Here is a 117,186-nt window from a genome sequence, read left to right on the forward strand (position 1 = left end):
ACAGAGTGAGTCCCAGGACAGCCAGGACTACACAGAGAAACCCTGTCTCGAAAAATCAAAGATAAAGGTAAGTCACTCAAAAGTAGGTAAGCATAAAATCACTGGTGATTTTTAGTAAATCACATGTAGTCAGTCAGTCACATAAGTAAATATGACCAATAATAATTGAGAAAAAAATCTCAGCTAATGAGAGCTCTGGTTTGAATGCTTACGTCCAGATGTAACAGGATTAGCAGGTGGGGCCAAATGAGGTGATTAGATCTTATGGGTAGAGCGACTGGATGAATGCCATTATGAAGAAGAGTTCCTTCTACAGGAGCAAGTTCAGTTCCCCACTCCCTCCCTCTTGTTCTTGAGACTTCCTTATTCTATTAGGAGATTTCACAGCAAGAGTGTCCTTACTAGATCTCAGCCCCCTCCATCTTGGACCATTTGTTATAGCAATATAAAACAGGACAGTCTCAGAAGTTAAGACTAGCCTAGACTATATAGCAAGACCCTGTTGATGGGGGAGGGGGATAATGCAGAGTTTTATTACTAAAGGAGATGTCTAGAATATTCCCTATTTTATAGAAACAAAATAATACATCTATTTTGAGTAAAACAGTCATATATCTTGAAACATGAGGTCAGTGTGTGCAGCTCAGAAGTAAAACATTGCTTGCTTAGCCTGTGCAAGCCCCAGGTTGGATCCTCAGTTCTGCAAAAAAAGCCAAGCAAATAAAAAATATCTGATAGTCAGGGATAGCAATGCATGAGTTATTCTCTCTACCTGAGAGATAGCAACAGGAGAGCCAGGAGTTGAGGGTCATCCTTAGCTGCAAAGGTCAATGAAGGTCATCGTGGGCAACCTGAGACTATGAAGTGTAGGGTGTGTGTGTGTGACAAGTAACATTTAGAACCTACTCCCACAGGTTTTCCTCTGATCTCCATGTATACACACATGTATGTACACATACACACATATATCATAGATAATTAGTAGCTATTTTTATAGTAAAAAGTAAAGGTTGTTAAAACAGTTCTGTGCCAAGTATAAAGTTCAAATTATAAGCTGTTCCCTCTGAAATATGTAAAGAGAGTATCCCTTTATTTTATAGATGTAATTCCTTTACTTGGGTGGGGTTTCACTTTGGATAAGGAATACGTTTATTATGTATTTATTTATACACACTGTAGGACCAGATCAATAGGGTCACATGGCCTTCCAGTCTCTTGGTGCTCTGTGTCCCAAGCACTGGCCATCAGCCAGGCCCACATCTCCCTGGAGACAGGATGCATAGCAAACAGGGGACTAGATCCTAGTTTCAACTCCAAGCGTGAGAAGTTCAAAACACCCTATTTTATTTCAGTGGCTGTGTGTGTCACTGGATGTAGGTCAGCATTTTAGCTTTCCTGAGTGACCTGGATGGTTTCTGATAAGCGAGTCAGGAGATACTCTGACGTCTTCTGTTACTTCAAGAAACAACAGATTACTCACTGCTAATTTAAGAGGACTGATTTAGAAATCTACGTCAGAGGCCAAAGTGATAATCAGTTTTATGAGTTAAATGAAATTTACATGACCCATAACTCTGATGTTATGTCTCTCTGTGTTCTTTGGAAGTTAGGAAACCCTTGGAAAACTAATTTCATTTGCACTCTGCTGCCAGGCATTGTCTGATGGCAGTATACTGTTTGTTGGGTAGGACAATACATAGTCAGAAAGGTTTATAGCTCTTATCTCAAAGCAGTTGCCTGGGGTAGCCTAACATTTGTGGTGGGGCTTAGAAAATAGGAGCTCTGAAATCAACTTCTCTGCTTGAATTGTGGTTTGCTCTGTATGCTTTAATAAGTAGTATAGCTTCGTGAGCTAATTCTGCTGCCAGAAATGATTGTTAATAATGGTATCAAGGCCAGTGGCTGAGCTGGTAAGGCATCTGCTCTCAAGACTGAGAATCTGTGTTCAATCTCAGGGATTCACATGGTAAGAAAGAATCAACTCCCCCCAGTCGTCCTCTGAGAGTCATACACAAGCAAAACAAAATAAACAATACCCCCCAAACCCTCAGGTGTACCTCAGTTGGTAAAACGTTTACCTAGGATACTGGTGGCCCTGGATTTGTTCACAACAACAAAAGAGGAAAATGGGGATGAGGAGAAAAGGGAATGAATGGAAGAAAGAGGTTAAAGTGATTCTAAGCTTTTTGGTTAAGATCAAGTAAAGAAAGAGAGGGCTGGAGAGGTGTCTTGGAGGTTAAAAAGCACTTGCTGGTCTTCCAGAGGACCTGGGTTTGATTCTTCAACAACACCTGCACAGCAGCCCATAATGTGTAATTGCAGTTTCAAGGAATCCAGTTCCTCCTCCTGGCCTCCATGGGCACCAGACACGTACAGTGTACACATACACACATGCAGGCAAGACACTTACACACTGAAAATATTTGTTTTAGAGAAAAAGAAACTGGTACTAGGAATAATAGCCAAGCGGGGACGTAGACCTTTAATCCCAGCACTTTGGAGGCAATGGCAGACAGATCTTCTAATTTGAGCCTGGTGTAAAGAGCAAGTTCCAGGACAGCTGGGGCTACAAAGAGAAACCTTGTCTCAAACAGCAGCAGCAGCAGCAGCAGCAGCAGCAGCAGCAGCAACAGCAGCAACAGCAGCAACAACAACAACAACAAAGGCAATGGAAAAGGGAAATGAAAAATGTAATTAGATACAATTTCACAGCCTGCACTCTTTTACTTGAGACTGAGTTGAAGATTGGGAGTTGGAGGCCAGTCTAGGCAGAGACACAAGAGATCTACAACTAAAGTGTGTGTGGGTGCATGTATGTGTCTTATGGTTCTCTAGAGTCACAGAACTTATGGAATGTCCCTATAGTTTAAGGGAATTTATTGTGATGACTTAGAGTCTGCAGTCCAACTAACCCAACAATGGACAGCTGTGGATGGGAAGTCCAAGAATCTAGTAGTTGCTCAGTTCCATGAGGCTAGTTGTTTCAGCTAGTCTTCTGTAGAAGTAGGTTCCAACAGATGGGCTGGCAAGTAACTGCAAGTAGGCGAAGGAGAAAAAAAAAATCTTCCTTCTTCCATGTCTTTATGTAGGCCTCCAGCAGAAGTTGTGACCCAGATTAAAATTGTGTGCCACCATACCTGGATTGGGGCTTGCTTTGTCCCAGGCTGACCTTGAACTCAGAGATCTGTTTGCCTCAGTCTCCTGGAATTAAAGGCATGTACTACCTTGCCTGGACCTAAGATTTTCATGGCCTCAAGATCTCCATGTCAAGATCCAGGTCAGAAACCTGTCTTCTAGCCTCAAGATTTGGAACACAGGTGTGCCCTCCATTTCTGGTTCATTCCAGATATAATCAAGTTGACAACCAGGAATAGCCATCACTGTTTGTGTGTGTGTGTGTGTGTGTGTGTGTGTGTGTGTGTGTGTGTTAAAGGCTTATCTGAGGTTGTGGTGGTTTGAATAGGAATGGCCCCCCATAGACTCATGTGTTGAAATGACTGGCCATATAGAGTAATACTATTGGGAGCTATGGCCTTGTTGGTGTAGGTGTAGCCTTGTTGGAGAAAGTGTGTCACTGTGGAGGCTGGCTTTGAAGTCCTACATACTCAAGCTATGCCTAGCATGTGGCACAGTCTGCTGCTGCCGCCTGTGTATCAAGATGTAGAACCCTCAGCTCCTCCAGCACCATGCCTGCCCGCATGCTGCCATGCCGCCCACCCGCCATGATGATAATGGACTCAACCTCTAAATCTGTAAGCCAGGCCCAATGAAATGTTTTCCTTTATAAGACTCTCCTTGATCATGATGTCTTCACAGCAGTGAAACCCTAACTAGAACAGAGGTGTTACACATGTTAAAGTATGTTATTAATTTTACAGTCAGCTTGTTGCATATCCCATCAAAGGTAAAAACTTATTTCACATAAGAGAAAACAGAAGTATGAGGTTGTCCCACTTGCCTTGCCTCCTCTAGACCTCCTGGTTGAACAGAGAGGGGACTGATATCCTGAGGTCTCACTGGAGAATGCAAACCAGCCTTCCCTTCCAAAGCTTCATGCAATGAGTTCTCAGGCAACTCCATGCAGGGACTCACCTGCCACACACTGGTCTCCGTGATTCTCTGAGACCATGGAGGAAGCTCCTACAACCCTTTGACTTGTGTATTCTTCAGGACACATGGACAACATTATCAGTTTCAGCTGCCAACTTGGGCTCGATGTGTAGCCCTTATAAAATGGCATTTGCTGAAGTTTGGTGTTTCTTTGTAGGAGCAGACAGTTGCTTAGGTCTTTCCTCAAGTTGGCAGCCTAGCCAGGAATAGTCTTGCCTTGAGTACAGCCTTCCTTCCCTTCATTCCAGTGGTCATGATCCCTTTAGCAAACCTCTGTTTTCAAAAATATTCACATTGTGATTTATAACAGTAGCAAAACTACAGTTAGGAAGTAGCAACAAAAATGATTTTATGGTCGAGGGTCACGACAGCATGAACTGTGTTAGAAGGTCCAGGAAGGTTGAGAGCTGCGCTTTATTTCACTACGGAGCTGGTCTATCTCTCTCAGCATAAGCCTTAGCTGCAACATTACATTTCCTCCTTTTTTTTTTTTTCTCTTCAAACTGTACAGTTTGTGTTCCTTTCTGGCCCACTTCTCTTTTCCGTTGTAGACCTGCATAGGAGTGCTTACTATAACAGCAGAGCAGAGTCAAAATTAGACTGTCTTCTGCCACCGGGAGGTGGTGGCGCACGCCTTTAGTCCCAGCACTCGGGAGGCAGAGGCAGGCAGATTTCTAAGTTTGAGGCCAACCTGGTCTACAAAGTGAGTGCCAGGACAGTCAGGGCTACACAGAGAAACCCTGTCTGGAAAAAACCAAAAAATCAAAACCAAACAAAAAAACGAAATGTCTTCTGCCAAAGAAATTAATCCATTACTTTGTAGTCTAGCCTCAGGCAAGCCCCGAGGACACAGGCAGAAAGCAGCCGCATTCTTTGCTAAGATGGCACAAGACAGGTCTCTAACTGTGTTTCCTGATAGATATTCTTTCCCTTTGAAACCTCCTGAGTGGGGCCTCAACAGTTTGCATTGCTCCAAGCTCTATTGTCTTCCATGTCCCTACCAGGATGAAGCATTAAGTTCTGCTTACAGTGTCCAACCACTTTTCCAGTCCAAAGTTCCAAAGCCTTCCATATTCCAAACAAAACAAATAAAAAGGAAGAAAAGGAAACGAAAGAAAGAGAGAGAGAGAGAGAGAGAGAGAGAGAGAGAGAGAGAGAGAGGGAGGGAAGGAGGGAGAGAGAGAGAGAGAGAAGAAAAGACACATGGTCAGGTTCTTTACAGCAACAGTAACCCATCCCTGCTCAGTGTCTGCTTCTTTTCTATTGCTGTGATGAACACCATGACAAGGCAATGCATAGAAAGCTTTTATTCGGGGCTTACTGTTTCAGAGAGATAAAGTGTCACCATCACATCACATCACATCACATCACATCACAGGAAACTGTGGCGGCAAGCTCCAGGCATGGCAGCAGGACCAGCTGAGAGCTCACATCTCAAACTGCAAATAGAGAGAATTAACTGGAAACAACCAGTCTTTAAGTTCTCAAAGCCTGCCCTCAGTGACATTTCTTCTAGCAAGGCCATACCTCCTAAGCCTCCCCAAACAGCCAGCAACTGGGGACCAAGTATACAAATGTCCAGAATGTGGGGGGACAGCTCAGTCAAACCATCACAGAGAGGGACCTTGCTTCAAAAATAAGGTATAGAGAACCCACTTCCAAAAGGTGTCCTCTCACTTTCACACATAAGCCATGGCACAAGTACCCCACATGTGTACACACACTATTGCGACTACTAATAATAAAAATAAGGGGCTGGAGAGATGGCTCAGCGGTTAAGAGCACCGACTGCTCTTCCGAAGGTCCTAAGTTCAATTCCCAGCAACCACATGGTGGCTCACAACCATCCGTAACGAGATCTGACTTCCTCTTCTGGAGTGTCTGAAGACAGCTACAGTGTACTTACATAGAATAAACAAACAAGTAAGTAAATAAGTAAATAAATCTAAAATAATAATAACAACAACATTTGGTATAAGTTGAGAAGAATGAATAGTTTGGTTTTTTTTTAAATTAAATTTTAGTCATACAGTGGGAAGACACTTCTCAAAGTTTCGGAGTTGTATGGCTGGGAGCATAGCTTGAAAGTTGAGGGTCATGCTTTACACCAGCAGGGCTTGGATTCACTCTCCAGCAGCCCTCCTCCCCACCCCTGCCCAACACAGAAAAAAAATCAAAATAGTGGGGTGTTTATTTTTGTCCCTAATTACTAAGTGTGTTTGCTATTCAGAGAAAGTAAATGAATTGAAAATGAAGGACATTCTAATAGTATGAAATCTAGAGTGCTTAAGAAAAGAAAAAGGAGCCTGGGTCATTGTTCTTTGTACACAGAACAATGGGCCTTAACAGTAAATTGAATCCTAAATCAAATTTCCAGCTGCCAGTGGCCACTCTGAGTAGGAGCTGCTTTAATGCAGGAGGGTCTGTGTTGTACTCCTCTAATTCCCAGACACTGTAAACCTCTGATAGAAAGGTTATCAGGAGGAGTGTCACAGGACCATTGAGCACGGGCATCTAAAACATGGTTGGTATAAGCACTGTAAAATACTGAGCTAAATTGCTAAAGCACCATGGTCAAAAATCAAATTCAATATTCTTCCAAATACAAGGGACTGGCATTGCTCAGGGCTGCCTTCCGGTAGCTTGGCCCAGTCCTCTGGCTGCTTAGATCTCAGGGAGCTGGTTAGATAGGGCAAGATGATCTGATAGCTGCAGTTAACTAGATTTCAGGGACATGGTCTACACTGATGGCTTTCTCAGAGGGAGAGAAGCGGTTGTTCTAGAAAAGCCTATGGCCTCTCCCGGGTAGTGATAGTGCATCACTTTACTCCCAGTACTCAGCAGGCAGACCTCTGTGAGTTCGAGGCCAGCCTGGGCTACAAAGCAAGATTCAGGACAGCAAGGCTACGCCCTGACTTAAAAAACAAAAAGAAAAAAAAGAAAGCCTGTATCTTGCTCTGACATGGTTGACCCCCAGCAAACCACAAAGCTTGCCTGATGGAAATTCTTTCATTCTGTTTATGCTAAGCATGCAGAACGCAAGGGGGGAAAAAAAAACAACAAAACCCCCCAAAACTAGAATTTGGGTGAAACCCACAAATTTAGTAAAATCAGCAGTTAAAATGCAAATGTGGTAGATGGGTGAGGGAAGTAGAGAAATGGCTTAGAGGATCTGAGTTCAGCTCCTATGACCTGTGGCTCACACTGCCGATGAGTTCAGCTCTGAGAGTACCTGATACCTCTGGTCTCAGTGGCTCAGTGGACACCTGCTCTCATAAGAGCACACCCACACAGACAGGCACCAAGATATGCAATTAAAAATAAATCCTAGGGCTGAAGAGATGGCTCAGCCATTAAGAACACTGACTGCTCTTCTGAAGGTCCTGAGTTCAAAACTCAGCAACCACATGGTGGCTCACAACTATCATAATGAGATCTGACGCCCTTTTTCTGGAGTGTCTGAAGACCGCCACAGTGTACTTAGATATAATAAATAAATACATCTTAAAAATAAATAAAAATAAAAATAAAACCTAAAAACAATACAAGCTGGGCTGGAGAGATGGCTCAGTAGGTAACAGGACTTGCATGAGTATGAAGAACTAATACGGAATCTTCACCATCTACTTAAATAGCCAGAGAAGCCAGGCATGGTGGCAGACACTTTAATCTTAGCAGCTGAGGAGCAGAGGCAGAAATCTACAAAGCAAGTCCCAGGCCAGCCAGGGCTGCACAGTGAGACCTGGTATTGGAAAAACAAACAAGAGAGGGAGAAAGAAAAGCAGTAGCAGCTAGGCTTGATTGTGCAAGTGTCTGTAATTCAGGTGCTTATGCTGAGTGGGTCAGAGGCAGGAGGGAGGGTGGGGCTTGTGGACCACAGTCTATCCAGAGGACTAAAGCAGACAGTGACAGAGCACAGTACCAGATCTGGTCTCTGCAATGTATCCATGAGCATACCCACCCACCCACATAAAAATACACATTCATGTGCATAACACACACACACACACACACACACACACACACACCACCATAATTCCAAAATTTGGGAGTTGTCAACAGGAGAGTCACAGAATGCCTAACTCAGTTGTCTATAAGTGTGTGTGTGTGTGTGTGTGTGTGTGTGTGTGTGTGTGTGTGTGAGAGAGAGAGAGAGAGAGAGAGAGAGAGAGAGATGACTACTAATGTAGGTGTTAGTTATTGTGTTATAGTTAGTTACTGTTTTACTTAAGTTTTTTTTCTTTTCTTTTTTTTTTTTTTACTTAAGTTTTAATTAAGGTTTTACTGCTGTGAACAGACACCATGACCAAAGCAACTCTTTTTTTTTTTTTTTAAGATTTATTTATTTGTTATTTATATGAGTACAGTGCAACTGTCTTCAGGCACACACTAGAAGAATGCATCAGAGTATCAGATCCCATTACAGATAGTTGTGAGTCACCATGTGGTTGCTGGGAATTGAACTCAGGATGTTTGGAAGAGCAGTCACTGCTCTTAACCACTGAGTCATCTCTCCAGGCCAGGGCAACTCTCATAAGAACATTTAATTGGGGCTGGCTTACAGGTTCAGAGGTTCAGTCCATTATTATCAAGGTGGGCAGCATGGCAGCATCCAGGCAGGCAGACATGGTGCTGGAGGAACTGAGAGTTCTACATCTTCATGGAAGTCTGCTAGGAGAAGACTGGCTTCCAGGCCGTTAGGATGAGGGTTTTAAAGCCCACAGACATAGTGACACAGTTTCTCCATCAAGGCCACACCTCCAAACAGTGCCATTCCCCGGACCAAGCATGTACAAACCATCACAGTGGCCAAAGCTTTTTAAATGGTCCCAAGCGAGTGTCCCTTTTGCTGTTCACACTCCTGTCTGATCCTTTTTCTTCTTTGCTCTGCTTTAGGGTAGTGTCTGACGGTGTCCCTTTAGCAGGAACGACAAGGGACATCTTGCAGGAGTCAGTTCTCTCCTTCTACTGTCTCACACTTATCTTCCTTAAATGCTATTTTCAGGGGCTGGAAAGATGGTTCAGCACTTCAAAGCACAGACTGCTCTTCCAGAGGACCAGGGTTTAATTCCCAGCACCCAGGTGGCAGCAGATCCAGTTCCAGAGGATCTGACACACATGCAGGCAGGAGGTCTGTTTCCATGGTGCTCAACTTGACACCACAGGTCCTTAAGGTCCGGGATTCCCTGCAGCCCCCATGAAGCCACCTTCTCTCTTCACTGATGACAGCATTCGGTGCTTCTGCACGCTCCTTTCTCACATCTTTCTTCTGTGCCTGCTGGAACAGGAATTCAAGGTGAGGAAACTGTCCCACCCTGATCCCTGTCCCGCGCTCCTCATTTTAACCGAAAGCTGGCTGCTTCCCTTGCTGCCGTCTTGAAGGAAACCAGGGAAAAGGAATCGCTTCAGTGTTTCCCCTGTGCTTTGGAAATGGGAGTCGGGGGTGGCCTTGTCCAGGCTCCATCATAAACGGTTAAGCCAACGGCCAGGCCTGTTCAGCTTTCCACCCCAATCTGTCCATGCCTGATCAGCTGGTGTCTTACTATCAAGAGTATAAGAGAGAGGGCAGCGCACACGGTTAATATTAAATCTCTTCTTCAGAGTTAGTCTCTAAGTTACAGCTAAACACCAGCAATCTTTTGTATCTGTTATCCTTAAAAGGCACGTCACTGAAGTCCTCAGTAATTCTGTCCCTCACCATTCCAGGCAGGACCACCATATGCAGGTCAATGTGTGTTCTTCCTCTTGGACTTTGTTTTGTTTTGATTTTTGAGACAGGGTTTCTCTGTGTATCCTTGGCTGTCCTGGAACTCACTCTGTACACCAGACTGGCCTTGAACTCAGAGATCCTCCTGCCTCTGCGTCCTGAGTGCTGGGATTAAAGGCGTGCGCCACCATGCCTGGATATGAATTCTTCCCATCAGTGTCCCTGTGGATTCCTTTGGGGCACTCACCATCTTCATACCTTACATTGGGGCTCCAGCTACCCTAAGCTCTTCTGTACTAAGTAAGGGTTAGAACTCAACGCTGCTCCCCCTGCCTGCAGCCTCCCCCAAAATCACGGTTGTTCGGTTTGTTTGGCAGAATGTACTAAAATCCATACAAAATCTCAAGAGACCTAGAACAGCCAAAGCAACCTTGGTTAAGAACAAAAATGGAAGCTGTGGTATGGTGGTGCATGCCTGTAATCCCCCATGAGGTGTAAGGAGTTCAAGTCTCTCTCTCTGTGTATGTGTATGTGTGTGTGTGTGTATGTGTGTGTGTGTGTGTGTGTGTGTGTATGTGTGTGTGTGTGTGTGTGTGTGTGTGTGTGTGTGTATGTGTGTGTCCCTGTCTTAAGAGCAAAACTTCAGGGACTGGGGAGATGGTTCAGTGGTTAAATGTAGAGGAAATCTTTTGTGCAATGTGTAGAAGCTTTACTTGTCAATAAAAGGCTGTTGGCCTATGAGTTTAGGCAAGAAATAAGAAGGTAGAAGTTCTGGTAAGGAGGATTTCTGGGATAGAGTCAGATACACAGGAGAATTGCCCCAGAACTCTAGTGGAGACAATCACATGAAACTGAAGGACAGGTAACTAGCTGTATGGCTTGGCTTAGGCTAGTTCACACAGGACAATTGAGTTATGAGCTAGCAGAAATGTGCCAAAGCTATTGGCCTAAGCATTTATTCATAATAATCCAGTCTCAGAGTGGTTATTTCGGGGAACAAAGAAGCCAGGTAGTATATATCTGGTTACAGTTATGGGCACTGGCTGATCTTCTAGACAATCCAGGCTCATCTCCAAGCACCCACATAGCAGCTCATACCTGTCTGTAACTCCAGTTTCAGGGCTTCTGACACCCTCACACAGACATACATTCAGGCAAAACACCAATGGATATAAAATAAAAATGATAAATTATAAAAAGAGACTAACCTGGTCTACAAACAACAAAGCAAAACAAAATACAAAACCCTGGAGAGCTTATGCTTGACTTTGTAGCTTGTGCTGGCCTCAAACTGATTTTTTTTTTTTTTTTTTTTTTTGAGATAGGGTTTCTCTGTGTAGCCCTGGTTGTCCTGGAACTCACTTTGTAGACCAGGCTGGCCTCGAACTCAGAAATCCACCTGCTTCTGCCTCCGGAGTGCTGGGATTAAAGGCGTGCGCCACCACGCCCGGCTGGTTTTTACTTTTAAATGTAAAGTTGGAGTTTATTTTGTTCTGCTTGTTTCCTTATTGACCTGGAACTCAATGTTAGGTTAAACTGGCTGCAAATCTGCCTAGCCCTAGATAGCAACCTGTCTCTACCTCCCTTACACTGGAATTCTAGGTTTGGATTGCCATGCCTGGATTTTTAAAAATTTATTTTAATTATGCATAGGAGTATGTGTACCTGAGTACAGATATCTGGAGAAGCCAGCACAGGGTGTTTCTAGAGCTGGATTTACAGCTGTGAGCTGCCTGCCGTGGGTCCTGGACGTGCAGCAAGTGCTCCTAGCCACGGAGCCATCTCTCTTGCCCACAACCTGGATGATCGATCTGTCTGTCCGTCTATCTATCTATCTATCTATCTATCTATCTATCTATCTATCTATCTATCTATCTATCTTTCTTTCTATCTATCTATCTATCTATCTATCTATCTATCTATCTATCTATCTATCTATCTATCTATCTATCTAACACGGGTTCATGGATAGAATTCAGCCTTTCATGTTCGCATGGCAACAACTGCATTATCTCCCCAGCCCCAAAGTTGGAGTCTAGCAATACAAAGTTTTACTATGCTAGCCTAGCTAACCCCGCCCCACCCCGAGATTAGTGCTAAGGTATGACCTCAGCCTCCGGAGCACAGCTTGACTAAGGTCTATTCTCCTCCTTCCTCCTACAAGAAGCTCTCTCAAGGCCTGGCCAGAGGTGGGGGAAGATGGGGTCTTTACAGCCTCCCAGGGCTACCCTGCTCTATTCCTGCAGAGCACTGATGAGTCATGGCTCCTCCCATCTGCCGCTGTCACCAGACCACAAGCTTCTTTCTCAACTCTGACAGAGAAGAGAATATTATGCAAACTAAGAGCCGGAGAACACCACCCCCTCCTTCCCATCAAGAAGCACAGTAGGGGCTCTTTACATAACTCAGAGATTAACAACAGGGGGTACCTGTGGGGAAAGAGTCCCAGGAGAAGCCAGGTGGGGAGCTGGTTTGCTGCTGAGGGGGCCCCCCACCCCCCCCACCCCCAGTTTGCATGTTCAGTAAGGAGGGAGGGTATGAGGCTTGGAAGAGATGTCCTTAATTAAGCAACATTACTATAGCAACCATAGATAATCCACTGATAGATAATGCTAATAGGAACACTTGACCTGTCTGCTGTCATGTGGTGTCAAATCCTATATATGCACCGTATGTAAGCCATTACCAGCTTACTGCGCACAACTCAAATGCTCAGCCAACTATAGCGATCGTAGTGGTGTTATCTTATGTTTCTTTCTTTTAGCTGTTTCTTTGTTCATTCATTCATTCATTCATTCATTCAGTCAGTCAGTTTTAATACAGAGTCTCGTTATTTAGACTGGTCTTGAGCTTCCATCCTTTTGCCTGGGCCTTCCTAAGTGCTGACGTTATAGCGAAGTGACAACTTTGGTTTTGGTTACTATCCTTACCCCCAGGCCTCTGCTGTGCTTTGATTCCCTTACCTTCTCCTCCCCTTCCTGCCCCTGCCCTGCCCTCCCTCCCTGTCTCTTACTTCCTCTTTCCTTTCCACTCCTTATCTCCCCTTCCTCTCCCCTCCTCCATTCCTCTCCATCTCTCCTTTTCCTTCCCTCCCCTCTCTTCATTTATTTATTTACTTTTCTTCCTGACAGGATCTCACATAGCCCAGGCTGCCCTAAAATTTGCTATGTAGCCAACGCTGGTCTTGAACTCCTGATTCTTCTGCCTCAATCTCTCAAGTGGCAGGATTACAGGTGTGTGGCTCCACACCAAGTATAAGCCTTTGCCTGTAGTATTTCCTTCAAAAAACACCTATTGAGGGACTGGAGAATGCTTCAGCTGTTAAGAGCACTGGCTGCTCTCTAGAGGCCCTGGATTTAGTTCCCAACACCCACATGTTGCCTCATAACTGCCTATAATGCCAGTTCCAGGAATCCAACACCCCCCCACCCAAAAGCACCAGACATGCATGTGGAATACTTATATACACACAGGCAAAACATTCATGTTCATAAAATAAAAATGTTTTTAAGTGAAAGCACAACTTGTATTTTTGGCACACCTAGGCCTCTGGGACACATAGAACAGAAGTGTGCTTTTTTACATATATGTTTTCTAATCTAGTTTAACTACTGTCTTGCTGAATGATGTTTTCTGAGCCTAGTTATTTAACTATTCAATGAACTACTCAACAGTAATGGGTATACTATAGAATTGCCAGCAGGACTAGAAATACATGCTATAGATCCAGCTCATGGTTCACACAAGGAACACTCAATTCCGGTATCTCTTAAAAGGGACTTAGTACATATAGCTGTTGAAAAGGATCCTGATACAGAGGAAGAATCTCTTTCTGAGGTCACGAAGAGATCAGCACACCTGGAGTTCAGGCCTGGCTTACCCTCAGGGATTACCAAACCAGACTGTTACACTGGCCAAAGTGATGGAACTTTTGAAGCCAGGTCTGCTCTAAAAATTCGAGTATGGATGCTCCCTATCTTGGACAGATGAGGGACTTCTCTGCCAAGAAAGATTTTAAAACCTTGAGGACTCAAACTCAAGGATAAACTCAGACCTCTTAAATACTCATCATAACAGGACAAAAAGCACAATGTCTTCCTTCTTGGTTCCATGGTGCTTCAAATGAAAGAGGAAGAAACACGAAGCCAGGGGGCCTCTTGTCTCAAAACCCTCCCCAAAGGATGTGTATCGCTGTCGATTACAATCTAGAGGTAACATGTGCTGGAAATTTTGAACCATCCATTTGTGAGGCTAAGCCTTTATTCTTCCTCCCTGCCTGAATTCTCTGTATCTTGTACAGAGCTTGTTAAACTTGGTGCATAATTTGATTTTTGGTCTTAGTGAAGAAACTAAAAGCAGAGTGGAGAGGAAATGGTAACTTTCTGACCTCCTGTATTCACTCGAGTGTGCGTGCCTGTTTTCTTAGTGTCTCTTGGTTATGTTTCTCGTTTTGATTTCATAAGTAAAATGTTCCATCTGTGTATTTGTTTTCCAGACCGAGTCCCTAGAATTTTAAGTAAAAGTGTCTCCCAAGTTTTGTTTTGTTTTACTTTAACACACACACACACACACACACATACACACACACACACACACACACACACTCTAGACTCAATAGTAAAAGGAAAGAAGCTACTCCCAAAAGTTGTCCTCTGATCTAGAGCATGTGTACACATATGTGCATGCATGCACATACATGTACACATGTAGTAGTAGTAATGAATAACAAATAAAAATTTTAAATTGGTATCTTTTGCAGGGCATAATAGCATATGCCTATAATTACAGCACTCATAAGGCTGAAAAGAAGGCAGATTGCCGTATGTTCAAGGTCTGACTGGGCTACATGTGAATTTTAGATCAGTAGGGTTACATAGCAAGACCCTGTCTCAAAACAAAAATCAAAACAAAACAAAACAAAACAAAATAATTTTTTTGTCTATACATAGGAATTGTGGTTCTTTGTGTTTCTTGACTAAACAGTCACGTGATTTTACATTCTGAGCCTACTTTCCTATGCTTGGGGGAGGATTACTGCTTAATTCGGAGTGTGGACCTTGGAGTTTGTGGCTCTAGCATCAATCTGGGAAATCTCTTTGCAAACCAGGATGATTGCACCAAACAGTGGGGCAGGAGCAAGCCTCACTGGTGACTGGAATCCAGCAATCTCACTGAGTGGATGGAGGTGGTAAGCCAAACCCAAGTCATGCCTTGCTGATACAAGGCTGGGCTGAAGAAAGGGCTCATTGACTTGTTTAAGGAAAAGAGCGGTGCCCAAAAGGCCAGGCTGAGAGAGAGGCTGCCTCCAGCACACCCTGGCAGGACTCCAGGTCCGAGAGCTCCATCAAAGCCTCTCAGAACGGCCTCTCAGAGCAGTGTTTTGTGTTACAAAACCTGGGCATCCGTAGAGACATGACAGTTTGGGACCTACAGTTTGTATCTGTCCATTTGTTCTTCATGACTCACAGATGTATCAGAGGGTGTGTGAGCTACAGCCCACTCTGCATGTGAGAGAAACCCCAGACCGGTGTGAGCAGCGGGGTAGATATTCACATCACCCTGGGCTTCCTAGAATCTTACTTCCGACACATCCAGGGAGGAGCCAGAGACATTAGTAGCTAGGACTGTAGTCTAACCCTGAATCAGCTGAGCGAATGAGATCATAGGATGAAATTGATGATGTACCTGAAATTCTCCTCAGCACTTTGAGTCTCATCATAGTCTTCACATAAACTCTAGGTCCTAATGCCACCTCTAATGTGTAAAGAGGGAAACTGAGTCACTGGATCTCTAGCCTGCTCAGTGTCTAGTACTGGTAGGATTAGCGTTTGACCTGGCTGTACAACTCTAGAATGTCAATACTGGGGCTGGGGAAGTAGGTGCAGGGGAATCAAAAACTAAGGATCGTCAGTGGCTATAATGAGCTCTAGGCCAGCCTAGAATACATAAGACCTTATTTGAAAAAAAACAAAACAAAAAACAAACAACAACAACAACAACAAAAGGCAAAGGAAATGTCAGCCCTGGGCAGCTGTCTTACGGCATGTCCTGCTTGGGCTGACATTCTGTGCCATGGCTTATAAAATGGGGATGTGTGCAGCACCTCCTCCGTGGGGTGCTGTGATATTCCAGGCATAGTCCGTCTATAGTGAGAGCACACTGCCTGCATACTAAACACTGTTAGCAGTTAGTACACCGGAGGAATCAGTCAAGACTTCTCTGCAGCCTGGATGCTCTCTCTTGCTCCCCTTTTCTGATTGAACCCCAAAGGCCTTCTTGGTGTGTGTGCAGGACGATGAAAGAGAAGACCGACTGGAATGTCTTGAGTGGAGAGGGCAAGCAGGACATAAGTGGGAATTTTCTCCTCAGCAAACCAGCAGTCCAGGAATCTTTCAAGGACTGGCATTTTAAGACTGATCTCTTGAAAGGAGTTTATTGAGAGAAGTCTCTCCATGCAATATCAGCTGAGGGAACTCTCCTTTCTCTTGTGGCTGGTACTCACAGTCAGGAAAACAACAGACACACAAACAAAAGATGAAGTCAAGCCATTTTATGGTCGGGAAAAAACATCTAGAAGGAAAGGAAAGGTTTTCCTTTGTTTGTTTATTTGTTTATTTTATTTATTTCTTTTTGAGACAGGGTCTGTGTAGCCCTGGCTGTCCTAGAACTCACTATGTAGACCAGGCTGTCCTGGAATTCACTGAGCTTCTCCTGTCTCTGCCTTTCCATTGCTGAGATCAATTCCTTCCTTCCTTCCTCCCTCCCTCTCTTCCTTCCTTCCTTCCTTCCTTCCTTCCTTCCTTCCTTCCTTCCTTCCTTCCTCCCTCCCTCCCTCCCTCCCTCCCTCCCTCCCTCCCTCCCTCCCTTCCTTCCTTCCTTCCTTCCTTCCTTCCTTCCTTCCTTCCTTCCTTTCTCCCTTTCTTCCTTTCTTTCTTTCTTTCTTGACGGGGTTTAACTATGCTGGCCAGGTTGGCTTCAAACTCCCTACCCCCTTCTGGGGAATTACAGATATGAGCACCATTTCTGGCAAAAATTTCTTTTCCTAAGCAGCATTAGATGTGTGTGTGTGTGTGTGTGTGTGTGTGTGTGTGTGTGTGTAAATGTGTGTGTATGTCTGGGGAGGAGGGCTGTCCCACTTTTTTCTTCCAAAGCTCCAGTGCTTTCACAAGTTCAAAGCTAAGATAAGAGCAGGTAACCCCAGCAGGGAACCCCATCTCCTAATGCTGATACTTCCAGGGCGAAGTTCCTACTCATAAGGAAGGTGGTGCATGGTTGATTTGCAGTCTGGGATTTGTGGACAAAGTGTCCCCATGGCTCCTTTAGATTCTCTTCCTAGTCTTGCTAGTCTGGCATGCAATGTTCTATGGTCACTGGGAGCCATAGGCTCAAAGGGACCTGGACTCTCTACCTTGTTTTAATTCGTCCAGTCTTGATTCCAGCACTCTGGACTACTGAAGTCACTGCATGGGTCACTCAGAGAGGACTGGATCGAGTATCTGCCTCCCTGAATGCCATCATGCCCTGCAGAGAGCTGGTAGTCTATGTCACCCACCCATAGCAGCCCTTCTGACCTGCTGCCCTGTTCCTCCCTTGGTACCAGCTCTGCAGGTTTGGGAGTTAACCGCAAGAAAACAGTTCACCAGCCAGTGAATGGCTCCAATGTCTCTCGTCTTTCCGTATTCTCATACAACCGTGTTCAGAGGCTTTGGCTGCTGGAGGAAGTATTCTGCAGGACTGAAGCTGTGGTGCCGTGAACTCTCCTGATTCCTTTCCTGGAGCCCTACAATTGTGATGGAGCTTATTTGCCCTCTAAAACTTTCCAAGGAGCTGGGGATTAGAGGGGATAGAAAGAAGGAGCCTGGGCGGATCCCCAGTATCCCTGTGAAACCTCATGTGCACCCATAACCCTAGCAGTGGGGTGCACAGAGACAGAAGGATCCCTGAGGGTCAGTGGACCTACCCAAACTGGCAAGCTCCAGATTCAGTGAAAGACCCTGTCTCAGAAATAAGGTGTTGTGTAATGGAAGAAAACACCCAACAGTCAACCTCTGATCTTACATGAACACACACACACACACACACACACACACACACACACACACAAACACACACACACACACACACACACACACACACACACACAAACACACACACACACACACACACACACAAACACACACACACACACACACACACACAAACACACACACACACACACACACACACACAAACACACACACACACACACACACACACACAAACACACACACACACACACAAACACACACACACACACACACAAACACACACACACACACACACACACAAACACACACACACACACACCACACACACACACACACACACAAACACACACACACACACACAAACACACACACACACACAAACACACACACACACACACACACACACACATTAAAAAGGGGGGGGGACCAACTCTAAAGAAACTAATGTGATTTCTCACAGGAAAGTTGATCAGGACAGATTTATATCCCCAAGCTTGTTTAGAGAGCAGGTTAAGCCAAATTCACAAGCTAGAGGGTAGGGTCTGGGGGCAAAGCTCAATGTTGGTGTCAGGAGTGAACACAGGCCCTGAGTTCAGTCCCTGGTACCAAAACAAAAATATGCCAAAGAGATTTCTGTTGTTTTCCCCTTTCCCTCTGTACCCCTACCCTCATTCAACAGAACGCTCTAGAATGGGTTAGACTGCTGTAGCTCAGGATTTAGCCACATGACACTGGTTTTTATGGAACTTTAGGGGATTCCTGGCCAACTACCCCAGGGAACTCCAGGGAGGAAAATCTGTTTCATTGGCAGAGAGTAGCCTGGACTAAACACTTACTTGCAGGCAGGGAAGGCTGGACTTGCATTCTGAGATAAGCAGGAGCCCTGTTGATCATTTTTTGGCCTCCATTTGATATTAAGTCAGCTAGACAAGAAGGAGGGGGGCTAACCTCAGAGAGATAAGGACTATTTTCCTTTGAGTTTCTCTTTGTTTTGTTTCTTCTGGGGAGCTGGGTAGAGCCCAGTCCAGCACTGGAAAAGATCAGCAAATGCTCTAGGTCTTGTTGTAATAACAGGGTAGGAGGCCGGGGGGGGGGGGGGGCACTGCTGATGGGTTTTGTTTTGTTTTGCAAACATGGAGTAGTGAAGAGTTTAGAGTTCTGTTTCCCTGGAGTCCAAAACAAATACTAGTACCATCCCTTCTGATCCTGGTCATCCTGGCCACCTACATCATAGAACACAAGGACCTGGCCTGTTTCCTTTCCCTTAGAGTTCTTGCCTCAGATGAAGCCTCTGGGATTCTGCTATGGTATTCTCCATTTATACCACAGGATGCTTCCCACCCTCACCCTCATCCCCGAGCTCAAATTACTTCACACACACACACACACACACACAAGCAAAATAATAGTTTCTCTGGCTACAGGGTCCCTTACAACCAGAACAGCTGAAGTAGTTTGTTGCAGTTGGCTTGTAATTTTAGATCTACCTAAGCTCCACTCTGATTTCAGCCCGTTGGTAATTATCCCACTCAAACCTGGTGAGTGGAAGCAGGGGGCATGGGAAGGGGGTGTAAGAGAGCAGCTGCAAGGCCTGGGCCTGCTCTTCCCTGCCTGCTAATAATAGCTCAGGCTGAGCTAGCACAGCCCTGCCAGGTCTATGCTAAGCCCTTCTTTATCGCCTGCCTCCTCTTAACAAGGACTGCAAATGCCCGAAATTCTCGTTTTGATGAAGAGGAGAGCAGGCTCTGGGAGATGGAAGAATTTGCCTTAATTCAGAGCCAGTGAGGGCTGAGAACAGGTTGACCTCAGGCAGATTCTCCAACCCTGTCCTTTTATTCACCGGTATACTTACCACTGCAAGCCCATGAGTTTAATCATAGTGGGGCCAGGAAATGCCAGCGAGACAGGATGGAAGTCCCTGCCAAGATGCCAAACCACTGCCACGAAACTAAAGAGCATGGTAGGGCTACTCTGAGGGGGGTCACAAACTGTGAACTCCACATGCCTGGCTAGAATCATAAAAGACCTGAGACTGACAGTAACTCAGTCTGGAAATCCCAGTGGTGTGTCGGACCGTGGATGATGGATTTGAGAATTTATTTTAATGTAATCTCTAAGCCAAAGGCTGCTAGGCAAAGATAATGGCTCTGAAGGTCCTTAAGTCATACGCAAGTATAACCTGGCTTTCTTCGGAAATGTTTTGAATGGAATGGGTGTCCTTTCCACCCATAGCTCAGGCTTCCTTGCTCATCACTTCAGCTTCTGGTGCTGTGGGCTGCAGGTGGCTCAGTGTGATAGGAGGCCGTCCTTCCAGTCAAGCACCGCAGTGACACACAGCACCAAGCTATCTTCTTCTCCTTCACCACATAGCCAGACAAGCTGGGCTCCGTAGATCTGGGGTCACCGTAGACATCTGTCTCTCTTTGATAGGCAGGCACCTGTCTCACTGAGCTACCAGCCTGTCATACATGCTGTGAAGTACTCCCTGGAGGCCAGGCACTGCTCCAGGCTCGAACGTGTGTTAACTTTTTATCCCTGTGAAGCAGCACTTAGTAGTGGGTAATAATGCCGTCTCCTTTTGATAGATGATTAAAAATTGGGGTCAGACGCTTAGTGATGATCTAGGGTGTGTGATTCCAAGTCCCATGTTCTCAGCTGCTGTGCCAAGGTGTTCAGGCCCAAGTGAGCTGTTCACCATTACAGCTCTCCCTGCATGTGTAAGCCTTGTCCATGGCTGGCTCCTGCTGCTATTCCTGGCTTTTGGCTGCAACCTCTAAATTATACCAAGTTCCCGGGAAAGTGGGATGCTATTTTAGGTGGTAAGGGAGACTCTCACAGAGTGCTGCTGAGGTTCTCTGCAGGGCAGTTCCAGTGACTCACCTTCCTCTGGGGGACTCAGTTTTCCTGTGCATCTGGGCACCGTGACTTTCTAACGTTATCAAATGTGAGTGTTGACTGCTTTTGGCTGCATCAGCGCCTATTTGTAGAACATGTAGTCAGCTAGCTGGGAAAGACAGAGTAGAAAGCTATAGAGGGACAGGCAGCATCAGGGTCACTCATAGGACAGTGCCAATTCCAGGGCTTAAGAAGAGCATTCAGCCAAAGAGGTGTAATAATAGGAGGGTAATGATAGCTAGAGCTTATGAAGCCCTCCCATGCACCATTCCCAGAGCCATCTCATTCGATCTCGGCTCAACCCCGGATGAAGGGAGGTGTCCCCTTCCCTTGGGTTCTGCTTGAGAGCATGTGTGGCTTCTTCCCCATCTTGTCACCGTCTCTGTTTTCAGCCCCACAGGAAGGAGGCCCCAGAAACAAAGTGAACAGAAAACCTGGTCTGAAACACTTTTGCATGAATCTGAAATTAGAAACAAGGTCAGGTGTGTGTGTGTGTGTGTGTGTGTGTGTGTGTGTGTGTGTAAATGAGGGGTGGGGGCGGGGCATGGAGCACTCACAAGACTATACATTCAGAGGCATGTCTCTAACTGATCCCTGGAAGGAAAACCAAAATAGGCTTTGTCAGTTAATATCCTTGGTACAGGCAGGGTGGGAGGAGCAACTTAGGGTCTCTTCCTCCAGCTCTCCAGTTCTTCACAGCAGAGCTCTGTCCAGCCTCTCTGCCCATACCGGCCCATGCTGAGTGTCCACTCCTCCCACACCGGCCCATGCTGAGTGTCCACTCTTGCACCTGTGGTGATTGCTTGTGGGCAGTTTGATGGTGCTGATAGGAAGTAAAGTTATCTCCAAGTTGGCAACGATGGTGTCATTTGAAATTTCCAGGGCTAGGCATCACTCTGATAGCTTAAAAAATATATAGATATAATTTTCAAAGGTTTATTTTATCTTCATGTATATGTGTAAATGTATCCCATGTGTGTATGGGTGTCCTTCTGACCATCAGACTTACTGGCAGTTGTGAGCTGCCCAATGTGACTGCTGAGAACTGAACTCAGGTCCACTAGAAAAAGAGCAAGCATCGTACCTGTTGAACCATGTCTCCAGACCCCTTTTAAATTATACTTTTGCTATGTGCTCCATGTTGGACCTTGCTAGGTAGCCCAGCTGGCCTCAAATTCCCAGTCCTCCTACTTCAACCTCCCTAGGGGTATGATTACAAGCTTGCTCATCAATGTCTGGCTCTGGTGGTTAGTAGTTATTACTCTTTGGGCATATTTTCTTTTTGCTTAGAAATGTATGCAAAATGCTTACAAACCATATATAGTAACAGGAGTATATGGGCAGGTGAGATGTCTCACTCAGTAAAGACACTTGTCACCAAGTGTAGGGCTTCAGAATCCACATGACAAAAGGGAAAACTGTCCCCTGAGAGCTGCCCTCTGATCTCCAGTATGTGCGTGCCTACATATGTACACATGCCTGCATATGCACACATGCCTGCATATGTGCACATACCTGCCTGCATATGTGCACATGCCTGCGTATGTGCACATGCCTGCCTGCAGATGTACACAGTTTTAATTTTTAAAAAAGTATCTGTAGGGGAAAGATGGCTCAGCTGTGAACTGTGCTCTGATCCCCAGCACCCACATAAATGTTAGGTGCAGTGACACACATCTGTAACACCAGTGCTGAGGGTTGAGGGTAGGGTAAGATAGGCAAACCCTCCTAACCCCCACCCCCAATCAATAAGATGCTGTTTAATGAAAGATCCCTATCTCAAAAAGTAGGAGGGAGAGTGATCAAGGAAGGCATTCAATATCTATTCCTCGCCTCTCCTAAGTTTGTGGCTGGCTTGTCTAACATGCACAAGGCACTGAGTTTGATTCCTGACACAGGATAAGGCTGGGTGCAGTGGTGCATGCCTTTAATTCCAGCACTCAGGAGGTAGAGAAGCAGGAGGATCAGAAGGTCATTTTTCCTTAGCTGCATAGAGAGTTTGAAGTCAGCCTGGGCTGCACAAGACCATATTGTAAGTAAGAATGTTCAATGAATTTGAATAGCCACTTCTCTGATATATGCCAATATGCACATATTTTTAAATTAAAAATTTTCCATTCATTTATTTCTCTTGTGTGTATGCATGTATATGTGTTTGTGTGTGTATGAGTACATATGTGTCTATATGTGCATTCATATGTGTGTGTGAATGTATACATGTGTGTATTTGTGTGTATATGTGCATGTGCTTGAGTGTGTGTGTGTATGTGTGAGTTGTAGGATTGTCTGCTTCTACCGTGTTGGTTCCTGGGAATCTGCCAAGTCCTGCCATGCATAAGGGTTGGAGTAACACAGTTCCCAGCCTTGGAGCAGAGCTAGCAGGGTGTGGGCCTCCATGAGCGTGGACTTTGCTGTGGGTATGGGGCTTGTTTGTACAATAATGTACATATTTTCATGTTCCTCCTTTGGGGAATGCTCTCCCTGTTAAAGTTAATGGCTCCATGATAATTAGAAACAGCATGAGTCTGGGAGATGAGAATGTGTTCTTCAGCAAGGTGGTGAATGCTGTGACCTTCAGGACAGCCCTTAAGGCTGTGGGAAAGAGCTCTGAAAACATGAATTCAAGAACGTATGCAACTATGCAAAATATATGGGTGCAATATGAATTGTATGAGGGGTTTCACAGGCCTCAAAGAACAGAAACAGCTGCACTAATGAGCCAGCTTATCAGAAAGATATTAAGGAAAGAGATAAAGAGATTTGGGGAATGGTGGTCTCAGAGCTAGATCTCAACCACCTACTTTATTGTAAGTTGGTGCAGGCAGAGTCTTGAATTCAAGGTCAGCCTGGGACAGATTAAGTTTAGGTTCAGGCACAATGGAAATGGTAATTTCAGGACTGGTTACCACCCAGCCAAATTTATTGTTTGTGTTTACAAAGGCAGGCAGGCTGGGCAGTGGTGGCACACACCTTTAATCCCAGTACTCGGGAGGCAGAGGCAGGCGGATTTATGAGTTCGAGGCCAGCCTGGTCTACAGAATGAGTTCCAGGATAGCCAGGGCTACACAGAGAAACCCTGTCTTGAAAAACAAAACAAAACAAAACAAACAAACAAACAAACAAACAAACAAAAAACCCAAAAACCAAAGGCAGGCAGATCTCTGAGTTCATTTGCTATGTTAAATATATACTTGTTTGTTTTCTTTTTCTAAGAATCAAGGGGCTAAGGTCATAACATGCTGGTTTGTGGGATAATAAAAAAGAGAGAGAGAGAGAACCTAGGATAATGATTGAATTGACATGTAAATAAAAGACTAGGCTTTGGTTTGCAAGAGCTGAACTATCTACACAGCTGTCTGGAGAGCCAGCTCCAGGAGATCACAGAGCTGTCAGCTTGTACCCATGACTGACTGAGTCATTCTTTCACTGTTCCCAAACACCCCTTCCTTAGGAACCCTCACCAAGCCAAGAGTGGTCCTTGGCAGGGATCAGGTTGTCAGTGAGCACCTCTAACTGCTGAGCCATCGTTCTTTCTTGACAGCCTGTAAGTACGCATATTGAAATATAGTCAAGCCAGGCAGTAGTGGCACACGCCTTTAATCCCAGCACTGGGGAGGCAGAGGCAGGCAGATTTCTGAGTTCAAGGCCAGCCTGGTCTACAGAGTGAGTTCCAGGACAACCAGGGCTACAAAGAGAAACCCTGTCTTGAAAAACGAAACAAACAAAAAACAAAAAACAAAAGAAACAAAAAACAAAAAAACCCAACCCCCTCAAAGAAAAAAAGGAAAAAAAATTCAATACCAGTAGTCATTATTGAAAAAAACTCCAAACCATAAAACAAATTAGTATTATTAACATACATACATTACAAACACACACATATAGAAAAGTTTTAATGTTGACAAGAATGTGGAGAAATTGGAACCCTTGAATGTTGCTGTGGGGATGCAAACTGATGGAGCCACTGTGGGGGTCTCTAGCTGTCCCTTGGAAGTTAAACTGAATTGTCATATGATTCCAAATATGTCTACAAGTCCAATTGTAGGTTTATATCCAATGGCATTAACATAATGGATTTAGAACCCCTCACAACAGCCAGAAGGTTGGAACCACCCAAATTCTCCAATAGGAGACAGGATTAGTGAGACATGGCACACACACATGGGATAGTATTGACTGTAAGAAAGCATGACATACTGATATTTGCTACAAAAGGACAAATATTGAGAACATTATGGAAAGTGAAATAACATAGTCACAAAGGGACAAACATTGTATGAATCACCTATGTCAATTCAGAGACCAAAGAGAAGTTACCAGGGATTGGAGGAATGAAAAGGTAAAGTTTAATGGGTATCGGCAACAGATGTGGCCTGAAGTGGACGGTGTTGGAGGATATTAGGAGTCTACTCAGTGCCTCTAACTTTAGTGTGTGTGTTTGTTTATGAGCAACCAAAGCATCTGTGTCTGATGACAGGAAGCTTGGTCTGTTTGTGCACATGTAGGAGCAGGGACAGTAAGGCAGTCTTCCTCAATCACTGGCCACCTAATTTTTTGAGATATAGTGTCTCCCTCTGTCTGGAACTCACTGTTTCACAGGCAGGTTGGCCAGGAGCCCCCAAGGCCTGCCCGTGTCCTCTTCTGTTCACCCGAGTTACAGTGTGCATTTTTGCACATGCTTTCCAGTTATTTACCTTGCCTTATCCATTGAGCCATCCCTCACTCCAATGCCACTGCAATTGTAATGATATTTAAAAAAAAAAATGGGGGTCCACAGTAACCCAGTGTGGACAGATTCATTTAGGGAAAATTCCAAGGAGGAGAGGAATGGTGGTTTTAGTTCCAGCTGGGAAGCAAGTGTGGTTTTCCCATGGTATGCCTCTCCAGGGGGCAGTGAGCTGAATGCTAATGGGTTTATAAACTGCTGCAAGATTAAAGCCCATAGAAACTTTTTGTAGGTTGCCACTGTCTCTGTGCTCTGTTACTAATGAAGGCTGCATGCCCTGACTTTCAATGCATTCACACCAGACCTTCCTTGAGCTTTCAGTATAAGGTTTCATCTCCTTTAAGTATTTACGCGTTACACAACAACAACAACAACAACAAGAACAAGGTACTCTAAGGATTTATCTGGCTAGATGGAAAGGCAATCTTTATTTAGTCAGGAAGAGAGCCAAGGGTTCAAATGACATGGCTATTTAGACAGGGACAGAGACAAGGTAACAGAGTTCTAGAAGGCAACCTTCGCTCTGGGTTCTCCAGCGATCATTCCACGTGGCTGGTCTTGAGGATCCAATTCAGGGAAAACTGTTCATCCACTTAGAACTCAGGTTCCCTTGTTTGCTGGAAATATAATATATAAATATAACATGCATGGGGCTGCTCCTGCCCATTGGAAGCTAGAAAAATCATACATATGGCAGGCGTGGTAGCATATGCCTATGCTCCAGCACTCTGGAGGCTGAGACAGGATGACTGCTATGTATGAATTCAAGTCCAGACCAGCTACATAAGACCTGCCCAAAACAAATGTAAAATAATGCTAACAGAGTAATATAAATGTTCATTGGTTCATTTCTGAAGGATCATAGTGTCACTGGTATCAGGATTGGGTAGCAAGAAGAGAGGTCATTCTGAGTCATAGAGGTGAGATGGCACCTGTACTGGCTAGTTTTGTGTCAACTTGACACAGCTGGAGTTATCACAGAGAAAGGGGCTTCAGTTGGGGAAATGCCTCCATGAGATCCAGCTGTAAGGCATTTTCTCAATTAGTGATCAAGAAGGGGAGGTCCCCTGTGGGTGGTGCCATCTCTGGGCTGGTAGTCTCAGGTTCTATAAGAGAGCAGGCTGAGCAAGCCAGGGGAGCAAGCCAGTAAGGAACATCCCTCCATGGCCTCTGCATCAGCTCCTGCTTCCTGCCCTGCTTGAGGTCCAGTCCTGACTTCCTTTGGTGATGAACAGCAGTATGGAAGTGTAAGCCGAATAAACCCTTTCCTCCCCAACTTGCTTCTTGGTCATGATGTTTGTGCAGGAATAGAAACCCTGACTAAGACAGCACCTGAGCCAACTCCTGAAAGAAAATGGAATTTTCAGAGTGAGCAAACACATAAAGACATTTCCTGTATCAAGGATGGCATAGGGAAAGCTACAGTGTAAGGCAGGAAGCCACATCTGAAAAACCACAAAGAGGGATGGGGGTGGGGGGCAGGGGGGACAAGATCCTGGAGAAGGAATCCTTTTACTTCTTGAGACAGGGTCTTGTATAGAGCCCAGGCTGGCTTTGATCTCACAGTTGATTTTTCTGCCTCAGGCTCTAGAATTCTGGGATTATACGCAGGACACTGCCACATCTAGTTGGACTATCTAGGTTCTATATTGCCTTTTCTTTAACCTCTTCTTATGTGTTTATTTAGGTTGTGTATGTATGAGTACCCAAATCACATGTGTGGAAGTCAAAGGTTCTTTTCTTCTATCTCCTATGTGGATTCTGGGAATCAGAGCCAGGTTATCAAGCTTGATAGCAGACACTTTTAACCTACTGAGCCATCTTGCTTGATCTCCTGCTGGTCTTTTGTGTATACAGGCATGCTCATGCAAACATATTTGTATGTGTGCACACATGTGTAAGCATGCATGTGGAGGTCAGATGTCAATGTTGAGTGTCTTCCTCAATTAGTCATCAGTTTACTTTTTGAATCTGGAGTTTGGTTGTTTGAATTGGTTAGACTGGCAGGCCAGTGAGCCACGGGGAAACTCTTGTCTTCTCTGACCTTTCTGTGAGTACTAAGAATCTGGCTAAGGTTTTTACGCTTGTGCGACAAGTATTGTTTAAGCCATCTCTCTAACCTCTTGTTAATTTTTCTTTTTTGAGGGTGTCAGATTCCCCTGGAACTGAAGTCATGGACAGTTGTGAGGGGAAATGTAGGTGCTGGAAATTGAACCTGGGTCCTTTGGAAAAGCAGCCAGTGCTCTTAGCTACTGAGCCGGCTCTCCAGAGCATTCCTTTTTGAAACTTTTTAAAGACAAAGCCTCCTGTGGCACAGGCTACTCATGTTAATGAGAGCAGCCCCAAGGCTACTGTTCCATGCCAAGGGGGCCATACCCCTAATGTTTTCCATGACATTTAGCTGTTTTCCCTGGATCCACCCAGGGACAGGTAGTTGGACTACAGGAAACTAGCTAACCACACATTGTTCTCAGAACTCTCTAGAAAGGAGCCCCACTTTACCCTTGAGACTCTCCATAGACACCTGTGTTCTTTTCTGCCATCCTATCTCCCACCGAGCCTGCCTCTTTTGTCTGTATGCTCCTGGGACAGCAGAGGCATCACTTAGATTTTGGTCTCATTGCAGCTGTGCAGAGAGTTCTTTGAAAGTTGGTATCTATGAAAAGAGTACCAACTCAGTTCCCATGCCAAGAGCAGCTCAGTCTTGAGACACAGGTAAACCTTTAAATTTCATCTGATTCAGGTTGTGTTCTTTTTTTTTTTTTTAAAGATTTATTATCTTACTTCATGTTACATGTGTATGCCCGAGTACATATATGACACTGTGTGTATGCAGGAGTCTACAGAGGTTAGAAGAGGATGTCCCATCCTAGATGTCTGGAGTTAGTGTAGGTGGTTGTAGGCCACCATACATATGGGTGCTGGAACAGAACCTTGGTCTTCTGCAGGACAGTAAGCACTGTTTAGTGACATCTCTGGCCTGGGGCCATCTTCTTAGTGGGTAATATGCATAGATAGTAAGGTGAAGGAGGAAATTCCTGGAGGGCTGAGGAGGTAAATTCAGCTCTGGGCATTTTGAGACCTCTGTATGACCCTTTGATTTCCTGTCATAAATCACAAGTGTTAGGGAGTGGGGGGACAGGATCTCACTGAAGCCCAGGCTGACCTAAAATGTCAGGCGGTCCTCTTGTCTCAGGCTCCCAGGCATAAGCGTTTGAGCTACCACAGTATGCTAAGTAGCAAGAATTTTGTTTTCCTTTAAGACAGGATCTTTCCTGTCTTAAAAGCCTCTAGCTCACCTTGAGCCTGAGAGTGGCCTTGGGTTTCTGATCCTTCTGCTTCCAACTCCCTAGGGCTGGGATTAAGGTCACGCAGTTCTCTGCTTGGCTTTACATGGTTGGTACTGAAGATTGGCCGCAGGGCTTCATGCTAACCAGGGAGCACTTCACCAATTGAGTTATAGCTCCAGTCCCCTTGCCTGGATTTTTTTTTAAACTAAGGGAAGTCACAAAATTCCATAAATTAAGATAGCTGCTTTGAGAGATGGCACTATGCTAACAGTGGTTGAGCATGCCTGTAATTCCAGCATTTGGGAGATAGAAGTGGGTGGGGCAAGAGTTCAGGGACAGTCTACTAGTGAATTTGAAGGCAGCCTGAGCTACAAGAAACCCTGTCTTAAAACAAACAGATAGGCAAAATATACCCCTTGAGTTAGGTGACTCACTCCTATAATCCCAGTCCTCTGGAGGCTGAGGCCTAGACTATATAATAAGTTTCAGACCAACTAGGTGCCTACATATCAAGACCAGGGCAGGAGGGGAGGCTTGGGAGGAGAGATTATAGGCACTTAGGAGGCAGAAGGATTGTCACAAGTTCAAAGGCAGCCTGGTCTTGGTAACAAGTTTCAGGCCAGTTCGAATAGGTGTGGCTCCTAGGGAGTGGTAGTGTTAGGAGGCGTGGCCTTGCTGGAGATAGTGTGTCACTGTGGGGGTGGGCTTGGGAGGTTTCCTCCTATGCTAAGGCTCTACCCATCGCAGAAGAGAGCTTTCTCCTAGCTGCCTGAGGAAACCAGTCTTTTTTGTTTGTTTGTTTTTGTTTGTTTTGTTTTGTTTTGGTTTTGGTTTTGGTTTTTTCGAGACAGGGTTTCTCTGTAATGCCCTGGCTGTCCTGGAACTCACTTTGTAGACCAGGCTGGCCTCGAACTCAGAAATCCGCCTGCCTCTGCCTCCCGAGTGCTGGGATTAAAGGCATGCGCCACCAGAGTTGCCTAGTACCCATCAGAAGCCAGGAGAGGGTATGTGATCCTTCAGAGCCGGAGTCACAGATGCTTGTGAGATATCATGTGGGTGCTAGGAATCAAAGCAGGCACATGAGGCAAGTGCTGTAGCCATAACCCTCGTGTGTGCATTGGAGCACAAGACACACAGACGTGATTTAGTTTGTGACTCTCCCAGGAAAGGATTGCTATTGTCGTTTTTGTTGCTGTGTTTTCTTGTTATTGTAAACTTGCTATATAGCCCATATTGGTCTCAAACTTGTGATCTTTCCGCTTTCATCCTCCAAGCAAAGGAAGAGATTGTAACCGTGTACAACTATTTGCAACCCAGCAAAAGGATTGTGTTATTGTTTATCAGTGGGAATCAGGTGACGTGACGTTTAGAAAAAGTATTATGCATATTTGGCGGTTTGAATATGCCTGACCCATGGGAAGTGGCACTATTAGGAGGTGTGGCCTTGTTGGAGGAAGTGAGTCTCTGTGAGCTTGGGCTTTGAGGTCCTATGCTCAAGCTCTGCCCATGGTGGGAGAGAGACCTACCTCCTGGCTGACCAAAGAAGACAATCTCCTTAGGGCTGACATCTAATCAAGATGTAGAACTCTTGGCTCCTCCAGCACCAAGTCTGTCTGCATGCTGCCATGCTTCATACCATGATGATAATGGACTGTGCCTCTGAATCTGTAAGCCAGCTGCAATACTTTTCTAAGAATTGCCTTGGTCATGGTGTCTCTTCACAGCAATGGAAACCCTAACTAAGATAGTATATATGCCACACTTTGTTGTTTTAAGATTTATTGTATTTTTAATCGTGTGTGTGTGTGTGTGTGTGTGTGTGTGTGTGTGTGCATGTGTGTGTGTGTGTGGTGCATGAATGTCTGAGGGGGCCAGAGGCTGGATCCCCAGTTGTAAGTCAACTGATATACATGTTGGGAAGCCAACCCAGGTCTTTCCCAAGAACAAATGCTCTTAACTGCTGAACAATCTTTCCAGTCACACATTTTCTTTTTAATGTTTTTAACTCTTATTTTATGTGTATGAATGTTTGCCTGGATATATGACTGTATATCATATGAATGACTGGTGCCCATGGAAGCCAGAAGACATCAGATCCCTAGGACTGAAGTTTACATACTTACGAGCGTCCCATGTGGGCACTGAGAATCCAGCAGGCAGTGCTCTTAACCAATGGGCTATCTCTCCAGCCCCTATCTCTTTTCTTTTTGTGAACTGTCAAAATCCTCACACTTCATGATTCTTAATATATATGATGCAATCATTAGTTTAATAATTTTCTCTGGCACCAGAGAATATTATAAGGTTAGACCTGTGTTAACCCCTTGCGTATGAGAACCCAGTCTTTGATCTGAAAGTGAGGAAGCTAGGATAACCTTTGAGAATGCACAGAAAGATCCAGGCATGGTGATGCACACTTGTGGTCGCAGAACTTGAGAGGTAGAGGCAGAAGAATTAGGAATTCAAAGTCATTTTCAGCTAAATAGTAAATTTGAAGCTAGCCTGAACTACATGAAACCCGGTCTCAAGAAATTCAGGATTAGCGAGATAGAGATAGGTCAGTGCAGTGGATAAAATCACTGCCAAGTATGCCTAGCTACCTGAGGTCAGGCCCAGAGCCCATGATGGAAGAAGAGAATCCATTCTAAATGTTGTCTTCTGACCTCCATATTCGAGCCAAGACATATCCGCACGCGCGCGCACACACACACACACACACACACACACACACACACACATCCTTAAAACAACAAAAAAATGCAAAACCCAGGAATATGTAGAACCAAGAATGATGGTGCCTGTAGCCCCAGTAATCAGGAGACAGATCAGGAAGGATCAAGGCTAACACAGTCGATAGATTAAATCAAAGCCAGCTATGGTTGTGTAGTGAGACCTTGCCTCATCCCTAACCCATCCCAAAATAGAATATCTAGAAGGTATGAGAACACTTAAGCTTTGTATACATCAAACATCACGGCGACTGGAGAGATGGCTCAGCAGTTAAGAGCAGTTAAGAGTTAGTTCTTGGAGAGACCCTGAGTTAGAACCCTAGCACTCGGCTGGCAGCTCAAAACCACCTTTAACTCTAGTTCCAGGGGATCCAGTGTTCTCTTCTGACCTTCAAGGGCATGCCTGTGGTACATACCCATACCTGCAGGCAAAACCATACCTGCAGGCAAAACACACATAAAATAAAATAAATCTAAAATTTTCAGAGTTATGGAACTGTCACCATTTGATAGTTTCCATCAAAAGACAACTTTGATTTCACTGGTTCCCAAGTGCCCTGTTCGAAGGTTGGCCTGTCAGGGGAGCATGAGAATTGAGGTGTTTCTAACTGTTTGCATGAGCATACACAATGCCTTCCCTCCCTCTCACCCTTTGTCGAAGCACTAGAGACATTTCATCAAACTAATTTTATATCATAGCCGTTCAGTGGCGCCTTCCTGGTGTGGCACGCTCAGCTGTGCAGCATACCGCAGCAATGAGGAAAGTGTGTGTGTCAGAGGGGGAGGGCTGCCAGTGCAGTGGCCAGCTATTGGAAGACATGTGTCTGAGGGCTGTTAAGTCTGCATTTTTTGACATGGATGGCCAGTAAGCCAGTGGATGTGAGAAGAGACTACTTAATAAGGCAGTCTTCGTTCTCACCATGTGTTCAACAAATGCTGAATGCTTTTAAGTAACTATTTCAACGAATCCTAACAATAACCCTATCAGAGCAGTAGGGATATCCTGGCAGCATAACATCCTACACGTCATTCTCATGAGACAAAGGCCTGCTCCCCCAAGATAGAACCTGGGTCCTCCCTCGTAAGTACAAAGCACAGCTAGATTACATTGTTTTCCAACAAGCCCTTTATGGGCCATTGGGTCACTCAAGATGTTGCAGGGCTGTTTCTCCCAAGGGAAGGCAGGACTCTACTGTCTATCATCAGTGCCCCTTGTGTCATGGCCAATGTCCTCCAGAGAGGTAGGGAAGGAGGGACATTATGTTAGAGAGTTGGTCTTGCAGTGTAAGTGGGATGCTGAGAATAGCAAAGCAATGATCTAGGTAGAGGGCATGATAGCTATGAGGACCAGCATGGAGTTGATTTCATGATTTCTCCAGAGAAAGACTGGGCAGTAAGCAAGTACTGGGCTAGGTGGTGAGGCAGATGGTGGAGGCTTTGCCTTGCTATGTCAGGAATTCTGATTATACCTGTAACCCAGGAAACTGGAAGAGGAGATCTAATTGGGTGTGAAGCCAGGCACAAAAGACTTGCTGATTTGGGGCAGTTATTAATAATCATCTATAAGATAGTGCAATACTCATCCTTTAGAGAGAGTTTTGAATAGTAGTGGACTAATGTATACAGAGGACTTTGCATAGTGCTCGGAATACAGTCAGTGTTGAATAGTGAGTATTTTATGTATTATCATATATACATATGTATGTAGATAGATGGATGGATGGGTAGACAGACAGACAGACAGACAGATAGATAATTGGTTCTCATACTGAATGTAATCCAGGCTGGTCTCTAACTCAAGTAATCTACCTCTTTCCACCTCCTGAATGCTGGGATTAGAATTATAGGCACTAGCCACCACAGCAGCCTCTTAAAAATCTTTTTGATTCAGGTTCTTATGAGAATAGATAAATGTGATTTTTTTTTTCTCTCCAGTGACTGTCTAAGGCAGGACCAGCCAGGAGCACACAGGCTGCAGAAGTGGCAGAGCAGCTGGGACAGGGTCCTTCCTGCCTCCATCTGCACCCAGGAGGTCTACCAGGAGTGCTGACACAGGCTTACAGACTCACAAGAGGAACAAGCTCCAGCCAGAGACAGCAAGAACATCTAATACCAGAGATTGCCAAATGGCGAAAGGCAAATGTAAGAATCTTACCAACAGAAACCAAGACTACTTGGTATCATCAGAACCTAGTACTCCCACCACAGCAAGTCCTGGATACCCCAACACACCGGAAAATCAAGATTCAGATTTAATATAATATCTCATGATGCTGATAGAGGATTTTAAGAAGGACATAAATAACTCCCTTAAAGAAATACAGGAGAACACAGGTAAACAGGTAGATGTCCTTAAAGAAGAATAAAAAAAAAAAATCCCTTAAAGAATCACAGGAAAACACAACCAAACAGGTGAAGGAATTGAACAAGACCATCCAGGGTCTAAAAATGGAAGTAGAAACAATAGAGAAATCAAAAAGGGAGACAACTCTGGAGATAGAAACCCTAGGAAAGAAATCAGGAACCATAGATGCAAGCATCAGCAACAGAATACAAGAGATAGAACAGAGAATCTCAAGTGCAGAAGATACCACAAAAAAAAAAAAAAAAAAAAAAACCATTGACACAACAATCAAAGAGAATAGATAAATGTGCCCTCTATGCAGACTCTTTTGTGATTTGACTATTCCCTAGAACTGGATTTCAAGTTAAGAATCTTGTTGTAGGGGCTGGAGAAAGAACTCAGCAGTTAAGAGCACTAGCTGCTCTTCTAGAGGATCCAGGTTCAATTCCCAGCACCCATATGGCAGCTCACAGCTATCTATAACTCCAGGATCCAACACCCTCACACAGACATACATGCAGGCAAAACACCAATGCACATTTCATACATACATACATATATACATACACATATACAAAAATATATATTTTTAAAATCTCATGTTTTTTTGGTAAGAGGGCGGCTTATCTTTGGACAGTAGTTGTTTATTTGTTTTTGAGGCAGGGTCTTAGGTAGCCCAGACTAGCCTTGAACTTGCTGTGATGCAAGGTTAGCTTCCAGCTGACTGTTCTGCCTTCAGCTCTCAAGTGTACATCATCATGATTAGCCCTGAATCCTGTTTTTTAAAAATATAATTTTTTAGGACAAGTCTTGGTTGTTGTTGGTTTTCTGCTTTATTTGTATGTGTCTGTGAGGATGTCTACTACGTGTGTGAATGTATGTGATGTATCTGTGTCTGTATGAATGAATACCACATATGTGTGCTTATGTGCACAGCCATGGAAGCAGGCAGAGGAGCTGCATCTTGTGGAGTTAGTTGCAGGCAGTGGTGAGCCGCCCAGCATGGGTGCTGGGACTCGAACTCAGGTTCTCTAGAAGAGCAGCAAGTGCTTTTAACCGCTGAACCATCTCTCCAGCCTTTCGATTTTAGGCAATATTAAGAGAGACCCAGTGATGTTCTCTAACCCTCTCGCTTCACACATGTACGTATATTGTTGCCTTTGTCAGCATGTGTCAGTCATTACCCAAGGGGTGTGTGGTATAATTAATGAACCTACTTTGACACGTCATAATCACGGGAAGCCTGCAGCTTACATTAAAGCTTACTGTTGGTATTGCGTATTTTGTGGGTTTCCACATCTGTGTAGTGGTGTGCATCAGCTATTATGTTATCCCATAGAGCAGTGGCCCCGCAAAGCCTGTGTTCTTATCTGAAGTCTGGGTAGGTTTGTTTGTTTCTTTTGTTTTTATTTTTAAGAGATTTGTTTACTTTTATTTTAGGTGTATGGGTATTTTTGTACATGTATGTCAGTGCACGCTCACTGCATGCCTGGTACCTTCAAAGGCCACGAGAAGTCATGAGACCCCAGGACTGTAGTTACTGTTGGTTGTGATCCATCCCCACTCAAACCCAGGTCCTCTGAGAGAGCAGCCAGTCCAGCTGAGCCTCCTCTCCAGCTCCTGCTTGGTTGTTGTTGTTCTGTTTCTGATCAGGGTCTCACAATGCAATCCTGAAGCCTAGGCCACTCTGGGGCTCACAGCAATCTTCTCCACCCCACCCCCACCCCGTCTCACTCTTCATGTGGGGCTTGCAAGTGTGACACACCATGCCTAGTGGTATCTGAAGACTTTTCCTTCCCTTTTCTTTTTCGTGTGTGTGTGTGTGTGTGTGTGTGTGTGTGTGTGTGTGTGTGTGGTGTTGTTATTGGTGGTGATGGTTTGACACAAAGCCTTTCTCTATAGCCTAGGATGTGCCACCGTTTGGGGAGATTTAGAGACACCAATGCCCATCCCCCCTCAGACATTCTGATTTAATTGATGTGAGTGGAGTGGGCATAAAGGTCTTTTTTTTTTTTTAAGATTTATTTATTTTATTTATATGTGTACACTGTAGTTGTATTCAAATACACCAGAAGAGGGTATCAGATCTCATTACATGTGGTTGCTGGGAATTAAACTCAGGACCTCTGGAAGAGCAGTCAGTGTTCTTAACCACTGAGCCATCTCTCCAGCCCATAAAGGTTTTTAAAAAACATTTTAATTTACTGGTATTGTTTATCATCATCGTGTGTTTGTGTGTGTCTGTGTATCTGTGTGTGTCTGTGTATCTGTCTCTGTGTGTCTGTGTAGATGGGTAAGTTTGTGGAGGTTAATTTGTGCCTTTTACAGTGGGTTCTGGGGACTGAACTCAGGTTGTCAGGCTTGTACGATAAACACTTTAACCCACTTTGCCATCTCACCAGATCAGGCATCAGGATTTTAAAACTCTTTAAAATAGATCCAGGTGTGATGTTGCCCACCATTAGCCACACCCTGGAAGGCAGGGCAGGGCGATCCCTCTGAGTTAGGGGCCAGCATGATCTACATAGTGAGTGTGTCAGCACATCAATATAGAGAGATCCTGTCTCTAATAATCCTGTGCTGAGTATACAGCCCCATGGTATATACAAGTTCAGGTATACACGTAGTATACACAAGGTCCTGAACTTGAGCCCCAGCAAGCATGCACATGTGCGCACGCGACACACAGACACACTCACAGTTAACCAAGTGACTTCTGTGGGAGGCTACTTTTGAGGACCTCTGGGTTAGATTACTGTTGGCTGTAGAGATGATTATAACAGAATAGGAATAGAAAAGCAGACTCTCTAGGGACTAATTATAAGTTGTAGTTAACTGTGGAAGGGTATGATTGACCACCCAGGAGAGATCAAAGAGGATATAGCCATCAAATCCAAAGCCATAGACCCCAGAAGCTGAGGGAGAAACAGAATGTTCAGGAGGAGTGGTGGCCGTCATAGGAAATGGTAGCAGGCAGCCTGAGGTAGGGAGCAGGGAGCAGGGAGCAGGGAGCAGGGAGCAGGGAGCAGGGAGCAGGGAGCAGGGAGCAGGGAGCAGGGAGCAGGGAGCAGGGAGCAGGGAGCAGGGAGCAGGGAGCAGGGAGCAGGGAGCAGGCCCAGGTTTGATCATTGTGGATGACAAGGAGGCTGTCTGGCTTTGGAGATAGAACCCAGGTTCCAGAGGAGCTCCCTGGAGAAGAAAGCGAGGAAGCCAGAGCAGCCTAGAAGGAAGCTTGAGGTAAAAGCAAAGAATGCAGGACCTGAGGGGAGGAAGGGTGGAGGACGGAGGCTTGTTTTAGGCTGGAGTGGCATTATTGTAGTCTGAAGGGAAGGAAGGAGCCAGGCCAGAGGAAACCATCAAAAACACAGTGGAGGGAGGAGACCTTTGGCGGAGGGAGCCGGAGCTCTGGGACTGCCTGGCTGGGGCTTGCGAATCCTGGGTAAAAAAAACCTCTTCTGGATAGGATTAGGTATTCATTGCTTCCTTCTGTGAAGCAAGAACGAATGATACTCGTTTTCTGCCTGAGAAGGCACTCTGGGGTCATTGCTGAGATTGCACGGCAGCTTCCTGGAACTTTGCCTGCTTCTTTCCAAGTGAGACCATGTTGCCTTTCTGAGGCTCAGACAGGCGAGAAGCAGAGAGATGATGTATCTAAGGGCACCCTAATCCCACTCCCAGCCCAACTGTCACGAGAGAAAAACCTGGAATCTTGCTCTACCAGTCGGTGGCTGAGCACAATTTAAGAGTCTAGCTGCAGTTATAAACCCTATGGCTTCTTGTAAAGCGCCCCAGTCAGTTATTTATTTATTTTACATTTTTTCCTTTTAGACATGGTCTCATTTTGTAGTCCTGGCTGGCCTGGAGCTCACTATGTAGAGCATGCTGGTTTTGAGTTCACGGCCATCCACCTGAGTCTGCTTTCTGAGTACTGGGATTAGAGGGATGTGCTACCCCACCCATTATCGGTTTTCAATTTTAAGACCTGTTCTCCTGTAGCCGAGGCTGGTCTTGAACTCCTGCTAGAGTCCTATGTGCTTGCCTCCACCCAGAATCCCACCTGTCACTCTGCCCAGGGCTTTCTGTTTGTTTGTTTAATTTATTACATATATTAATAATATATAGCAGTGGGTTTCCTTATGACATTTTCATACATGTATATTATGTATTTTGCTTATGTTCACCACCACTACCCTCTCTTGTTCCACTCCAACTTCCACTGACTCCAGATCTACTTCCTCCTTCCAACAGGTCATCCTTCTACTTTCGTATGTCTGTGTATGTGTGTGTGTGTGTGTGTGTGTACACCTGCGTGAGAGAGAGAGTGTGTGTGTGTATTTGAGTATGTGTGCATGTGAGTATGTGTCTGAGTGTGTGTGTAAAAGTAGGCGTGTGTCTAAGAGTAGTTGTGTATGTGAGTGTGTGTATGAGTGTGAGTGTATAAAAGAGTGTGCCTACCAAGGTTATTTATAGAATATAGATGAAGGGCTATTTACAGAAGTGTGGGCAACTTACCCATAGCTATACCATGGAAGAAAAATCCTTTCTCCAAACAAATACCTATACTATCTACCTATAAATTCTCAGAGAAGGACTTCATCTCTGGTCCTTCTGAAAGAGTAGGACCCAAGCGCTCTCCCTTCCTCCCTCTCCCTTCCCCTTCCTGCCCTGCTTAGACAGAGTCTCACTATGTAGCTCTGGCTGTCCAGAAACTCATTCTGTAGATCAAGCTGATTTCGAACTCACAGAGTTCCACCTGTCTCTGGGTCCTGGGATTGAATGTGTGTGCCACCCACCTGGCCCTTCCTCTGCTCTTTCATTTGTTTTAATCCCCCTTCTCTAGGTTGTCCCTGAGCCTTGAAAGGAGAATATGGATGTCCCAGTTAGAGCTGAGAGACAGGATGTTTGTATGTGGCCCAGGCTTGCTTGAAATGGGGAGTCACTGCCTCGGCCTCCCACGTCCTGGGATTCTAACGGTGTGCTATTACACCTGGTTTTGTCTCCACAATGAAGTCTCCCGGTTCTGACCTCTGACCAACACCAGAGCTCTGCAGTAAGACTGGTAGTTGGTGGCATCTGGATATCTTGCTAGGTACTCAAAGTTTTGTCTGAATAAAATTTGCCAATCTGGGGTTGGAAAATTAACACCCTGGAATGGGTCTCCAGAAGATTCTGAGCCTGCACTAAAGTTGGATCAGCATTGTTCTGATCCAGGTCAGCATGGTCTCTGCAAGCCGCTACAACAACCCCCAGCTGCTCCCCTTATTCATTCTCTCACCACACTGTCATCTGTTCTCTCCTAGTAGCTAGAGTTATCCAGAGAGCTGGGGATATAGTTCAGTTGGTAGAACACTTGCTTGAGGTCCTGTATTCAATCCTTAGCTATCCACAAACCTTGCAACATAGTGAATTCCAGACCAGCCTGGGCTGCTGATGTGAGGGTGGTCCCCATCTCAAAATGCAAAAAGCAAACAAAGCCAAAGTTATTTTTCACCATCCAAGTTGGCAAAGACTGACAGCCGCTGCTATTGTTGGTACACACAGGAATGCTGGTGGGAGGGAAAGCATGTTGGCAGCAAAGTCGCAACGGAGCATACGGCTAGCTCAGCCAGGTTCTCTAGGAAATTGTGTTACACTGGACCTGGGGCATATGAGGAACGGTATCTGTGCTGCACTAGGAGACAGCTTAAAAGACCCAGAGCCTGACCTGGTTAAATAGGTTCATGGCTAGCAGACCCACAGGGTGAAAGCATTTGTTAATGATTTAGGACTCTTCCCTTCCAGGTTCCTAGGAGAAAAGGGGAGCTACAGGGCTGTCAGAACAGGACAGAACTGGCCAAGAGAACGGAGAAAGGCTTCTCTGTACTTAGATTTGTTTCCTGTGTTTTCAGCAATTTTTAATTATGTGCTTTGGGAACTTTTTTTTTTTTTTTTTTAAGAACATGCACACTCGTGTGTGTGTGTGTGTGTGTGTGTGTGTGTGTGTGTGTGTGTCTACCGGCTGAATCCGAGACATTGACCCCAGGATAAGTGCTAAGCATCATTCTGCTAAGTCATCTCACAAGCCCCTCCCCCACTGCTCTTTTAGACACCTCCCTCCCTCGCACTGTCCTTTAAAATGGTGACCTTAAACTCTGCTGCAAAAATTATCTTGAACTCTCAACCTTCCCATCCTCACCTCTCAAGTGCTGGGATTGCATGAATGCTTTACTGGATTGGGCTTCATATTCTCTCTCTCTCTCTCTCTCTCTCTCTCTCTCTCTCTCTCTCTGTGTATGTGTGTGTCCATGTTCACATGTGACTATGTATGTGCCTGTGGGTGGAAAGAGGTTAATATAGGGTGTTGATTCCCAGGAGCTAGCTGTATGTTTTCTGAGATAGGGTCTCTCACTGAGACCTATGGTTCAGACATTCACTTGGGCTGGCTGACTAGAGAGCCCCAGGGATACTCTTGTCTTTATCTCTCTGGGGCTGGGATTATAAACAAGAACAACCACACTGGCTTTTAACTTGTGTGGTGGTTTGAATGAGAATGCCACCCCCCTCCACCCTCCCACCCCATCCCACTCCCGGACTGGAGAGATGGCTCAGCAGTTAAAAGCACTGACTGTTCTTCCAGAGGTTCTGAGTTCAATTCCCAGCAAGCACATGGTGGCTTACACCATCTGTGATGGGATCTGATGCTCTCTTCTGGTGTATCTAAAGACTGCTACAGTGTATTCACATAAAATAAATAAACAAATCTAAGAAGAAGAAGAAGAAGAAGAAGAAGAAGAAGAGGAAGAGGAAGAGGAAGAGGAAGAGGAAGAGGAAGAGGAAGAGGAAGAGGAAGAAGAAGAAGAAGAAGAAGAAGAAGAAGAAGAAGAAGAAGAAGAAGAGAATGCACCCCTCCCCATTGGCTCATATGTTTGAGTACTTGGTCCCCAGTTGGTGGAACTGTTTGGGAAGGATTAGGGGGTGTGGCTTTATTGGAGGAAGAGGTCAATGGGCATGGGCTTTGAAGTTGAAAAGACTCCTGCCATTTCCAATGTAATTCTTTCTGTCCCCTTCCCTTTCCAACCATGTGAGCACTCAGCTGCCTTTGCACTGCCATCATAGACTCTAACCCTCTGGTGCTGTAAGCCCAATTAAATGTCTTCTGCTGCAAGAAGTCATTCTTTGGTCCTGGTGTCACATCACTGCCTTGAAAGAAAGAGACAGACATGGGTGCTGAAGTTTGAACTCAGGCTCTCACATTTATCCAGCAAGCACACTACCAACTGAGTCACCTTCACAGCACTTCCTATTATTTTCTTTTTGGGAGCGGTTCAAGACAGAGTTTCTCTGAGTATCCCTGGCTGTCCTAGAACCAATGGCCGTAGACCAAGCTGGCCTTGAATTCACAGAGATCCTCCTTTCCTCCACCTCACCCCCAAACCCTTCCTTCCTTCCTTCCTTCCTTCCTTCCTTCCTTCCTTCCTTTCTTTCTTTCTTTCTTTCTTTCTTTCTTTCTTTCTTTCTTTCTTCCTTTCTTTCTTTCACCCAGTAAGTCCAATCTTGTTTTACCTATACATACATAGGCGTGGAGCCATTTCCTGAAGAACGGGCAACTTACCAGTGGATACAGCCTCCCCACTCCCTCCCACCACACACACAAGACTTATGCTCTCCTTCCTCTTTCCTCCATCAGCTATTAACCACCTCAACTAGAGGTAGGATCTCCCTGTCCCTTTTGGAATGTTTACCAGCCTGTTCTTGTTGCAGGTAACCACAGCTGCTTGTAAATTTGAGAGTGCCATGACCATGCCATATCCAGAAGGCAGAAATTCCCAGCATGCCTCATTCCCGGCTCGTACATCCTTCCTCCTCCTCTTCTGCGATGCTCCTAAGCCTGGGGTCATCTGCGAAGGCTGCTACTTAGGGATGAGCAACACTGTCACTTCTCAGCATGTTGACTGCTTGAGTCTCTGCATTAACTGCTGCCCATTGCAAAAGGAAACTTCTCTGACTGCAGCTTAAAGAAGCACAAACCTATGGGTTTAACTATAAATAGTTAGGAGGCAATTTAACAACATAACCATAGCAAAACGATAATAGTAGGTTCCTCAAGAGCCTTTGACCTCCCCAGCCATGGGCTTCGACCAGGGTTACAGTACCAAGAATGTGGTAAGAGGTATAGTGGAAGTCTGTTTTCAAACCTGCACTTACGTATTTGTGCAGATTTGCATGTGTGCACACACACACACAGACTAAGAGCATAGACTTCCGTGGCATTACTCAGGCACCATTCACTTTATTTCTTGAGAAAAAGTCTCACACTTTTACCTGAGCTTCAGCTGATTGGCCAGGCTTGCTGGCCAATAAATTCAGTGCAGGAGTTGCGAGTGGGCACCACTACACCAGCTTTGCTAGGGGCTCTGAGGGACCAACTCGGATCCTCAGGCTTATTAGGTGAGCGGAGCTCTTTCCCCAGCATTTTCTGGTTTGCGTTTTCTTTCCATTTCTTCTGCATCTGACATAGCTACCCTGTGAGCAAACCTCAGCAAAACTTTGAGAAAAGTGAATCTGGCCTTTCTACACACACTGCCTTTTAGCCCCTCTCTAATGTGTGTGTGTGTGTGTGTGTGTGTGTGTGTGTGTGTGTTGCGGGGGTTGGGGCTGCATGGATGCATGCATCAGTGCATTGCTTTCTGCCTTATTGTCTCTCACTAGTTGGAACTTTGAGAGCTTGTGATTTCTGCTAGTCTGGCTACCAGTGAATTCCCAGGATCTACCTGACTTTATGCCCCATGCATGTGCTCACAGCTCTGCCTGGCTTTACATGGGTGCTGGGGATTCAAACTCACGTTCTCCTGTTTTCACCAACAGTGTTCTTACCCACTAAGCTGCCGCCTCAGCCCCTTCTCTCTGATCTGAGTTTCTGTGTGTGACAACCACCCCACAACTCCTGCCAGACCCTGATAATCTCTCCCAGCTATTGTCCAAAGCATTGTCCAACCATATCACGACTGTTTTCCTTTTTCTAACACACACACACACACACGCACACACACACATGTGCACACATACACACACACACACACAGGCACAGAATTCTTGTTTGTTTGTTTGTTTGAAACAGTGTCTCACTATAACATGGCTGACCTGTTAGTCATTATGTGGCATTTAGGTTGGCTGTAGAGTGCTGGAAATTATAGTCTGCCACCATGCTTGGTTTCTTCTGATTTATTTCTAACCCTCTGGCTCCCTGGAAGTCATCTCTGGCTTGCATCTTCCTAGCTAAGACTCAGGGAATATGAGTGAATATTGACTTCATAAACTGGTTATTTAGAGTCATTAAACACAATGTTTGGAAATATGAATCTGGCACTGATTTAAGAGTTAGAAACTCAAGGAGGAAGAAGAGATCCTCACCATAAAGGTCTCTTAGTCATTTCACATAGAGAGGATTATAGAACCAGGACCACATGGTAGTCCATGTGACCCCAGCCTCTGGGAATGCTCAAGTAGGAGGGTCACAAGTTTGAAGCCAACCTGGGAAACTTAGAGACTATTCCAAAATAAAATAAAATGTCAAAGTCATGGAGATTGATCGATATTAGGGCACTTGTCTAACATGCACGACGCCCTAGGTTTTGTCCACACACACACACACACACACACACACACACACACACTATAGGATGATGTGGGACATTTCATAGAACCAAGAAGAGACGAGTCAACTAGTTTCTGAAAGAAAAAGGTGTTAGGAAGGGTTCCTAAGAGGCGCCTCACAGGATGAGGCAATATAAACAAGGCTTAGCCTTCTATGGTGACGAGAACAGCAGTGTCTGCAAGACCAAAGGCTTGATGGGAAGAAAAAGCCCCCACTCCTGTGCCCCACTCCTGTGTTCACTCGTGTCTGGGTGCGAATGTTCCTACCTGTGTAAGCATGTGAGCACCTGTGTGTGATCCTGAGCCTTGACTGGTGCCAGGTGTGCTCAGCAGCGAGTGGCAATCGAGGGAGAGGAGCCTCCGGGAAGGGGAAGTCAGCGTCCTAGAATATCAAGTGCTGCACCTGGGCAGAGACCCAGGGCTGAACACACCCACTCACCACTCACATGGCAGCTTCTTGAAAGCCGTTGGGCCTGAGCCAGGCTCCGCGGTGCCCAGGGAGGAGAAGGAGGTGAGAGGGTGAGTTAACATTTATTGTCCACACTTCAGGACAAGGGTCTCTGCTATTGCAGTTTACTCTCAAGGCCACTGAAGACATAACCCCAGCTTCCGACCGCAGATAAGAAAACAGGCACAGAAAAGTCAGAGTCATTTCACACAGACCCAGTAGAACCAGAAACAAGTTCCTCAAATTCAAACCACTGAGCACTAAGGAGATGAGATTTCAGAAATGTGACCTTTGCTGGAGAGTGACAGGAAGTCCCTGGAGATTAGGGCACATTTATAGGCAGAGAGAAAGTCACCTGGAGACACGGAGCAATGATTAGCAGAGCAAGGTTCAGGAAGATAAAGCCAGGCCCTTTGGCAATCAGACCTCTGAGGCCGTGCTTACAGCGGAACCCAGAGAGAGAAACCAGGTGAAGTGGCCTTTGTAAAGAGGGGCCACCATTATGGCAGATTGGTGGCCATGGCTGTCGGCAGAGACAACAGAAAACAGATGTATCGTCAGGACTCTCTAGAGAAATGGAGCCAAGATCGGGAAGAGGGCATGTTGAACCCAGGAGAGGAAAGGGTTCAAGTCCGAATGGAGGCATAGGGAAGAACTACTGGTTCACTTTAAGTCCAAAGGCAAGGAGAAACCTGAAAGCTGACCAAGCAGGAGCAGCTTCAACGGATTCAGTGAGGCCCACACAGGTTAGATCGTTCCAGTAGTTCACTGTTTACCGTGTCTGCATTCAAATATTATCTTGTCAGGATGTCCCCAGTCACACCAGCGTAATGCTTTACCGAAAGTCTGCTCATTGCTGGCACAGTCTACACACTCAACAAACCATGGCGAGAGAGCGTGCGCGCACACACGAAAGAGAGAGAGGGGGGAAGAGAGGAGAGAGAGAGAGAGAGAAAGAGAGAGTGCTTGGAGGGGCAAGAGGGCTCTGGCAATGGTCCTGACAAGCGACAGGGCCTTAGACCAACTTCAGCCGATCGATCATCCAAGAGCAGGCAGGCCTGCTCCAACATCACATCCCTTCCAAGAGTAGGTTCCAAGCTCCAGTTGGTAAATTATTTACAATTTTTATTATTAGCCAGAAAAGGTGCCTGTTTTCTGGCTGACATTTAATGACTCTGAGTCTTGCCAACCTTAACTCTCACCTTCTGTCAGGTACAGGATACACGTGGCCAGCCCTGCTGAGTGCCTGACCCCTGGACCTTCCCACACACACTGCACCAATGTGGTGGCTGAGTGGCTCTGGGACCTGGCTCGTCACTGTCTCTCAGAGAGTCAGAGCCAGAATTTATTCGTTTGTTTGTTTATAGACAGGGTCTCGTTATGTAGCACTGATTAATTTGGAGTCTTTACGTAGACCAGGCTGGACTTGAACTTGTCGACAAACTGTCTTTGCCTGCTGATGTTGGAATTGCAATTGTGCACCACCACGCCCAGCTGAAGACAGAGTTAAGTCCACCATCGATTAGAGCCTGAGACCCACAGCTTACCCTCGATACGCTCACAAGAAGCCAACCCTTAAATTACATTTCTTCTTAGAGGGGCAGGGACCAGGGGCATGGTTCTGTGGACGGAGGCCCTTGCTATACCGTCGGAACACTGTTCAAGCACAGCGTCATGAGTGAGGAATTCTGAGTGCTTGTGAGAAGACTCATCTCAGTGTCTTCAAAACATAGAACTGTTCTTGGAATGTGTTTCTGTGCGCCCCTCCCCCCAGGCATAGCAGACAGGAATGAGTTTACTTCAGCTGTTGCTATTCATGTGCCTCTGTGGGAAAACATGCTTCAGTCACACGTGGCTTGTCCTGGTGATCACACACCTTATCACGATAATCTTCTGAACCTTAAGACTGTAAAGTGCCTGGTGCTCTGAGTAGTGTTAGCTGTTGCATAAGTCTTTAGTCCACCTCATTTTTAGGCTCCACTCTCCTAGACTTACACCACCAACTAGAGAGGTAAACTTCGTACAATCATGGAGACCTGAGTCCCATCCTTGGAAGCCACATGGTGGAAGTAGAGATCTAAGAACGGATCCCACGGGCTGTCTGCTGGCATCACTGTCGCATGCACCTCACATGTTACCTATAAAACAAATAAAGTTTTAAAATAAAAATAACAAGTAGGATTTCAACACAATCTGGGTGTGGTGGCACATGCCAACACTTGGGAGGTGAAAGCCAGAGGATCAGGGGTCCAAAGTCATCTTTGGCTACACAGAGAGTTCAAGGTTAACGTGACATACACAAGAAGATGTCTCCCAGCAAAATAAAATAAAATAAAGAAACAAACAGAAAACCGAAGGCTGGGGATGTAGCTCGGGAGAAGGACACTTGTGTAGCACATGTTGATCCCTAGGTTTAATCCTTTGTACTGCAAACATCGAGCAACTATTAAAACAGAGCCCATGTTCCCAGCCTGGAGATAGCTCCACGGTTAAGAACACCTTGCAGAGGACCAAGTTCAGCTCCCAACACCATGTCTGGTGATTCAGAGCCATGAGTAACCCCAGCTCAAGGAAACTGGCCTCCATGGGTACTTATGCTCACATGAACATACCCTTCCCACACACAACTAAGCAAATGCATTTCTAACAACCTAGATAAATAAATACATAAATATTATCTATAGACATATATAATTTCAACACCATTTTGATGGGCACCTTGATAATGTGGTAGAGTTACTGCGTTACAATGTTCTTAGGAAAATAAACGATCAGTCTGTCACTTTATTGTTATTGAATCTCACTGTAGCCCAGGCTGGCCTCAAAACTCTCAATAATCATCCTGTCTTCATGTTGGGAGAGCTGGGATTACAGGCATGAGCCACCGCACCCAGCAACTACCAGGAAGAAGTCTGTTCATGGGGCTTTGGAACTGTGATAGGATTGACGTAAGTGTTCCGTCTAGAGTACAGGCGGGTACAGAACGAGCTTTCAGAAGTCAGAGCGGCTAAGCTGGATCCTGCCCCACCTTTATTAGCTGTGTGCCTCTGAGCAAGTTCCGCATCCTCTCTGTGGCTGTTCCTTGAACTAAATGGAGAGGGATAATAATAAATGGCTGATAGAAAACAGTGCACTTCTTGGTACTATTGTGTGTGTGTGTGTGTGTGTGTGTGTGTGTATGTGTCCCCAGTTCACAAATAGGTACTCTGAAAACACAAAGCTGTTGAGTCCTTAGTAAAAGAAAATGTAAGGTGAGTTTGATTCAGCTGAGACATAACAGCTTGAGAACCCCAAGCTGGGCTAATTCTGGAGACGGAAGCCCCAGGTCTGGATTTTTGAGTTGTAAGCTTGGCACACTTAGGAACTGCGGCTCTGGAACATTGGACACAGTAGGCTGGGAGTTGGATGGAGGAAGAGATTAAATAGAGCCAGAATAGTGAGTCTGACCTCACTTACTCTGACAGTGACCCTTTGTATGGACACAGTTGGGTGACGTACAAAGCTGGGGCGTTGTCAGCAGAGAGCCGGTTCAGATGAGGAGAGAAGGAAAAGGTAAGGCAAACGTGGTGGAGCCTGTTCAGCGCCTGCGCAGTCTTGGTCTCCCTCTCTGAGCCATGTGACCCTTGGGCTAGGTACAGCTGCAGCAGCAGCAGCAGCAGCAGCAGCAGCAGCCTCAGCAGCAGACAGCTAGCAAATAAACCCTCGAGCAATGGGTGCAGGATGGGGATGATGGCTCAGTGGGTTAAAGTGCTTGTTTCATAAGTGTGAGGACTTCAGATGCCCCGAACTCAAGGGCAGCTGGATTCGTGGCAGTCTGTAACCTCAGTGCCCCCGTGATGAGATAGGAAACAGAGACAGGAGAAATCTCAGAGGCTCTCGGGGCAGCTTCCCTGGCATGCACATCACTGAACAGTAAAAGATACCGACTCACACACAGACACAGACACAGACACACAGACACACAGACACAGACACAGACACAGACACAGACACACACACACACACACACACACTCTCTCTCTCTCTCTCTCTCTTTAAACAAATGAATGAAAAAGGAAGCTTTCAGTGTAAACAAAGTCTCAGAGGAAAGGCTGAAGAGCCAACTCAGCGGGGAGCTGTTCACACTTAACCTGAAGTGAGGAACTTGGAAACACCTTGGGAAGAACATGGAAGTGTCTTCCAGGCTAAGAGAACAACCATTGGGACCAAAAATGAGCATGTTTGTCCAAAGCTGGTAAAAATATCAAAGGATGGGAACATGAGCACACAAGAGTGACCCAGGATGTCCTCAAAAGTTAGATGGGAGTAAGGGGTAGGGGGATGAGGTGGCTCAGTGTATAAAGGTGCTTGCCACCAAGACTCATGTCATGTCCTGGTATGAACTCCCACAAGTTGTCCTCTGAGCTCTACAATTGACCAACTCTGTGTGTGTGTGCATGTGTGTGTACATGCACATGTGCGTTCGATGCTTCTGGAGTCTAGAAGAGCTTGATGAATCCCCTGGAGTTGGAGTTACAGTGGTTGTAAGCCACCTGACATGGGTGCTAGAAATGAAGTTCCAGTCCTCTGCAAGAACAGGGTACTCTCAGCCTCTGAACCATCTCTCCAGCTCCTGTCAAAGCCTTTCTTACTGGGATCAAGCTTATGGTAGGCCAGATTCCAGTTCTCATGGTGAGAACCAAAGCTTAGAAGGGAAGAGATTCGTGGCAGTGTGCAGCTGTAAACCCTGCACTTAGGAACTAGAGACCAGAAGGGGCCAACCTTGGCTACATACAGAGTGCAATCCTAGCCTGGGCTATCTGAGACTGTCTCAAATAACCAAAAACACCAGCAAAAACCAAGAAAGGAGCCAAGTGGTAGTGGCACACACCTTTAATCCCAGCACCTGGAAGGCAGAGGTAGGTGAGTCTGGTCTACAGAGTGAGCTCAGGACAGCCAAAGCTACACTGAGAAACTCTGCCTTGAAATGCCAAAAAAGAAAACAAAGAAAAAGAAAGAAGGAAAGAAGGAAGGAAGGAAAGAAAGAAAGAAAGACAGACAGACAGACAGACCAAGAAGGAAAGAAAAGGAAAAATCACCTTTTCCTCCCCCATGGCACTCAGAGCAACAGTCAGGTGCTCTGTCTTACCTGGAACTCTGAATCATGAGGGTGTACCTTAGAGAGGCAGCATCATTTAAAAGTGATTAGGATAACTGTTGTAGAGTCTGGAGTGCAAAGAGATGAGTGTTCACAAGCAGCAGAGTCCACATACAATGACCAACATCTGGATGGTGAAAGGGTGGGTCCCTTAGCAAGCCATTTTGGAGTTTGCTGCTGACGCCATCCTGAGCTTCCTTCCTAGCCTTCCTTCTTGTTCTCTGAGTTCCTGAGTCACCTATTAAGTAAATTCTTCTTCCATTGAAAAGTTTGCCACTGTTGTTTTCTGTGGTTTGAAAACAGCATCTTGACTAATACAGCAGGAACATGAGTCACAGTTTCAAAAGATACGTCTGTTAAGATAGGAGTGCTGGCCCGCAGGCTGAGCCATCTGAGGGCAGAGACTGGCTGAGCATCTGAGGCCAGCCTGGGCTAAATAGTGAAAGGGACCCTATCCGCCCATTGACATGTCTCTGTGTGCTGCCACAGGGATCCCCCAGTGACCACACTGGGTGGGGGCTCAGATCAGTGCCTCTTCAGGGCTCATCAGAGAAACTTTCTCTTACAGTGCTTAACACTGAGACCTACCATGTGCAGAGAGTGAGAGACTCTGGACCACCCAGTCCTCAGTGGGGCATTGTTATCAACCCCCACTTCTACCCCCTCCCCCCCAAGGCTCAGGGATCTATGTGGAAGAGGAGGCAGAAAGATTGTTGGAGCCAGAGGTGATGGAGGACCCCAAGGAAGCAGTGTCATTGGCACACAGCAGGGCTGATGCATATGTGCACTGACAGAGACTATGGTGGCATGCACAGGACCTGCACAGGTTCAAGCCTGACTGAGAGGAAGAGGTAGACATGAGCTCCCACCCCTAATTAAGAAGCTACTTACACTAGCTACTTGCTATCAAAGAAAAAGTAGTTTTCTCCGACGGAGTCTAACTGGATATACTAAGCATACTGCAGAGCAGGCCCCATGCCCAGGAGTAGCTGGCCAACACCAAAGTCTAGGATATTTTTGTTGTTGTTGTTTTTGCCTCTCTTTGGTTTATTTTTTGAAATTTTTTTGTCTTGTTCGTCTATTAATTGTTTATTTTCCATTTTGTGAGAATTTTAATATGTGGTTTCTGGGTTTTCTGTTTGTTTATGAGAAAGGGGGGAGAGAGAAATTGGGTGGGTAAGGAGGTAGAGAGGAGGAGAGGATCAGGGAGGAATTGGAAGAGGAGAAAATAGGATTGAAAGATACCGTATGAAAAAAATTTCAGTACAAGAAATGTTTAAAAGTCAAACCAAACCAAACAGAGCAAAGACATTACTGCTCTATAGAAACTAGAAGGCTAAGCGTGACATCTTCTCTAAAGGGAGAAGGGGGCTACATATCAGCCAAGAGCCAGCCAGAAGCAAAACATTATTGAGTATGCCAAAATAGAGTGACCTTAGGATAAAGAGTGGGCAGTCAGCAAACATCCCTGGCCTCAGGATGGCGAAGGAACTCTTCAGAACCCCAATCTGGAGCCTGGATAAGTTCCTAGAGCATCACCTCCTTCCGGACACCACATTTCTTCCTGAGGTCAGAGCAGACGTGGAGTTCATATGTGCTTTCCTGATGGAGAGATGCTTCCAAGGTGCTGCCCACCCTGTGAGGATCTCCGGGGTCGTGTAGGGTGGCTCCTAGGATGAACACACCATGCTCAAGGGTAAGTCAGATGTGCGGCAGTGGGCGCCGGGGCGGGGGGGGGGGGGGGGAGTGAGAGAAAACCCGTGTCCTGCCAGAGTTCCGGTGCCCTGGGTGGGCAGATGCGGGAGGACTGCTGCAGCTTTCCACGCGGCCCCAGGTGGGTGTGTGGCTATGTGAAGCCACTGACCCCATTCGGCAGGTGGTGGACAAGGGGCAGCTCTAGTTACCAGGTTCCCAGCCTCCAGCGTTCCACACTGGACACCACGGAGGAGCTGAGAACAGAATGCCCCCCCCCCCGGGGGCGGCTCATCAGCCCTGGGGGCTGAGGGGAGGGGAGGGCAGGAGAAGAGGGCGCTTGACGTTCCCACACAGGCGAGAGTGCTCCCACTCAGGCAAGAGTGCTCAGTCCAGTCTGTGGCTGGAGCACAGGAAGACCTTCCGGCAGGTGGTTAAATGCAGCTTGTTAGAGGAAAGCCTATCCTGTCATTCAAGCACAGCCGGCCATGATGAGCAATGACTTTTTGCTATTTTCTGCAAAAAGCTGTGCAATGCTTGTGTCAAACACTAGGCAGTCACTATTCATAATGGCTGTTGCAATTCCCTCATGAATAGATAGAGGAGTTGCTTCCCAAGTCTATGGTTTTAGAGCATTATTGTAGAAAGGCAGAGAGAAAGAGAGAAGATAGAAAGAGGGAGACCACTGGCCATGGCCATGTGGAGAGAGGGGGAAGGGAGAGAGAGAAGGAGGGCTAGAGATGAGAGTAAGACAGGTGAGAGCTTAAAGAGAGCAAGGAGGGGCCAAGCAGCCCCTCTTATAGTGGGCTATCAGGAGCATACCTGGCTATAGTCAGGTAACTGTGGGGGTGGAGTCTAACCAGAATGCCAGGAGCTTTGGACATTGTCTGTGTGACTGATAGTTACAGAATGGAGTTGGGGGCTCTGTGCTGTCAGCCACCTGTCTCTGGGAACGTGGCTCGCTTTTCTGTCCTTTGTAGAGTTTGCTTTCTTCCTTCCTTCCTTCCTTTCTTTCTTTCTCTCTGTCTTTCTTTCTTTCTTTCTTTCTTTCTTCAGAAAAGAAAGTCAAATTTATTTAATGAAAAACTAGAATAAAAATTAGCAAATACACACACATCAAAAAACAAAAATCAAACAAACAAAACAAAACTATAGCAGCACTATGTGTTGACTCACAAGGGGAAAACAGTGGTCTATGACCACGCAGATGGCTTGTCAGTTAAAGGGAAACCAACCACACACGTGCACGCATGAGTGCACAGACACACACCCCTGAAAAATTGTCAACAATACAATCAATCTACAGCAAACGCAAAGTTCAGAAATATTTTACAATGTTTCCTTTCTTAATACAAAAGATGCCTATTTTGGGTATATATATATTTTTTCAGTGGTTTACTGTTGAATTATTTTTAAATATATTAGTGTTATTACATGCAACTGTTTCCTGAATTAACAGCTTTTCTTTTTATTTACCTTCATGTCTAGCTTCTACCTACCAGGAAATTTTTAGGTTGGCAAGAAGATGGGTGCCTTATTCTTTGTGAAGTCAAATGCAAATTTTAAACACTGGCCAGAAATATTTGATTGCCATTTCAACACATGGAAATAGTTACATTGATGCCTAAATTGCCATTTTCTGCAAAAAGCTGTGCAATGCTGGTGTCAAACACTAGGCAGTCACTCTTCATAATGGCCGTTGCATTCCCCTCATGAATAGATCGAGGAGTTGCTTCCCAAGTCAATTGCTGCCCATGGCCATTTAGCTCAAGTCGATATGCAAAATTTTCAGCTTGCTTGCGTGTTCCTATCAGTTGTACAATTGCAAAGAACTGCTGATGACCATCATATTTTTCTTGTTTCTCCAAGACTAAAATAAAATGAAAGCCAAAACAAGACTGCATCATCACCCAGTCAACAGCACCAGGAAGGTTAATGTCTGTAGCAAGGAAAACTATGTCTTCTCCTTGCAGGGTGGTAATGGACTTGTGCTGATGCATCAGGTGGGGCATGACAGCATGGAAGGAGCCTTGCCACTTACAGGAAGCACCAGGGCAGGGGCAGGAGTAGGCCTGAACTCACAGAGCTCCTCGGGCTCTGCCTTTTCGGTGTGTGGGAGAGTTATTTCCCATCCAGAAGAGGCATATTTACAAGGGAAGAGTACTGAGTTGGCCACTTTCTCCATAGCCAAGAAGCGAGTGGATCCCAATGGCCCCTGGCAAGTGGGACAACATGTAAGTTTGGGGCGACAGTTGCTACAAACAAGATGGCCACTCTGACACTGAAGAATAGGTGGCAACACATAGTCAAAGCAGACAGGACACTCAAAAAGACTCGCCAAGTAATTGTTGGATGCAGTTGTGCCGGTCAAGGCAGGTACCCTCTGGGATGGTGGACACTTTGAGGTGCCAGTGGGTAATGCCGTAGCAGTCTGACAGCTCATCTCCGTGGGCAGAGAGCGCACCGCGGACCCCAGCCCCATCTAAGGAGCCCGGTCGCCACCTGCTGCACTTCTACCTCTCCCGGCGACTAGACAGATAGGACACCCTGGGCCACCGCCCTCGAGAGTGCACCCGCCAAGAAACCCCCTTGTAGAGTTTTCTACTGGGTCGCTGGAGCAAGTCTCATTCAACCAAAATAGGCTGCCTTTCATGGCCCCACAGTCAGAGGCCAACCTAGTGGTGTTCTTTAACCATCTCACTAGCTTTAAGGATCAGTTAAAGCGGCAGGGAGAGTTCATTGAGGAAACTCGGAAACTTCTGTGCCAGTTGCAGCAAGAGAAACCATTTCAACTGAAGTTTGAGGTCCAGAGCTCAGAGCAGCCCATCTCCAGGTCTCTGAGCTTCAAGTTGAGCTCCCAGAAGCTCCAGCAGGAGATGGAATCTGATGTGCAGCCAGCCTGTGATGTCCTGTATGAAGTGAGAAACTACACGCACTTTGACTCCAGTTAACGACAACAAAATCTACGCCCAACTCATCCGTGAGTGCACCACACTGAAGAAGGTTCTTCATCTGCTTCACAGACCTCCAGCAAAACTCCCTGAGGTACGGTGCACCCAGGCTGTGGATTCTCCTCTTTCTGGTCAAGCACTGGTATCAACTGTGTAAGGAGAAGCTGAGGGAGCCACTGCCTCCACAGCCTGAGTTAGGGCCCTGGAGTTGCTCATAGTCTACGCCTGGGAATGCGGGCCCCAAGACAGCTCTTGGACTACATACAGCCCAGTGCTTCTGAACTCTCTTAGAACTGATCACTGAGTATCTACGTCTTCATATCTACTGGACATGGTGTTAAGACTTTAAACACGAGATCTCTGACTACCTGTGCAGACAGATCCAAAAAGACATGCCTCTGATCCTGGATCCAGCAGACCTAACAAGGAACATGGCTGGTTCAAACTTACAGGCCTGGGATCTGCTGGCAAGAGAGGCTCTGGTCTGGATGCATTTGACTTTCTTTATGAACTGTGATGTGTCCCTTGTGAATGGCTGGGAAGTGCCACCAGAGAGACAAGAATGCGTCTTCCAGTGAGCACCACAGCACTTGCCCAAGAGGCTCTAGAGTCAGGGGCATGCACTCCTCTGCTGCAAGACCTTGACCTAGAGAGGACAGGAAGGTGCTCAGGGCTCCAGTGAGGGCCATCCAGCCTGTGATCAGACTCCAGGCTTCTGATCCCTGCCTGCCTATGGACACACAGCCCGCTTCGTCTACCGTAGCCTCCAACAGTGTTCTCTGGGAGTCAGACTCTGAAGGAAAGAGCACTCAGGTTTGAGTTCCATCTGTCCACCTGTTGAGAGGCTCTGATCATCAACAACAAACCACAGCAAGCCATGAGGGGGGGGTGTACACTCCAGGGATGAGTCCTCATACCACATAGAAACTCTTCCACAGCTGCACGAGGCCCTAGAGCCCTGGGAATCTGGCCAGTGTTCATCAAGGTGCACTGTTTCTTCAACATGCAGGCTGGGGTTATGGTGGTGCAGGAAAATAAAATTGCATGCACTTTAAAATTTATGACTTTAAAACTTAGGTGTATGTGTGTGTGGATGAGATTTGAAGTACTGAATTAAAGCAAAATGCATTGAATTTAAAAAAAAGAAGAAGAATAAAGAGTGGACCTCAAGGATGTTGTGTTAGAAGGCAGGCTGAGCAATAGGAGGAAGAGTTAACAGCTTTTGCCTCCTACGCAGGGCCAGGAGGTGTTACTGGGACCCGAGGACTTCCTGAGATGGGGCTCGGCTTTCTGAGGGAAGCTCCGTCCAGCTCAGACCTCTGAGGAAGGATTTCAAAAGGAGAGGTGCAGGTGCTCAGAGCTCCCGGGGTATGGCTCAGCCAGTGACAGCATGAGAGGGTTTCTGCCAGCCCCTGGGGATCTGGTATGGAGATAGAGCTGATCCGGGAATGCTCAGGGAAGCCAAAGCCAGCACTTGTAGATGCTACTTCTTGTCTTAGCCCAGGCTCAACTTGGTTGCAGCTCTCTCTCCACTACTGTTTGCTGAGCGATAATCTCAGCAATGGCATCTAGGATTGGAGGCTCTGCTGCTAATAAGATCACAGTGAGCACGGAGCCTCCAGGATGAATTAGGGCCCATATATGCTTTCAGGCTTCTTCCCTCCAGCCATGGAGGACACATCAAGAAAGTGCTATCAGGGCCTGGGCATGTAGCTCAGTGATAGAATGTTTGCCAACCAGTTATGAGCCTGGGTATCCAGTGTGCGTGTGTAAGCACACATGCACAAACACACACAGAATTTGTGACTGGTATATGTCAGTAGTCCTAGCACATTTATGACAGTAGTCCTAGTCCTAGAACTGTTGATCACCCCACTCCAAGGCAGAGGGATCAACAAGGCTAGCCTCAGCTACATGAGGCCCAGACTAATAAGCAATAAATGAAAGAAAAAGTCCCCATCTGGAAAACAGAAAAGAGGTCTAAGCAGACATTTAATATACAGGCAATGGGATCTTGGTCACCTCGACTCTGGACTATTCAGAAGTTTATTGTCTTAGACTGGAAAAAAAAATGGCTCAGCAGTTAAAAGCATTGCTGTTCTTCCAGAGGACTCTAATTTAGTTCCTTGAACCCACATTTGGCTGCTCAAAACTGCCTATAACTTTAGCTCTAGGGTATTTGACACCTCTGGCCTCCACGGGTGCCTGTTGTGATATGCACATGCATAGACAAGTTCATAGGCACACATATACATGATTTAAAAATAAAGTTAAAATAAAAGTTCTATTTAGAAAAATGATAGGAAGGAAGGAAGGAAGGAAGGAAGGAAGGAAGGAAGGAAGGGATGTCTTGAACTAAGGAGGGGGTTGTCCTGTGTGTGCTTAGCAGGTATAAGGCCATGAATTTGATCCACATTGTGCCAGGAGAGATGGAGGAGGAGGGGAGGAAGGAGAAGAAAGGAGAGGGACCTCTGCTAACAGCAATCTGAACAAACCAAGCTAAGGCACCACGTGAGTCAGAGACACCAGTGTGCTTGGCAGAGCTCCTGAACCAGCACACCCACTCAATTACTGGCTCACAGGTGGGTAAATTCGTGCCCACCCTGAGAGTGATTGCAAGCCCATGGCTATGCACGGCATCATTACAGGTTGTATTTATTCGGAACTTTAAATGTGCCAAGTGTTCTGCTGCAATGCATTATGGATGTGTGCTGATTGTAATTTTTTTCTTGTCTAATCTTTGGCTTTTTGAGACATCATCTCCTGTAGCCCAGGCTGGACTTGAACTTGTAGTTAAGGATGGCCTTGAACTCCTTCCTGATTCTCCTGCCTATATCTCCCAGGTGCTCCACCATGCCTAGCTGATAATTTCTATATTCTGGAGATAGGTCTCACTGTAGCTCAAGTTGGCTACCAACTCATGACTTTCCTCTTTGGCAATTGAATTTCTGTGATTATGGGCAATTGTTTCTGTCGTCAAAATGATTTACAATTTCATGGAAAGTGTCATAAAATTTTGAATGAAGAGTGATTTAGTTAAAAGGATTTTTAGCAGTGCTGTTTACTGTTTTTGTTTGGTTTATTTTTGCTTTGAGATAGGCCTCCAACTCTCTGTGTAGCAAAGGTATGCTGTACTGTCTTCAGTTTATGTGGTACCAGGGATTAAACACAGGACGCTGTGAATGATGGGCAAGACCTCCACCAATGGAGCTACACCCTCAGCCCCTGCATTCTTTCTTTCCTTTCCTTCTTCTTTTTCTTTTCTTTATTTTTCTTTTTTGTTTTTTTTTGGGGGGGGGTTGTTTTGTTTCTTTCTTTTTTTTTTTTTTTTGACATTTGGGGAGAGGATTTCTTTGTGTAGCCCTGGTTGTTCTGGAATTCACTTCATAGACCAGGCTGGCCTTGAACTCAGAGATCTGCCTGCCTCTGCCTCTGGCGTGCTGGGATTGAAAGCATGAGCCACCATACCCAGCTGCTCCTGCTTTCTTAAGTATGAGACATGTTTCGTGATAATATGGAATACTAACATTAGACGAAGTTACACTGTGAGCATAGGGAGCTCCCCCCGCCCCATCCCCCCTGTTTTTTGGAAACAGGTTTCATGTTCCCTGGGATGGTCTCAAACTCACTATGTAGCCACTGAATGTGTCCTCCCACTCCTGATTCTCCTGCCTCTACCTCCCCAGTGCTAGGACCACAGGTTTGCAGTACCACTCTTTGCTTACTTTTATGTGGTGCGGTGTGCACAGTACGCATCTATGTTCTGCCTCTGCATACACATGAGTGTAGGGAGGTGTGCAGAGGCCAGAGGGTCACACTGAGAATCTGCCTCAGTGGCTCTCCATCTTGTCATTTTGTTTGTTTGTTTTGTTTTGTTTTGTTGAGGCAGGATCTCACTATGTAGCCCTGGCTGGCCATGTAAAGCAGGCTGACCATAAGCTCACAGAGATCCACCTGATCCAGCAGTGTGAGGGTTAAAGGTGTCCACCACCCCACCTGGCCTTCCATCTTTGAGACAAGGTATCACATTGATCCTACAACTCACCAACTCAGCCATCTGGCTGCCCAGGAAGTCCTAGGAATAATCTTCCTGTCTGTACCTGCACAGTTCTGGGACTGCAGGTGTGCCATGCACCTTCTGCATGGTTGTAGGTGTGCCATGCACCTTCCGCATGGTTGTAGGTGTGCCATGCACCTTCCGCATGGTTGTAGGTGTGCCATGCACCTTCCGCATGGTTGTAGGTGTGCCATGCACCTTCCGCATGGTTGTAGGTGTGTCATGCATCTTCTACATGGGTGTACTGGCTAGTTTTGTGTCAACTTGACACATCTGGAGTTATCACAGAGAAAGGAGCTTCAGTTGAGGAAATGCCTCCATGAGATCGAACTGTAAGGCATTTTCTCAATTAGTGATCAAGGGGGAAAGGCCCTTTGTGGGTGGGGCCATCTCTGGGCTGGTAGTCCTGGTTCTATAAGAAAGCAGGCTGAGCAAGCCAGGGGAAGCAAGCCAGTAAAGAACATCCCTCCATGGCCTCTGCATCAGCTCCTGCTTTCTGACCTGCTTGAGTTCCAGTCCTGACTTCCTTGGTGATGAACAGCAGTATGGAATTGTAAGCCGAATAAACCCTTTCTTCCCCAACTGCTTCTTGGTCATGATGTTTGTGCAGGAATAGAAACCCTGACTAAGACACATGGGTAATGGGTTTTCTTCCTCATGCTGTGCACCAAGCACGTTCCTGACTGAGCCATCTCATCCGTCATCTCAGCATGAGAGACAGAGTTAGTAGGATCAGAAGTTCAAACTCAGCTACATAGTGGGTTTGAGGCCAACCTGCTCGATATGAGACCTTTTCTCAAACAACAACAATAATAAAAAACAAACAAACGAAAACACCCAGTAGCTTCCTTCTGGAAAAAGCTCTCTTACAGTCTGAAGCCTGGAGGTATAACTGTGGTAGAGTGGGTCTTTAGGAAGGCAGGGAGTCCTGGGTTTATCCCTAACACACAAACACAAGCCTAGTGTGTTCCTTTGGGCACACAACCCAGGCTGGGCCGAGCAGTTTTCCCCTGGGAACTTTCTACCCAAAAAGAGGGTAGGAGAGGGAACTCAGCCATAAGGGAAGAGGTCTTTCAGTCTGCATGAGGAGTTGCTTAGTCTGGAGCACAGGGGGCTCAACAGTCATCTCTCACAGCACCAAGGAAGGAACTCTCCCAGGTGATGACATCAGCAGGAGGGTGGCATGAAGTGGGAAGGTCGTGGGGGTTGCTGAACCCATGACTAGGAACTAAAGTCTCAGGATTCTCCTCTCCTGACCACCAAAGACTCTGCTGACAGATTTACCCTTGACTCCAGGAGACTGCCCTTAAGCCTACAGTCAACTATCTCCCCTTTGTTTGTAAACTAATTTAAGTTGTGTTTCTGTCCCTTCCTAATCAAGGGGACACACAGTCCATTTGTCAAGGTGACTGTGGAATTCACTGGATGCTGATGCTGATTTGACCTCTAACCTTGTGAGTGTGAGATTTGGATGTAGGGCTCCCTCTACAAAGCACCACCACCCAAGGCCGAGTATGACAATTCAAAAGTGTGAGGTTCACTCCTGCCTTGAGCATCAACTGGCCGAGAGCTCTTGGGGAAGATTTAAATTGCTTGTGCCTTAACTTCTCATCTAAACCATCTGTAAAATATTACAAGGTCTGTGTACATTAGATGGGGTTATAGACTTTTCCATTTTTCATATGTGTGTGCATATATGTTTTCGCCTATATGTGTGTGTGCGCGCGTGTGTGTGTGTGCATGTGAGTGCATGTATAGATGTGTACACTTGCATGTGGAGATCATAAGTTGATGCAGAAAGTCATCTTGGGTTTATCTTCTACCTTACTCACTGAGGCAGAGTTCCTCCATCAAATCTACAGCTAGTCAATATGGCTCATCTCGCTAGCCAGCTCGCTCTGAAGAGACCTCTGCCCCCACTTTCTGAAGCTATGGGTGGGCCTTCTTGTGCTTATATGGGATTCTGGGGATCCAAACTCATGTTTGCTGAGTGGTCTCCCTAGCTGGAGGAAATCCTATGTTTAAAGTCACAGGGCAGGGTCTGACATACAACACTGATGGAATAAGTAGAGTCCTCACACTTACTCTCCCTCTTCTGTCATGGATGTGCTCCAAGGCACCCTTACCTGTGGGATTCTATACTAGTTTGTTCAACCCAGACCTTGGATTCCTTTCTTCCTGTTTTTTAGACTGCTCAGTGAATGCTTAGTTTTGACAGCTCGCCTCCTCTAGCTTGGGATGATCTGTGCTTTGTTTCCTTCTTGCTAGAGGTTTTACCCTGGTCCCTGCTTTTCATGAATTTTCTCTTTACGCCCCCACGCTTGCCTTTCTCCCTTCTGAGATGCTCCTCATCCTGCTCTCACACAGGAACTTTCCTACTACACAGGTCAATGTGCTGTGCGTGTTTATTTTCTTTGGAATTGTCTCTCCTTTATAGACGAAGGTTACTTATCATCTGAGGACAAAACCCTTCCTGGTTGGGTCAGGGCATGCTCCAAACTGCCCTGTAATTGCAAGTCCCTATAATAATACTTTTTTTGGCCAGGACACAAACCATACTCAAGAAGTTCTTCCTGAGTGCTGAAGGTCAAGCAACTAGAACTTTCTCAAGCATCTAGAGGAGTAGAAGTCTGCAAACAAAGCTGCTTTTCCCGGAGCAACTGTCAGCAGCAGGTGAGTGTTCCTGGTACCTGGCTGCTAGTCTTGGCTCTGCTACCTGGAAGTCATCTTACCTCCCTCAGCCTCAGTTTCCTTCTCTATAGTATAGGTTTATAGTAGAACTGCCTTGATTTTTGTGGGAAATTTTTGTTTTAACATGTATTTACTGTGTGTGTTCATGTTTGTGTGTATACTCATGATTGTGTGTATGAGTGTGTGTGTGTGTGTGTGTGTGTGTGTGTGTGTGTCACAGGTTAACTCATCGGAGTCAGTCCTCTCCATCTGTCCAAGAATAGGCCTCAGGTTATTAGGTTTGGCAACAGGCACCTTTAGTCAGGGAGCTACTTCATCATTCTCTATTGTGTGAAAATTACATTCACCAACTTGGGGTTGAAGAGATGGCTCAGTGGTTAAGAGCACTAGCTGCTCTTCCAAAGGACCAGGGTTCAGTTCCCACATGGCAGCTCACATCTGCCTGAACTCCAGTTCCAGGGGATCCAGTACCCTCACACAGACACATATGCAGGCAAATATCATTGCACATCAAATAAAAATAAGCATTGAAAATTAAAAATAAAAAAAAATAGAATTTGCAAACTGGGCATGATGCCTATAACTCCAGCAGTAAAGAGCTGGGACAGGAGAAGGAGTTAAGTTAGCCTTAGCTATGTATGGAACACGTAGCCTGTAATACATAAAAGCTTGTGTTAAAACAAACCACAAAACAAACAAGAAGCAGTTTGGTAGCCTGTGAGTTGTGAAGTGCTGTGTAAACAGGAGCTGCTACGGTACCAGTTTCTACGAGACTCTGGCGACAAATGCAGGAGATTTTTTTTTTTCATATGCTTTGCACAGGGCCTGTGCAGCCGCACTAATGTAAGATGCTTTGCTAAAGAGCTACACAAAGGAGCATCTTTTAAAAGAGCAGACAAAGTTGGGGCGTGGTTGCACATGCCTTTAATCCCAGCACTGGGGAGTCAGAGGCAGGCAAATCTCTGTTGTGAGACTGAGACCAGCCTGGTCTAATATGAGTTCCAGACCAGCCAGGGCTACACAGTGAGACTTTTTTTTCTTTAAAAAAATAAAAAGGGGGGCTGGTGAGATGGCTCAGTGGGTAAGAGCACCCGACTGCTCTTCCGAAGGTCAGGAGTTCAAATCCCAGCAACCACATGGTGGCTCACAACCATCCATAACGAGATCTGACTCCCTCTTCTGGAGTGTCTGAGGAAAGCTATAGTGTACTTACAATAAATAAATAAATCTTAAAAAAGGGTGTGAAGCCAGGTGGCAGAGGTGCAGGCCTTTTATCCCAGCACTTGGGAGGCAGAGGCAATCGGATCCCTGTAAGTTCAATGTCCGCCTGGTCTACAGAGTGAGTTCCAAGACAGCCAGGGCTACACAGAGAAACATTGTTTTGAAAAAATAAAAGTGGGGTTTGGGGTGGGGTAGGCAAGTAACATCACTCACTCCCTGCCATGATCTTTCTTTAAAGTTCCAAAGAAAAGACACATTAAGACCCTCACTAAGGAGAAGTTTCAGAATTAAATTAAAACGACCCAGGTGGCCTTGACCTGGCCCTTCATGTACCGGACACCACCTGTAATCGATGCATCAGCCGTTGTCACCACCCAGCTTTAGTAGGGCCATGGAGCCCAGCCTGTCAGCCCTATGCCCCTTCCTACAGCATGCTTGTATAGAGGCTCACACTTTCCTTGATTGCAAGATGGGGCTACCTAAGTCCATAGCACATGTCTCAACAGAGCATGAGGAATACAAAGAGGTGAGTAACACTTCCCAGAGAGGGGAGATGTCACAAGGAAACTAATTTTAGAGCTGAGTACTGAAGGCAGACTAGATGTTGCCAGAAGGCAATGGGTGCTGAGGAACCCCACTCTCTGTCCCCCAGACTGGGAACAGCCTGTGCCTTTGACAAAGACATGAATGAGCTTGCTGTGTTCAGCAAAAGGCACAAAGAGATCCTGGCTGGAGTGAGGGCTGCGCAATTGGGAGGGGCCTGGCAAGCTAGCACTGAAGGGGAACATAGGAAAAGAGGAGGCTGGGGTTCCTGCTGCGGGGCCCTGGATCTCCCCGTAGGGCCCTGGTTCTCCACGTAGCTCCCCACAGCTTTGAAGAGGCATTGCTGTGCTGTCACAGTGGGATGAGGCTGTTAGGTGCTCTGCAGCCCATGTTGGTGTGAATTAAGTAACTTCCGAGTCACACTTAAAGCCAGACATGGTGGCTGGTGGCTGGTATCTGGATTACTACCAGCACTTGGGAGGCGGAGACAGGAAAATCGCCAGCCTGAGGTCACCAAGACTTACAGGGTTAAGAGCCTTTAAGTATTAAAGCCCAGTGTGTTAAGTACTGGTTTAGATCAGTATTTACAGCTGGTTTTCAATTTTCTAGCACTGCGTGTACTAGTGATAAATTGGAGCCCACTATTCAGCTTCCCCGAGCCTCAGTTTCCACTGTTTGGAGAGAATTAGATTGAACATAGGCTCTTAAGTCTCCAAATCAAGGCTCCTTCCCAGGCAACCTATCTCAAACTAAAAACCTAACGCATCATTCTTAGCTGCCCCTGGCTAATATGCATGGAACCCCAGCCATCCTCCCAGAATACACCTTTCTCCCTCACTTCCGCTTCCGTGGGCATCACCAGGCATCACCTCCTCTGCCTCTTCCTTGGCTACTGTGCTGCTCGGGTGACTCTTGCTGTGGCTCCTGTCACACATACCCTGCATGAACTGGGCAGAGCAACTACTTATTAAATCTCACATCACACCTCAGCTGAAGACCCGCAGTATTCTAGTCACTTGCGGTGAGCTCCAAAATCATTAGCACAGCTTGCAAGTCTCTGCCTGAGCATCTCTTAACTTCCATGTGCCATCAGCACCTGTCGCGCACCCTCAAGTGCCTTTGTCCCGGCCCTAGAACACTGATACCGAGCAGTGGAGCAGCTCCGCTGTGCCCGTTGCATTCCTTCTGCCTTAGATTTCCCTTCCCCTGCCTTTTCTGGGACCTTCTTGACTGCAGCCCCTCCTTAGATCGCCTTGCCTGCCCTCCCAGCCTGGAGTAGCTTCCTACGACATTATTCTCTATCACAATGCTCCTTTCTTTAGGGATTGAGCACAACTCCTTGTTGTTTATTTACTTACACTCTGGGTCTCCAGGGAACGATCTTGAGATGAGGAGACAAGGAAACCATATCGAGGCAATACTTCCAAAGGGCAACTCGTAGGTGCGGGTCCAGAATGTGGAAAAGAGTGAGGTGGGTTTCAAGTGCAGTCCAGCCTTTACTGCAGCCCACCGGGAAGCCCTGCTGTTTAAACTCTGCGTCTGGGTTTATTCCAAACCAGATGGACTCATTGACGGAGGAACCCAGTTAGGTTGGGATCCATTCCTGGGCCTTTCCAGCTTCCTCCAGCTGTCCAAGAACAGGCTTCTGGAAAGTTCCATGTGAGAAAATGCAGCTCACCAGCATAATGACCACAAAGCTACGATAATACCACTCACATTTTCTTCCTTATTTCTTCCCCCAATTTTTGAAATTAGATGGTCAGTCCCCTTAGTATTGCTTGTATGTGTATTATTTCAGGACTGGCCAGTGGGTACTGGATAGCCAGTTAGGGGGATCATCTCTCTCTTTCTCCCAGAATTCCTTAGTTGCCTGTAGTTCTCTGTTTAGGGGTGAGGTCTCATAAAATTGCCCCCTTCCATGTTAGCACCAAGGGAGACAGGCTCCATTTCAAACCTGGGGTTAGTCACAACCCACACCCAAACACCTGTTTTCACAGAGAGATCCTTTATAAAACATGGAAGAAAAGCTGAAGTAGGTTCTTCCTGACTCAGGCAGAAAACCATAAGCAAATGGCCTGGCAGGTGTAATTCTTAAGAAGGAAAAAGGAGCCAGGCAGTGGTTGTGCACACCTTTAATCCTATCACTCAGGAGGGAGAAACAGGCAGATCTCTGAGAGTTCAAGACCAGCCTAGCCTGGTCTAGAAAGTGAGTTCTGGGACAAGAGTTAAAACACAGAAACCCTGCCTTCAAATACAGAAGGAAGAAAAGGAAGGGGGGAGGGGGGGAGAAGAGGGGGAAGTCTTTGTTAGGATGGGCTAGGATGTGTGCTGGTATATTTGCTCCAGAGGAACAGAGGACAAGGAATAAGAGACAAAGACGGGAGGTAAAGGATGGGGGGAGAAGGGGAGGGGTATTTGTCCTGGGGGGCAATGAAGGACTGCCTCTGGATAGAGAGGAGACAGATGTGGCACATGGGAGAACGGCAGTTCATAAAGGTGCAAGGGGAACCTTGTGTTAGGATGAGGTGTTTAATTTTAATTAGGCATGCTAATTAGGTGACCCAAAGGGGGCTTTTGATTGCTGAACTTCAATACTTTGATAGCTGGACCTTGGTAGTCAGCCTCAGGAGGAGGCATTGGCCAAATAAGGGAAAAGACCTTGGCGGCTAGCTTTAGGAATGTAATCTAGCAGTTTTTAGGAAGGTAAAGGGAATTGGAGAGAAGGGCGAGGTCTGCTAGAGCCATGTTTACCATGCTTGGGCTGACCGGTGCTCATCCCTGCACAAGCCAGGAAACCCCACCCTCACAGAGAGAACTCCAGGCTAACAGGTCATCACTCCTCATCTCCGTTTCCAGCAACCCTCCCAAGAGTGCCTGCCCAGGGGCTCAGCTTTTGACCATGTATGGACACCATCCCAGCTCCTAGCTGGCACACCATCATGCCTCGACTAACCTCTATAAACTCCTCTTGATTCAGTCTGGATGTATGACATCACTGACCTCCACCTGTGAGATCAGTGAACCTACCCGATAGCTGTCTCCTGATGAACCTGCCTTTATCTCCTTTTAATCTGGTCTAACGTGGCCAAGGGAGAGAAAATGCCTATCATTGTCGATTGTTGTTAGGTGTCTTCCTCTATCACTTTCCTATTATTGCTTTGGGTTGGAGGTCTCTCCCTGAACCCAGAGCTCCTGTTTGCTGACTAGGTTAGAAGCCAGCAAGCTCAGCAGTCTTCCTGCCCTCCACCCTTGGAGCTGGGGTTACAGGCATCCAAGGGATGTCTGCCTTGTTATGTGGGGGACAGAACCTGAACTCCAGTTCTCATGATTTGGCAGCAAGCACTCTTAACTGCTGAGCCATCTCTCTAGTCCCACAATTTTCCTTATTATATGATAATACCTTGTCTCAAAACGACAGCAAGATTTCTTTTGTGGGGGGAGGGGGATGCTGGTGTGTAGATCAGCACACCATCAGGCTTAGGATGTACAAGGTTCCTGTCAGTCTCAGCACCGAACTATAAGAGAAGCCTCTTGGCCAGCAGATGTGATGAACTCCAGAGCACCAGCAGCTCTGTACAGATGTGATGAACTCCAGAGCACCAGCAGCTCTGCACATCCCTCTATGTCTTGTACCTGACCCATGCATCTCTTCTAGGGGACAATTCTTGCCTTACATCCTTTATAATAAATGAATAAATGTCAGTAAATTGCCTTCCCAAACTTTATGAGAAAAAGATCTCTTCCTCTTTTGGGGGGGAAGTATAAGTGGGGGGGTGTTGAGACAGGGTATATCGCCTCCTCTATATCCCCATTCTGGAACTTTGGAACTTGCTCTGTAGACTAGGATAGCCTCTTATTTGGAGATCTACTGAAATTAAATGCCTGTGCCACCATGCCTAGCGCTCTCCGCTACTGTTATTAAGTGAGACCCTAATTCCTCTAGCTTCCAGATCTTGGCTGACTGGCATATTGCTGACTTTGGAGGTCACACAGCTGAGCAATCCATGTTCCCTTCCCATTGACTTTGCAGCGGCGAGCACCTTTGCTGTGTAGGTTATGCTAACAACTTCTCTGCTTATTTGATATGCACTTGGAGACTTCTCTGGCTGGTTTTCAGATTTCCAATGGGCTAGTAGAAAGAAATGAACTTGTTTGGCATCTCAGGTTCTTATCATGCCTCTCTCCTTTGTTGCCTTAACCTGTGGGGCAGCTCCTACTCTGCTCCACAGGTAGGCATGTTGGACAAGTCAAAAAATGTTCTGTCAGGACTACAACACAGGTTAGTTTTACCTAAATGTGCCAAGACTCACTCCTCCTCCACCAAGGCTAAAGATGTCATCATCTGGAACTGTAGAGACGGCTCAGCCGTTAGGATCACGGTCTGTTCCTCCAGAGGTTTGGGGTTTAATTTCCAGCACCTATACACTGGCTCACAATTGTCTGCAACTACAATCTCAGGGGACCTGATGTCCCACCAAGGGCACACATGGTACACAGACATACATGCAGAGGAAACACCCACACAGATTGAAAAAAAAATTTTTTTAAAGATATCACCAGCCAAAGTGCATGGAAACTTCTGACCACAGGAGTGAAAGAATACCTCACTCTGGAAGATCTCCACAGAAAAGACAAGAACATCCTGCCTGGTGATTGTTGCTGCACGGTATCTCATTATCCCTACCCTGCACCTAATAACCACCCCATCCATGTTGGCGTTGAGAAGCTGATTCATGCGCAAAGCTCTCACTTCTCCAACTGTTGGTCACAGAAGCAAGCCTTTCTTTAGCCCCAAACACTGATTTTGGGTTTTTTTTTTTCCTGAGGGATAAACTTCCAGACTTAGTTACTTTTTCTTTTTTTATTGTAATGCTAAAACACTGGGCCCAAGACAGCTTACATAAGAAAGAGTTTATTGGGGCTTACAGTTCCAGAGGGCGAGGCCATGGACATCATGGCAGGGAACATGGCAGCAGGCAGGCAGCATGGTGCTATAGCAGAAGCTGAGAGCTCACATGCTGCCCTTCAGCCTCAAGGAGGTGATGGTGGAAAGGCAACTCAAAGCCTGCCCCAGTGACACACCCCTACCAATAAGGCCACACCTCTGAATACTTCCCAGATATTTTCACCAAATAGGACCTAAAGTATTTAACTATATGAGCCTATGGGGCCATTCGCATTCAAACCACTACATTCTCCTCTGTGGGTCTCATAGGCTTGTAGCCATATCATAATGCAAAATGCATTTAGCCTAACTTCAAAAGTTCCCATAGTCTCACAGTCTCAATACCGTTTCAAGGTTCAAAGTCTCTTCTGAGACGCAAGGGAATATCTTAATTATAATCCCCCTTGTAAAACAAGCCAAAAAAAAATTACAATACTTCTAACATACAATAACACAGAATAAACTTTAGCATTCCGAAAGGGAGGAAAGGGGGCGCATACTGGAGCAAGGCAAGACTGGAACCCAGCAGAGCAAGTCTCACGCTCTGCTCTTTCAGCCCACTACAGCATGCTTCTCTTTCTTAGGCTGCTTCCACTCCCTGTGTGTAGCTCTCCTCGCCAGATATCCCCTGACTCTGGCACCTCCAGCATCCTGGGGTCTCCAACAGAATCCAGGCTTCACCTTCACAGCTTCATGCAATGGCCTCTCTGGGTCTCCACCCCGGACACTCCTCCATACCTCGCCCCAGCAACTGTTCTCAAGCTGGGAGGAAGATTCCATAGCCCCTAAAGGCAGAAGTGGCTGCAAGTTAGGCTGCTGCATGGGATGCGCCCTGGTTCTCCTGGAATTAATTTGCATAATATTTGATTTACTAATGATTTTTAAAACCAGAAAAACTCTTGGCCTTTTCCTTTCACAAACTAGCTGGGTGGGCTCTTTTCCAGAGGCTCTACTCTCTGTGCCCCATGTGTTTCCCAGAGGCTCCACTCTCTGTGCCCCATGTGTTTCCCTGAGGCTCCTCTCTCTGTGCCCCATGTGTTTCCCTGAGGCTCCACTCTTTTTGCCCCACATGTTCACTGTCACTGTGGAGAGCTGCATAAGTGAGAACTCTAATAACCACTCGACAATCAGTGTTTGGCTGTCTTGAAATCTCCTCTTCCAACAAAACTAGTCCAAAGCTTTTCAATTTAACCTCAGGCAAGTTTTTAGGAAAAGAGACGAAGCCACTCTTTTTGCTAAAACAAAACGGTGTCTAGCCCCGTTGCTAACATGGTTCCCTCTGAGATCTCTTGAGCTGGGCCTCTATAGTCTGTGTTCTCCTCATGGATGTTACCTTCCAAGTTCCTATCAGGATGGGTCATTAAACCCTGCTCATGGCATTTGACTGCTTTCCTAGCCCAAAGCCTTTCCTAGCCTAAAGTCTTCCACGTTCTTCCAAAAAACATTATAGTCAGGCTTGTCACAGTCATACCTGAATCTGGGTATCAACTTCTGTCTTAGTTACTTTTCTATTGCTAAGTTACCGTGACCAAGGCAACTTATAGAAGAAAGTGTTGATGAGGGGCTTACAGTTCCCACAGAATATTCAAATACATGGCCATTAGGAGCCATTTCCATTCAGCTACACCATAGCATCAAATTTGAGGAGGGAATGTCACAGAATCTTAACTGAGAGCTGGTTGAAGTCCAAGTGGCCCAGAGTTTCACCTGGTGTTCAGTGTGGGTGAAAAATACACAAATACTTAGGTTGTTTCTACATTTCTCAATCACTTTCTATATGCCACATACTACAGGAGGGTATTCACTCAAACCTTTGGAAAACACACTGATTGCCAGTTGTGTGGCAGGTACCATGCAAATTAAATGTAAAAGCTTGAGCAGTGAACAAGAAGATGGGATATTTACCATGGAGGAGACTTCTCTGGCATAGGATCTTATTATGTAGTCCAGACTGGCCTCAAATTCACAGCCTCAGTCTCCTGAATACTAGGGTGTGTGCGTGTGTGTTTGTGTGTATGACGTATATGCATGGTCTTGATACAGTTAGTTCAGACTAACTGTGAACTCGGGTCCCTCCTGCCTCAGTCTACCAAGTACTGAGATTATGGACCCTATCAGGCTTAGTTTCCGAATATACTTTGAGTGCTTCACAGGAACGAGAAACAGTGGTGAATTTTGGTCACCAGGGCTAACGTGAGTTTTATCTGTTAGAATTATTGATTGTAAAACTGAGCATTGACCTGCATGCCTGGAATCCCAGCACATGAGAGCAGAGGTAGGGGCATGCAAAGTTCAAGGTCATCTCTGTCTACATAGCAAGTTCTAGATCTTGTTCAAAAAATGCAAAGTACATCGAAAATGCATCAACTCATGGATCCCCTCAGACACAGGCAAACTAACACATTGGTCATCCCATTGCAAGGAAGAGAACCATTTAGTCGGGTTGTATAGGAAGCAGCTCTGAGATGGAGGTTAGCTTGCAGTAGGTGTTTAAGTGCCCCTAGGGGCTGGAGTGATTGCTCCGTGACTAAGGACACTGGCTGCTCTTCCACAGGACCCAGGTATGATTCCCAGCACCCACATGGTGGCTCACAACCATCTGTAACTCCAGTTCTAGGAGATCCAACACTCCTTCCTGGCTTCCAGGGGCACTGCGTGCATGTGTTACAGACATATGTGGAAACAAAACATCCATGTAAAATAAAATTAAAATAAAAAATAAAAAGAAGTGCTCTTGAGATTGCCGCAATTAAAGATGAGAAAAGTAAGCTAGGCTTGGTGGTGCCCACCTTCCCTCCCACACTCGAGGGCAGAGTTCTACCTGTTGGAGGATATCCTCATCTACACACGGAGTTTCAGTCCAGACAGAGGGACATAGTGAGACTTTATCTCAAAAGAAGAATGGGGAAGAGGACAACAGGAAGAAAAAGAAATTGATTGGGGTGGTGCACGCCAATCATCCCAAGGACCAGATGCTCTGAGGGAAAAAAGGCACAGGCTTAACACCGGCCTGGACTACACAGTGGGTTCCAGTCCTGCCTTGGCTACATAATGAGAGTTCATCTCAAAACCCAAACCAAACAAAGAAACAGAGAAAGAGAGAGGGATGAAGAGGGGAGAGAGGAGAGGTGGAGTGGGCGTTACAGGGGAGGAGCTACCATGTGATGGACGTCCTGGCATGAGTCTCAGCTGAACCGTGGAAGGCTCTTGGGCTGGCAGTAACCGAGTTGCCTTGAGTTTGGTGTTCCCAGACTTAGCAAATAAAAGCAGTCAGACCTGAACTTTTTTTTGTTTGTTTGTTTTGTTTTTGGAGACAAGGTTTCTCTGTGTAGCCCTGGCTGTCCTGGAACTCACTCTGTAGACCAGGCTGGCCTCAAACTCAGAAATCTGCCTGCCTCTGCCTCCCAAGTGATAGGATTAAAGGCGTGCACCACCATACCCGACAGACTTGAACTTTATATATAAACAGTGATGTATATATTTTTTAGCAAGTGCCCCTTGCTTTACAGCAACTTATATATTAACGTTTATCTGAAACGCAAATGAACTAAGCACCACGGGAGAAGTCTTGCAACAGCATGTGGGGGCCATGTTGGCCAGTGTCCGAATTCAGACTTCTGCAGTAGCTGGGCTTGACCTTGGAGGAACACATTCCTTTCCACAGAGGTAATTCTCATGCGGTCTGACAGCCTGCCAGCAGCCCACTCAGCCACTGAAGAAACAACTCCCTTGGGTCTTGATGGGGAACAAGGAGCATCTGTCGGGGTATCTGCTATAGAAGCTGACTCCTGATAACGTGCTTGCTGCTGTGTGCTTGAAGACTGGTTGCACAGCGCAGAATCGATGAGTGGGTCATAGCATCGGCGCCAAACCCACCATGAGAGCCGAGAAGCACGGGAAACATGCCATGATTACTGTGCAGTGGCAATCTGGTTGAGCTGCTGCTGTGGATACCGAGACCAGTTCACTGGCCAGTACACTCTCAACATACAATCACCATATTGAGTTACCTTGATTTGTTTGTTTGTTTGTTTGTTTGTTTTTCAGAGCTGAGGCCCAATCCCAGGGCCTCGCGATTGCTAAGCAAGCACTCTGAGCTAAATCCCCAACCCCAAGCACCCCCATATAGAGTACCGTACCTCCACTGTTACCAAGTCCTGGCATGGTCACTGTTTGGGTCACTGTGCACCTACCTTCTAGCTCTGCGGTGGCAAGAGATGTCTTGCTTCTTGCCTAGTTTCTCACACATTATTTTCCCCTGAAAGAATTAAAAGTCTACCTCAGGGCCTGGCCCTGACATCAGGAGCTGGTGATGCCTCTGAGAATATGTCTGAGTCATATTCCAGAATATGACCAACTCCAAGAATATGTCTGAGTCATATTCCATCTTTGACCAACTCCAAGATATGTAATGAAGAAGCTGAGCTGATGCTGTGGCTCAGTTGGTAGACTGATTGCCAAGCCTGAGTAAAACCCTGGGTTTGATTCTCCAGCACCACATTTAAAAAGCAGCCATGATGGCACATGTCTAAAATTCTAACAGGAGACAGGAGGGGATTCAAGGTCTTCCTCTGCATAAAACCATGAAAAGGTCTAGGCTATCCTGGGCTACATAAGATTTGTGTCAAAAAAGAAAAGAGAGAGAGAGAGAGAGAGAGAGAGAGAGAGAGAGAGAGAGAGGAAAGGAAAGAAAAGGAAAGGAAAGGAAAGGAAAGAAAGAGGAAAGGGAAGGGAAGGGAAGGGAAGGGAAGGGAAGGGAAGGGAAGGGAAGGGAAGGGAAGGGAAGGGGAAGGGAAGGGAAGGGAGAAGGAAACGTGCACAGAAGTCCCTAGTGAGGTCCGTGCAGCTATAACCCAGCACTTGGAAGGTGGAGGCCAGAAGAAGATCAAGGTCTTTATAGCTGACTTTGAAGCCAGCTTGGGCCACATAAGATCCTGTCTTGGAAAAGCAAAATGTTACTGTATCCTTTTAATGATTGATACTATTGCTTCTTTGGGTTTTGATTTTGTTTTGAAATAAAATCTCCTATGGTGCCCAGGCTGGATGTAGTTAGTTTTTCTGCCTCAGCTTCCCTAAGGACTGGGATTACAGCTCCACATCTGTAGCCAGAGATTTTCCTAGTCTGGGATCATAAATATCTGTTACATTTGTCTCCTAAAGGCATTTTGATTTTTAATCTTAGATTTACGATTTCTCCTCACTTCTGGGGGTCAAACTCAGGACCTGCACATGCTAGACAAACAACCCCCTTAGAGCAGGACTAGATTATTTCCACTTGCTGGGTTTTGAGACACAGCCTTTCTATGAGTCCAGGCTGCCCTTGAACTTGCCACCCCCCACCCCTGTGTCAGACACTTTAGAGCTAGGATTACAGGTCTGAGTCATGACACCCAGCGTGGATTAGAGTCTCCTGATGAGGCCGTCTCCTCCCTGAATTAATAAACAGAGATGCTTGGTCGACTGCCTTAAAATAGACTATATCTCAGGCATTACTAAAGAACAGTTCTTTAATTGGATCCCAGTCGGCCTGTGGGTTGTAAAACTAATCTCAACATGTTATTTATTAATTCTTTAGCAGTGAGACCTGGCATTGAAGCCTGCATGCTGCTGTTTTGCGAAGCTTTTCTTGTTCCCTTTATCTGAGAGCATATACTGGGCTGAAATACAAAGCCATATTTTTTTATTTTTTTTTTTTTACTGTAGAAGATCCATCCTCAGGGCTGGTGAGATGATTCAGCGGTTCAGAGCGCTGTCTGCTCTTCCAAAGGTCCTGAGTTCAAATCCCAGCAACCACATGGTGGCTCACAACCATCCATAATGAAATCTGAAGACAGCTACAGTGTACTTTCAAATAATAAATAAATAAATAAATAAATATTTTTTAAAAAATAAGATCCATCCTCTAGAACTGTAAAATTTTCCAAAGAAAGAATGAAATATAGATGTACTATGTAAATGTGTACTATAAATGAGTAAATGTCTTATCACAGCACAGCATGCCTACGCTGCAGAAGTGCATGGTTCCAAGAGGCAGAGGATCAGGGAATGCAAGACTCAAAATCCTAGCTAGCTCTGCCCTCCTCAGCTGAGTGGCAGAGTTGGACAAGATTGTTGTTATTGTGTGTGGGAGTTCAGGGGTTAGGGGTGGTGTCTTGCTCATTGCCATTACCCAGGCTCATCTCAAACTCATGAAGTCCCGTGACACTATATCCTCTGTGTATGGCTGCTGCTGCTTCTTCTTCTTCTTCTTCTTCTTCTTCTTCTTCTTCTTCTTCTTCTTCTTCTTCTTCTTCTTCTTCTGGGGGGTGGGTTTCCGAGACAGGGTTTTTCACTATGTAACCCCTGTTGTCCTGGAACTCTCTTTGTAACCCAGGCTGGCCTAGAAATCAAAGAGATCCACTTGCCTCTGCCTCAACACTGCTGGTATTAAAGGTATGTGCCCCGATGCTGAGTCTGTGTATGGCTCTTAGCCATTATGCCACACTATCTCTTCCGTGGAGCCTCTGCATGTCTGCTCCCTTGTCTGAAGATGGAGATTTCCATTTACTTCCTCCATGGCCGGTTCTTCATCCTCAATGTGTGCTGAGACACACTCTCATTGCACCTACTGAGCTAGATTTGTGTTATTGGGTTTTGTTTGTTTTGTTCTGCTAGGGACAGGACTTCACACAGCTTCAACAAGTTTTTGAAAATAGTTTTAATTCTTAAATTTTCCTCTCTGATCTCTTGGGTGACCCACTGCTCATTTAAAAGTATATTACTTTGGCTGACTGTGGTGGCACACACCTTTGACCTAGCACTGGGGAGGTAGAGGCAGGCAGAGCTCTGAGTTGGAGGCCAGCCTGGTTTACATAGCCAGCTCCAGACCATCTGGAAATAAGAAGGGAGATAGTCTCAAAAAACAAAAACAAGACAACAAAACCTTCTCTGTGAGACTTCTCTATCTTGCTGCGTGCTAATTTCTCTTCCTCTGAGCTTCCCAGGTCCTTCTGGGTTTTGCTGCCAACTGAGCCCCCAGCTCTCTTCTACCCTGCACTGGCTGCTAGCTCTCCTATTTATGGCTATCTTATCTCTGTCTTCCTCTCTAGCCTTTCTCAAGTGACAGAAACCATTTTTAGCCGGCATGTTTAGTAACTGGTTAGTATCTTTGTTCTTGCTTTCTGGGGTTGTGAGAGAATGTCGGAGCAAATAGCATAAAAAGCAAGAAGATTTCCTTTGACCCTGTGGTATGTTGACATGTAGCAAGCACCAGGACAAGAGTACATTGACCGAAACTATAAAGTAAAGAAAGCATATAGAGGAAGGCTAAGATCACAATATCCCCCTCAGGGGCATGCCTCTGATGACCTACTTCCTTCCACTAAGTCCCACGTCACAAAAGTTATAGCACATCCCAATAGCACCATAGGTAGCAAACAAGTTTCCATGGCCACGTCTAACCATTGTCTATAACCACCATCCTCATGCATTTGCCGTCCAGAGGCGAGTCAAAGCTATACAGCCAATGACATAATTTCTAAAACCTATAGGCAGAGAGGGCCTTTCCTCTCTGCAGTGTTTGTGTAGATTTCCAGTGTGCATAGAACCGGGGAGAGATTGTTAGAACCAAAGAATGACCTCCGGTTGCATAAAAGAATGCACGAACAAAGCAAAATTAGCTCAGCTAGGCAATTCTTTTTGCACACAGGGTCTGCCAAGGCTCAAACTGGTCTAGTGAGCATGCTCAACCAGGACGGCTTCCATCTTTCATCCCTGAAGTAGGTGGTAGAAGACTGTAGCTCAGCCTATTGGTGGGAACTCGACTTCAGTCTGATGGGATCGGCTAACTGATGCAAAGGAGAAGAAGGGTGGGTTCAGGAAATGTGAGTCCTTGTCAGGTGACCTGCCTCTGATAGAAAACCCTGTGCCTCACAACATGATGACAAGTGCCAGGGTGGCCACTGTGCTGAGCTGGTCAAGCAGTTAAGAGGTTCCTTCACTGGTAACAAACACCCTTCTCGGGAATCTTGCTGCTGATAAAGACATGAAGGCTTCTGAAGGAAATCAACACAAGGAGGAAGAGAGCTTTGGCATTTAAGAGGGGTTTCATTTTGTATCAAAGACAGGGTAACAATAGCTAAGATATAGTGGCAATTTTCAAATTTGGATACTAGAATCATCTAAAGAATTAAAAGCAAACAAGACCAAGATTCTGATCTATTTGTTGTAGATTGGGATCCAGGAATCAGGAGTTTTGAAGCTGTCCAGAGAGTCAGGTGTGGTGGTATATACCTGTGATCCCAGCACTTGGGATGTAGAGGTGTGATGATCAGGTGTTCATGGTAATCCTCAGTTGTGTAGAGAGCTACAATAACTAGTTAGTGTTTCCATATAACTAGTTAGTGTTTCCATTGCTGTGAACAGACACGATGACCAAGGCAACTCTTATAAAGGACAACACTTAATTGGGGCTGGTTTACGTGCCTTCGAAACCAGTACAACTTGGGTGACTCTTACACATTACCAAGTTTAGCTGCAGCATGAGGTACAACCTTGGTTATCTCTGGAACACAGCTTCTTTGTGCTCTCAGAAAACATTTCCCAGAAGATTTCTCCACAGCGATGCTGGTCTCTTCTTAATCACTGCTAATTTCTTAGTTCACATAACAAACATTAATTGTCTCAGTAATCCCTTCTATTTTTGACTCTAAAGCCAGAGCCACATGGCCAAAGCTGCTGAGTTCTGCTGGTTGCTGGAGCTGGAAAACAGCCCCCTTGTTCTATTACATCCTTCATTGCCTAAGCATGGACGTCCTGGAACTCGCTCTGTAAATTGATCTTGAACTCAGAGGCCTACACGCCTTGTCTCCTGACTTCTAGGATTAAAGGCGTGAACCACCACACCTGGACCTAAGCTTTTTCTGCTTGGAATTTGCTCTCTACCAGGCTGGCTTTGAACTCAGAGATTGGCTTGCCTCTGTCTCCTGGGATTGATGGTGTGTACTGCAGCACCTGGGCCTAAGCTTTTCATGGCACAATCCTCAAGATTCAGATCAAAAGCCTGTGTCTTCCATTTCTAGATTGTAGTTCATTCTAAATTAAAAGTCCAAATAAGGGCTGGAGAGATGGCTCAACGGTTAAGAGCACTGTCTGCTCCTCTGAAGGTCCTGAGTTCAATTCCCAGCAACCACATGGTGCTAATAACCATCTGTAATGGGATCCGATGCCCTCTTTTGGTGTGTCTGAGGAGATCAACAGTATACTCACATTCATAAAATAAATAAAAATGTTTAAAAAAGAGGGAGAGTACTTGATGCTCTTGTAGAACACCAAAAAATAAAATAAAATAAAATAAAATAAAAATAAATAAAAATTAAAAGTAAGTAAACCTCACAAAACCTTACACCCAGAATTTGTCCTGACTACAAAATGAACAGGGATAAAGATGAAGCAGAGATTGAGGGAATGGCCAACCAATGACTGGTCCAACTTGAGACCCGTCCATGTGAGAGAGCCAGCCCCTGACACTATTAATGATACTCTGCTATGCTTGCAGACAGGAGTTTGTCTTAGGGTTTCCATTGTTGTGAAGAGACATCATGACCATGGCAACTCTTATAAAGGCAAACATTTAATTGGGGCTGGCTTACAGTTTTGAGGTCCATTTCAGCGTTCATGATCATCACGGCGGGAGTACTGCAGCATCCAGGCAGGCACGGGCTGGAGGAGCTGAGAGTCCTACATCTTCACCCAAAGGAAGCCAAGAACAGATTGTTTTTTTCAGGCAGCTAGGAGGGTCTCGAAGCCCACCCCCACAATGGCACACGTCTTCCAACAAGGCCACACCTATTCCAACAAGGCCATACCTCCTAATAGTGCCACTCCCTGGGTCAAGCATATTCAAACCACCACAGGAGTCTAGTATAACTGTCTCCTAAGAGGCTTCACCCAGAAGCTGATGGATAAAGATGCAGAGACTACAGCCAAAAATCAGGTAGAGCATGGGGAACGTGTGGCAGAGTGGCAGATAGGACTGAGTTAGCTGGAGGGGTCAAGGACACCACAAGAAGACCTACAGAGTCAACTAAGCTGGGCCCATGGGGCTCACAGAGACTGAACCACCAACCAAAGAGCATGCTGGGAATGGACCTAGGCCTCTTACACATTTGTAGCAGATGTGCAGCTTGGTCTTCATGTGAGTCCCCTAACAACGGGCTGTCTCAGACTCTGTTGCCTATCATTGGATCCCCTTTCCCTAGCCTGACTGCCCGGTCAGGCCTCTGTGGGAGAGTATGCATTTAATCCTGATGCTGCTTGATGTTCCACAAAGGGGCAATGCCAAAGGGGAGGTTCCTCTTCTCCTTAGAGAAGGTAAATGGGGTAATAGGGGGAGGGATTTGTGATCTTAGAACTGAAAGGAAAGGAGGGAGGAAGGCCAAGACAGGCAGGATGTAAAGTGAATAAATAAACAAATTAATGAAAACCCAAGTAAAATAAGATGATTCTAATTGGCAATCAGAATTGAACACCTCTGGCTATGCTTTATCTTTTGAGACAAGGTCTCAGTATGTAACCCTGGCTGGCCTTGAACTCACAGAGATCTGCCTCCTTCTGTCTTCTGTCTTCTGAATGCAGGGATTAAAGTCGCCATGCCCTGCTCACTGCTCATACTTAAATGTAAGCCTGCTTGATACATGATTTTTGCAAAGTGTATTAGAATGCTCCAAAATTGCCTACAGGTCGAAACTTCAATCACACGCACACAAGCACGCTCGCGCGCGTGCACACACACACACACACACACACACACACACACACACACACACACACACACACACACACACACACAGCATTTCTCCCTTTTAAATAGTAGATAAAACAACCTTAAATGACTTGATGTTCTTCCAAATCACTGGGTAACGAGCTATCACTGAACAAACTTCTGTAAGCCTCTGCCAATAGCGTATTCCGTATCCTGTTTAGCAAGTAGACCAAGCCAATTTTCCGGTGTGGGTAAACCCTGGCCTGTGGGAACTGATTATTAAAGTCACCTGGTGGCTCACCAAGGCAAGAGCAGAGATGACTCTACTGTGGACTGTTAGAACTGTCAGGAAGCGGAAAGTAACGCTTTCTAGAATTTAGTGTGCACACCTAGAAAAAAGCAGCCAGCTCAGAGTAGGAACTAGCTCTGTCCAAGGGGTACATTTGCAGCATAAAGCGTGTGTCCATCTGGGGGTACATTTGCAGCATAAAGCGTGTGTCCATCTGGGGGTACACTTGCAGCATATAGCATGTGTGGAAACAGCTGGCTGACGGACACATAGTCTTTTTTTTTTTTTTCCGAGACAGGGTTTCTTTGTCTAGTCCTGGCTGTCCTGGAACTCACTTTGTAGACCAGGCTGGCCTCAAACCCAGAAATCCACCTGCCTCTGCCTCCCAAGTGCTGGGATTAAAGGCATGTGCCACCAGTGCCCGGATTCTTTTCATTTTCATTCCTTTCTTTCTTTTTCAGTGTGAAACGAACATCTCATGCAAGCCCTCCACCTCTGAGTTACAGTCTGTTTCTACCTGTTGTGCAGCTGAGAAGCACCCGTCTGCCAAATGAAGAAACTGAGAGCCAGATAGATGTGGGAGTGAAAGAGCCGGTTGAGCACCGGGCATTGTGAAACCAGCACCAGGCTTCTGACTACAAAAGCCCTTCTGACTTCCCCAGACAGGAAGCAGATTCGTGGTTGCCAAGCACTGAGGAAAGGCAGAACCGAGCAGCCACTGCTCACAAGACACGGGGTTTCTTTGTGGGGTGATGAGAACAGTCTAAACTTAGAGAGTGGTGGTGATTCACACCCTGTGAATGTACTAAATGCAATTTAAGTGTGAGCTGTACGGCACGTGAATTCTATCATTTTTCTTTGATTTTGGTTTTCAGAGACAGAATTTGACTTATGCAACCCAGGCTGGTCTTGAACAATTCGGTGCTGGGATGCTGAGATTACAGGAAGGAGTTACCATGCCCTGCTGTTTGTTTATTTGTTTTGTTGTTGCTGTTTTGTTTGTTGCCATGATGGAGATCCAACCCTGGGCCTACACATAGCAGGCAAGCATTCTACCAATGAGGCACACTCATTAAACAATCTCGCAGGGAGTGGGGGTGGGGGTGGGGGTCGTATATCACAACACGTAGGAAACTGAAGTATGATCGATAGCTGTGAGTTTGAAACTTGGGCTACATGGTGCTGCAGTGTGTGTGTGGGGGGGTGGTGGTGTGTGAGGGGGTGGGAGGGAGGGAACACTGTGTGTGTAGGGGTGTGCATGCAGAAGCTGGCGCCAAGCTGGATGTCAGTACACCACAGACTACAACAATGACTCTGTCTCCCAGAGAGGCTACTCATCCGGCTTGGTCTTTCTTACATGTGCCCTAGCAGTTTAGGACTGAAACACCTCTGTCATTTTGTGAATCTCAAGGGCAGACATACAGCTTTTAGGGTACTCTAGAGCTGAAAGGTGAGAGAACAAATGGGACTAGAATTAGAGAATTTCTTTGAGGTAACTTTTCACTTCATGGAAACATAGAAGCTAAACCGTCCTCCTTAGAACCCATTAGTACATCGAATGTATTTAAGGCTCATGCATATGCATATTTCATAAGATTAAGCAGATCATAACAGTAATAGGTTCAAAGTTAACAGGGTGTGACTGGGAGGCAAACATACTTAAAATTTAAAGGGCAGTGTAATTTTTTATTTTTAAAAGGCATTATTTTGAACTCTAATTTTGTTTTTGTTTCTTAGGTTTTTTGTCTTGTTTTTTTTCTGGTGGTGGGCATTGTATATGTGCCATGGCATGTCTGTGGAGGACAGAAAACAACAGATGGGAGTCAGTTCTCTCCTTCCGCCAGTGGGAACCCCAGGGCTAGAAATGAGGCTGTGGGGTTTGCTGGTTGAGTGTCTGTAACCACCGAGCCAACCACCGGCTCTTGTTTTTTGTTTTGTTTTGTTTTGTTTTAGTTTGGTTTGCTTTTTCTATTTATTTGGTTTTTGTTTTTGTTTTTGTTTTTGTTTTTGAGACAGTTTCTTGTAACCTTGAATGCCTGATGTTCTGGCCTCCACCTCCCAAACCCTGAATTACCCATGCCCAGTCTATTTCTAAACCTACCAAATTAATAATGCGATAAAGAAAGAGGATTTTTGAAATCCAAAGACTTAATCCTCTTCAGAACAAAGGTGGAAGTGATAAGGCTAGAATCGCTCCATAAGATCTGATTATGTCTCCTTTTAAATTTTTCTGAAAGGGATTTCAAACGTGTCAAGATGACTTGGGTTCCAGAACATTCCTTCCGGGAAGAACATTTTATCCTTCCTAGTTAATTTCTAAAGTGCAGCCATAGCAAGCCAGAGAAGCAGCTCCCCAGACGCCGAACTCAGACTAATTGTTAATCCACGCACAAATTCGAGGCTGTTAACCAACAGAGGGTTTCTTTATCCTCCCTCCTCTAGAACTTTCTCCAGGGAATGAGACAGTGAAAGTAGAGAGCCATAATTACCCTTTCATTACTTCTGGAACATGGGGTGTCTTCATGGATTAATGTTAGGACAGGCATTCAAAGCCATTTGGTTTTTGGAGAAGGATCAAAATCCCTTTCAGAAGCACTCAGTGTCACTTCCAACTCATGGAGGTCACTTAAGAAGTTCATAAGATGAGCCCTGCTTGTCCAGTTGTGACCTCTTTGTTTGTTTGGAGAGTCTGGGCTGTGTAGCCGGATCATAAGATGATTCTAGCTTGTGTCATTGAGTTGATGCAAAACTACCAGCACAGGGTCAAAGGGATAGCACAAATATTATGTGGCTGGATGCCAAGCATCGTTACCTGCTGGGCCATCTTTTTGGTCTTATACTGTGTCTTTTAATTTTTTTTTCAGTATTGGGATTGAACCTACGACCTCACATGCTAGACAAGTATGACAGCACTAAGCAACAGCCACGTTTTTGTTTTCCTTTTTTGTTTTGACGGGGTCTCATGTAGCCCTGGCAGGCCTTGAACTCCCAATTCTAGTGACTCCATCTCTCAAGGACAGGGGTTACAGGTGACCGGCTTTCCCTTACAGCTTTTTAGAGATTTACTCTATGTTTTTAAATTGTGTGTGTGTGTGTGTGTGTGTGTGTGTGTGTGTGTCAGGGAATGTACATGTGGGTGTGGTTACCTGAGGGGGACAGAAAAGGGTATCCCCTGGAATTAGAGTCACAAGCAACTGTGAGCTTCCTGATGTGGGTACTGGGAACTAAACACAGTCTTCTTCATGGGTGTGTTTACTCTTAATCACTGAGCCATCTTTCCAGCCCCTCCTGCATACTTTTTTAAAAAGTAAAATTAAATATTATTTTATGTGCATAGATGTTTTGCCTGCATGTATGTTTGTGCATGCCTGGTACTTCTGAAGGTTCTCTGGAACTGGAGTTACAAGTGGTTGTAAGCCACCAGGTAGATTATATTCACTGTGGGTGGGTTTTTCCTCCTTTTATTTACTTGTGTTTGTAACATGTAGACATGTGCATGTATGTTGCATATGGGTGTCATGGCATGTATAGAGATTAGAAGACAACTTTAGGGAATAGTTTTTCTCCTTTGGAGAAAATAGAGGTAGATGGGGTTTCAGTTGCTAGGCTGGGGGTCTCAGGTAAGGACCACCAGGTGAAGGAAATGGAGGAAACAGGAGCTGGAGAGAGGAGGAGGCCGCCATGAGGCCGGATGCATCAGGAGCACATAGCCAGGAGAAGTGGCCCCTGAGGACAGGCTGAGGGAGCAAGATCCATATAGCAAGTAACAGGGGACATGTGGCTGGGGATGTATGTTAGACTAGTTCACAACCTGCCCAGTACCAGAATTTTGTGTCTGTTATATAAGCCAGCTAAAACAAACAATTCATTTTCACATCATTTTAAACCATCCGGCTCATGACCATGTTATAATATAAAATGCATTTGGTGCAATTTCAAATATCTTTGTAACTCCAAACACATTTAAAAAGTCCAGTTTCCTAACAGGGCATACCTATAAAATAAAAAACAAATTTTCCTTCTAATATATAATTGCACAGGGTAAATATTCCAATCCCGAAAAGAACAACTGGGGTAGAGCAAGGAATGACTGGAGCAAAGCAAGATCAACATTCTGCAGGGCAAATACCTCCACGTTCCTCATCTGGGCCTCGTCATGTAACAGCTGGGCTTCAAGAGCTTATGGGGAAGCTGCTCCCCAGTTCTGTCGCTGGAAGCTCAGACAGCCTCTCTCTTGGGACAGACTAACTCAGCCCTTGCAGCATCCTTGGCAGATGTTCCGTGACCCTGGCATCTCCAGTATCCTGGAGTCTTTCTACAGCGTGGGCTTTAGCTTCTCTTCTCTATACATGGCCTCTTAGGGCACCTTTGCAGGGACTTTGAGCCTGGTCTCATGTTATCTGGACTCAGCTGCTCACCAAGATCTCCTCAGTCTTGAATCTTTCATGCTTTATAAGACAGTAAGTATTATATGAACAGCACTGCCAAGTTCAAGGTGGGGGCCTTACCCCCTTGGACCACAGATGTATCTGCTTCTGTGTGCTCACTCTGGGACAACACTTGCTTAGATATGTTACTTTAGAGGAGGAAGGACCCACACCCCCACCTCCTTTCTCTCCTCCCCCAGCTGCATTCTAAGTTCAGGCTCTCACCTTTGATTCAAGTTTGCATCTTCGCGAGTTACAGCCCAGTGATGGGTGAGGTCTTTTCTTAGGACATCTTTCTCTTGTGGTTTTCTCAGTACTTTTCAAGTGTTCCTCCACCACTGTTTCTGTGAGTTTGTGAGATCTTCCCTTCCTCTCTTTGGAACAATCTATTTGTTTGTTTTTGTTTGTTGTACTGACTCTCCACCTTGTGGAGATGACACAGAGGCAGCTTCCAGAACTCAAAGCACAGCCGTTCTGAGAGTTTCTGCTCTGTCTTGCTTCGAATTTGTCAAGTTGGCATATGGGCCTATAGTCAATACAACTTAAATAGGATCATACACATCAGCAATATTTTATCTGATACAAACTCAAGGAGACAATGGTGCAGGAATATTGGGGTGCGTTTGAAAGAGTAAGTTTTAGAGGAAAGTTTCTTATAGATTCGTGGATGGAAACTTAACAAATATGTCACTGGAGTTGAGCCAGCAGAGAGGTAAGCCACATGACAGGAAGGGAGCTTCAGAGAAAGCAGGGAACACGGAAGCCCAGGGTACCAGAAGAGTATCTGGCCTCTGGGCAGCACCCAAAAGAAAGAGACAGAGGAAAGGTGGCCCCACCTTCCTAAAGCATGCTCCCTTAACCAGGCCATTGACCTGCCAAACTCGAAGGTTGGGTCTCTACCAGAGATTTAATCTTCCTGTCTAGAAGGAACTACTTTCCCCTTGGTGGGATTTTCCGGAACTGTGATAGCTTTCCCAGCAGATGTTACTCTGTAGGGCTCTGCTAGGTCTTCCAGTTTCTCATTCTCACCTCACCTTGAGGCTGGCATTCATGTGTAAATGAGATTCCCTATTTGTATCTGAGTTTGCTCAGTTTGGCAGTTTTGTTGGCCTAAGCACCACTGAGATTTAAGCAGGTTGGATCATAGGAAGCACACACTACATCTTGTTAAGTTGCTCCTTAATTTGATCTGTAGCCCAAGGAAGCCTTGAACTTGAAACTCTCTTGATTCCTACAACCTGTCAGCTAAAATTACAAACCACCAGGCCAGAGCCAGCTTCCAGGTCTTGATGTTGGAGTCTATGGGTGGAAAGGCAATAGTAGTTGCAGGTGACTTGTAGGGACTTATAATGTCCTGTCTGGCTATCAGGTGTCCCATTTTGACAGCTGCTGGGCAGGTAGCGGCAGTGGTGTGGGAGGAAATGAGTAGACTACCTAGCTTTCTACCCACGCTTAAGTTGAAGAGAGAGATAGCTGCAGGTCTCCTTCCTGCTCTCCTGCTGCCCCACCTGCTGGTGGTAAAACAGTTAAGGATGCTGGGCTACATAGACTTTGGTAACAAACCCTGGGTTCTGATGCTCAGAAAAGAAAGAGAAGGAGATCAAAGGGAGAGAGGAGAGTGAGTGAGTATTGGCATGTGGCATCTCTTGTGGGTCTGGACAGTCCCACTGTGACATGCAGTTTTAATTGTCAACTGGACACAGCCTGCCATCACCTCAGAAGAGAGCCTCAATGGAGGATTGTCTGATTTTCAAGTTAGCCTGTGGGAAGTTGTCTTGATTATGTTAATTGATGAAGAAAGGCCCAACTAAACATGGGTGGTTCCATTCCCTGGATTTGAGTCCTGGTCTATTAAAAAAAAAAAAAGTTGTGTGTGTGTGTGTGTGTGTGTGTGTGTGAGGGGAATGAGCTGAGCCTAAGTTTGGCATGTGTGCATACATTTCTCTTTCTGCTCTTGACTGTGGAAGCAACTAGCTACTTCAAGTTCCTGCCTTGACTTCCCCACATTGATGGACTACAATCTAGAACTGTAAGCTAAATAAACCATTTCTCTTTTGGGGGGGGGGGGTGACAGGAGGAGTTTGAGACAGGATTTTTCTGTGTAGCCCTGGCTGTCCCGGAACTCAGAAATCCACCTGCTTTCATCTCCCCAGTGCTGGAATTAAAAATGTGTGCCTCCCCCCCCATCCCCTGCTAAAACACCTTTTTATTTTTCCCCAAGTTGCTTTTGTCAAGGAATTTTATCACAGCCACAGAAAGGAAACCAGGCCAGGCAGCCCACGGAGCCATCCCAGAACCATCTGACATAACTGCAGCAGCTGCAGCTCTGTGAGCATCTTGTGGGCTCCTATTCACCAGGTGGCCCTGTGACCAGAGTATCACTAGGGAAGTAAGAAGCCCAAGGGAACAGGGCATCTCTGGGATGGATGCTGCTCTAGGCTTCAATGCTTTCCTCCTTGGAAGTCTGGCTTAGCAAGGGAAAGGCTGTGAGCAGACAGCTGCAGCTGTGGAAGCCAACGTCCCTGGGAAAAAGGGCTTAGCACTTCAGTAACAGAAAAGCAGACAACAGATCCGAGTGCTTAATGGCACCAATGTGACACTCAGGAAGAGGCAATAAGAATTAGCAATCTGTCGCGGAGGCAGTGGAAGCACTCTCTGGTGTAGATGAGCATAGATGAGACGAGTTAGCCACATTAAAATGTACAGACACACTTTTATGTTGGATAAAGCTGTGCAGGATACTGTATGGTTTCTATTTAGCCACATTAAAAAGTGGTATTATTTTATCATTTCCTTTCATTCGTTTCTAAAGTCCTGAGTTAAAGAACCCTCTGAAGTGGGATATACACAAGTTGTACTGAAATGTCTTAGTTATGGCTCACAGAGACCAAATATTAGTTTAGATCTCACTGCAAGACTATTGAAATGTATGGATCACCCTACCGATCTTCAGGGAGACCCTGTCTCCCTGAACACTAGCTACTTCCCTACACCGTCGCCCGAGTTATTTCTCTAAAGATGAACAGTTTAGAACATTATCCACTGAAGAAGAGATAGAATTGCCCAAACCTGTTGTTCTGCAATCATTTGCCCTCCTGTTTTCCGGATACTTTCACAATGCATGCCTCCTGTCGCAGGCTCTTTGTTTCTCTCACACTGCACGTATTTCTCCACATTCCACATCTTCCAGTCACTGTCTCATACTCTGCAGGGCAGCAGCCAACCTGTCTGCCGACTCCTCCGGTCACCCTACCTGCGCCTTTGACTGTGCCTTGCCTGTCACCTGCCTTCCCTCTGGTGATGCTGCCTTACCATCTCATGCTCAGCTGGTCCCAGCGCTCAGGGACGACATGTTGGTTGCCTGAAATCTGCCACAAGAGCAGTGTTCCCACCATAGATACTGGCAAAGGTAGACAATCTTATTACGGTTAATTTTTGTCTTTGGGCATTGGGCTCAAAACCTTGTATATGATTCCAGGCAAGTCGACCACTGAGTTGTAGCCCTTATCCCACACTCTTTGCCTGGAATATGTCTACTTATCCCGAAAGATTGAGTGTTTGTTCTGTGAAAATTTCTTGGGTTCCCGCAGTGGAATTTGGAGAAGCAATCAACTTCCCTGTTAAGTATGTGGGCTGGGTGCTACACAAACATAGCTCCCATGCCTCTCTCAAAGGCTTTGCACCCCACTCTCAGTGTTTGTTTGGCTGTCTCCCTGGTAGCTTCTATGAGTGCAGATTGTGATCTACGTTGGTCTGTAAAACCCTAGAGGCTTTCAAGATAACATACATAGTGAGTTCTATGTGAGTGCCTTGCTAGTTAATTAGGTAGGAAACTAGGGGGAGAAACTTCATTGCTTTCCCTGAGAGTACTACCAATATCATAAGTTTCGATGAATGTTTTCTCAAGAGTTTCTGGTGAGCAAGCTAAAATACAAAATCGACAAGACAGAGCTGTACAACGGCATTAACAGTCTAATGTTTCTGGGGTGTTGTCAGGTGTACAGAGGGCTGCAAGAACCGATGTACGTAGTTGGAAATTTTATGTTTGTAGAGATCAGGTGAGGAAAACATTTGATTATATAACATTTATTTACTTATTAGTGTATGTGCGTGAGTGTGGGGAGCCGCCCTCACATTCGCCATTACAAGATGGCGCTGACACCCTGTGTTCTAAGTAGTAAACAAATAACCTGCACATGTGCCAGGGTTGTTTTCCACTCCATGTGCTCTGCCTTCCCTGTGTCTACAACTCGGCCAATGGGCTGCAGCCAATCAGGGAGTGACACGTCCTAGGCGGAGGATAATTCTCCTTAAAAGGGACGGGGTTTTGCCATTTTCTCTCTTGCTCCTGAAGAAGTAAGCAATAAAGCTTTTGCCGCAGAAGATTCCGGTTGTCCTGAGCGTGTTCTTGCCGGCGGGGGAAAAAAGCTCGGGATAAGTGGTGCCGAGAAACCCGGGAACTTTATACCATCACACCGGCGCAAGGAAGATCCCTTGTTCTCGAGGCGGAACCAGAACTGCGGGTCACGTTACAGCTTTACGAGGTATGTCTGGCCTTGAACTTTCTCCAGTGTTAGGAGCCTTTTTGTTCCTTTTCACATGTTATCAAGTGGTTAAGGCAGGGTGGAGAATTCTGGACAAAATTCAAGACAGTCTATCAGAAGTAAAGCGGGGAGAGAGAGTAGGAGCAAAGAGGAAACATGGTGCACCAAATGAGTATACAGGCCTTTCCACGGGTCTTGAACCCGAGGAAAAGTTAAGGTCAGGGAAGAATACCTGGAGAGAGATTGGAAGAAAAGAGGAGAAAAAACAAAAGAAAAAAGATCAATCAGCAGAGGTTTCTAGGAGAAGGAGCCTATACCCGTCACTAGATGAGTTTAAGGAGCTAGCTCTTAGTAGCTCTGAATCAGATGAAAAATTTAGCTCCTCTGAAGAAACAGACTTGGAGGAGAAAGCAGCTCGTTATGAGAGAGAAAAGTGCCAGCCAGATAAAATTCGAGCTAATCGGTCAAGGAAAAAGCCAAAAGCGGCTGGCGAAGGCCAGCGTGCTGCTTGGCCTCCAGGCAGTCGGCTTCAAGGTCATAGTGCATCTCCGCCCTATGCAGAGCCCCCACCCTGCGTAATGCGTCAGCCCTGCGCAGAGAGGCAATGCGCAGACTCGTTCATTCCCAGAGAGGAACAAAGGAAAATGCAACAGGCATTTCCGGTCTTTGAAGGAGCCGAGGGTGGGCGTGTTCACGCTCCGGTAGAGTATATGCAGATTAAAGAGCTTGCCGAGTCAGTCCGTAAATATGGAACCAATGCTAATTTTACCTTGGTGCAGTTAGACAGGCTTGCCGGCATGGCACTAACTCCTGCCGACTGGCAAATGATTGCAAAAGCCGCTCTCCCCAGTATGGGCAAGTATATGAAATGGAGAGCTCTATGGCAAGAGGCTGCACAAGCGCAGGCCCGAGCAAATGCTGCTGCTTTGACTCCAGAGCAGAGAGATTGGACTTTTGACTTGTTAACGGGTCAGGGAGCTTATACCGCTGATCAAACAAACTATCACTGGGGAGCTTATGCCCAAATTTCCTCCACGGCTATTAAGGCCTGGAAGGCACTCTCCCGAACAGGCGAAGCCACTGGACAACTAACAAAGATCGTCCAGGGACCCCAGGAGTCCTTCTCAGATTTTGTGGCCAGAATGACAGAGGCAGCAGAGCATATTTTTGGAGATTTGGAGCAAGCCGCACCTCTGGTAGAACAGCTCATTTATGAGCAAGCCACACAGGAGTGCCGAGCGGCCATAGCCCCAAGAAAGAACAAAGGCTTACAAGACTGGCTCAGGGTTTGTGGAGAGCTTGGGGGACCTCTCACCAATGCAGGCTTAGCAGCCGCCATCCTCCAATCCCAAAAACGCTCCATGGGCAGAAATGATCGGAGGACATGTTTTAACTGCGGGAAGCCTGGGCATCTTAAGAAAGATTGCAGAGCTCCAGATAAAAAGGGGGGGACCCTTACTCTTTGCTCTAAGTGTGGCAAGGGTTATCATAGAGCCGACCAGTGTCGCTCTGTGAGGGATATAAAGGGCAGACTCCTTCCCCCGCCTGATAACCAATCAGCTGATGTGTCAAAAAACAGGCCATCGGGCCCTCGGTCCCAGGGCCCTCAAAGATATGGAAACCGGTTTGTCAAGACCCAGGAAGCAGTCAGAGAGGCGACCCAGGAAGACCCACAAGGGTGGACCTGCGTGCCGCCTCCGACTTCCTACTAATGCCTCAAATGAGTATTCAGCCGGTGCCGGTGGAGCTTATACCATCCTTGCCCCCGGGAACCATGGGCCTTATTCTCGGCCGGGGTTCACTCACCTTGCAGGGCTTAGTAGTCCACCCTGGAGTTATGGATTGTCAACATTTCCCTGAAATACAGGTCCTGTGCTCAAGCCCTAAGGACGTTTTTCTATTAGCAAAGGAGATAGGATAGCTCAGCTGCTGCTCCTCCCTGATAATACTAGGGAGAAATCTACAGGACCTGAGATAAAGAAAATGGGCTCCTCAGGAAATGATTCTGCCTATTTGGTTGTATCTTTAAATGATAGACCTAAGCTCCGCCTTAAGATCAACAGAAAAGAGTTTAAAGGCATCCTTGATACCGGAGCAGATAAAAGTATAATCTCTACACATTGGTGGCCCAAAGCATGGCCCACCACAGAGTCATCTCATTCATTACAGGGCCTAGGATATCAATCATGTCCCACTCTAAGCTCCGTTGCCTTGACATGGGAATCCTCTGAAGGGCAGCAAGGGAAATTCATACCTTATGTGCTCCCACTCCCGGTTAACCTCTGGGGAAGGGATATTATGCAGCATTTGGGCCTTATTTTGTCCGATGAGAATGCCCCATCGAGAGGGTATTCAGCTAAAGCAAAAAATATCATGGCAAAGATGGGTTATAAAAAAGAAAACGGGTTAGGACATCAAGAGCAAGGAAGGATAAAGCCCATCTCACCTAATGGAAACCAAGACAGACAGGGTCTGAGTTTTCTCTAGGGGCCATTGGGGCAGCACGACCCATACCATGGAAAACAGGGGATCCAGTATGGGTTCCTCAGTGGTCCCTATCCTCTGAAAAACTGGAATCTGTGATTCAACTGGTAGAGGAACAATTGAAACTAGGCCATATTGAACCATCTACCTCACCTTGGAATACTCCAATTTTTGTAATTAAGAAAAAGTCAGGAAAGTGGAGACTGCTCCATGACCTCAGAGCCATTAATGAGCAAATGAACTTATTTGGCCCGGTACAGAGGGGTCTCCCTGTACTTTCTGCCTTACCACGTGGCTGGAATTTAATTATTATAGATATTAAAGATTGTTTCTTTTCTATACCTTTGTGTCCAAGGGATAGGCCCAGATTTGCCTTTACCATCCCCTCTATTAATCACATGGAACCTGATAAGAGGTATCAATGGAAGGTCTTACCACAGGGAATGTCCAATAGTCCTACAATGTGCCAACTTTATGTGCAAGAAGCTCTTTTGCCAGTGAGGGAACAATTCCCCTCTTTAATTTTGCTCCATTACACAGATGACATCCTCCCGTGCCATAAAAAACTTACCATGCTACAAAAGGCATATCCTTTTCTACTTAAAACTTTAAGTCAGTGGGGTTTACAGATAGCCACGGAAAAGGTCCAAATTTCTGATACAGGACAATTCTTGGGCTCTGTGGTGTCCCCAAATAAGATTGTGCCCCAAAAGGTAGAGATAAGAAGAGATCACCTCCATACCTTAAATGATTTTCAGAAGCTGTTGGGAGATATTAATTGGCTCAGACCTTTTTTTGAAGATTCCTTCCACTGAGTTAAGGCCTTTGTTTGATATTTTAGAAGGAGATTCTCATATTTCCTCCCCTAGGGCTCTTACTCTAGCTGCTAACCAGGCCTTACAAAAGGTGGAAAATGCCTTACAGAATGCACAATTACAACGTATTGAGGATTCGCAGCCTTTTAGTTTGTGTGTCTTTAAGACAGCACAATTGCCAACCACAGTTTTGTGGCAGAATGGGCCATTGTTGTGGATTCATCCAAATGTATCCCCAGCTAAAATAATAGATTGGTATCCTGATGCAATTGCACAGCTTGCCCTTAAAGGCCTAAAAGCAACAATCACCCATTTTGGACGAAGTCCCTATCTTTTAATTGTACCTTATACCGCTGCACAGGTTCAAACCTTGGCAGCCACATCTAATGATTGGGCAGTTTTAGTTACCTCCTTTTCAGGACAAATAGATAACCATTATCCAAAACATCCAATTTTACAGTTTGCCCAAAATCAATCTGTTGTGTTTCCACAAATAGCAGTAAGAAACCCACTTAAAAATGGGATTGTGGTATATACTGATGGATCAAAAACTGGCATAGGTGCCTATGTGGCTAATGGTAAAGTGGTATCCAAACAATATAATGAAAATTCACCTCAAGTGTTAGAATGTTTAATGGTTTTGGAAGTTTTAAAAACCTTTTTAGAACCCCTTAATATTGTGTCAGATTCCTGTTATGTGGTTTATGCAGTAAATCTTTTAGAAGTGGCTGGAGTGATTAAGCCTTCCAGTAAAGTTGCCAATATTTTTCAGCGGATACAATTAGTCTTGTTATCTAAAAGATTTCCTGTTTATATTACTCATGTTAGAGCCCATTCAGGCCTACCTGGCCCCATGGCTCTGGGAAATAATTTGGCAGATAAGGCCACTAAAGTAGTGGCTGCTGCCCTATCATCCCCGGCAAAGGCTGCAAGAAATTTTCATAACAATTTTCATGTGACGGCTAAAACATTACGCCGTCATTTCTCCTTGACCAGAAAAGAAGCCCGTGGCATTGTTACTCAATGTCAAAACTGCTGTGAGTTCTTGCCAGTTCCTCATGTGGGAATTAACCCACGCGGTATTTGACCTCTACAGGTCTGGCAAATGGATGTTACACATGTTTCTTCCTTTGGAAAACTTCAATATCTCCATGTGTCCATTGACACATGTTCTGGCATCATGTTTGCCTCTCCTTTAACCGGAGAAAAAGCCTCACATGTGATTCAACATTCCCTTGAGGCATGGAGTGCTTGGGGGAAACCCAAACTCCTTAAGACTGATAATGGACCAGCTTATACATCTCAAAAATTCCAGCAGTTCTGCTGTCAGATGGACATGACCCACCTGACTGGACTTCCATACAACCCTCAAGGACAGGGTATTGTTGAGCGTGCGCATCACACCCTCAAATCCTATCTAATAAAACAGAAAGGGGGAGTCGAGGAGGCTCTACCCCGAGTACCAAGAGTGTCTGTGTCTATGGCACTCTTTACACTCAATTTTTTAAATCTTGATGCTCATGGCCATACTGCGGCTGAATGTCATTGTTCAGAGCCAGATAGGCCCAATGAGATGGTTAAATGGAAAGATGTTTTATGTAACAAATGGAAAGGACCGGATCCTATTTTGATAAGATCCAGGGGAGCTGTTTGTGTTTTTCCACAGAATGAAGACAACCCATTTTGGATACCAGAAAGACTCACCCGAAAAATCCAGACTGACCAAGGGAATTCTGATGTCCCTCGTCTTGGTGATGTCCAGGGCGACAATAACAAAGAGAGAGCAGCGTTGGGGGATAATGTCGACATTTCCACTCCCAATGCCGGTGATGTATAATGCTCAAGTATTCCCCCACTTTTTTTACCACTAACAAGGAACTGTTCAGACAAAAAAAAAAAAAAAAAAAGGGGATTTTGGGATATTGGCCATTATTGTTAGCATTGTCAATACAGTGGCCATTTCTGCCTCCCTTACGGCCTCGGTCTTGGCTCTGTCTGGACAGGTCCAGACGACTGACACCATTAACACATTGTCAGCCTCGGTGACCACAGCCATGGATAAACAAGCCTCAGCTAATGTCAAGATACAGGGAGGTCTCATGCTGGTTAATCAATGCATAGATCTTGTCCAGGAACAACTAGATGTATTATGTCAAATAGCTCAGCTGGGATGTGAACAAAAGTTTCCGGGATTGTGCGTTACTTCCATTCAGTATGAGAAATTTACTAGGGCAGCTAATTTATCAAAAAGTCTTTCTCAGTATATGTTACAGAATTGGACGGCTAAATTTGAACAGACCCTTTGGGAATTGAGACTTGCCATCATTCATTCAGGTCAACTCCACGCGCTTAGACCTGTCCCTGACCAAAGGATTACCCAATTGGATCTCCTCAGCATTTTCCTTCTTTAAAGAATGGGTGGGGGTGGGATTATTTGGAGATACACTTTGCTGTGGATTAGTGTTGCTTCTCTGGTTGGTCTGTAAGCTTAAGGCCCAAACTAGGAGAGACAAGGTGGTTATTGCCCAGGCGCTTGCAGCACTAGAACATGGAGCTTCCCCTGATATATGGTTATTATGCTTAAGCAATAGGTCGCTGGCCATTCAGCTCTTGCACCCCACGAGGCTAGTCTCATTGCACGGGATAGAGTGAGTGTGCTTCAGCAGCCCGAGAGAGTTGCATGGCTAAGCACTGCAGTAGAAGGGCTCTGCGGCATGTATGAGCCTATTCTAGGGAGACATGTCATCTTTCAAGAAGGTTGAGTGTCCAAGTGTCCTTCCCCCGGGAAAAACAACACGGGACCAGACCAGGACCCCTCTGGGTGATGAGCCTGGGAGGAGGTTTTGTGTACGGCTCCTTTACCTGCACACTGGGGATTTGACCTCTATCTCCACTCTCATTAGAATGGGTGGCCTATTGCTCTTAAAAGAAAAGGGGGAGATGTGGGGAGCCGCCCTCATATTCGCCATTACAAGATGGCGCTGACACCCTGTGTTCTAAGTAGTAAACAAATAATCTGCACATGTGCCAGGGTTGTTTTCCACTCCATGTGCTCTGCCTTCCCTGTGTCTACAACTCGGCCAATGGGCTGCAGCCAATCAGGGAGTGACACGTCCTAGGCGGAGGATAATTCTCCTTAAAAGGGACGGGGTTTTGCCATTTTCTCTCTTGCTCCTGAAGAAGTAAGCAATAAAGCTTTTGCCGCAGAAGATTCCGGTTGTCCTGAGCGTGTTCTTGCCGGCGGGGGACAAAAGCTCGGGATACATGAGTGTGTATGTCCGTGTGCTTGTGCACTTGTGTGTGTGTGTGTGTGTGTGTGTGTGTGTGTGTGTGTGTGTGTATCCATTGTCTCCTCCCACCACGTGAATTCTAGGGAACAAATTCATATCATCCAATGTGGAAGCATTTTGTTTTGTTTTATTTTATTTTATTTATTTTTGAGACAGAGTCTACCTAGACTATCAGATTGGCCTTTAACTCAAAGAGATTCCCCTGCCTCTCTTTCTGCCTTCTGATGCTGGAATTAAAGTTGTGTGGTACCACACAGGGCTAAGAAAAGCATTTTTGATCAGGTATTTTCAGTGATGCTGTGGTTAGGCTCAGAACTGTTGTGAAGACATGTTCTTTGTTTGATTTTGCTAACTTTGGCAGTCATACAAGAGGACACTCTGTGAGGCTCCAGGGGCAGGATGGGTTAGCTTGAGGTACTTATACAGGAGACCATTCTGTAAAGCGAGGGTTGAATCTGGCAGTCTGGTTTAAGGCCCATACTTTCTTCTGTTTGTTTGGCTTTTTTTGAGACAGGCCTCCAGGGGTCTGGACTGACCTTAAACTCACTATATGCAGGGATGACAAATATGGGTGTGGGGAATGACCTGGGTCCTCTGTAGGAGCTGCATGAGCTGGGAGGCCTTGGCTCAGCTCCCTCCCTTTACTCTGCTGTGTTGTTGTTGCTTGTTTGTTTTGAGCCAAGATCTCACTCTCTCTAGCCGATCAGGAAGTTACTAAGTAGAACAGGGCGGCCTCGAACTCATGGAGATCCACCTGTTTCTGCCTCCAGAGCACTGGATCAAAGACCTGCACCGCCACACCAGGGTTTTTTTTTTTTTCCTTCAATGTTTTGTTTTGTTTTGAGAGGGGATTTTATGTAGCTCCAACTGGCCTTGTTTCTTTAAGCTCCCAATCTTCCTGTTTTCATCTCTTGAAAGAGCTAGAGTTGTAGGCATGAGCCCCACCTACTCTGAACTAGAAGACTTAATACAACCTGGTTTCAAATTGACTCTTCTCCTGTGAACTACCTCCCCTGGATTGTTTTTTCTCTTTCCTCCTCCTGTTCCTCTTCCTCCCTGAGGAGTTTATAAAAAGATAAAGAGAGGAAGGATACGTTTTGGTGGATGTGTGGTAAGGTGTGGGGGAAGGGGGTGCCTCGGTGGGCATCCCTTCCCCCTGAGGGACCAGCCAGACAATGATATAGTACAGAATAGAGTTTATTCAGGTCTTGGGAAGGCGAGTTAAGAGGGAAGTAGAGACAGAAAGGCAGAGAGAAGAAGAGAGTAGAGAAGAAGAGGCTGGCCATGACCATGTGGAGAGAGAGGGGAAGACAATAGGGAGAGAGAGGGAGCAAGAAGGGAAGAGCAAGAGAGAGAAGAGGGGGCAAGCAGCCCCTTTTACAGTGTAAGGCATACCTGGTTGTTGCCAGATAACTGTGGGGTAGAGCTTAGACAAGAATGCAACACTTCCCCTTTGTCATTTGTACTTGTTTTTCTGATCTGTTTATTTGTTTTGAAACAGGGTCTCACTTTGAATCTGTGGCTGGCTTGGCACTTTATAAGTAGACCTGGCTGGAATTTACAGAGATCTGCAGGCCTCTCTCTTCTGAGTGCTGGGATTAAAACCTTCAATCTTGGGGCTGGAAAAGTGGCTTAGTGGTTAAGAGTACTTGCTGATCTCCCAGAGGACCTATGTTCAATTCCCAGCATCCACATGGAAACTCACAACTATCTGTAACTCCTGTTCTAGGATTTCCCCCACACAGACACATATGCAGGCAAAACATCAACATGCATCAAAAAAAAAAAAAAAAAAAGGCCTGTGCTTCCTCACCCCTCCTGTTTCTTTTTAAGTTCCCCCATCAAGGTTTTTTTGTTTTTAAAGATTTATTATTATATGTACAATGTAGCTGTACTTCAGACACCCCAGAAGAGGGTTAGATGGTTGTAAGCCTCCATGTGGTTGCTGGGATTTGAACTTTGGACCTTCGGAAGAGCAGTCAGTGCTCTTAACCGCTGAGCTATCTCTCCAGTCCCCCCAGCAAGGTTTTTACTGTCTAACCTTTCGGGGTGTTTAGTGTCATCTGCCACTCAACTGTGGCTGGGGAGCTCAGGTGCTGCCTGTCCTTCCCTCTCAGGAAGGAGAGGCCTGTCCTTCTCTTGCTTCAGGCCACTGTTCCTCACTCTCCCAGCCTTATGCTCACGCTCTCTGTAGATCTATCAAAGCACCAAAACATGAAGAAAGTTGTCCTTGCCGGCCCACTGGGCCGTGATATAAATGACTCATCCACACTCTCATCTCAGTGGGAGAGGCACACGGTAAACATTAATTTAGCCCAACTTAAATGGATGCTAGAAAACAATGGACTGAATCGTTTTCTTCCCATGGAATTTATTCAAGTGAATTTAGCTACAAGTTAGGGCGCAGATACAAGAACAATAACCAAGCAATCTGCTGTCCTCTGAGATTATTGCTGCAAAGCCATTTTGCTGAAGCAATCGTTGTTTTTAAAAATATTTTAAATTTAAATTTTAAATAGAATAAATACAAATTTATTTTCTCTGTGTGTACCACATGTGTGCAAGAGTTTGCAGAGGTCAGACGAAGGCGTCAGATCCCCTAAACTGGATCACAGACTGTTGTGAACCTGTGGGTGCTAGGAACTGATTCCTAAGCTCACTGCAAGAACATCAAATTGCTCTTAACCACTGAGCCAACTCTCCAGGCCTCAGCAATGGCCATTTTGCATCAGTCTTCTCTTAGAGTAGGCTGCTAAAGCAGTAGACTAGAGAAAAGGAGTACTGTGAGCTGCAGAGAGGTCTTTTTGTACACCATGAAACCCAGCACAGAAGCAGGGCATGGGTGTGGCAGCTGTCCTGTGGGAAGGAGAAAACCCAGGTGACTGCTGAAGGCAGCACTTTCCACCCTGCGTGAAAACAGAACTTGCCAATGGAAGTTTGGGGATGTGGGATAGGCTCTGAGAGGATCAGAAGGGATGAAACCGACAGTCATCCTTTCCCCCTGGGTGCTTCAGATATAGGCCAGATTAGACCAGATTAAAAGTAGATAAAGGCAGGTTTAGGAGGCAGCTCTCAGGTGGGTTCATCGATCTCATAGGTGACTGGCAGTGACATCACACATCCAGACTGAACCAAGGGGGTTTTATAGAGGTTAGTCGAGGAGTGGTGACATCCTAGCTAGGAGTCAGAATTGTGACCATACATGGTCAAAAACTGAGCCCCTAGGGGGCGCTCTTTGGTGGGTTGCCGGAAACGTGGAGATGAGGAGTGATGACCTGTTAGCCTGGAGTTTTCTCTAAGCAGACCTGGGTGGGAATGGGGAGCAGTTTTCTCTGTGTGGGCAGGGTTGGGGAAAAGAGGGCACATGGGGTTTCCCAGCTTGTGCAGGGGAAGAGCAGGGTTGCCAGCTTAACGGAAACCACTTAGCTTTCTTTGGTGGGTTCCCCATAGAACACTCATCAGCATCTTTCAAAATGACCAGGTTCCAGGTTCTGTGGAAAGCCTACCACTAGCATGACTTGTTCTTGTGTTTATTCACCTTTTTTTGAGAGGGAGTTTCATGAAGCCAAGGCTGGTCTTGAACTCCTGACTCTCCTGCCTCAGACTTCCAAGAGCTGAGCATACTGGTGTACGCCTATGTCATGGGAGTTTAGACAACTCAATTTAGACTCATGAGATGTGGAAGTTCATACTGGTCACCCCAGCACAGTGCAGAGGAGTTTCTGGAACTCAGTTCTAGCCTGGGTTACCATGTGAGAAACCTTGTCTAAAAAGGTTTTTTTTTTTTTTTTTTTTTTTTTTTTTTTTATTCTTTTTAAGCTGGGTGAGTGGTATAGTCTATAGCCACATATACCTCAGATGCTGGGGCAGAATTGTTTGAGTCCAGGAATTCAAGGCTAGGATGAACAATGTAGTAAGAGCCCTAAGTTCAAATCCAAAACCCAAACAAACCAGACAGCGAGGCCCAGACCCAAGAATTCTGGAGGCTGAGGCAGGAGGAGTACTGTGAGTTTGAGGCCAGTCCGAGACTCCACCTCAAACAGAAACAACCCAGAAGTGAGGGAAAGGTGCTAAGGATGTAGCTCAATGAGCAGAGTGCTTGCCTCGCATGCACAAGGTTCTGGGTTCAGTCCCCTGCCTCCCATACAAAACCCCACCCAGGCAGGGTGGCACACACCTTTAATCCCAGGGCTTGGGAGGCAGAGGCAAGCAGATCCCTGCGAGTATGGGACCAGTTGAGACCCTGTCTCAAACAGCTAACAAACAAAGCAAAACAAAACAAGCATGAAAAGCCATAAAAATGATATGTATTAGAAGTTGAACACAGTGAGATATGTCTGTAACTTCAGCTCCCTTTGAGACAGAAGCAGAAGGATAGCGGCTAAACTGGGCAACTTAGTGAGACTCTGCTTTAAATTTTAAAAATTAATTATTTATTATGTAATATTTAGATTATACATTATATAATACTTAAATCAGGCCAAGCACGTCTACGTTTTTATGAATAAAGAGGTTTTTAGCTTTTAATCATGTGGGTGCATTTGAAAGTTACATTTGAGTGCAAGCCCCCTCAGAGTCCAGAGGAAGTCCTCAGAGCTGGATTACGGTGAGGTGGGTGCTCAGAACTGAACTTGGGTCTTCACCACTGAGGCACTGCTTGCCTCCACGACTCCCTGCTGTGACAGATCCTTGCCTCTCCTTTCCCACAAGGTGCCTTCCTTGGTCATGATATTTTATCACAGCAGCATAAAAATAGCCAATAAGCCCGGACTGGTCTCAAACTTGTTATGTAGGCAAGATTGACATCTGTGGCCCCAGGAAATATTTTCTTCTACTCAGAGGTCCTGAGTTCAATTCCCACCAACCACATGGTGGCTCACAACGTTCTGTAATGGGACCCGATGCCCTCTTCTGGTGTGTCTGAGGAGAGCAACAATGTATTTAGATAAAATAAGTGAATAAATCTTTAAAAAAGAAAACTATAGCACATCATCGTTATCTGTAGTTGCCCTACTGTGCTGCCGCACACTAGGACTTTATACTCCTGTTTACTGTGGCTTAGCCCCCGCTACCTCCCCACTGCACCCCACACTCGTAACTACCATTATTGTCCCTTCCAGGAGATCAAACCAGTCCTTGTCTTTCTGGACTTGGCTGATTTCATTTGTCAATTCTTACACGCGTTCTCGCGACCGGCCAGGAAGAACGCAGCAAACCGGAATCTTCTGCGGCAAAAGCTTTATTCCTTACATCTTCAGGAGCCAGAGAGCAAGAAGAGCAAGAGCAAGAAAAAGAACAAGAGCAAGAAAGCAAGAGCAAGAGAGAGAAAAAGAGCAAGAAAGCAAGAGCAAGAGAGAGAAAAAGAACAAGAAAGCAAGAGAAGAGAAAGCAAGAGAGAGAAAAAGCAAGAACAAGAGAGAGAATAGCAAAACCCCGTCCCTTTTAAGGAGAATTATCCTCCGCCTAGGACGTATTACTCCCTGATTGGCTGCAGCCCATCGGCCCAGTTGTCATCACAAGAAAGGCAGAACACATGGCGGGAAAACTGCCCCTGCACGTGTGCAGATTATGTTTACCACTTAGAACACAGCTGTCAGCGCCATCTTATAATGGCAAATGTGAGGGCGGCTCCCCACAATCAATGATCTCTAGAGCGGTGTATGGTGTTCCAATGGCGGTCTCATCCTTTCCAGGCTAAGGAGGATTCTGTGGCGGATATGTACCGCCTTTTCTCCATCCACGACGGACTCTTGGATGGTTGCGTGCTTTCTTTACTATTGTGAATTGTTCTTCGGTAAACATGGGCACCCAGATGGCTTTTGTACACTGATTTGATTTCCTCTGGATGCGGATACAGTAGCAGGGTTGTCAGATTATGTGGTGATTCTTTTGTTGTTGGTGGTGGTGGTGGTAGTTTTGTTGTTGTTGTTGTTTTGTTTTCTGGTGAGAAGGACTTCACATTTTCCATAAAATCTGCTGTTCCGGTAAATATTATTTACCTTAGATCATTTAGTTCTGAAATAAAAGACACAAACCTTTATATTTCTAATAAGCCTTAAAGCACCAGAGCTGGGCAGGTATCAGCCCTCTGTGCTGCTTTGTCTACTTCCCTGTCAGTAACCCCGAGATATCACGTGTTCTGCATGAGCCACTTCTACTCCAACAGGCAGGCCCTCATGGCCATGCTCTCACGATACATCTACCCCATGGCAACCTCTTCCTTCTTCTCTGCCCTCTTCTCCTCCTATCTCTGCCTCAGACCCCAAGACCAGCAACTGAAGCCCCGCCTAACCTACCTCTGTTCAGCCCTGTTACAAGCTGTAGGCACCTTTATTAAATAATTGTTTTAAATTAAGGAGTAAAGCTTGCACAACTACAAAAGCTGGTATTTGTAAAAGTTCACTTGCCCTGAGCCAACTAGACCTTGGGATACAGAATTTAACCACGCACAGCAACAAGCTGCCTCCATTAACTCCACCCCCACCCCCAACAGTGTGCATAAGTCCTTGAGTCCCAGTTCTTCCACCTTTCTCCTTCACTTACCAGCAGGTTCCACTGGACCAGGCTTCATTAACATTTACTGATAAAGACGAAAAGCTAATTCATGATTTCTGTGGCTTCCCACTGTAACCTCGGTTCGTGACTGTTCGTATTAACAAACAGGCAGCTGTACTCTGTTCTTGTTCTCATAAAGACCAAGAACATTCTGCAAATGGGGTAGAAAATTACAGACAGCACAAACTCTAGAAGTTTGGTAAATAGAAGATTAACAAATAACTAAAACACAGGGAATTTTGGATAAGAATGTAAGAATGTTTGAGGGTTTTTATCATTCCACTGTAGCAAAGGATGGGTTTTGATTTTTTTTTTTTTTTAGATTTCTTTATTTTATATGTAAGTACACTGTAGCTGTCTTCAAACACACCAGAAGAGGGCATCAGATCCCATTACAGATGGTTGTGAGCCATCAAGTGTTTGCGGGGAGTTAAACTCAGGACTTCTGGAACAGCAAGCAGCCAGTGCTCTTAACTGCTGAGCCATCTCTCCAGCCTGAGTTATTTATTTATTTATTTAAATTATATTTATTTTATATATGTGGGTGTTTTGTCTGCATGTACATATGTGTACCATGCATGTGCTTTGCATCCTTGATGGTCAGAAGAGTGAGTTAGATCCCTTGGAACTGAAACTTTGGATGGTTGTGGTCCTCTTCGAGAGCAACAAGTGCTCTTAACCATTAAGCCACCTCTCCAAAAATGTAGACCCTGCCTGGGTTTATATTTTTTTCATGTATATTGTTTCCAGTCCCTGCTTTAGTAGCCTCCAGCCTGGAACATAAGAAGCACAGAGTAAAAAGGTTTGTTTGTTTTGTTTTATTTTGCCTTTTCTTTTTCAAGACAGGGTTTCTCTGTGTAACAGCTCTGGCTGTCCTGGTTCTTGCTTTGTAGATGAGTCTGGCTTCGAACTCACAGAGATCCACCTGCCTCTGCCTCCTGACCTGGCTAAAATGTAGTCTTTTGTCTCAGTGGAGGAATTTCTGCACTTGTGTCATTGGTCCTGGCTCTCTTGTGCTCTCTGGTGTAATAAAGTTGAATGAATCAATGTCTACATAGCACCTGGGTAGTGCAGTGCTGTCTGCCTGTGTAAGACTTGTCAAGCACAGCCCCCGTGTCTCAGCAGAGTTCACAGCATGCTCATTCAGGGGTGGCCTGGCTTTCAGCATAAGCAACAAAGCATTCACCTCAGAGGATAACTTATATTTACTCATAGGGCTAGAAGTTAGCTTTAGAAACATCAGTACAGCGAACAGAAGCTGCAAGAAAACTTCAAAATAATTGGTTCCTTCTCAGCGTTAAACACTAGTTATCCTATGGTTCCTTGTAGTTAGAAAGAAAAGCAAACATTAACAGTGTATCTAGTCAGACACAATTGCAAAATGCAATCTTAAGGTGGGGTTGGAGAGATGGCTCAGTGTTTCAGAGCACTTCCTTCTTCCAGGCTTGGTTTAGTCAGACCCATATAACACCAGCTCCAGGGGATCCAGTGGCCTCTCGTGGCTTTTCAGGTACTGTACTCATGTATACAAACCCACATACAGACACACATTGTTATGAAATATAAACTCGGTAGCGGCATGGTTAGGTGGTACCTGCTGGGCCCATGCCAAAGTGTCCCTCTGAGAAATCACACAGTGTGACAGACATAGTATAAGGGAGGTTTATTGTGGGGGAAGGAAGGGGACCTGGAGGAGGGGTAGAAGACAGCCACGAGGGCAAAGAAACTGGTAATAGAGAAGGACAGAAAGAGAGAGAGAGATGGCAGTCAGGAATATGTGGAAGCAGAGAAAGAGAGAGAGTGAAAGCGAGGAGAGTGAGGGGAGGGGAGGGAGGTGAGGAAGAGGACTGGGGAGGCAAGCAGCCCTCGTATATGCTTTATTTCCAGCAGTGATGCATGCAGTTATGGTGATAGATGATGGCTCAAGCTACTGCTAGGTCGCTGTTAGGAGGATGCCAACACACATAATTAAAACTAAATCTTAAAAATTCAGTCTCTTTCTATATATACATACGTGGTGTTAGCTTTTCATCACTGTAGCACAAATCTGGGATAATTTGTTGAGAAAGAAAAGCTTGAGGGATGTGGTGCCACACACCTTAAATCCCAGGACTCTGGAGGCAGAGGCAGGCATGTCTCTGTGAGTTCCAGGCCAGCCTGCTCTACAAACAGAGTTCGAGGACAGCCAGGGCTACACAGAGAGACTCGGTCTCAAAGAGAGCGCTGGAAGGAAAAACAGCTTTACTTGTGTTTACTGTTTCATACATTTCAGTTCAAAATCAATTGGCTCTATTGCATACTTAAATACATATATATAAAACACCTCTGTCTGTCTGTCTGTCTGTCTGTCTGTCTGTATCAACACTTAAGAATATTGTCATATATGTGTATGTGCTACCAAACATTTATTTGGGATAAAGTAAGATCAAAAGTGTATTACCATTTTGTTCTTCCTCCTTCTCTTTCCTCCTTCTTCTTCCTTTTTGTTTGCTTTTAGGTAGGTTGGTGGGTTTTTTTTGGGGGGGAAGGGGAGGGGGGTCCACTATATAACCCTGGGTGGCCTGGAACTCAAACAAGCTGGCCTTTAACTGTCAGGGATCCACCTGCCTTTGGGATTAAAGATATTTTTACCTTTAATAATATAAAGATTACTAATTTGTATTCCTGACTTCTGGAATTAAAGATATTTTTGTTTGTTTCCAAAACAGGGTGCCTTGAAGTGAGACGGGCCTCTAGCTCAGTATGTGGTTCTCTGAATTTGCCTGTGTGGGATTTTATTGAGGTGAGAAGACTCACTCACAGTGGGTGACCCTCCATTCCCTGGAGGGGATCCCAGACTGTATAAGTGAAAAATTAAGCTAAACATAGGCATTAATCAATGTCTGCTTCCAGATTGTAGATTCAGTGTTGTCAGGTGCGAAGGAAACTCTTAATTCCCAATACCCCAGAAGGCGCAGAAATGAGCTCAGCCTGGACTACAGGAGGATTTCTGGCAGTTAGATAAAAGCTAGCGTTCCTTAGTTTCCTTGTGAAACTGGTTCCCATGTGCCAGAAGGTGTGGTCTCTGGCAGAAGGGACACATGGTGACAGTGGTGCCTATCACAGCCCATGCTGGCCTCCAGGCTCCCTCAGCATCACCAGTGCCTGTGATACATTTCCAAGTCCACACCAGCATCCTAGCCTTTCTGGCCTCCTCCCTCCCCTAAACTCCCTGAAGCTCACAGGCCCCCCTCCTTATAACCTGGCTACCCACTCTGTCCTCTCTTGTTCCACCTTACTCTCTCTTGTTCTCTTACTTTCCTTGGCTATATTCTCTATCTCCATCTCTTGCCATCTCCCATCTTCACTGTTCTCTCCCACTCTGCCACCCTGGCCATGTTCAGTCTTTCTCTCTCTCTCTCTCTCTCTCTCTCTCTCTCTCTCTCTCTCTCTCTCTCTCTCTCTCTCTCCTACAGAAAAGACCTTAACCATATCCTGGTTCTTTCCTGTACCCCTATCACCAACAGTTGTGACCAGCTGCTTCAAGCTCCTTCTCTGTGGATCTGTAGATTTCCCAACTTTGATGGGACTTGTGAACCATAATTAACCTTTTCTCTTGAAAATTGTTTTGCCAGAGCATTTATCAGAGCAACAGAAAAGTAACTGACATATCATCATTCCAAAGTTTTCCTCCCTATATTGCTGCGAAATATTGCCATCTTGTGGAAGTCATTAAATTCTCTGGATTTAGTGCATTCAGGTACACAATGAATGTGGTTCCCTTTGTGACCATGCTCTTACCCCTCTGTCTTACCAGCTTCCCACTACAACCCATTGTTGCAGGGTATGTGATCATTATACATAGAAAACTTAATTGTTAGCAAAATATAAAAGTTTAAATAGATATTGTGTAGTAAGATGTAGTTAGGCGTGTCCTGAAGAGATGCAGTTTGGGTGTGCCTCTGAAAGCCTCCATAGATAACAATGCTACAGACTGGAAAGCGCCTGCCTATTTTAAGCTATTTTAAGGCAAATGCTTAGGAGAGGGTTTGTGGTCTTTCTCCTATGACCTGAGGCAAAGTCAGCTGGATGCCTTTGAGCTACCCCATGTAAAGGTTTGGCCTACTGTGTTGGCTTGGGACCCCTACCACCATAATGGTGAGGCGACTTGGTTCAACCTACCAAGGGTCTAGGAGGAGCTAAAGACTTCTTTTATAGCAACTGGACCTCACTCCCTCTTTTGGCTTGGAAGAGCCTTTATGGAAGAAGCTCCAGGCAAGGGATGAAGATTCTCTCTGTGGGCCTGTAGGAACTACAGAGAAGCACATGGCAAGACACGGGTAAAACAGAACTCTAGGAAAGAGAGCTAAGGAGCTCTTCTAGCTTGGGAGAATCTCAAGAGAAAGGCAGACTAGCTCAGTAGGGGGACATACAAAGATGTTCCTAAAGCGCTAGCAGCTTAGTTGGAGAATCAGGCTGGTAAGTAGATACTTTGTATATAGTTCAGAAAATAAAGTTACCTTGCTGAGTTATCAGGTTTTTACCTCAGTTTATGCTTCCTGTGTCTTTACTGGTATAAATATTAGATAATTTAAATGGTTGCAATCCATCAGAGTAAGAGCTGTGTATTATGAAATATAATGTGGACCTTTGGCAGGCCCATGCCGAGGTGTGCCCTAGGAAATTAAGCCACACAGCAGATCTGGTCTAAAGGAGGTTTATTAGGGGAGGGGAGAAGAGTGAGGACCTGGGTAAAGGGTAGAGGGAGATGAGTGGGCATATAGACTGGCAGACAGATGAGAACAGAGCCATGAGGGCAGAGAAAAGGAGGGCACTGAGGGAAGGGTGCATGCCAAGAATGAGAGAGGGGATGCTGAGGACAGAGGCTGGCAGGAGATAGCATAAGCAATAGCTAGGTCCCTGGGGTACAGTATGACTACAAGCCATGAAAGCGGGGGAGGGGCTTCTGCCTCTCTTCAGGAGACTGGGTGTATACAGATCTAACATAGAGAAACACTTTCAAGTCTATACTTAAAAGACAACCAAAGGAAAGTTAAAATCTTGAACTTGTGATTGTGATAGTGGATTGTGTAGTGGAAGGCTTTACCCGAGTTAGACTAATTTATCAGAACTCTGTTGATTAATGTTAAAGCTCTGAACTTCAAGCTGGGCGGTGGTGGCCCACGCCTTTAATCCCAGCATTTGGGAGGCAGAGACAGGTGGATTTCTGAGTTTGAGGCCAGCCTGGTCTACAGAGTGAGTTCCAGGACAGCCAGGGCTACACAGAGAAACCCTGTCTGAAAAAAAAAAAAAAAGCTCTGAATTTCAAAGTCTTAATGCAAATAGTAGCATATGGGGTATGGGGGGGGGGGGAATCTGAAGCATTTTCATTCTGTTGATATACCTTAAATCACTTTCTTATCACTGTTTAAGCTTTCACTTGCATTTACCAACCTTAAAACACCTTCTCAGCCGGGTGGTGGTGGCACACGCCTTTAATCCTAGCACTTGGGAGGCAGAGGCAGGCAGATTTCTGAGTTTGAGGCCAGCCTGGTCTATAAAGTGAGCTCCAAGGCACCCAGGGCTATACAGAGAAACCCTGTCTTGAAAAACAAAACAAAACAAACAAACAAACCCAACCAAAAAAAAAAAAAAAACCCACCTTCTTAGTCCCTAAATCTTTTTCTTAGATCCTCACAGCCTAAGCTCTCATAGCCTCGGACCTTTATATAACTTTGCATCTTTTTTCCTATCTAACTATTCACCATAAGGTACAAGTGATTGATTATTGGGGACAGTCACTGTAATAGGAGTTCCTTTAGATAAATGTTGTAAAAGTTACATTTTTAAACTGTTTGCCTTTCAATATGAAGCCTGTGAGCAAAGCAAACCTGTTAGCATTTTAAACAAGAGACCTGGAAGTTTTAACTAACCAGTGAATTGGCTAATGAACTAATACAGTGGTGGATTACCTCGGGGTAAGGAGCTAGTTGCCTGCTGTTTTCCAGCTGTCAAGGTACAGTTAGCTTAGCTGTCAATGTGATCAGAGATCTGAGAAGGATAAGTTGTAATCTAAATAGCCTATGTATCAACTGAATGACAGACTAGTCCACCAGGCATTACCTAGACAGTTTTTCCAGGTTCCTGTGGTATCCATGACATCACAGGCAAAGGCAATCTTTGTCCATCAGGCCCAGAAGATGAACAGGCTTTTTCTGTGGAGGAAGAATATGGGAGGGATTAACCTCACCTTATCTTAGGCAATGGGGAGTGGGGGACAATCAACTCTCTGGTGTCCTGTTTGTCCACAGTTCAGGCTGGGCAATCTTTTCCAGAGGTTGGCATACCATAGTTTAGGATGAGACTTTTGTTGTTGTGTCTATTAGCTTCATGGAGACCTTATGGGGGTGGGGGAGGTCACTTTTAGTATTTGAGAATCTCTATCATAGTAAGTTTAAACATCTCCTCCTCCTCCTCCTCCTCCTCCTCCTCCTCCTCCTCCTCCTCCTCCTCCATCTCCTCCTTCTTCTCCTTTTTTTATTTTTTTGAGACAGGGTTTCTCTGTATAGCCCTGGCTGTCCTGGAACTCATCCTGTAGACCAGGCTGGCCTCAAACTCAGAAATCTGCCTGCCTCTGCCTCCCAAGTGCTGGGATTAAAGGTGTGCACCACCACTGCCCAGCTATGTTTTATCCCTATTAGGTTAAGATTCAAAACAACAGTTTAAAAATGGCTTGATTCTTGGTATTAAAGCAAAACCCTTTAACCATAAACACATTCCATAAAAAACTGGGAACTTCTCTGATCTTTATGTTGCGTATAATTACAGAACATAACAGTTTCCCGTAATTTAGTTCGTAAAAAGTCCAGCTGGGTGGTGGTGGCGCACACCTTTAATCCCAGCACTTGAGAGGCAGAGGCAGAGGCAGAGGCAGGCAGATTTCTGAGTTTGAGGTCAGCCTGGTCTACAAAGTGAGTTCCAGGACAGCCAGGGCTACACAGAGAAACCCTGTCTTGAAAAACAAAACAAAACAAAACAAAACAAAAAAAGGTCCTTAGCTTAATACCACTAGCAAAAACAAAGCTAAACATATTTTAAGCCAGCAATTTTTAACCTTTTTAATGTTGTAAACCTCTAAAATTTTTAAGTTTATAAGAGTGAAGACATAGAGAATAACCATAATTTTTAGAAGGCAAAAACAAGTTCTAACAGCATAAACAATTTAATGTCTCTAAAATTATTACTAAATGATTGCTATTATGTTACAAGGTTCTGCTGTCAGTAAAGTATGTTTTCATATATGAATGCCTGGAGCTTTAATACCTCATGAACCAAGCATTGTTTTAAATTCTATCTTTTATAAACCTGGTTAATACAGGTTTGTACATACAGGTGTGCATGACAGAAATCATACAAAAATCCTACCCCAATTGAAAAATATCATGGAGACTTGTTTCCATGGTCAGCTCATGGCATGTGTTGTTGCCCTTAGTCAAGATGGTGGTAAAGTCATGGCTTCCATCTTCTACAGCCCTAACAAAGATAGCAGACAGCCATGTGTGGTTTCTATCCAGAACAGAATCATGCCACATGGTCTAAGATTACCTAAGCACTGACTTTCAATTACTAACCACAAGTTATGAGTTTTGTTTTGTTTTTTTTTTTATTATATGTAAGTACACTGTAGCTGTCTTCAGACACTCCAGAAGAGGGTGTCAGGTCTCGTTACAGATGGTTGTGAGCCACCATGTGGTTGCTGGGATTTGAACTTGGGACCTTCGGAAGAGCAGTCGGGTGCTCTTACCCACTGAGCCACCTCACCAGCCCAAGTTATGAGTTTTAAGTTAACCTTTTGTTACAGATTTTACAGATTTTTAACCATATCCAATAATTTATAAGCCAATAATCCTGTTTTTGTCCCTGGACTTTAAAAACATGCCTGGGTCTGAAAAAGGGTGAACAATAACCTAACCCTACAATAAATATAAAATCAGACATATACCCATGTATAGATTTTTAATTATAAGCCCTTTATTATATAGGTTTAAAGCCAAATAATGTTGCAGTTACACAGATTTTAAACCACAGCAAAATGAGAAATTTATAAATCCTTAGATAAGTGATTATAGCATAATCTCAAGATATTATTTTTTTTCTTTTGGGAGCAGAGTGCAGATAAATCACAGATAAAATAATTTTTAGGAGTGGGGAAGTAGAACCTTAGGCGTAGAGCAGAGCAAGTTTCTGTATAAGATATTTGGGAGTCATCTGTCCATGGCAGTGATGATTGGGACATCAGGCGTACCGCTTTGTAATAAAACCTGTGTCCATGAAGGAACAGAGAATGTGTGTGCTTAGCTTAGTGCAGGCCAGCTGACTGCAGAAAACCAGGGGGCAGAAGGCAAGGTCCATGTGGGTGGGCAGGCTGGGAGCCAGAGCCACATGGAGGAATCAGACTCTAAGGTTTAGAGTCAATTCACAGACAAGTGATCCGTGCATCCCTTGCATGCACTGTAGCCCCTGGCCCCACCCAGCCCTGACTTGCTGTGAACTAAAGGCATGATAAGTTTAAGCAGTGTGAGAAGAGAGAGCAGACGGAGAGAAACAGGGCTTGGAGAATGAGAGATCGGGAGTAAGGAATCTCTTCCCATTTCCCTGATTGCTTGTAGCATTTGTTAAGTTCTCTAATAATATTATAATCAGGGGCGCTATTAGGTGGCCATTTGGATTGATTATATGACTGATATTGAGACCAAATTTGATTTGAAAGGTGAGTAAATTTAGGGTCCTTCAAGTCAGGTTTCAGGTGTAGAGGTTAGAGGTTTTCAGACTCAGGGAGGCCTGACCCAGGATCAAGCTGTTCGGTGGGTCACCAGCACACTCAACAGGGGTCAGAGGCTTAGCCTGGCTAGGCCAGAGGAGAGACTTGAGGCCTGCTACCAGGACTTTTGTGGAAGCAAGAAAACTGAGCTCTGTAAGGCCTCATCCACAGGAAAGGGTTGAGGACCATGAAGACCATGAGGGCCCAGAGGATCTGCGGGATTAACAGGCAGCTCGGCAGTGGAGATGGTAGAAGAAGGCAGGAAGGGTGCAATAGCCCAGTAGGACCTAAGGAAACTAGAGGACTATAACTCCGTTGAATGGTGGCATGGGATTAGGTGAAAAAGCCAATCGTGGTGTGGCGAGAGTACCTCCACCTCGAAGAGTATCAGAGGAGTGCCGGATGGATGTACATTCAAAGGTCACTTTCTCAGATTTGGGGAAATGCTTCACAGACCAAAGGGGAAACTTACCAAGTTTCACTGTGGATGGGGTGCTGAGTGGCCCGTGGACCAGAAAGGAGATCTGCTGCAGGTGGTGGCAGGCTGGAAACAGATAGGGTCCTGGAATGTGGCTCAGACCTGTGAGAAGTATGGTAGAGGGGTCCCTGCCCATGCCAAGGTGTGCCCCTGGAAAATCACGCCATGCAACAGATCTGCTCTAAAGGGGGCTTGTTAGGGGAGAGGACCGAGGACCTGGGGAAGGGGTAGAGGCAGACTAGTGGGTGTGTAGACAGGCAGACAGACAGATGGGGGCCGAGCCACGAGGGCAGAGAAAAGGGAGGAGCTAGAAGGAGAGCCTGAGCACATGCCTGTGGGGCACGTGGAACCCCGGACTCAGAAGTCCAACATGCTGGGGTCTCCCATTATCACAATGGAGATCCCTAGTGAGCTCGCAGCCCAATTTAAAGCACATTAGGGTAATTCCTGGGAGGAGGGTAGGTGACCTCTTCTATCTCTAGGGACATTCCAGAATCATTGCTTGGGGGGGGGGGGCTGGAAACTGTTGCTGACCCATTGTCCTTGCCTCAGGCCAGGTGGCATGGCAGCTTCTGAGGCCTGGACCTGCATGGACTTGTCCAGCTCTTGGAAGCAGATTTATGCCTAGTCTCCTGAACTGCCAATTTGAAGCCTGTCATGAATGTACAGGAAGAGCACCATCCTTTCTGTTTTCCTTCCCTATTTTGAACTTTTTTTTTGTGTGTGTGTATGAGTGTTTGGCCTACATGAACATGTGTTTACCATGCATGTTCCATGGCCCCCTCAGAGTTCAGAAGAGGGTGTCAGACCCCCTAAAACTAGAGTCACTAATGGTTGTGAGCCATCATGTGGGTGGTAAGAACCAAACTGAGGCTTCTGCAAAAGCAACAAATGCTCTTACCTGCCGAGCCACCTCTCCAGCCTCTGCCCTCATTTTTCTTTTTGTCATGATAGTGACCTGACCATGGGCTTCACACCGGTTAGAAACTTGGTGTTCAGATTATTGGGAGGGGAGATTGTCTGTTTGGCTTTTTATTTTGTTTGTTTGTTTGTTTGTTTGGTCGGTTTTAAGCCAATGTCCTCACTGTGTATCCCTGGCTGGCTCTTGAGAGCTGGCATTAAAGGTGTGTGCCACCATGCCAGGCCAGATTTTATTTTAATAATGCCTTTTCTTGCTTCTTTTCATTTCTTCCTTTCTTCCTTTGGAGATAGATTTCAATTTCAATGTATGACCCCTGCTGTTTTTTTGTTTTTTTGTTTTTTTGTTTTTTGAGACAGGGTTTCTCTGTATAGCCCTGGCTGTCCTGGAGCTCACTTTGTAGACCAGGCTGGCCTCGAACTCAGAAATCCTCCTGCCTCTGCCTCTACCTAATCCTAGTGCTGGAATTAAAGGCGTGGGCCACCACGCCCGGCTCACCCCTGCTGGTTTTAACTCCTGGGCTTAAGCAGTCCTCCCCCCTCAGCCATCTGCCCCCCCAGCAGCTGGGATCACAGTTCTGCCCCCCCTCCCCTGCACTCACAGTGACACTTTAATTTGAAAAGTTCTGATATCGCACGTGTCAGAACTGATCATACCCTGAAAGAAAAAGACTAGTGCTTTCCACTTCCTCATGGAAACTACCTGAGCAGCTTCAAAGACTTTGAGTCTTTTATTGGGCCCAGTGGCAGGCACCTGTAGCCTTAGCTGTCTGAGAAGCTGATGCAGGAGGATCATAAATTTGAGGCCTGCCTGAGTTAAGTACAGCCTGGGCGACTTTCAAGATCCTGTCTCCAAAATAAGGGACCAGAGGGATAATGCAGAAGGCACTATCAAAATAAACCTAAGGACCTGAGCTGAGTTCAATCCAGAGGGCTCAGGTGAGAAAAACAAAACAAGGTAAGATAAAATAAACAAAGCCAGATGCGTTGGCTCATGTCTGTAATCCTGGTGATGGTGGCGTAGAGATGAGGATGGGCTCCTGATGGGCTACCAGCCTGTCTCTATTGATGAGACCCAGGATGGCTGATCTTAAAGAGTGAAGTGGGGAGTAAATAAACAAGAAGTAAGCAATCAGAGATCCAACAACTACGTCTGGCCTCCCCACATGTGCACACATAGAAATAGATACAGTCATGTTGTTTGAAGACATTAATTACATGAGTAGTCATTTTCTACAGTGGCCACCGGAAACTGAGAGTGCTGAGCGTCTTCATTGCTCCCTGAGCAGAAGGGGACACGCCCACCAGCTAACTTAGAGCGGTAAGCGAAGGGGCGCGGCAGCTTCTCACTGAAGCCGACCAGGAAGTGACATCTGTTTCATCTTTTCACGCCTATTCACAGTGTCTCACTATGAATTTTAAGGCGTCTACTGATTGCCTGCATTATAATAATTAAAAAGTAATCTTTATGTACAATTTGTAGCATATAATCTAGTAAACGTAAGTCCCACCCCCTTTCTAGTCAAGACTGATTCTCTACTGTGGATTTTATTTTTTTATTTGTTTGTTTGAGACAGGGTCTCACTTATGAAGTCCTGACTGGCCTAGAACTCACTGTGTAGAGCAGACTAACTTTGGTCTCACAGGCATCCACCTGCCTCTGTCTCTCAGGTGCTGGAATTAATGGCGTGTGCCACCGCACCAGGCTTGGTGGTTGTTTTTGAGACCAGGTCTCAGGTAGCCCAGGCTGGCTGCAAATGATGCCTATCACAGACTGTTTTCACTTCCATGGAAGTCAGGCATTCTGACTGGTAATTCTACATCCATTTTCCCTATCGTTATCCTCACCCTGGGCATCGAGGCTGAGGCAGAAAACTGGCCGGCTTGCACTGCATAGCAAATTTAAGACCAGCTTAGGTTGCAAAGTCTTACGAACAAACAACCTTTAGTTCAAAATATCTAAGACAGAGAGATACAGCAAAGGTTCTAGAGGTTTTTGCTCTCACTAACTCCAGTCCTGGGTGGCTTCACAGCCCTTGTTGCCTCCTCCTTGTGTAAACAACAGTACCATCAGTTTGTTCAGACTGCTATAGTAAGATGCTAGGAGTTTCAGACCAAGGTGCCACCGGCCAGCTTGGCTGAGGGCTTTCTGGTTTATAGACGGTGTGCTCTTGCTGTGATTGCTTTTTATTGACTTTAAAAACATGCAGAGGCATGAGTACCAGAGTGTGCATGTGGCAATGGAGGACAGCTTAGTGGGGCTGGGCCTCTTTTCTACTTTGATGTGGGTTCTGGGAACTGAACTCAAGTCACCAGGCTTGAGTGGAGACTGTATTTTCCCCTTCTGAGCTCTCTTACCAGTTCTGGGGCCTCTTTTATAAAGGTATCAGTGCTGTTCTTAAGGGACCATTAGTCACAGTTACATGGATAGTTAGAGGAATCGGGATGAAAATGTAGATGCCACACACATGGGACCCCAGCACTTGTGAGGTAGAGGCAGGAAGGAGATCAAGAGGTCACAGTTATTCTTTCCCACATAGCAAGAAAGCCTGCCTAGGCTGGATGAGACCTTGCCTCAAAACAGTAGTGGAAAAGAATGCGTTGACTGTCCAAACCCTGAGTGAGGCTCTCCTGTCAGTCACCTGTGAGGTATGTTTTGAGCTGGGCTCTCAGGACAGAGTTTTCAAGGCTCTGCCCAGATACACCATGGTGGCTCATATTCCTCACTCTGATAAGTGTGTTTTGTAGATCTGTTTGTAAGAAATTCTAACAGGAGTTCTTTCACCAGAAGAAAAGAAAGAAAGAAAGAAAGAAAGAAAGAAAGAAAGAAAGAAAGAAAGAAAGAAAGAAAGGAAGGAAGGAAGAAAGAGAGAAAGAGAGAGAGAAAGAAAGAAAAGACTCTGGACAGGGGCTTTGAAGCCCCAGAAACAAATAAAATCTCCTGGCAAATGTAACCACATAGTTCAATACAAACCCACTATTGCTGTGTTTTTAGGTTGTAACTTCTCTTCCTCATGAGTTAACATGCGCCTGCATAAACAATAATTATAGATCTATGTTAATAAGCATGCAATGCATAAAGATATAATTTGTGAGGACAACAACGTAAGACGAGATGGGCTGTACAGAAGCCTAGTTTTTGTCTAGTAGAAGAGTTAAAGTGATAGAAATTCAAAGTAGATTGCTGTGTATTTCTTAAAAACCAAGCAAGGGCTGGAGGGCTGTCTCATTGGTTAAGAGCACTGGCTGCCTTGTTTCCCAGTCTCCTGGTGGTTCACAAACATTCATAACTCCAGCTCCATGAATGGATGACTTCTTCTGACCTCTTTGGGCACCAAACACAGGTGGTGTACAGACACACAATCAAAACACTCATATGAATAAAAGAAAAATAGGAATAATTAGGGGATGGTTTGAATGAAAACAGCCCCCATAGGCTCACAGGGAGTGGCAATGTTGGGAGGTGTGGCCCTGTTGGAGGAGGTGTGGCATTGCTGGAGGAAGTATGTCACGGGGTGGGGGATGGGGTGGGGTGCAGAGTGGGGAGCTTTGAGGTCCCAGAAGCTTAAGCCATCCCTAGCAGCTCACTCTCTTCCTGCTGCCTGTGGATCTAGATGCAGAACTCTCAGCTCCTCTCTCCCACCACGTCTGCCTGCCCTGCCCTGCTTCCTGTCATGCCTTAATGGGCTAAACCTCTGAGCACCAAGTCAGCCCCAATTAAATGGTTTTATTTGTTTTTTTTAACTTTTTTGTTTTTTGAGACAGAATTTTTCTTTGTAGCCCTGGATGTCCCAGAACTCACTCTGTAGTCCAGGCTGGCCTGGAACTCAGAAATCTGCCTGCCTCTGCCTCTCAAGTGCTAAGATTAAAGGCATGCACCATGTAAATGAAATGTAAATGAAGGAAAGATCTAATTAAAAAGAAGAAGAAGTTTAACAAGCAGAAAGGCCCAAGTGAGGATACTTCAATCTCACTTGGAAGGGGGAAGAAAATAATCACAGGAGGCAGAAGGAGATAGGGACCTGGGTAGGAGAGAGGATGGGGGTGGGTGGGTGGGGAAAAGAGGGTCAGGGTCAGGTATGGGGGTGGAACAAGAAAGAAGCCCTGAGGGCCAGCAGAATGAATGGAAATGTGTAGGCTCAAAGGTGGGGGGTGGGGTGGGGGGTTCCTCTAGAAAGTACCAGCGAGCTGGGAGGTGTGAGACTCTTAGGTCATCAATGGGAGTGACCTTAGATGAAATGCCCAAGAGTGGGGAAAGGAAACTCTAAGAGTCCATCTCCAGTAGATAGACAGGGCCTCGATAGAGGGATGGGGTTGCAAAATTTCTGACCTAGAAATGTTGGCTCTAAGAGAACTTCAGGGGCAAAAATGGAGAAGAGACTGAGGGACAGGTGGTCCAGTGGCTGGTCCAACTTGGGATGCAATTCATGGGGAGGCACCAAGGTCTGACACTATTATTGATGCTATGGTGTGCCTAAAGACAGAAGCCTAGCATGGCTGTCCTCTGAGGCCCAACCCGGAGTTGACTAAGATAGATGCAGATACTTACACCCAACTATTGGACTGAAGTCGGAGACCCCTATGGTTGATTTAGGGAAAGGTTGGAAGAAGCTGAAGAGGAGGGTGACTCCGTTGGAAGACCAGCAGTCTCAGCAAACCAGACCCCTGGGATCTCCCAGACACTGAGTCAGCAACCAGTCAATAAACACAAGCTGGTCTGAGGCCCCCTGACACATATATAGCAGAGGTCTGCCTTGACTGGTCACAGTGAGAGAAAATGTGTCTAATACTCCAGAGACTTGAGGCCCCAGGAAGTGGGGAGGTCTGGTGCAGTGGGGAGCATTCTCACAGTGACAGGCAGTGACAGAGAGAGGAGGAATGGGATGAGGAATCATGGGAGGGGGGACTTGGAGGAGGAGCAACGGTTGGACTGTACAAAAAATAAAAGTAATAAAAAAAAGAATGGGGACCTCAGCCTGAATCATCTCTCCTGGTGAGAAATGATGCAGGCTGAGGCCAAGGTGTGGTTCTCAAACTCCCAGATATCCAGAAGCTGCTGGGAACTGTAAGGAGGAGTCAGAATGGAGGCCTGTGATGAGCCAGGGACAGGAGCAGGGTGAATCCGGCTTAACTCAGGGGTGAGTGTCTGGAGTGCAGAGGGTCTCCTGCCAGAGACTTAGTCTTGATAAGTAAGGCTTCCCCCCATGGAGGTTCTTGATGAGAGAGATAGTCCTTGCTTGTCCAAATTGTTTATTCATGATGAAAATAGTGCACACAACTTACTCAGGGTGGACCAGAGATTAAATACCATTTGCGCCGGGCGTGGTGGCGCACGCCTTTAATCCCAGCACTCGGGAGGCAGAGGCAGGCAGATTTCTGAGTTCGAGGCCAGCCTGGTCTACAAAGTAAGTTCCAGGACAGCCAGGGCTATACAAAGAAACCCTGTCTCGAAAACAAAGACAAACAAACAAACAAACAAAAATACCATTTGCAGGAAGGAATGTCCAGAAGGGAAGCTTATTGGTTAAACCCTTGGGGCCTGTCTAGATACCTCATTAGCATGGAGAACTCTGGGCTCTATCCTAGATGGCCAGTTGCCATGGCCTTCTTTGTGGGGTGTCATAGCTCCAGGGCAGGAAGAGGTTCAGGAGCAGATTCAAAGGCCTGTCATTCTCAATAATTAAATTATCAGGGGTTTCTTAATCTGCTCCACCTCACCAGTTTTTCTGTCTGGAGACATGGTTCCACTTGCCCCACACATGCAAGCAAAACACTCATATACATACACATACACACTCACACACATATTAAAATCTAAAAAATATATCTTTAGAAACAATAATGGGCTGGAGAGATGGCTCAGTGGTTAAGAGCACTGACTGCTTTTCCGAAGGTCCTGAGTTCAAATCCCAGCAACCACGTGGTGGCTTACAACCATCTGTAAAGAGATCTGACACCCTCTTCTGGTATGTCTGAAGACAGCTACAGTGTACTTAGATATAATAATAAATAAATCTTTAAAACAACAACAACAACTAATAATAATAATAATAGTAGTAGTAGTAGTAGTAGTAAATCAAATTAACCATAAGGGAATTGTCTTATTTAGGGTTTCTGTTGTTGTGAAGCTACAACTCTTTTAAAGAAAAACATTAAATTGGGGTGGCTTGCAGTTTCAGAGGTTTAGTCCATTATTGTCATGGCGGGAAGCATGGCATCACACAGGTAGACATGGTACTGGAGGAGCTGAGAGTTGTACATCAGATTTGAAGGCAGCAGGGAGAGTGACACTGGGTCTGGCTTGAACATTAGAAACCTCAAAGCCCACCTTTCCAGCCACACACTATCTCCAATAAGGTCATACTTCCCGACAGTGCCACTCCCTATGAGCCTGTGGCAGCCACTTCCATTCAAACCACCACAGGAATTCAAACTGCTTGTCTGTTTGTTTGAAGCAGTGTCTCGCTGTATCATCATGAGTTTGTACTCACCCCAAACTCTGGAAGAAGAGATCTGATAAATGATGCCCATTCAGAAAGGTTGACGTCATTTAACATACATGTTGTATTGTTATTTTTCTTCTTTTGTTGTGGCAAAATGCCGGGGGGGGGGGGGGGTAGCAGCCTAAGAAAGTAAGAGTTCATGTCGGCTCACAGTATGAAGATACAGTCATTATGGAGGGGAAGGCATGGTTGAAGG

At 45.7% G+C, this 117,186-nt stretch overlaps 2 long non-coding RNA genes and 2 pseudogenes across 2 annotated transcripts; 1 reads left to right on the top strand and 3 right to left on the bottom strand.

The window, feature by feature from the left end:
* Positions 1-25,875: 25,875 nt before the first annotated feature.
* 2310043O21Rik (RIKEN cDNA 2310043O21 gene) lies at positions 25,876-71,466 on the bottom strand. The gene is made up of 3 exons (NR_045757.1): positions 71,340-71,466; positions 63,560-63,846; positions 25,876-26,082 (listed from the first exon to the last, which is right to left on the bottom strand). It is a non-coding gene; the product is annotated as an RIKEN cDNA 2310043O21 gene (long non-coding RNA).
* Positions 45,064-78,818, bottom strand: Gm41309. Its single transcript, XR_875194.2, has 3 exons — positions 78,694-78,818; positions 76,776-76,869; positions 45,064-46,047 (listed from the first exon to the last, which is right to left on the bottom strand). It is a non-coding gene; the product is annotated as a predicted gene, 41309 (long non-coding RNA).
* Positions 50,526-54,317, top strand: Gm29697 (annotated as a pseudogene).
* Siah1-ps2 (siah E3 ubiquitin protein ligase 1, pseudogene 2) lies at positions 51,792-53,325 on the bottom strand (annotated as a pseudogene).
* Positions 78,819-117,186: the final 38,368 nt, after the last annotated feature.

This window comes from Mus musculus, chromosome 15 (genome assembly GCF_000001635.26).
Source record: "Mus musculus strain C57BL/6J chromosome 15, GRCm38.p6 C57BL/6J".
Taxonomy (NCBI): domain Eukaryota; kingdom Metazoa; phylum Chordata; class Mammalia; order Rodentia; family Muridae; genus Mus; species Mus musculus.